The sequence below is a fragment of the Dermacentor variabilis genome, chromosome 8, assembly GCF_050947875.1.
Source record: "Dermacentor variabilis isolate Ectoservices chromosome 8, ASM5094787v1, whole genome shotgun sequence".
NCBI classification, from domain to species: Eukaryota; Metazoa; Arthropoda; class Arachnida; order Ixodida; family Ixodidae; genus Dermacentor; species Dermacentor variabilis.
The window spans coordinates 87,200,839-87,345,017 of record NC_134575.1 but is presented as its reverse complement, the minus strand read 5'-3'; the positions used below and the strand labels follow the sequence as shown (position 1 = coordinate 87,345,017).

Sequence of the window (144,179 nt, the reverse complement as noted above, 5' to 3'; positions counted from 1 at the left end):
GTGCCGTCTTCTCGCTAACGGCGACCATCCTTCACCCAGCAAAACGTTCACTGCAACCACGGCGCTAACAGGAAAAATTATTGTTGAATTGTTTTATGTTGTGTACTTAAGCACTAGCCCCGAAACAAGCAAAAAAAAAGGAGATGACCACAATTTCGTGTCGAAGCACAAGCAATCATGAAGTCGATGAGTGCGATGTTTCCCAAGTGTACTACAACTTTTGAGAACTGGATGAATCACGGTAACGTCAGTAAGAGTGTACGAGCAATGCAGCGATTAGCTTCGCGAAACTTCAGTTTAAAAAGCTGCTCTCCTAATGTGTTATCCTAAAAGGGACGAATTCCATTTTTCGAATGCAAATGAACCTAATTTAGTGAAAGCTCAGTTCTACACACTATTTGTCTCGCAGGCGGCATAATCAAAATCAAAAATCAAAATATTTGTTCAAACATTACAAGGAAACATTACAAGGGTTACCACCGCAGCTTCAAATCTAGATGTGCTAAAGTATTGAGACATCTACATGGATATGTTAGTTTTTCACCTTGACACAAAAGTCACTACAAAAGAGCTGAGCAAACTGTCCCTGTGTCGTCGTAGCGTGTGAGACCGGGCTAGTTGGTATTCCATGCTAAAGTGAATAGCGCAAGAGTGGAAACGGGACACTAAAGAGGCGACAAAGATAAGCGCAAACTTCCAGCTGGGCGCTTGTTATTGTAGCGTTTTTAGTGCCCCCTGTCCACTCTTGCGCTAGTCACTTCAGTCTGTGTCGTCGTCCGTTAGCATGCTCTGGCCGAAGCTGCTCGCAATATTACGTCACATTTACTGGCCACCAGGCCAGGTACACCCTTGGGTACGACATATACTGTACTTGCAGTTAGTTTCCAAAGTAGTCTGCTATGGCGGTTATCCATGTGCATGAAGCAAGAACGCTATTTGAAATTATTGTGCTGTATTATATGCGGGATTTGTATGTTCTCCACATTCTATACCAAGTTGCCGTTCCGCCTCTATTATATAGCCGGAATGTAGACTAGCAGCTATCGAACGACATAGAGGCTATCCACATATTCAAGGACCATTCGCACAACTCCTGACACTTAATTGTACTCAAGAGTTGTGCAACTGCCCAGGACATCCTTAACGAACGTTAGATAACACATTATGAGGTTTTACTTGCCAAAACCACGATTTCATTATGAGGCACGCCGTAGTGGAAGATTCGGGAATAATTTAGACCACTTGGAATTTTTTAACGTGCGCCCAACCCCAAGTACGCGGGTTTTCGCATTTCATACCCGTTGAAATACGGCTGCCGTGGTTGGGATTCAATCCCGAGACCTCGTGATTAGCAGCCGAACCCTATAAAAGCTAAGCAACTACGGAGGGTAAGGAATGTTGGTAGTGGGAGGAAGGTGACAGCCGGCATCTGAGACAATTTGTTCCAATCCTCATTGCGCGAGAATCGGTACCATCTGTCGAAGAATGACACCGTAGAATGCACTGTATTCAATGTGATGGAGTCCGCATCCAATATTTCAGACTCGAATCATACTGTAACTACTGACGACCAGGCATCTCGCTAATACGTGCAGTCACTTGACAGCTGCCGAACGCTGGCGTCGGCCACAGGACTTACTTGACCTTTGTTCAACACTTAACAGAGAAAGGCTTTTTTGAGATAACCATTGGGCATATTTTAATGAAGTGTCTTGTATTTGAGAGATAAAGTTAAATTCTAGTGGTAATTGAAAGCGAAATTTCGCTTTAAAGCCTGAAACTTTTCAAAACATTTTCAAATACTCGTAGGTAAGAAAAAAATAAAAACACGAAGCTTACAGATTCGTAGCTCTACATCTAGAAGGCACATTGCAGTCACGCAAAATGGGCCTATTTGAGCATCTAAAGCGGACAAACGTGAAGCGACAATTTATGCTTTAAATGATCTTTTACGCTGTTTACAAGGGTTTTGAAAGGCTTTCCCCAGAAATTATTAGTGTACTTGAAAGCCATGTCAGCTATATCAGTTTTGCCCGCTATAGCGTATTAGCAAATCCCACGTTCAGAATCATAATATTGCTTTTTTTGCCGAGTTACAGAGCTCTAAGCTTGATAGGTTTGTTGTCTGAAAATTTGCAATTTTTGACATTTCTCATCAAAAACCCGATGACATAAACCACAAGTTCACAGCCAAAACTCAGAATTTAAATGCAACAAACCTCATATAATTTGGCACAGTGGTTTCCGAAAAAAACTAGTTATTCTTTCGCCTGTATTTATATAGAAGACCCAGAGTTAAACTTCCTCTTAAGTTTCATGAATTGTTAAGCAGGCTTTTATTGGCTCGCAAGTGGAAGGACTTGACCTGGTTTCTTAGTGGCTATGGTGTTGTGCTCCTAAGAAAGAGGTTGCGGGATCTAATCCCGGCCACGGCGGCCACATTTCGATGGGGACGAAATACGAAAACGCTCGTGTACTTTGATTTAGGGGCACGTTCTATCAATCTATCATACAGCTAGATAGATAGATAGATAGATAGATAGATAGATAGATAGATAGATAGATAGATAGATAGATAGATAGATAGATAGATAGATAGATAGATAGATAGATAGATAGATAGATAGATAGATAGATAGATAGATAGATAGATAGATAGATAGATAGATAGATAGATAGATAGATAGATAGATAGATAGATAGATAGATAGATAGATAGATAGATAGATAGATTATTAATCCCCTTAAACTTACGCCGGGTGCGGTTCTATGGGTTCCAGGCTCTCGTGGTATATTTACAAATCAAATACCACACACTTGTGCGGATGTCCCTTGATGGACCAGCTAAGTCCGGTATTCCTACTTCGGTTTATGTCCGTGCGGCTAGGTTTAGAAAAATTTCCTTTTTCCAAGATTCTACAAAAGTGAAAACGCAAACGTCGGACTTTAATCATTTCTCCTTCTGACGGGACAATAATAACGTTGCGCACGTAAATTAGGAATTTCTATAATAAAATAAGGATGCCGCATCCCACCACTAAATCTTTACCTATGGTGGTGTGGTTTCACACCATCACCTCTTTGTCCTCCCTGCGAGGAAGCCGAAAAAATTGAACAATTTCTAATAGCATGGTGTCAATTTAGAAATCAGAGGACGAAATTAGAATTCTCATTCAGAAATTTGGGTATTTCTTTAACTATTCAATATATCCTCTCCTTCGGGGCTTCTTCATTGGGCTTTAACGACAGAAATATTTGCTTGGACATTCGCGATGATCTCTGTCACGCGAGGAGGATGCCATGGTAATTCTCGAAATTGCGAATTCATTAGATCATAGAATGAGCGATTGTGCCTTTGGCATTACTCTAATAACACCGAAAAAAACACGAAATTTGCTGTTTATATATATATTTCTATCCCTGCCATGTAAATCTATTTCTTAATAACGTGAACGTTAAACTTCACACTTAAATAATTTTCCGTTTAGGTTTTTTCTTTCTCCCCTTCTCTTTAACCTTTAACTGCCGGCCAATCTCCCGTAGTGGGTAAGCGCCACAAGTGAGGAGCAAGGAAGCAAGCAAGCTGTTCGGCGGATCGCCACTCGTAGCCAAGATTCCTCAGACGCCTCGTGACGCTCTCAGTCGTCGGAGCCTCGAAGATGGGTGACAGTGCTGTTTCTCATTTTTGCGGCATCCCGTCTTGCTTTTACCGAGCGAACGTAGCCGTAGAGCCGAATTCGAATTGCAGGCCTAAAAGTAGCCGGCCATATGCTGCCCCTTCTCGGGCAGTACACTGTTAAGAAAAATTACGCCGTTTGGATCGTATCTTGCACCAGAACGATATTCGCCATCCATCTTGTCCGTATTTCCTTTCTTTAACGCTGCGAGCCGCGTACTTCCAAGCCACGAACGGCAAGCGCGTTATGAGCATGACGAAGCATTCTCGATAGGAAAGTAGCGAGCGCAGCGTTTTCAAGTAAGGAAACGCAAACAAGACACATGACGATTATTGTTGTTTGGCAAGGTAAGACCAAGAAGGTGTACATTTGCTTAAGAGTGTGCGTTTTTACGCATTAGCGAATATTACGTGTTTGCCTAACACTGCAACTGCAGGTAAAAGCTGACACTCTAACAGTATCCGTTTGAGAAGGCGGGTAGTGCCACTTTCGGTACATTTGAGCGCGCTTTCCATATAGAAGATTCAGGAGGAGCGATTTGTACACAGAACTGCTTGATTGACAGTACTTATAGGTAATGCCATTTGGAAGCTCAGTTTGCGTGGGCGGAAGATTGTGCTCGTTAACACAGAAAGTAGAAGCGTGTAATTAACGTGCACACGATTCGCAGTAGGTCGCAGTCTCAAGCTCACGCCTGAGTATCTCGCGCATAGAGAAGGAAGAGAGGTGCCTCTTGGGGAATTCGAGCTTGCTGCTAAACACCGAATACAGAGCAATGTGAGCACCACTTTGACGTTTGCCAGTAAAGAGTTCGGCTCTTCCCATGACATATGTTACACGCGGCACTTCATAAAATTACAGCCACTTACTCTTCAATAGAACGCGACCTTAGGATTGTTGATGACACTTCTGAGAGAAAATTTCTATTCACTTGCTCACTATATTGATGCCAGAATATCAAACAAATAAATTTCGCAGATTTAACACACTGTGAGAATCGATGTAGGCGAAGCTTTCTGTGCTGTTTGCTTTGAATGAGCATAAGTAGCGGTGATGTCGACGGCGAATGTTTATTTTCCTCAACGTTTGGTTCACCAGCAGAGTTTCTTTAATTTCGTTTGGTGGGGAAAGTCTGCTTGAACAGGCGATTTGATGTTAAACCTTACCTTGCGCGCACCACTGCTCTTTGTCTACACAGTCCACAGAACACACAGGGGAGGTGTTTCCTTGAGGCGTTGTGCGCCATTGTTCATGACCTCTGAGAGGGTTGACAATATTCAGTGTCTTACATGACATGGCACATGACATCATGGCAGAAGTATTAATGTTTAATGGAACTGTTGGGCTGTATCTGCCAAAAACACAATCGGATTATGATGCACGCCTTGGTGGCGGACTACTGATTAATCTTGACACAGTGGTGTTCTTCGACGCGTCCATAAATTCAAGTGCACGAGCGCGTTTTTATTTCTCCGCCGTCGAAGTTCGACAAATGCGGCTGGAATCAAACCCACGACCCCAAGCAATGTCAGTCGCAAAGCTGCCGCGGAGGACACAGAAGGGCTGATTTAACGTGTGACCACTTCCTCAGTGCCGCCTTGAGCCTACGGTGCGCTTTAATGCGGTTCGGTTTCTGCACGCCTTTTTCCGCTTGAGAACTTGGATACTGTTTATTTTTCAGAAATAGAAGAAACGTACCACAGGGCATCTGAGATTAAATTTAGCCCGCCTGCGCGAAAGGGTTCTGGCGTCTGTATGGGAGTAACGTTTCCTTGGCTTCTGACGCTACATTTTCTCTATCCCCTCCCACCCACATTTCATGGAAACTAGGAGGGAAGAGTGGCCGAACAATTATTCACTCATTTCACATCTGAGTCGGCTCTACCCCATTCTCTGTTCTCTCTACTCCTTCCTCTCTACCACTCTATCAGCTTCCCTCTGGACTTGCAGCTTAGTAGAAAAGTAAGGGATAACTCTCTGGCGCTCCTAGTTGTTTCATATTTGACAAATGTTTAAAGCGGTATTGTGCCATGTCTATTTCGTGCTTTAAACATTTGTCAAGAAAGCTAGGCGCTGCAGTTTCTGCGCTTCTTTTGGGGGGGTCACAGACAATTACAGCAGTCAAGAGGTTAATGTGACGACGCGCAGGTAGCTGCAGTGGGCACTTTCGACGTGGTGCAAATGTTCAGTTAAGTTTCTCGCATTGACTTTCCTCTCTGCCGCGCTCCTGTCATGTATACATGTGCTCTGAACCACCGCCCGACACGGTGTATCACACAGCAACAGCAGTGGAAAAGTCGAAGGATGGGGCAAAGAAAGCTTCGCTTTAAAAAAGCTTTTGGTGCCTGTAGACATGCTGGAAAGTTCCTTTTTCTTGAGATTTGGAGCTTGCCTGTTCTACTTAAATCAGCATTTGCAGGACTGGATGGAGTTCCGTTCAGGCTTTACATGACTAATAGATTTACGACTTGGTGACAGCCTGTTGTTTTAAGGACTTCTCTTTTTATTTAAAGCACATCCTAATCCCCTAAGGAAGAAATGCGGTAAATTGTATTCTTTCTCAATCTACAGCAGAACGCGGTTTCAGATTCTGCATGTTAGAAAAAGAAACGCAGCAGTCTCCAAAACACACACCTTGAACTCCTTAGTGAAGCTTCTTGGCGAAATATTTTATATTTGACAATTCATATCTCACGAGCTTTTTGCCTCCAGATATGTCCATTATTTCCCGCAATATATGCTAAAGGCGAGCGGAGCTCGAGAGAGCCAGAAGACGCGAGTTATATTGTATGTCAATGTGAGCGAAGATACGATGGTACATAATAAAAAAGGTACTCGATAGCTAATTCCCAACGCTATTTCTTTCTTTGGATTTTCAGGTGATTTCGACGCCTCAGTCAGTGTGTAAACGCTTGCATGTTCTGCCTTAATCGGAAGGCCACTTTTTTTTTTCGCCTGAGATCATTGCCAGTGAGGATTATCGCGTGAGGAGTAGCCTGTCAGTAACAATTGCAGATGGCTCTCTTCTCTGGATTTTTCTTACACGTTATATTTATAGACCCACGTACACACACGTACATATATGTATATATTATATCCACACGCACATGAATAAAGCCACCCATACGTGTGTATACGTGTGTATCCGTGTGTGTATGTGTGTGGTCTGCGAGAGAAAAGAGGAAAGACAGGCCAAGGATATACACAGGAGGGAACCAATAAAGCAAGTGGAGATCAGTGTACACTTTAAAAAAAAAAGAAATTTGCTCGTCGTTCTGTTCTTTATTTCGCGGGGGGTAACCTCTGGCCCAATGTTAAATGTCGACAGAACTGTGAACCGTAATCTAATCTATTGTTTATTTTTACTGATTTGCAGAGAATGTAAATCTTACCTTGAGAAAGAGTATTTCGCAAATAAGAATTAGCTGACAAAAAACTTACGGTTGTCTTCTTTTGACGCCAGAAGCATTCTTTTAATTGTCTGACTAGCTTTCTTTTTGTCCGCCCATCGTTAACCAGTAATATAGGCGGATTGTGAATATAGTGCAGCCTAAAAATGTGCGTCGACATGGTTGTTTGTACCATCTTAAAATATCAATCTAGCCACCTTGACGTCATCGCCAAAGAGCATACATACAATTTATACAGCGTGGGGCGGAATTGAATCAGTGTGAAGACGCTTTCTCCAGCAAAGCAGCCGAATGCTTCTACGCGCTTCACCACGAAATTTCACGGATACATTTTAAGGCGACAGCGTTGCGGTATTCATGTCGCACACAACCCAGCGTCGGACTTCGTTTTGGGAAAAAGATTTTCGAACCACCGATACCCAGGCCTTCCATGTGACATAAGGAATTTACTCAACTAACTGAATTGATCAAGCTAAAGTACGTGGAAAAATCGTAAACTGTGACACGCATACAACCTACACACAGGATAGCTCTCGTATTGAAACTTGACTATACGAGAAGGCATAATTGTATTATGCGAAAACTCAGAGACCCCTGTTACAGCGTTTATACCATTCACAGACCAGCTGCGTTGTCCGCCATTTGCGCACGCCGGCGCGCAGCTGTCTTGGCGGGGCAACACAGCATCGCGTCCAATTCCTTGCAATACCTCCAGCTGGTCCTTCCCTCCGTCGCATCGCAGCCCACGCAAGACGCCGCGTTTCTACCACAAAGCCCACCTTTGTGCATAGCTTTCGCGGTGAGCGTTTCCCGGTAAAGATAGCGGTTAGATATGCTGCAGTTGGCGGGAAGCGTGAGGAACATTCGGGGATCTTTAAATACCGTCGCGTTAAGCTCTTAATGGTGAAGCTTAGCTCTCCCAAGTAACAAAGGACCTAATAAAGAAACGACAAAGAATGACAGTGTCCAACTCAAGAGATAAGATGGAATTCGCGGAACTGCCAAAACTGCTCAACAAGGCAAAAATAAGTGATATTCGAAGCTATAACGTGAAAAAGGCTGAATAAGCCGTAAAAAATGAACGTAGCCTGAAATAAGCGAGAAAGAAACTTGGCATAGGACAAACCAAGATGTATGCACTAAAAGATAAGCAGGGTAATATCATCAGCAATTTCGAATAAATAGTAAAAGCAGGGGAAGTATTTTATACTGACCTTTACTGTACCCAGACGACTCAGGAGCCCTACATTCGAAGCAATAATGAACAATATACAGAAACTCCTCCTATAACTAGAGATGAGGTCAAAAGGCCTTACAAGGCATGAAACGGGGAAAAGCGGCAGGAGAGGATGAAATAACAGTCGAATTAATCAAAGAGGGAGGGGACGTAAAGCTAGGAAAACTGGCGGCTCTCTATACAAAGAGTTTATCGACTGCAAGGGTCCCAGATAACTGGAAGAATGCAAACATTATACTAATCCACAAAAACGGCGACGTTAAAGAACTAAGGCATTGTAGGCCCATTAGCTTACTCCCAGTACTATATAAAATAGTTACCAAAATAATCTCCAATAGAATAAGGGAAACACTGGACTTTAGTCAACCAAGGGAGCAGGCTGGCTTCAGAAATAGTTACTCTACAATGGATCACCTCCATGTCACTAACCAGGTTATTAAGAAATCCGCAGAGTACAATAAGCCTCTCTATATGTATTTCATATATTACGAAAAAGCAATTCATTCAGTAGAGATACCAGCAGTCATATAGGAATTGCGTAGTAAAGGAGTACAGACCGCTTACGTAAATACCCTGGTAAATATCTACAGAGATTCCACAGCCACCTTAATTCTACACAAGAAAAGTAGGAAGATACCTATAAAGAAAGGGGTCAGACAAGGAGACACAATCTCTCGAATGCTATTTACTGCGTTCTTAGGAGAAGTATTCAAACTATAAACTGGGAAGGCTTAGGAGTAAAGATCGACTGCGAATACCTCAACAACCTTCGGTTTGCCGATGACATTGTTCTATTCAGCAACAATGCAGATGAGTTACAACAAGTGATTGAGGACCTTAACCGGGAGAGTGTAAAAGTGGGACTGAAGAATAATATGCAGACGACAAAGATAATGATAAATAACCTGGCAAGCGAGCAAGAGTTCAGGATCACCAGTCAGCCTCTACAGTTTGTGGAGGAGTACGTTTACCTAGGTCAACAAATCGCAGGGAACCCAGATCATGAGAAGCAAATTCACAGAAGAATAAAAATGGGTTGCATCGCGCATAAGGCAGACATCATGAGCTCCTGAGTGGGAGCTTACCGTTATCATTGAAAAGGAAAGTATACAATCAGTGTATTTTACCGGTGCTGATATACGGCGCAGAGACTTGGAGACTGACAAAGAAACTTGAGACAAGTTAAGGACCGCGCTAAGAGCGATGGAACGAAGAATGCTAGGCATAACTTTAGGAGACAGAAAGAGAGCGGTTTGGATCAGAGAGCAAACGAGTATAGACGATATTCTAGTAGACATTAGGAGACAAAAATGGCGCTTGGCAGGTCATGTAATGCGAAGACTAGATAACCGTTGGACCATTAAGGTGACAGAATGGGCACCAAGAGAAGGGAAGCGCAGTAGAAGACGGCAGAAGACTATATGGTGTGACGAAATTAGGAAGTTTGCCGGCGCTATTTGGAATCGGTTGGTGCAGGTGAGGGGTAATTGGAGATCGCAGGGAGAGGTCTTCGTCCTGCATTGGACATGCATAGGATGATGATGATGACGATGATGATGAGAGCTTGGCTACTGGTCGCTATAAGGCGTTCTATCTCACAAGTGCGGCTGAAGTGTCTATGAATGCGGTCAGAATTTTTCGCAGTGCAACCTTAGGAACGAGATCTTAGGATGAAGGAAGTTTGAAGGAAACCTCATTTTGCACCCTGCTTTTATGTTACACAGGGGTTTACCAGAGAGTGCCCTGTCTTCGCGGCGTGTCTCTATTCATGTTAATAAATGTAGTAGTTCGAAGCCAATTTTCGGTATACACAGACATTGGGAAATGTGAAAACATGGGTGGTAGGCTTTTCACGATTTTCTTCCTTGTATCTCTCTCTCTCTCTCTGTCTGTCTCTTAAACATCTTATCATACACTTGTGCCATAAGCTAACAACTAAGACGTCATTTCTTGGATTTGTTTAATTACTAAACAGATCGCTTGTTTAAAGTAATGTCCACGCAGGCCGATAATTTATCTGTGGTGACGTTATGCAAGCGTCTTTTGTAGGATTCCGAAAACAAGCATTTGGAACGATGCTTTCAGGTTCACTCAATTTTCATTGTGGCTTCGTGATCCGACTCTTGCCATGCCGTGATCCTCACACCTACTCCGTAATGCCGTCATCGTCTCGTCATCGTCGTCATACATTGTCGTGCAGTCGTTGCAACACCTCATTCATGATATAGCCTTGATGATTTCGTTTTCGTCATTCTAACTTCGTCATCCTACTGTCGTTATGCCGTCGCCGCCACGCTGTAGTTTCACCAATGTTCTTCATTCGGTAACGTCATCCAATTGTCATGTCATCAAAGCACCTTCGTTGTACCTTCGACGTCATTCTTTCTTCGTCTTGCTATTATAATCATACTGCTCTAATTCAGTCGTCATAAGCTGTGCTAACTTGCAATCATCGTCAGTATATCGCTATCATGTTTCCGTTGTCAGACCGTCGTCGTCATTCCGTCGCCGTCATTCCATTGTCGTCAATGCAGTTTCTTTATCAGACTCTCATCATGCTGTCGTGGTCACGCCGTTGTCTTCGTACAATCGTCTCCGTGCCATTGTCCTCATGCATCGTCATTATGCCGTCGTCATTATGTAGTCATCGTCATTCATTCACTGCAATACCATGGTCGTAATTCCATCACCCTCATGCCATCGTAATCTACCTAACTTCAACATTCGACTCCCGTAATATCATTGTAGTGAGCCATCGTCATCAGACAGTCGTCATGCCGTTGTCGTCATGTGGACATCGTGAGGCTGTCGTATGGTTAAATGCATCTCTTCGGGAGCGCCATCCCATTGTCTTCATCTCCTCGCCGTCATACCCCATTTCTTTATCCATCGACGTTATTACTTGTTTTTCATTTCTTTGTAACCCTGTTGCCGTTATTTAGGTGGGATTATGCCAGCATTGTCATGCCATCGTCGTAAGACAAACGCTATTATGTATCTGTTGTCATATCGTCATTATTCTATCGCCTTCGCGGTTCCTGCTCATCGGCAGAACAACAGTGTACGGCTTTCTATTACGTTATAGTTGGATATTGTGTATTCGGTTAGTTACCGTTAACTTGCGTAATAGACTGCTCCTAAAATAAGGGACTGTCAATTTGCCTTTTCAACTACTGTGATGCTTTTATGGCACCAGATGGCGTTTGGTCGAGCTCTTGATTAAACATCTGCTCAACGTATGACGGCGTGGCGTCATGGTGTGCTAAGAAGGTCCCTTTTTATTTATAGAAAACTCGTAATCATTTGGGGAGAAAGTAGAATGTAGGTAACTCAAGCATTTCAGCTCTATTCAGTTTTCCTCTAGGAGAGCGTGAAATCCGATTAGGCATCGTAAAAAAAAACGACAATCTCCAAAACAGGTGATTTTAAGTTCTTAGTGCAGGCTCTTGTCTGCAGATAAGATTATTAGTTTGCACGATGTCGCCTTAAACGGGAGAGAGAAAGAGGGGGTGCGACACAGCTTGAAAACGTGGAGTAGTGTTATGTGCCTATAGCGGCGTTTACGTTGATATGGTCGAAGGGTATCGTATTAATTTATCGTATCGCGTAGACTCCTACGCCACCATTTACATGAATGCACTTTTTCTTGTCTAGCAAGTTACCGTCACCTAGTGTAAAATTAAAAGGTTAACGCTCTTACTACTCATAAGCTTGCTATTGCTGTCGCGTTGTGAAATGCACCAAAAATAACCGCAGCGACACGCCCACATTCCTCAGGTTTTTCTTCACTTGTCCCCGTGGACAACTTACGCGACGTTTATTTTGCGGTAACGTACCGTATGATATTGGAATAATAACATTTCGAAGCGTGTCAGCAGTGGTTGCTATGCCCACTGGAAGCCGAGCGCAGCCATCTCGGTTACTTTTGCCACAAAGCGGAGTTGACTACGTTAATGACGCGAATCAAGCAACTCAGCGATGTTTATGTCATTTGAGAACGCAGCTATTTGGTGCCCGTTCCTGCGTGGAGTGTGGGTGTCGGCGTAACCGAGCGAACGAGCACAGCGAAGGATGAAAGAGCGAACGCGGAACGCAGCGGGGGATCAAAGACGGCGATAGCGAAGAGACTGCGAGGGGGAAAGCCGAGGGCGAGAGTGCAGCGGAACCATGAGGCGGCAGGCGGTGGGGGAGGGCTCGGCAAAAGCGGTGACGAAAGTGTAGTGCCTCGGAAGACAGGCTCTATGGCGGCGACCGCTACGATCTGGCGCCAGAGTAGCACGCCGTTGTCTGTTCACTGATGACCTGCGTGAACATGTCTACCGTTATCATATATGGAAACAAAGCGCTGCGCGAGCGGAGCTGTCTGCGGCGGCTGCTGTAAATCGTGCCCACGTGTCACCCACGCTGCCTCTCACGAACTACCGATTAGCGAGCCTGTCGCCCCTAACATCTTCCTTTGCAATGCGCCGCACGAGACGATTGCCCGCGCCAGCTAATATCTCGCGAAATAAAAACACGTATGGAGCTGCGCTCAAATTTCGCATTAGAGAATATCAGAATCATCGGTGAATTATTCACAAAGACTTCACCATTCCAACACACATACCGTGAATAAATTCGCGCACAGCCTTCTTCTTAACCCGCCATTTTTGTTTATATGTCCAGCACTGCGGCAGCGCCCCCCACCTGTTGATTGGCCGGGTGTCAGTCGGAGGCGAACGCTTTCCCTAAATTCCTTATACGATGCGCTTCTGTTTACATGGACCTTTGAAATGCGCACTCTCCATCTCGAACTACCCTTGTTTGACGCATTAGACAAGATACACATTTCTAGCGAATTACCTCGTTAAAAGTTTATATATTAGGCATCTGTCGCGTTGATGTAAACGTCATCTACGTAGCGAGGAAATGTTCTTGTGCTTTGAGCGAATGAGTAGTGGTGCTCATGGATGAAGATGTCTCATGTGCAATCTCACAAACGCTATTTGTTCTTCCGGCTCTTCAGCGACTACGAGGCACCAGTGTTTTAGTGAACGCTAACATTTTCTACATAAGGAAGACCGTAAACTTCATCAAGGCGAGCGCAAAGGACGTTGTGTAATCTCAGTTATCTTGTGAGGAATGTGCTGTAGTTAACAATATATCCCAGGTTGTATCCGTTGTTTCCCTTCACGCCGTACAAACTCAGATCTCCCGCACACACAGACATACAAACACCTACATTTATATGTGTCAGCAATAGCACCACAAACATAGGTATGTGTGAGCATCTTTGACCGTGTGAAAGAGAAACTGGTAGGACGAAAGTGGACACAGGCAAAAGCAGGTGAGGTGACTGGAGCTAAACCTGCGGATACAAAGGAGCAATTTTTTCGTCTGTGTATTTCTGTTTTGGTTTAGGCAAGCTCTGCCGCGTTGTTGGCCGTCGAGGGAATCGCGAAGCATCATTATTTATAACTGTCTACTCATTAGCATAAAATGTATGTTCGACCAGAGAAGGATTATTATGCAAAAGAAGGGCAGGTCAGGACGGCCACGGTTTTTTATAGCACTGTAGGCGTTTGAAATGTTTTGTGTCTATTTACTCAGCAGCCATTTTTTCGTAGTTCAGTAATACTAATTTATTAATGAAAACTATTTAAATGTAGTTTGCACACTTGTTTCTTAATAGTTCGTGTCTATGATGAAATTCGAAATCTATAATCATCGGGGCAAAATGTTGATAAGGCTGTATTTTATATAAAGGCATACCTTTAAGAAGAGAATCATTTTTTAAAGTTATCTCATCTTTATGCCCTTGAGATTCCTCAGATATCGTAAGCTTTTGTTCATTCCACAGATGAATATCTTTCCTATGCTGCTACGAAAAACAGCTTTGTCATGCCAAGATTGTGTCATGAGTGCTGGGATAACATCTAGATTGGTTAACATGTTTGGATATAACAAAGTATCAGCTTTTTATACGGAATATATTACTTTATTTTGCCTAAGACACGGACTCAAAGATTCACAATAAATTTTAATTTTTGTTCGTATCCAAAAAAACAATGTTAATAACTTGTTAATGTTAAATAAATAGTAATGTTTCAAACTGTGCAACCACTTTTTTCTCATGTTTCACACTGAAAAGAACTCATGACAGAGAAAGACACCAAAAGATTGCTGATTATAACTGAACTTCAAAGAGTATGAATGTGAGACATGAACGTTACAGAAATCAGTGTTGATACCGGTAATTCTCGACAGCGTATTCAACGCCGTAATATGGAACTGCCACGTCGAAAGAGTGCGGAATTCTGCGGACATGGATATGTTCTGTGAGCATATGTCGGTTTTATTTGTTTTGGTGAAGAATGTAGTTTCTTATAGTGATGGGCGCAACAATCTTACTGCCTTAAAATGATGTTTTCAAAAATGCATCTCTATAGGAAATTCAAGAGGAATTGCAGTCATGTCGTTATACACACTATTTCAATATAACCACTCTTGTTAACCCGAGATTAAAGTGTAGAGAAAAGCTAACTACTCAAGCAGAGAAGGTTGCTTCCGATGTAAGAATCTAAATAGTGCGTGATAATGCTTTTACCATTCGCGCAAATGTTGAGAAAGCTTTATTTCAATTCTGGAATTAACGATGTTTCAAGCAATACGAGTTTTATACAGTGCAATGCGCATATAGGGAGAAATTGTTCTACAGTTCTCCACATATCCTGTATTTCTTTCGCTTATGTAAAATTTTCCTCAATAGTGTGTACGTTTCTGCCGTATTTTCTCAAAACTCTGCAAAGTATTATCTTCGCCCTTGAAGGCGTTCGAACCTTTTCTTAACCAAAAGTATTTTTTTTTCAATGTTCAGTATGTAATAGTTGGCCCGTAAAGCTCGTAGACGTATATTTTATTTTGCTTTAAAAAAATAAGCATAAATTGCGTCGTTTATTTGTTCTGCTCCCCAAAGTATGCGCAGTGAGACGATTTTTAATGTGCCATGTTTTTTCAACAAAATTTAGATGACACCAGCAACATACTCTCGGAATGTAAGTATTCATATCAGAACAGCGCGACGCAGATTTGTTATTTCATAGGTTTTGTGTTCAGCGATCCTAGTTACTCTAAGCTCTTACCTTGGTTTTCTATAATTTTGAAATGCATCTTAAGTTACTTAAGGACATTAGGAGTTCTTAAACATGAATTACAGCGCTGATTAGCATGCCGGTATTCTGAGTCCACAATATTTAAAACATCAGTAAGTTAAAAAAGAACTACTCTAAGTATGCAAATCCTGCTCGTGTGATGGTTACGGACAAAACCTCTTAAATAGAGCCAGAAAATAGAAAGACGACGAAAGTTTGCAAAGTTTTCTAATTTCGGGACTTTAGTAAATGTTTACATTAGAAACTGCAGGGCAAACATTTTGGAAGACAGCTCCAATTGTAATTTCTAAACCGTTTGTGTTTTGCGATATTACTCATCAAATTCAACGCTCAAATGTTGATTGCGTATTCAGAATTGAGTATTCCAAATCAAAACTGAAATCTTCACAACCCTGCTTGGTATGACGTAACTGATTTCCCTTAGCACGCCAGTAATGAGGCCAGGAGGACCTGATAACGTCAGATCTGCTGCTTTTGCCTTACAAATGCAAGACTGGTCACATGGGTGCTTCGTAGTTGTGTAGATTCCCACCTCTGAATTGAAAAAAGGCGTACCGAGTCTTATACTTTATGGTGAGTATCTCGGGGCACAAATGCTTAATAATTTTCAATAAAATGATGTTGTATTGGAATGCGACTGTCCTTTTGTGCCGATCATAAAAAAATAAAGAAATCGCAGATATAATTTTTTTTTTAATTCTTGTAATTGATTATGAGTTGGCTTCACTACTTATTCGCCAAAATTGCGTGCACCAGTCTGCACAAACCTCCTGTACTTGAAATATTTACATAGGCAATGTTGTCAGTCTAAATAAGATTACTCTTGGTGTGACTTTGAGGACCTTGTATTTAAGACAATCTAGGAAGTTCCAGTGATAACAAAAGTTCACCGTTGTGCTCGCAACTTCAGCTATTGAACTCTTGTGGGTGTCTTCTTATACTATAAACTAAGCTGGCAATTATCGCAAACTTGTTTATGTTCCAAAGCTTAAAAACGCATTATTTTGTCACGTGGTAGTGACGTTGAAAAAAGCAGAAAAACTGTGAATAGCGAAGCTAGTGCTTTATTGGCCGAACCTGTAGCCTTAAAAGCAAGCTACACTCAAAGTACAACAATACCAGCATTCAAAGTCAGCAATCGTCGAAAATCTGATCAGCGGGTCAAGCGTGTCGGCTTTTATAGATCCGTCATCGAAGGTTCCAAAATATTCGCTGGTACCCGCGTGTCTTCCAGGAAGTTCTACACCATTCGCGTCGCGCTACATGAAATCTGCTTACACAAGGTTCGATTACGGACAGATGATAGAACCATCGATAACATTCCCTAAACCTGTGATACGTGCAGGCATGCTCTGTGCTGTGAAATGATATCTGTTAGGTGGTGAAGCGTGGTCATCCGATAGAGATAAACAAGTAAACTGTCAATATTGCTTCTTCTGTTTAATGACGTGATTCGGTTCTGAGGGCTTTCACTAATAAATTTATAGGATCCGTTCGTGCCGAAGCACTTGACGGCAGCTGTGACAACTAATTTATTAGCTTCAAGCACCTCCTAAAACTTAGAGTAGATTATTTTAGAGCGCAAGAATTTATAACCTAATGAGATAAGTTTTCAGGGTACGGTTATGAAGGTAGCTAAAAGTGTTTAGTGTACGTAATATTCGAAGCACCGTCTGATAGCATGAGTGCTGACTGAAAGAAGAGAACCTGAAAGGTATGTAAGTGCAGCCAGGAGAATAATTTGGGAGGTTTGAGGTTACAATATCAAATCAAAGTGTCTAATCTTGACTGGTAATTTTTTTTTTCGTGCGGAAGGAACCGGAGCCACTCATAAATAACAGACGAGCTAATTTTGGTCGCCTCATTCTCTGTGAGCCTTTAGCAAGACTTTTCGCAACGTCGATTCATAACTAGAAACAGAACTTCTCCTTGCATGTCACAGTGCACAGGGTAGCTAATGCATTCTTGATCCGTCAGGAGATTCTCCTCTAGGCATCTTTCTGACAAAAAGCCAGCCTCAATGTTGCCCACGCAATGAATACCAGCTGCTGTTCACTAATATTTGCGTGCGGTTGGACTCAATTCTTGTTTCGCGCGCCTTTTCAACGTCCGAAATGTCCACCTTTCACTGTCAGTCACTTTGGGAAACATTGTGCATAATCTATAGTAATAGTGTTCGACGAAATCGCAAGGGAATCACGTTCCCACTTGTGCCTGTTTAATTTGGAATAGTGCCATGTTTTGATGCTAATTCTTCAAATGTTTAACAATGTTATTCTGAAATACAAGCGACAGGACACTGAGAACGTAGCAGCGGGGCCTTTTATTACGTAGTCTTATCTCGTTGAACTCCGCGTAAAACGGTACTTTTCTGAGAACGACAACATAAGGGCAGCAAACTTAGAGTAACATTGAGGCTTCGAATCAAGTTTTTATGTGGAGAACACTTATTCATAAATACGAAACACGCACTTTAAAAATACCTTCATGTTCGGAAAAAACATTGGCATATAGACGCAGAAAATAACCTTGCAAACCTGCAAGACAAACTGCATCGCAGTCCAAACTGCATTTTTAGAAGAAATACTTTAACAATGAAACCATAATACACCACTTAGGTTTTGCGTAAATGTTTTTCATGTGCGTTGATAACCTAATTTCCTCCACATAGCCCACTTCACATGTATTTCTAATAAATGGTAGTTATTCTTGATGCGCATTCAGAGCTGAGTGCCGCGGCACCCTCTTGGGTTCCCAGATTGCATAGCTGAACTTGCCTTACCTTTTCGTTTTCATTTCATTTTCATTTTATTTTCGCTCGAGTAAAAAGGACATGTCACTGTGCAAAGTTCATTAGAGTTTATCAGCGTGGTCTTTGTAAACTCCCAACCAGTGGTAGCCTATAGTTCGAGAATTACGGAACTAATTCAAACTTGATTTGAATGACAAATAAAGCTTTGTGGGTGCAAGTATCAACCTGAATCACCACACAAGGGAGAGCGCACATCATAACTTTTAATAGTTTCCATAGGTAACAAGAGCATGCATACGTATTGTAAATTGACTGCGTCGTATTGCTCGAGGATGCAGAACATTTACTAGTGCCGTATAACAATGTCTTTAATGATTTATATGTAAATCAAGAGTAGGCTCGCATTACCGTTTCATTAAAGCCAAGATGCGCGAGTCGGCGCGATGGAGGGTAAAGAAGCGTTCCGTCCGAAATTAAAAACACAAGCGCCGTAAATTACTGCACCTTGTTTAGCATGTAGAAGCCAGAGACCTATGCATGCTGTCAAAGAGGCTGAAATTCTTCTTAGGGAACGAAACGAATAATCATGTGAGCGGAAAATATGCTCTTCTTTTTTTCCTTTTTCAGACGACCTAGGTTCAGAAATGGGAACAGGTGAGTTTGGTTTCTTCAGTTTGAAAGCTTTATTGTAGCATCTGTTGCTTAACGCTCGATGCGCGACATTTGAACGCGACATTGCGGTAAGTTGACGTGCGTCTCGATGTTCTCTTGTTGGCTCCCGTTAGTGACACGACGGCGTTGTAATATCGAACCCGTAAATTTAGATGTTTTTTTTTTTTGTCATGGTGTGAAGACGTTAGTATGAACAAAGCTTGGCTTCACCACTGGGTCTTTTTGCCCGAGTGGATTTCCTTAATTAAATTATATATTTTATACCTACTTCATGAAATATGCAGTTATTTTCAGGCTTGCTTATTTTTTCGAAATTTCAAGCCGATGGACATGAAGCGCTCTTCGCTTATATTTTGATTTCAGGTGGTAGGTTAGCAACGTGTAGGACGACCAGCCTTCTAGACGCCGCGATACGCACTTTTCACAGCGAAGCTGTCTATGCCTAGGATGTGGGAAAAAATGTGTCCGAGATTTTCACAAAAATAAAGCATTATGTGGGCCGATCCTGGTGATTGTGCAAGAAGGGTCCACGCTCAACGGCACATACCCCTGTGGACTCGGGGACCTGTAACGCACCCTTGAACTACCTTTGTCACACATGGGACCCAAAGAGGTTCCAGGCACAAGTGGAATAATAGATAGAGCGTAGGTTAGGGCGTGTTGGTATTCCATAACTGAGGTGTTTAGCGCACGAAAAGGGACGAAAGACAGCGGCGAAACGAGGACACACCGCTGTGTCCTCGTTTCGCCACTGTCTTTCGTCCCTTTTCGTGCGCTAAAAACCTCAGTTATGGAATAATAGATGTTTTTGAAAGAATCTTTTGTACAGCTTTTTCAGAAAGAACACTTAAAAAACAAACAGCGCCAAACAGGCAAACGCGCTTGTACTCCTCGCGCGTTAGTAGACGTCGTTGTCCTTTTCCACAGCTGACTGCGTTGTGGTAGAAACTACATTCGTTAGCAACGGCTCGAGCCTCGTCGTTTTCCACAACTGGCTCCATTGTCGCTCATCATTCCAGCGTAGAATTTCACCTTTCTTCTGTCGTTTTAAGGGGGAGGCCGCGTTGTCTTACGTGATCGACACATTTAATGACAGAGGTGCGCGTATGTATTTGCGTAACTCCAGCGCCACTATGACCACAGATTAAGACAATAAAATATATTCGCATCTTTGTTCAGTATTCTGGGTCACCTGTGTGTCGTGCGCTAAGCAGCTACTCTGAAATGGTACTGATTTTTTTTTCGGCTTACAAGATTTAAAATGGCCTCAGTTTTTCCAGAGGCAGCATACAGTGGGCGGTAGATATGTTGGACAAAAATACACGAACGTTAGTCTTGTGTTTCGGTACTTTTCTCTGTTTTAAGCTTCGTAGAAGTGTGTGGTAGTTCGTGTGGAAGCATAATGCGCATTGAAAGTAGGCGTGTTGTGTGTGGCGACACAGCGGACATGAGCACATGGAAATTGGACCTTCCCAATTGTATCCATGCACGGCTTAGCCATGTCTGGGGAAGATTTGATCCTGGGAGTATATTTGATGCTGAGTGATTTGGCTTGAAGGCCCTTTGGCGGAGGCAACAGTACCCTTTAGTCTCGGCTTCACGTAGACGGGACCTCTGGACTGACCCACTCGGGGGAAATCGGTGGGGCCCTTGTTTGTCCATCTGCCGAGTCTCTCACTTTTTAATGAACTTACCTTACTGTCCTGTCTTATCCCTGCTCATTTTTCTTGTCTTCCTCAGGTAGCTTAGAATAACTTGGTGCGCTTTATCCAGCCTTGAGTATGGCACATTGGATAACAGCAGTGTTGCACGGCTGGTGTGTGCAAGTCATTACCCTGTCGAACTTGTCGCTTCGCCTTGTTGGTCTCTGGGGTGCATGGCTGCCTTCGCTGACAAAACAATTACGACTAATATGCGTAGAGCATATTTCGCCTTGCTACCGGATTGAATGCTCCATAAAATATTTCTTTCAATATAAACAAACTTTTCCACAGCACCGCGTTTTGCACAGAGAGAAACCTCAAAGAGCAGTGAGAGTTGTAACATCTTTCCTTGTGGCAAACTCTTTGAGCTGCACAATTTAACCAGGCTATCATGCTAGCTAGATACAAAGCGGCCACCTCCTCCTTGCGAGGTATCTGCATAGCGCAGCAGACCCACCACCGAGCCCATATCACCACTCCAGTCGATTCCTCCTTGATATTTCTCAGAAGCTCCAATACGTAAAGCTCGCAAAACGTACAGCCTTTGCCGACTTCCCGACAACATTAACACCACAATACGTCCTGAACACAGTCCAAGGTGTGATCTCATATTCAGACTTGATAAAACATGCCAAAGCAAAATTATTGCACTATTGAAAGGGTGAAAATGTCATCGAGGTAAAGAATATGAAAATTATCAAGGAGAACAAAATTTCAACAAGAGATCTGATTGCACATTCGCTCCAGTGTACTACCAGATACCCTCAAGACAAGCTGTACTAACACTCGTGTAACACCCTACATTCCTAACCGTCATCGGTGTTTCAAGTTCTTAAAGTGCGTCCACGGTTCCCGAAGCTGCTTATGTCAACTCACCTGTGCAAAGCGGGGTCACGGCAATCACTACAATAAGTTCCGGCACGCCACGCAGCGAGAACTGTGGGGGCAACCATCCAGTATTTTGTCGAGCCTCTGAGACACGAAAATAGAAAATACGTACATTGAAAGTGAAATGAAATATTTTGTTCAAGCAAGCAAAATAAAATGCAGTCTTTCACAACAAATAGTGCACGAATGAGGCGCGTCAGTGGGCAGCGCTGATCACCCTTCGCCACCTGCCCATCGGGGTCTTTGTCCGCCTTCTCCACATAGACTAGGTTTGAAATCCTGTAACCTTGGAGTTGTGCAAGGGAAGTTCAGCTTGGGCTGATGAATTCAAATGGGCCCAGGAAAAATGGATTCGAGCTGAACACACATCAAAGTCCCTCTGTCATTTTCTTTCACACAGAGAAGGCTGCTCTCTGAACTCACATTGGAACTAGAAGAACAGTACAATTTTGTGTACAAAGATGATCTTAGGTGTCATATTCGATTCTAAATTAAGTTGCCTCCTCTTCATGAAATACCTCGAGCAAAATACTTAAAATAGTGAACGTAATGGAAATTCCAATGCAGACATGTTGGGACCGGGATGTAAACTGCTTCATAAATATCTACAAAACTTCCAGAATCGCGTATAGATGACCGGGCTGAGGTGTGTCAGTATGCTACACCAAGTGCCATACAAATGACAGATCTTGTTCATCATTTAGGCATCCTTCTGGCCACATCAACCTTCAGAACTAGCCCTGTGCGAAGTCTGCATGTAGAATCTAATGAGTGTTTACTCCAGGTGCTATTGTCCTACTACAGTATCATGTACTTTCTGAAAGCGCACTCTAATCTTTAACATCCTTGCTTGAAAATCATAAACGATATGACATGTTCCATACTTTTCGATAAGCTTCCGCCATTGAAAGAACTGTTTTCACTGCATGTGTAGAACCTCAGTGAAGCAATGGCTGTCCCACATCTTGAATACCTTCTAATGGCTCCAGCCACCGGAGAAGTGGCTATCAATAAAATGTGGCACATCTTTATTAAGAGTTACAAATAAAGCCCCATAGGTACCCATACAAATGCATTTCTTTGAACTTTGCGCCCTCATATATGTACAATTCAACAAAATTATTTTTTACACCACTTTATTTAATACTCTGTGGTTTCTAGGCGTCTCATGAGAACCTCATATTGCGCGGGGCGCCCGGCGACAGAGGCATCGAGAGTAACCTACTTGACGAGCATACATCCCCATCAATAATTACAAAACCTTATTAATTATTCCATGGCTCACTTTGGAATGATTTAAAGCCCTTCCTACTCAAGAAACTGATGTCCCATTAAAATGTGCGCGGGGCACTGAAACGCATTATAAACTTCACGGTATTAACCTGGAAGAGCGAATTGGCCACCAATGCCAAAAACGCAACCCAGGTTATTTTCTGCCGTTCCAGGATAGGTCACACGTATGACATTCACTCATGCCTCTTGACGGGAAATGAAACTTTCTCTTTGTGATAGGTGGGGCGAGACGCTAACGATCCTTCACGTCTTGCTAGAATGTTCAGAGGTAGAAGGTCCAAGAAGAAGAAAAGTTCTGTGTCACGGCATTCCGACGACACCGACAACACGTGGTTATTTTCTCGGCATTGGGCCATTTTGCACAGTGACTTAGTGTCCAGGTTTTTAGGTAAATCGTGAGGTATCAGCCTGAGATAGTCGTAGCACATCCTCCCGCAAGAGGGTGCTGCTGCGCTTGTTTTTGCACGCATGTTGCTCCCAGCCCTTGCGTTCAAGGGCTATGGTGAGATTCTCATGCTACTGTTGCACACACAGTTGATGTATAATTGCTTTTTAATGTAACGTGTTGTAATCGCACCAATCACTAGTCACTGTGATTGTGTTAATACTTACCCATTTTGCGCCCATCACAGCGTTAACCTTTAGGCGTTTTTACATTCACGTTACAACTGCCATTCACAAATAGATTTTTACATTGGCAACTCATCACCTTTTGCATAGTGCTATTTCCATATGTGGCCTCTTGCGCTAATATAATCCGTGAATCATCATCAATATTTTGTTGCCTGTAGCAGTGGATCTATACGAAGTAGCCTTCTTGCGCTGTTTCTGGCTGTTTCTGGCCGTTTATTGATAATTACTGGATATTATTGTTCACCATACTATGTCTCCTGCATAGAAAACAGAACCTTACCATATTCTCGAGTACATATAATACCGGCCAATTCTGTTGATAGTAGTTACCTGTTCCAGCAAAATTGCACCGTATGACTTTTCAATGTGTTCGCACAGTAAGACTTACTTTAAGGTATCATGTTTATGTTAAAGTATAAGTACCGGGTGGCATCAAATGTAGCCATTCTGAGACCTACTTTGCGAGAACGAAAATAAACAGGAGAATAAGCACTTTTTGTGTTGAAGTGTTTCATGCTACCAAAATTTATCAGTTATCTGTGCTTGGTCCAACAGATTTTGTCGCAGTCATGTCGCTTAAACACGCGGTAACGATTGTGGTATTATCATATGCATATTATTATGCCTATTAGCATAAATAAACAGGAAATAACCCGTATGTAAGTCTTTCTTGCGTATCAAGAAGAGTCGTTGTGTCGTGGCTTCAACCCAACATCTTCATAGGGCATACATCTATTGCGCGCTCATGTAATAGAGAGCCAATTATAAAACATATTATTCGGCGCCCACACGTTTAATACTCAACTCTCTTTCGAATTCTCGTTTTCAGAAATAAGGCAGAGGTAAGGATTTATGGGGCGAGTTCACACGGAATTTGCATATCAAGTGAAGTGAAATGTTCTCTTTTAAATGCGAAGCATTATTTATTCTCCTACGGCGAGCCAGAGTCAAACGCGCAGTCGCGCAAGGTCACATAGTGTGTCGCCGATGCGCGCTCTCCAATGTGCCCGCTCGCACGCCGTTACTGGTTTTGCGCGTCCCCTCCTTGAAACGCGCGCCGGTGTGGGAGTGCCGTGCAACCTGAATGGTTCAAAAAATACCGTTCCTCCCTCTTCACAACACCAACACACACACACACACACACACACACACACACACACACACACACATATATATATATATATATATATATATATATATATATATATATATATATATATATATATATATCATCATCAGCCTGGTTACGCCCACTGCAGGGCAAAGGCCTCTCCCATACTTCTCCAACAACCCCGGTCATGTACTAATTGTGGCCATGCCGTCCCTGCAAAGTTTATATATATATATATATATATATATATATATATATATATATATATATATATATATATATATATATATATAGCCAAACAGTTTCGTACTATGAGATCTGGAGGGAAACCTGGAGTCACCGTCTATGGGAGTTTCCTAATAGGCGCTGCACTGCCATGCGAATGATGGTATATGTGTCTACGAGGCTTCTGTGGGCAGGTGTTGCACAAGGCTTCGTGTAAAATGCGGATATGGAGCCCTATAACATAAAACTATTCCAATATGTTTTATTGCAATCTCCTGACGTCAAACTTGCGTAACCGCCGACGCAAGCATAGGGCGGTCTCCCGCAGGGTTCTCTGAACAGGCCAATAACACGCTGTGCTCATCCATAGTAGGTCACTTTTGTTTGCTTAAAAAATGAATAACATTGCCTACGCTGAGCGGCTTGTCTTATGTAATTGGCTGACAAGAGGTGAGGAGCACGCTTAAGCGGAGAGGGATTCCATGGGGCCGAGCCACTGCACTGAATATAGATAACCGGATGAAAATGGTGGTGCTGCCACCTTTGGTTGGTCCGCTTTCCCTTACTTATCTTGCGGTGGCTAGTCGAAAATCGCGGCGGTTTGCAACAGAAGCTTAAGGATTATGCTAAAACGGATCCTCAGCAACGGAGAGTTCGCAGAACGATGTCGTAAACGTGCCGAAAGTGCTCAAAAACGTTAAACGGCAGGTGTGAGTGGCCAGTGCCTGAGCAAACGGTGGCAGCCATCTTTTATTCCTTTCGGAACGGGGCAGCCTGCGGCTATTCACAAGAAAATTGATTCTTGTTCGGCATATATGCATCTTTAATGCGTACACGTCACTTTGACGAGGGGAGTTGTGCGGTACAGGCAGGTGAAGAGGGTGCAGCTCAAAAACCTTTGACCAGTAGCCGAGGGCCAATGGCGCAAAGGCGTCGAATGAGAAGTAACTATTTTTCTTTTGTTTGGTCAAATCATGCATAATCTGTGTGTACAAGTCATATAAGATGGGGAGCTATCGCTGTTTTCGTGACGTCGCGTGACAGACTTGTGAAGTCGGGGTGGTCCAAAAAAGCTTCTGACCAGTAGCGGAGGGCTGATTGCAGAATTGGTGTAGAGAAGTTTGGAATAGTTTTACGCTATAGCGGCCATGGCTGCCCAAATAACACGTTCATCAAGTAAAATTTTCACAAAAGGCTTTCGTTGACGCATAATACGTCTTCCACTGGAGTAACCTACAATGCATAATCATGCGAAGAAAAGCAAGAACATACGAGAAACTGTTTAATGGCAAGCTCGAATCTCGTAGCCGCTCCTCCTATGGTAGCAGCGCGCTGATATTTTTTTACGTTTCATATAATTGTACATACAATTTCAAGCTCTGGTAATTAACGAAAACATGTTTTTGTGTAACGATAAAGCTTAAACAGCTTTTCACGCGCTGTTTTAGTAGAAAATTAATCATTGTGACAGATAGAACAGTGCCAGCCAAGCGCATCTTCAAGGTGTGCTGGCTCGCCGAGAACAATCCGAAGTCACAGTATACCGGCAATCCCATGCATTTAACAGCGCAGCAGAGCCAGATTTCCCTCTAGGTAATATAGGTATAAACTCAATTGCCACAGCAATGGACCCTCGAAAGTATCAAGTGAAATAGAAGCGGAGAAGGGAGCAGTCTCTCCGGAGACACGATGTTTGCGAAAACACTTTGTCGAACATGAATTTGGCGCAACGTACAGCCACTGCGACTGCCTGGGGTTCCGATGGTACGTCCATTCAGCATGGCGCGACTCGTGCATGTGACGGTCCTCAAGCGAGCGTTTCGCCGGGAGGACTTGAGTTTGTTCGGGCTTTGCGCCACGTGCAAATAAAAAAATGAATGACTCACATAATCATTGAGGATGGTTTATGTAGTACATTATAAAGACGAAGTCTTTCTATCGAGGTACCATCGCTTTTAGTTATCGGATATTTTTCAAGTCTTTTTCTTGGGCCGGTCCCGGGGATAGTACAGCCTAACTACGTTCGTCCATATTTGTTGCTGTTTGTGGGCTCCTGGGACCACTTGTTACCATGACGTGTCAGATATATATGTGTATGTAAATATACTTATAATAGGGCCATAAATAAACATAAAGAAAGTACCCACCGGCGGAATTGAAGCACAGTACTTCTTGCACAATATTGCACGGCCCTAACCGTTACGCCACAGAGTCGTGTCGCCTGATGATACGTAGGCATTTCTCGCATGGAATTCAGAGAGTAGAGACGCTTGGCGCTTTCATCAAATACCATAGTTCTCACCTCGTGCACTGTCGAAGTGCGATGAGTGCAATTTTACTCGCGCCACTGATAACGTCAGTGTTTCAAATTTATTTACATATTTCTTGCATATATGAAGAACGCATTTGTGACGGTACAGGAGGAGGTACCAGCACCCAGGGCTTTACGGGGACCTTCTCTCATGTAGTTATACCAAAAATAAGTGAAACACAGAAATGTTCTTCACAAAGAAAAAGAACACGTTTCAGATAGTTATCGCAGGAAATAACAAAAGTAGAAACTTAACGCGAAGGCAGAAAATATAGTATAAAGCAGATCATCGATCGCATGGTGAAGTGCGAAGTATTAGATTTTGATCAGAAAAGATTGTAGTTATTTTTCTTATGAGACGTCTCGTAGCTGACAGGCCGCTCCTACTTCAATCCAGGAGGAGTCGCCTGAACAGTTGAGTCGCACCGAGATAAAGCACTCACACATACTTAGAACACCGTCTGAGGAGCCCGTGCACAATGCTCAACACTGCAATCTGTGTTATTGGTTCCTACTAATTTTAGCATTCAAGACCACAGAAATCATTCACAACTAAACAGGTCATCATACGGGAAAATGTGGATCGATCCCTAAAATTGTGCAGTGTAATATTTAAAGTGATTCCAGACATAGCGCCTCCTAAAATGTGCGAATCCTGAGGATAGTGGTGTCAAAAATTTAAGAGCCAAACGTCATCGTCCTCACGTAATAAGTTACGTGATAGGGTGCCTGTGCAATATATCCGCCCCTAGTTTAAAGCCAGCGTGCTCGGGAACACTGGGTTTTCACGGAGTTGAATCGGACATGGAATTAAATTACAACCTTTTTATTTATTACGTACAGCTACATTTCGCAAGAAAGGCTAAATGGTCAGTTAAAGAAAATACGTAAACTCAATATAGCATAGCACATCCTTAATTGAACTTGTTAGGTTGAATTTATGTCGGAAAATTTGAAACTTAGCGTTATATAAATAGTTATGGCTTAATATCGAGGTCTATGGTTGACGTAAATCAATGAGATATAGAATCACCAATCTATTGCATATGTTTATGCTAGCAGGTAAAGGAGAAGGGTGCGAAGGTTAAAAACAACACTGCATTCTTACCTCCTACAAAATGCTGCTATAGCATTCTTCCTCAATCTAGTCATTTTTGAGGCGTGTAACACCACATTTGAGGCCGCATGGACAATTTGCCTATGATTTGTATTCAAACGCCAGCAATTGGGCAACATAAATAAGAAAAAGAAAATTTGCCTCCTATAAACTTCCGTACGTCATCAGTGCTTCAAAGCGCTCGTAATATCGACGCAGCCCTCCAAGAGAAAAAACAATTTTTATTTAGTGTTGTTGTGGCTTTACTTCGACTGTCTGTCAAGTATTCTTACGTCTTGAAGACTTAAGATGTTGACGCACCTGTTCTGTACGTGTGTAAATAATTTTACTGGACCAGCAGGTGGGTTGATTCAGCTAATGGCTCATATTTTGCATTGGTTTTTTGTTTACCAGAAAAAATATTCTTTTCATTTATTTATTATTGGCTTATTATTTATGCATTGATTCACTTAACGAAAATATTTCCTCTACAACCGACACTCACGACCAGCATTTTACCGATGACCTCTAAAAGAAAACTAGGCACCCAGTGCTTTCTACCAGTAATAAACCAATCGGTTCAAACTTCGATTACAAAGAACTTCCGTAATCAACGAAGTACCTCACCGCGAGCGATGTAGCTCAAGAATCATAAGAGCAACGCTAGAGACAGGAATATGGCGGTGTTGCTCGATATGACTTTAACGAATGCTAGGGGCAAAGCAAATAACAAGTGGTGGACTTCGTTGAGGCAATAGGCAATAAGCGAAAAATGAACACCATAAACGACGGCGAAAGGTGTAACTCTGTAATGCGATGAGGAAACGCATCGGCTGCCGCAAAGTATGTGTAAATGGAGGTAGTTGAAGTGGTCTTCTTTCTATATTATATTCGAAACAGGAGTGTGATGAATCGAAATAAAAGAAGGAAGCAAAACGAGCCTAACAGGTTGTGCGTACTTCTAGAGCCAATATTCCAGCTTCGCGCGTAACTTATTAACTTCGAAACAGAGGCAGTGTTTTCCTGCTGAGCACATGGACGAGTGTTTGACTCCTCAGCAGCGGGAGCCATGGCACAGTTTTGGGGCAAAAATAATGCTCGTTTGCCGTGGTGCGAACCTGTGCGAAGTAAACATGCGGCCTTAGCAATTGTCCAGCGCTCCGCTACAATATTTCAAACAGACACGGTGTTAATTTGATGTTAAACGCCACAGATTATATAAAGAGGCAACAGCGCTACAGACTTCTCTTTAACGGGAGCATATGAAATAGTACTTAGCACTGGTTATAGACAAATACCTAAGTTCTTTAAATATAGGCACGTTCAAATGACATAGGCCACACTGTTGAGTATACAAAGGAGGTTTCACTTTCTTGTTCCGTAGTGCAAAGCCACCTCAGTCCGAAACTTGCCTAGTTTCTCAAATTTTACCCGAGACCTTCTTGCACAGCTGGAAAAAAGTCACTACGTTCTGCAAGCTCGAAAAATTTGTTCGAGAAAGTTCGCCTTGGTAGAAAGGATGCCATCAATTTAGTTTAACACATAGGGCTTGCAGTGACCTATTGCCTATAATATTTTATCTAAGAGGTGCTAAAAGATAAAGCACTTGATAACTTCGCTGTATAAGTACGCGATGGTATACAATTTTAACCTTGAAATAGTCTATGTTACGGCTTATGTTCTATGCTTAGAGCACAGATACCTTTTGTACGCCGTGTTGATTGCCTATGTTATGATTAAATGGATTTCAAAGTATGTCCGCGTGTTATATACAGTGATGTTTGTGTAAGGTCCGGATCATTTATGGGCACGTAAGACTTTCTTTCTACCTTACTGTTATATCCATTTCAAAATTTTTGCCAGTGTTCGACGCGATGACTGTTGTGTCAAGTCAGAGTGATTTCTGACCTTCTAAGATTTTTCTCCGTTACAAAAATATTTCTGCTCTTTACTTATACTCAAGAAGACTGATGTCACAGTTTTGTTAGTTTTTTAGCTCAGAGCTTGACGCACAGAGGCAATGAGCAATCTGAAAAGTCTTGGAAGAAAATTGCCTTTGGCGATTTAGATTGTGTTGCTCAGTTTAGGAAGCGGATGATGAAATGACTAGATCATAAAAGAAAATGAGCCACGACGATAACGTAGCAATGGCTATAATAACTAATGAACTCAGTGTCAGGTATTGTTTTATTGGACTTGGGTGAAATACCGTTACTTCGATGTTCCAATAGAACTTTAATTAAATTTTTTTCACTTCAATGTTTCAGGCTCGTTAATCGTATGTTCAATGCTACTTCCATCGACTTGTTCCCTTTTGAGGCTGTTTAATATTTCTACCAACGTAAGCAAATACCGCCAACTACAGGGACCATGGGCAACGTGATATTCAGTGTTGTTGCTTTGTCCAGGAAGCTTGTGGTTGAGCCTAAGCTTATTAGATAAGACGTTAGTTATGCATAGGAGTTTTACGAATTGTCCCTTCGGTTCTTCTCTGCTTCACCGAAATTCTCCAGCGTAACTCAAGGGGCATCATTTTTTCTTACAGTTGTTTTCAAAAGATCTTCCGAGTTTCAACAAGCTTCTACCTTGAAGAGAGGCTACATCCTTTTAATATCATGTGGATTTATGGCGCTTATTCGATGCATAGTTCTCCGCAGAAGGAATCGTTTGATCCTCACCAAAACAGTCCTATCACTGAGTTCTTAAGAAGGTTTAACTCGATGGGCAGTAACTACTGCGCTTTCAGATACGCTGGTGTAAGGCTGTGAAATTCAACAGATTGCCGTGTAGGGAGAATGGGCAAAATGCCTGAGCATGGAGAATAATAAATGTGCCTCGTAAAGCCGTTTTACCTTCCTCCTCTTTACAGTGAAAACGACGATGACAACTGGGGACGGGTGTTCCTGCTCGCATGCGTTTTACTGCTCATCGGCGTGTTCTTGTGTGTAACAATGATCTCGCTGCAGGTGTTTTATGGTAAGTTCCTGCCTTTTCATTGCTCTTTAATGCTTCCGTGTGTATCCGCCTATACTTACTGCTTTTAATTTACTGTGACAGCTAGCAGTTAAAAGTTGCAAATGGGTTTTGCTCTGTCCATCCTTCGTCGCTGTGAGGCTGGTGCGTACCGCGTTGTTCGCATCGTCATGCGGTACCGCTGTCATGGCCACGCTACGTCTTCATCATCAGCCGAATCGCCACCATTTAGGGAAAAAAGATAAAACGATGTGAGTAGTCCCCACGCGGGATTAAACTCATAGGGTTTTTCATAGCTATGATACTGGACTGTGAGGCTGGCACTTGCACTGCGAGCATGAGCGCATAACGGAAGCTGAAGATGAGGTGACGAGTGGGGAATTTCAAGGCCTGACCTTAATTGTAGAGCTTAACTGTGTTTGAACAAGCAATGTCTCACGAGACAAAATTCCGACAAGGTGACTTGGCCTGACAACTGCCTTTATTGAAATATTTGCACCAACGTCCTTTGCATCTCGTCAAGCGTCCATCTCACTGAGATCTTCTGTCTTGTTTATATTTTATATAGAGTGGTTGAACTTTACGCTAAGGACATCAGGATATCGCAATAATGAGAGGGGGATCATATGAATCGTGACTCAAATACGCCAAGGAAACCTTGCTTTATGGCCCTATGTTACCAAGCCCATATTTAGCCGTACCAAATACCGCCTTCATCAGTCGTAGAGGCTTTACGTATCGCCTTAGCCGTAGCATCCTTCAGGCTACCTGTTCATCTTACAACGTTGGAACTTCGCGTGGGGATTGATAGGGTACCGGGTCAGCTGGTGTGTTATGTCCCCTGCACAAGGGCGCACAATATCCTCGACTGCCAAGGAAACTGCTGGCGCTTACCCGGAATATATAACATGATTGTAGCCACACGGTCAAGGTTGCCTGCTTTCATTTACCCTTGTCTTGTGCTGAAAAATGTTTAAATCGTCATCGCTGAATTTCATCTCACGCAGAGGGTGAAGTATTAGGAACTTTTCTTAGGTATTATTGAGATTACCACTTTACCTTCACGCTGCAAGGAGGTTACAGAGAGGACATGTACATGACCAGTGAAAGATATTTGCTGTTCATCCGTGAGATGGCGCCAAAATATTAACTTGCCGGATGCGCTTACGATGTTTTGCGTTCTGAAAGTCTATTCCGCGCATCTAAGCCACGGGGACATTAATTTATTATTACGCTGTAGCGTGGTAAGGAATGAAGGTGCGTCTCAATGTTGATCTCCGGTCATGTCTACCATGGTATATCTGTGAACTTGCGCATGTGGCCCTAGCTTAAAGTATAACGTATCGTGTAAAGCTAAACCGCTTTATTTGTGCATTCTTCCTCACAGTTATACCCGTTCTGATTTCTTGAACCACCAAGCTTGGTTCCCTCCAAGCAGCACGCCATGCTTTGGATTGTGTGTAGATCTACAAATGCTTGCGTTTTGAGCAAGGACACTCTTACCGTACTTTACCCACGTAGCTGCAAGCACGCGAGATGTGCGATATTCTTTTTGGCATCAACGGCCTCCGCAACAGCAAAGTAACGTATTTTTGAATCTAATACCAGCAATAAATGAACAAAGCGAAACAGAAGCCCGCGTTCTGTCTGATATACCTTTATAATTACTTTGTCGCTGGTACTGGCAGGGTAGAAAAAACAAAAATGTTATGGAATAGGCATTTCAGTCCAATCCGTAACCTAAATTCAAGTTCACACCATAGAAGCACGTCGCGCCGCATATAGTAACTTATACTTGTATCGCCTTTCTTCAGGTGCACCGAAAAAAGTTTTTGCAAGAAAATCGCCGTTAGGAAATGAATGACCGAGTTAATGTGTTAAAGTTGCGTGGACCTATTTATGCAGAAGACCACATAGGAAACGTAGCCAGATGCTCTGCAGGGGAAGCCGTACCAGTGCTGGTGCATATGAAACCTTGTTTGGATTTGGTTTAGTGCTTCCCTTGCACGGGAACTTTCATATTTCACAAATACTAACATAAAAAGAACATCCGGTTAGTGTCACATTTAATCTGCAATTCACAGGGCAAGAGCGTCAGCTGACAAGTCAGACGCATCGTAACTTGCACTCATTCTCTTTTCTGATTGTAGATTAGATAAACGCAAAATTGTTCTATGTTTAATTACAATTATTTCACCAAAAATAACAAGGCAACTACTACCATGTTCAACTGTATTTTCCATTAGTGAAGCCACCCTTGAATTATCATAAATGAATTGATTGTTTGCCCCAGTATATTTCTTTACCTTTTAAGTATGGCTAGCGAAAATGAAACGTTGGGCTAGATGATTCAACGGAATATGCAAGAGTAAACCTGCTACACCGAGAGCAACAGTAGCATTTACATATGTACACGAATGACCTGTCAGCTTAGTAGACGGGACCTGTTTTCAGAGAGAGTGGTATGATTGATAGCAATGGAAGCAGACGACTTTACAACTCGCAATATTTGCACACAGCTTCACTATAATGTGCGCGTCTCTGTCAATCTGGATCTTGCCAACGAAAAGATTAATTCATTTTTCCGTTCGGTAATATTTGATTCGTCGCGTGTGTGCACCGTTCGGTTCACTTGCTGTCCGTGCAGCATTGTTACGACATCGTCTTGTAGTGGTTTCGAGCATTCCAAAACAGCTTTGAGAAGGCTTGAAAATTTAGCTTGTCGGTACGGTTTTTAAATTGGGAACAGCGCCAAACGACGGGCGTTGAAAGAGATCGTGAGCATTCAGGCTAACCGTTTACGCATCTGTTTTTCTTTTTCAGGCAAAGCTTCTTAGTTTGCGCCAAGCTGTTGCCTTTCTTGTCGCATGGTTTAGCTCTTTTGCTTGGTTAGCAACACTGTCAACAGTCGGGTCCTGCTTTCATGGTCGAAAAGGCCGTTCTTGCTCCATTAGGTCGGTCCATGCCAATCGCATGACTGCTTATTCGAAACTCCAGACGCGCTCTCATTACCGTCGTTGGATCCGCTGAAAAATCTTATCGCTTGCCGGTCACCTGACGCCACCCGTTCTTTTGGCCGTGCTAGAGAAGGGAGGCTCTTGCTTCGTTTTCAGCGACGACGATTATCACCCAGTTGCTCTCTCATCCCTGCTTTATTTGAGAAATGAGCCCAGCTATTATGTCCCCGACGGTGGCGGTCTGGCCGAGTTATCGGATGATCCCTTAATATTTCGTTTTCTTGACTATAACTTCTGTGAAAAGCAGCCGGCTGTAGGTGTGCCGGAAAATATATCCCAGTCTAAGGGTGAGTACTCACGGAATCAGCTTGATCGGATTCAGAAAATCACGACGACCACCCGAACATGACATTAGTGTATTTATGTCGAGGAAGTGGCAGGAAGATATCGCGGAACGTTGAAACGTCAGGTGAAATGCAGTCATTGGCACTTAATGGGAGGTGGCTGGTGCTGAGACTGGTGTTCAAGTCTTATGAAACCCGCAAAGAGACGCAATGATGGCAATTTTCGAACTTTCGGCAGCCACCTTTGAAGTCTCAGGAATAGCCGCCACAAAAGAGGCGCGTCGATTAATTAACCGAGGAATGATAAACACTCACCACTGGCCTTGCAAGGGGTCCGCGAGGGTTTAGCATAACCCAGAAAAAAAAATGCTGTACCCTGCATCCGGAGCCCCGGCTTCGTGCAATGTGATAACATCCGTTTTTCATTTCAAGCTGTGTACTAGACGTTTCAGTGGCGCAGCAGAAGCGCGCCATGTGGGAGTTTCCGAGATTGGAAAGGTGGTGACAGGAACTCACACCCAAATTCAGCTAATACAAATACCTGGATGCGTAGCTGAAGCAAGAAAAGAACCTACACAGACATGCACCAAAATCTTTTAAGCATGAAAGTAAAGCGCAGTAGTGCTGCAGTGAGGCATACAGCCCTTTGGGGCTGCATTAATTATGGGTACGTGCAAGCAATCTTTTAACGTAATAATGCTGTCAAAGACAACGTTCGCAAAAGTCAGTCTGTGCCTAATATTACCTGTCTTGACAGGTTTTTAGGGTTAACAATTGTCGGTGGGCAGACTAACATTCGAAGCAGATGGTAAAACCACAATTCAGGTAGTGTGCATGGACTGACATACGTTGTGAGTCTTGTGAAAAAGAAAGTACACAGTAAATTTTGATTTGTAGAAATGCCCATGCCCATGAACTTCGGCGCCAAATGAAACAAGAGGGCTGTAAAGCTGGCAACGAAGCACCTCCTTATTGAAAGTAGTTGGAGAGTTACAAATATGGCAAGAAAGAAATCAGCAGAAATAAATCTGTACAATAACGCAAAATCCAGTCAGTACAAGCATATTTGAGGCCGAGCTGGCTGCCCAAGTACAGGAACATACCGAAACAAATATACGTAACAGGATTAGGCATGAGCCGGCTTAAGCAAATATCCGGGGATGACTCAGGGAATGCTGGAGAGATCCAAGAAACTCGCCGAGCAAGAACTGTGGGGAACGCCCACTTTTCAGAAGTGCAGAAAAGCGTTTCTGGAAGCATTGTCTGGTCAGCGGTTGCGATAAGGGAGAGCCGTTTACAGTATGTTCGAAAAAAAGGGAATATCTCAATATATTTACATGCATCATCATCATCATCATCATCATCATCATCATCATCATCATCAGCCTAGTTACGCCCACTGCAGGGCAAAGGCCTCTCCCATACTTCTCCAACTACCCCGGTCATGTACTAATTGTGGCCATGTTGTCCCTGCAAACGTCTTAATGTCATCCGCCCACCTAACTTTCTGCCGCCCCCTGCTACGCATCCCTTCCCTTGGAATCCAGTCCGTAACCCTTAGTGACCATCGGTTATCTTCCCTCCTCATTACATGTCCGGCCCATGCCCATTTCTTTTTCTTGATTTCAACTAAGATGTCGTTTACCCGCGTTTGTTGCCTCACCCAATCTGCTCTTTTCTTATCCCTTAACGTTACACCCATCATTCTTCTTTCCATAGCTCGTTGCGTCGTCGTCAATTTCAGCAGAACCCTTTTCGTAAGCCTTCAGGTTTCTGCCCCATGTGTGAGTACTGGTAACACACAGCTGTTATACACTTTCCTTTTGAGGGATAGTGGCAACCTGCTGTTCATGATTTGAGAATGCCTGCCAAACACACCCCAGCCCATTCTTATTCTTCTGCTTATTTCAGCCTCATGATCCGGATCCGTGGTCACTAGCTGCCCTAAGTAGATGTATTCCCTTACCCCTTCCAGTGCTTCGCTACCTATCGTAAACTGCTGTTCTCTTCCGAGCCTGTCAAACAATACTTTAGTTTTCTGCAGATTAATTTTCAGACCTACCCTTCTACTTTGCCTCTCCAGGTCAGTGAGCATGCATTGCAATTGGTCTCCTGAGTTACTAAGCAAGGCAATATCATCAGCGAATCGCAAGTTGCTAAGGTATTCTCCATCAACTTTTATCCCCAATTCTCCCCACTCCAGGCCTCTGAATACCTCCTGTAAACATGCTGTGAATAGCATTGGAGATATCGTATCTCCCTGTCTGACGCCTTTCTTTATAGGGATTTTGTTGCTTTCTTTGTGGAGGACTACGGTGGCTGTGGAGCCGCTATAGATATCTTCCAGTATCTTTACATATGGCTCATCTACACCCTGATTCCGTAATGCCTCCATGACTGCTGAGGTTTCGACTGAATCAAACGCTTTCTCGTAATCAATGAAAGCTATATATAAGGGTTGGTTATATTCTGCACATTTCTCTATCACTTGATTGATAGTGTGAATATGGTCTATTGTTGAGTAGCCTTTACGGAATCCTGCCTGGTCCTTTGGTTGACAGAAGTCTAAGGTGTTCCTGATTCTATTTGCGATTACCTTAGTAAATACTTTGTAGGCAACGGACAGTAAGCTGATCGGTCTATAATTTTTCAAGTCTTTGGCGTCCCCTTTCTTATGGATTAGGATTATGTTAGCGTTCTTCCAAGATTCCGGTACGCTCGAGGTTATGAGGCATTGCGTATACAGGGCGGCCAGTTTCTCTAGAACAATCTGACCACCATCCTTCAACAAATCTGCTGTTACCTGATCCTCCCCAACTGCCTTCCCCCTTTGCATAGCTCCTAAGGCTTTCTTTACTTCTTCTGGCGTTACCTGTGCGATTTCGAATTCCTCTAGGCTATTCTCTCTTCCACTATCGTCGTGGGTGCCACTGGTACTGTATAAATCTCTATAGAACTCCTCAGCCACTTGAACTATCTCATCCATATTAGTAACGATATTGCCGGCTTTGTCTCTTAACGCACACATCTGATTCTTGCCTATTCATAGTTTCTTCTTCACTGTTTTTAGGCTTCCTCCGTTCCTGAGAGCCTGTTCAATTCTATCCATATTATAGTTCCTGATGCCCGCTGTCTTACGCTTGTTGATTAACTTAGAAAGTTCTGCCAGTTCTATTCTAGCTGTAGGGTTAGAGGCTTTCATACATTGGCGTTTCTTGATCAGATCTTCCGTCTCCTGCGATAGCTTACTGGTTTCCTGTCTAACGGCGTTACCACCGACTTCTATTGCGCACTCCTTAATGGTGCCCATGAGATAGTCGTTCATTGCTTCAACACTAAGGTCCTCTTCCTGAGTTAAAGCCGAATACCTGTTCTGTAGCTTGATCCGGAATTCCTCTAGTTTCCCTCTTACCGCTAACTTATTGATTGGCTTCTTGTGTACCAGTTTCTTCCGTTCCCTCCTCAAGTCTAGGCTAATTCGAGTTCTTACCATCCTATGGTCACTGCAGCGTACCTTGCCGAGCACGTCTACATCTTGTATGATGCCAGGGTTCGCGCAGAGTATGAAGTCGATTTCATTTCTAGTCTCACCATTCGGGCTTCTCCACGTCCACTTTCGACTAACCCGCTTGCGAAAAAAGGTGTTCATTATCCGCATATTATTCTGTTCTGCAAACTCTACTAATAATTCTCCTCTGCTATTCCTAGAGCCTATGACATATTCCCCCACTGACTTGTCTCCAGCCTGGTTCTTGCCTACCCTGGCATTGAAGTCGCCCATCAGTATAGTGTATTTTGTTTTGACTTTACCCATCGCCGATTCCACGTCTTCATAAAAGCTTTCGACTTCCTGGTCATCATGACTGCATGTAGGGGCATAGACTTGTACCACCTTCAATTTCTACCTCTTATTAAGTTTCACAACAAGACCTGCCACCCTCTCGTTAATGCTATAGAATTCCTGTATGTTACCAGCTATTTCCTTATTAATCAGGAATCCGACTCCTAGTTCTCGTCTCTCCGCTAAGCCCCGGTAACACAGTACATGCCCGTTTTAACACTGTATATGCTTCTTTTGTCCTCCTAACCTCACTGAGCCCTATTATATCCCATTTACTACTCTCTAATTCCTCCAATAAACCTGCTAGACTCGCCTCACTAGATAGCGTTCTAACGTTAAACGTTGCCAGGTTCAGATTCCAATGGCGGCCTGTCCGGCCTCTGCATGCATAGGTATGTCTAAAATAAAGAGAAGTAGGCTTTAGAGAAAAAAGAAGTCTAGCTAAGCCAATGTAAATGTCTAAATGCTACTCAAGCATAAAATATGCGTTTATTGGGCAATACAGGATTTTTTATAAAAATGTAATGAGTTCCGCAAACATGATGTTTTAGGCGTACGAGTTTCTAGGTTAGGTGGACATACTTTTCCGTAAACTACTTGAGCTTCACGAGAATAATTAGCAAATATTGATTGACTTTATTATTAGTGCCTGGGACGCTGTTGTATAAGTGGAAATTTGGGAGGCAGTCATACTTTACCGCACAACCATTTTTTAGGAATCTTTAATATCGCACGTAATTAGATTCAGCCAACAAATTCAAAATGTTGATCTAGGCTGCATTGATACCGAGCACGACCCGCTGCTTGTCAGACGCCAATGCCTCGTAAGGAAGTGTGGAGTAAAATTTGAATGATGGCTTGCCACAACAAATCCTGACTGGGCAAACGTTCGCCAGGTAAAGCGTGCCGTATCCGTAGCTGCCCCGACTGGCCGAGGTTTTCCGTTTCCAACTTCCTCGCGCTTGTCGTTACGTGGCGTTTCGTTCTGATATATTAGCGGGGCTCCCTCTGCTGAACGGCAATGTCTGTTGCATAAGCTTCAACGAGGTTCGCAGGAAATAAATGAGGTCTTGAAGAGTTCGTTGATGGCAGTTCCTGCCTCCGGAACTGTGGTCCCTAGTTTTCCTCTCGGATTTTCCTCTCGCAGCGGATAAGCGGCGACAGAGAACGCCGACGGAAGGGGGGGGGGGAGACCGACGGGTATTGAAGGTTCGGCAAGCAGGAGACGAGGCTTCGAAGGGCTGAGCGGCAGTAGCGGAACGGGACGCAGAGTCGAAACCTTTGCTTTCCGCCTTAGGAGAATTCGAAGGATACCATCCGCACCAGCGGCAAAGCCGTGCTACATGCACAGGTAGGCCGCACGAAGAACAGATAGGCCGGTTGAAATGGGTGCGCCATGGATTGAGAGCAGCGGGTGGAGGGTGATACAAATATTGGCGAGTTGGGCGCACGGGCTGTTGTGGCGGACAGTAGCTGCATGTGGGTGCATATGTTGCGGCCGCTTGCGAAGGTGAGGGAAAGGTGCTGGTAAGTCTGGATTGAATAGCTGCAGATGGAGGCCTTGGATTCGCGACAACGGCAGCGTACGTAAGTGGCACAGGTGTAGGAGGCGGTTGATGAGCAAGTGGTACGGCGTTCTTCTATCACCTGACGGAGATCGGGTAACGAGGGTGACTCTGACGCAGGACTGACTGCCAGAAGAGAGAGTTGGCGTGCCACTTCTTGTCGTACAAATTGCTTGATTTGGCCGAAGATTGCTGAACTGCAAGGAGTGGCACTGACACCATCACTCAGAGCTGAAAGCATGACGTCCGGAGTGAGAGAAAGCGTAATGAGGACGTTGACCGTCTGACGATTATTTGCCAAGAGCATTTGGAAGGCGTCATCTTCTGTGCCTTTCAAGATGTTTTAGACGTTGTGATCTTCCGTCATATCTGGGTTCATACGCCGGCAAATGTCAACTACATCTTGAATTTAGCTCGTGAAGGTTTCGCCCTTTTGTCAGGCACGACAGCGAAGCTGTTCAGCCCAAAGATTACGCACATCAGGGTGACCGAAGACTTCTTGAAGTGTCGTTCGGAATGCTGTCCAGGTGTAAAAGTCAGCCTCATGGATTCGAAACCAAAGATGGGTGACCCCGGAAAGGTAGAATGGTACGTAACCAAGCTTGTCACCTTCAGTCCATTTGTTGGGTGCACTCACTCGGTTGTACGGTGACAGCCAGTCCTCTACGTCATGATCGTCATTGTCATTGAATAAGGAAGGATCCCGTTGGCGTGGCGCACCAGGACAGACGACCGGAGGCGATGCCTGTGGTGAATCGATATGACTAGTTTCCTCAGGCATGGATATTTGTGGCAGGGATCGTCCGGCTACGGAGTTGCACGTTTGCAAAAGGTCCTGCACCTTCCACCAAATGTCGCGAAGCACTTTGGGCAGTAAACGTTCGCGACTAGAACGATATAGCAGCGAGAGGTAGTACAGCCGATCGAGCACCGAAACAAGGTTGTTATCTCTTGTCGTCGTTCTCTCTCTCTTAGCCACAGCCGCACTGCTCCTTATTTTACAGTACTATATATATATATATATATATGAGTGTGTGTGTGTGTGTGTGTATTCTGTCGCTCCATTTAGTTGTGTTCTATTTTATTAGTATATCCTTGAATCATAATGCACGCGCAATGAGGATACGCAACCTAGCTGACTACAACGCCGTAGACTCTCTTCAGATCTGTCTGCAGCTACGCGTACGTGTTCGGCGACTCCATTCGCCTCCATGGAGGGCCTGCAAACGGTGCATGACGACAAGACGTTCCTGGCGTTGACGTACGAATTACGAGTGTGCACGAGACGGGTGTTGCGAGCTTCCGCCGCCTTCTTGGCGTCGTTGGCGCGTGGCTCGACGAGACTACCTTCACGCACGTCGGCACTCTCAACGGCCCATCTAGCACCCGCCGCCTCGGTGTGCTTGCGTTTCTTCTCTGCAGGATCGACACAGCTCTCCTGCAACACGGCAGCATGATGCTGCTATGAACCTCTCACACACTGTGAGTTACCGCGCTGCCGATAGAGATGCGTCAAGGCCCGCGCGCTCATGTACGGCGGCCTACGCGCATGCCCAGACGAGCTTCTCCCACTAAGCTCTCCTCAGCCCCAGCTGAGTAGGCGTCAATGCGTTTGACCTTTTTTTCCACCATGTGGGGTGGCGCGCGCGCATTGCACACCCGGCCGATGATGACGATGATGATTTATTGACATGCTCTTGAAACGGGGCGATGACAAATAGTCACCTACATGTTTGAGTTGCTCATACATGCTCTACATGCTTTCCATTGTAGCATTTTTGAGTACATATCTTTATATTTTATTCTACTTTGCAAAACTTCTTCATCTGTCTTTTACCGGTACCTATGCTTGCAGCGGATTCGGCTGTATCAATCTCCTCCCTACTTTTCTTTCCCACCAATAACCTGAATCCTTAACCCGAAGCTTGTCCTGACTGCTGAATGGTTAGTTATTCCGTACAAATAAAATCGAAGTGCTTCTGGGAGGTGTACGTCACCTACGGGTGTCACTGACTGGATCCCTTTGCACTCCAATAGGATGTGCTGAGTCACCTCCAGATTTTTGTTATAGCATACAGCTGCCTCATTGAGCTGCGCATATTTGCTCCAGTATGTTGTTTCTGCAGGCAACCAGCTCCAGCCTCAGATGAGAACTCAGCTATTCGGCATAATCTCGCGGAGGGTGCGGCAGTTGAGTTAAATAGCATTTGACGGTGGCCCAGTAAAGGGCGACGTGAATATATACTCACATTCGACCTTATTTAAGCCAAAGATAGTAGTTTTCTTATCATATTCATTTTAACTGATTCTTTCTCCGTCTTGCAAGGCCGACGAGGCATCATTTATTAAGAACTTCATGTTCATACGGGATCTGCAAGTGATTACGAGATACCCGGATTTCTTGATGCACTACATCACTCTGAAGTCCCCTAAAATACCTTGTCTTTCATTTCTAATATTTCTCCCGTCCTCAGTGCAATTTCACCCGCAGCTTGTGCAGACGTTGCGCCGCTTGAAAGTGCAGTGTGGGCAGCGGGAACAGTCAAATAGGAGCACCACTGCATAGATTACTAGTCCAGCTGGCCGCGGCGCCTCCAAGACTTAAGGTCTGGTCGCGGCCAGATAAAGGGTGACTCGGGTGGGGCTAGTTTTCCGGTCACCCACCTCCCTTGTCCCCAGCAAGGGTTTTCAATAAAGTGTTCTGCGTTTCTCTCTCTCTCTCTCTTTTTCTCAGTGTGTGACAAGTGAGGGAACGATTCTCAGGGTTCTCAGGAATCGGTGCGCCACGCTTCTGGTCTTGGAGGGTACGCGTGGACTTCTCGGTAGCGCTACTAGATGCCGCAACATACCCATAAAGAAGCGTGAGACCGGAGACCGGGTGTCCAAAGATGCACTGCTTAGTTTTTTCCGCCCACCAGCGGGCCACGAATGTCAGAGGCCGTGCACAGGCGTCGCAGTCGCCATTTGCACCGATTTTTCGTAGGGCAATGCGAAATACGAGTCCCGCCGCAGTAAACGCCTCATACATAGGCGTTTTTAACAGTGCTGTACGTTGCGCTGCTCTATTATTTTAAATCTAACGCGTTACCGTCGACATTCATCGTCATATGTGTTCTGCCGCAATTTTTGCTTTAGAAAGTGTTAAATTCAGAGACAGGCTAGACAAACCTCATGGTGAAGATGCGTAAGTTAGTTTGTAAATTATTGAAATGGTAAGATCCTATCAAGGGGACAGACCTGGTGCCAAGTGAACAACAGGCGACATCCTTTAGATGTCGCTGACGGGCACCTTACCTCACTGCCATGTAAACAATATTTGGTCCTCACCAGTGCATGCCCCTTAAACTCCATACAGTAAGGCAAATCTATGCATAATTTCAATAGAAGGCTTTGTGAATGCGAATATCTGAGTGCATTCGTGAATCACGATTGAGTGACTCAATTTGTACTGGATGTTCATACTTTTCCTTTTATGCAGGCGACAGCGAGCTAGATGACGACGGAGACCATACTGATGAGACAGGAACTTACAGCCGTGTTGTAGGTTCGGGAGGGTCGAGCAGCGGTGGAGCGACCAAGAGCATTACACGAGTGCCGGTGAGTTTGTTCATAAAGCCGTACACCTAAATCCCGACAGCTTTTGAACACATCAATAAGAACTCAAATACCTGGTTGGTGTCATTGTGCACTGCTCCATTTGGTGAAAGAAGAAAAAAAGACGGCTCAATAGGTATTTCGCTTTAAATGCAGAGTAGAAGTACACAGCTGAAGTTGTGCTATGCTAAACTATAAGGTTCGCCACGAATCCCACGCCTACGTCTCGCTAGGAGGACGTGTAATCAGATTAGCCGCCCACAAGGGCCGCATGTTTTCTGTTCGAGATATGTAATGAGAAATATGACAGGTAAAATTAAATAACTCGTCTACTATAGACACACACAAATATTGGAAATGCGTAAAACTTGCTAAGACTGAGCATTGATTCAATTCTTCGCACTGTAGAATACATATATAAATAGCAAGGAAATACTGTGATTGAATGAAGAGAAAGCCTCACAACCATCAGAAAGTCTCAGGACTGCAAATTATATATTCATTAAAATTTCGCTTTCCTATCTCAGAAATGGTGTTTATAACCCAATTGAAGAGAAGTTATGTCGGTTTCAAACACGGCGCATTGAGGGTTATTCACCGTATGTGATCTAATAAGATATTTGCTAAGTGTGGAAGTGTTCACATAGCATGTAAAATTTTTTACTTCATTATCTATGATTTCCGCAACATTGTCGTAGTGTTGTTGATAGTAGGCGGTCAATGTAGATATGAAATTCGTCCATTGTTTCCGTAACTTTGCGAGCATTCATATTTAAGCCTGAGACAGAACGCTGCATATTATTGCTATGTATATATCCGTATTATAAACGTTTCCATATTTTCTGCGAGTCGTACTAAGTCACAATCTATGTCAAAAATTGAATGACAATAATTTTTCATCGTTAAGGGATAGGCAAACAGCGGTGTATATTAGGGAGACACGCGGGACTTATATTAAGGAAAAGCTAGATTAACAAAGGGCATGTAAAGAGGACAAGTATTAGGTGGTAGGTTAGAATGACATATTGTGTTGCAACAGTAGACAAGCGAAGCCGCGGACGTACGTGATCTGGATGCCGTGGTTGAATTAGATTATTTACAGGCAGTAAAGATACGATGTGAGCTGGTGCATGACCAAAGTACGATGCGTACGGGAGAGTACTTCGTCCTTCGGTGCCATAAGTAAACTGATTATAAACCTACCTTTCGTTCTCATGATGATGATTTACAATTTCTTCTAAAAATCGGCCTCCTCTGCAGAGACCAACTGCTGTGAGATCTGCCCCAAGACAGCCGCCTGCGGGCCGGCGAGATTCAGAGACCAACCATCGTCGGTCGCCGACCGTACCTCCGGCCCTACGCATACCGGGTGTGCACCCGTCCCCAAGTCTACGAACGCCGAAGACCACACCAGTTCCCCAGCCGCAACTACCTGCCACACCAATGGCTACACGACCACCACCACTGAAACCATCGAAGCCAAAGGCCACCCGACGAGCGCCTACGCCGCCGACCACGAAACCGAAGATTGCCCCACCGACACCACTGAAACCATCGACGCCAAAGGCCACCCGACGAGCGCCTACGCCGCCGACCACGAAACCGAAGATTGCCCCACCACCACTGAAACCATCGACGCCAAAGGCCACCCGACGAGCGCCTACGCCGCAAACCACGAAACCGAAGGTTACCCCACAGCCACCACTGAAACCATCGACGCCAAAGGCCACCCGACGAGCGCCTACGCCGCAAACCACGAAACCGAAGACTACCCCACCGCCACTGAAACCATCGACGCCAAAGGCCACCCGACGAGTGCCTACGCCGCAAACCACGAAACCGAAGGTTACCCCACAGCCACCACTGAAACCATCGACGCCAAAGGCCACCCGACGAGCGCCTACGCCGCAAACCACGAAAACAAAGATTGCCCCACCGCCACCACTGCAACCATTGACGCCAAAGGCCACCCGACGAGCGCTTACGCCGCAAACCACGAAACCTAAGACTACCCCACGGCCACTGAAACCATCGACGCCGAAGGCCACCCGAGGCACACCAACGCCGCAAACCACGAAACTGAAGGTTGCCCCACCGCCGCCACTGAAACCATCGACGCCAAAGGCCACACGAGCAGCGCCAACGCCGCAGACCACAAAACCGAAGATTGCCCCACCACCACCATCGACACCAAAAGTCACCCAAGGAGCACCAATGTCGCAAGCCACGAAACCGAAGATTGCCCCACCGCCACCACAAAAAGCATCGACACCGAAGGCCACCCGAAAAGCACCAACGCCACAAACCACGAAAGCGAAGGTTACCCGACCGCCACCATCACCACCATCGACGCAAACGGCCACCACAACAGCACCAACGCCACAAACCAGGAAACCGACAATTACCACAACTCCACCGCTGCCGCCACCGACGCCAACGCCAACAACTACAACGTTGCCGCGTACGTACCATAGTGCCGTCTGTTCGTGCTATATATATATATATATATATATATATATATATATATATATATATATATATATATATATATATATATATATATATATAGGTAGATATATATGGCCACGTAGTAGCGACAGTGATGAAAGCCGCAAAACTATGCATGACGAAACTTGCATTGTATTAGGCGATCCTGTGCCCTCGAAAACAGGCTACACTCAAAGAAAAACGATAGCTGATGAGCTAGCTGGTCAGCTGGTCAGGCTGGTCAAGCGCGTCGGATTTTTTACATGAGTCATCGAAGTGAAGAGTAATCGCTGCTGCCCGCGTGTCTTTCACAAATTACCCCGCAGTTAGCTTCACGCAGACATGCACTCAGGTTACATAAGGTTCGGTGGCAAAAGGCAATGCACAGAACCATCTATGTCATTCGAGAAACTTCTTATACCTGCAGGCGCGTCCAAGCGCTGAGCGATAACATTTGTTAGATGGTGAATGATCTCGCCCGACAAACAAGTACACATGTCAATACCCCCCTCTTAAAAATTAATACAAACACGAAAGCCCAAACAAAACTGCACGTAATAAAAAAAAAACACGAGAGCGCTCGTTCCACTCGGACGTGTTTTTCCGTAGCTCCGTATTTTCGCCCCGTTTGCTGGTTTTTTTTTTCGCTACTGGGACTCTGTTGTTTATAGACCGCTTTGGCGGTTCGTAATTACTACTGGCGCCTATCTACAAGGTCCGTCGTCATCTACACCCTCCTGCTGCGTCGTCCAACTCGAGTTCTTGCGCGGCTTTGCGAGTGCGAGTGCCTCCATGGCACTCGCCGCGTCGGCGCGGAGCATCCAAGCTGCTGTCCGCTGCGGCGAAAGATCGGAACATTACTGATGCAACTGCTATCCAAGTCAGCAGTGTCTTCTTCGTGGGGACAAGTGCAACGTGCGTAGGCGGTACCCTGAGCATGGATACCACTAACATGGAGCAGAACAACCCTGCAGTCGTGGCGCACACCTCGGCCAAGAGAACGAAGGAAGCTACTGGCCTTCAATCGAATGAAAATGTAGCTCCAGCAGCCCCGAAAAGACCTCGCTCATCACAAGGCCTGCCCGCACGACCGACACGCACGTCTCCGGAGTCGCCAACGACATCGTGGTACAACGTGGTTATCAAGCCTCGTGCTGGAGATGACAGGTCCACTCTGCGCAACCGTATCATTCAAGCGGCCCTGGATCGCTGCCTCGAGACTTCCCGATTTCAAGGTTTTGCTCTACACAAACCCACTAATACGGTCTCAGTATGGGTGTCTGTTATGGCACTACATTATAAACTCGAAGAACTGCAACAAATACAAGTCTCGGAAGAATGTGTCCTTCCAGTCCAGGCGTACTTCGCCAGTGGTACCGATTTAAGACGCTACGTGGTTAATGGCGTTGACCTTGACCAAGAACCCGAGAGGCTGCTACAGGAACTATCGTGTCCCACACACAAGGTCGTGGCTGCTCGCTACCTAGGCAGCGATCGTACGCGCCTAATCACGCTTTCAGGTCCTAATTCCCCACCTGAACGTATCCTCTATTACGGTTGCGTACTGAGCCCGCGTCCATTCAAGCCTTCCGTTGTGTACTGCTACTCTTGCTTTAGACAGGGGCACATGAAATCATCCGGCCCCTACCCACCCAAGGACGACACCATGGAGCCTGAAACGTCCGCATCGTTTAGATGCTTCCTATGCCAAATAAACGATCATGACATCACTTCCACGACGTGTCCTGTGAAGTTGAAGGCCACTAAGAAGGCTCGACAACGCCATTCTCGACAGCCAGCAAGGACCCCTCGAGATCCATCAATGAAACAAGTCCCTGTGTACAACCGTTACGCCGTTCTGGCCTCGCTGGAAGAGGATGCTAGCCAGGTGTCAATAGCAAGTACAGCGACAAGTGGTGCTGCCACTCGTACCTACAGCGCAGCTGTTAGGTCGTCCACTTCACGGCCGCAACGGGCGTCACATTCTATAGATGAAACGCCGCTTTCTTTGGCAGACGAAGAGTTCGAGATCCACGCTCGCCTGGCCAGCCTTGAAAAGGAAATCCAACATCTCAAGCAACGCCGTACAATGCTCCGGCATCCTCATGACGGAGCCCGGCCGTCGCATTCGCCGTCGACGTCTAGTCCTCATATGGCTAACCCGGCATTTGTGTCGAAACCACTTTCACCCCAAGAACTGTTGCGCTTCGTTGCGCAACAGCTCCAGCATCTCACCTCGGTTCTACTGGCCAATCTTAATCTATGATGGCTGCTACGTCTTCAAGTGTGTCAGAAGGCATCTTACAGTGGAACTGTCGCGGCTAACAGGGAAGGTTGGAGAGCTGCGTCAGCGTCTCAGATATGGGAAGCTGCGTGTTTGGGCTCTACTGCTTCAAGAATCCAACAGCCTGCCACCCATGCCAGGATTTCTGGCATACTCATAGCCTTCAATGTTGGATCTTAGGAGTGCTACGCCCGATGCCCATCCAGGAGAGGCTGCACCGTATCTAAGATGCACTCTTCACCAGACTCGAGTTGATCTTTCGCAGTGGTGTACTCTATGGCAAGAAGTCGTGGCCGTATTGGTTCGTCTCCAATGCACGGACGATATCATCGTTTCGTACTATGCTCGCCCCTACAGCGGTCCTGCGGCTCGGTTGTGTCTCGGCTGGCGGGCGCATCGACGACAGAAACATCCTGGTTGCCCCGTTATGGTCGCGGGAGATTTTAACGCGCCCCACATCACACGGGGATACGCCATTTCCAGTGCGCGTGGTACATGTGTGCTGGACACATTTATGGATGCCCAATTCACCCTGCTTTATAATGTGTCAGTGCCTACTCGTCGGCGTGACCACCCTCGCGCGCCGCCACTCTCACCGGACTTATCTTGGTGGCTAGGAAGGACGACCGTCTCGTGGTCATGTGAACCCGACTGCTGGGGTAGCGACCATCATCCTATGCACCTTGGCTTATCTTCCGGCGGAACAGGCCACCTCCGCCGACTATGTCGAGTGGTGGACTGGGATCGATACAGGGCGGTATCAGAAAGCAATGTATCCAACTTCATACTGGACCCGTCCCATTGTCTTAAGGCGGCATTAATTGAGGCGACACGTACGTCGTGGGTTGCCTCAATGAGCGAATCGCGAACCGCTCCTGATTTGCAACTTCTGCGTCCCTGGACGTCGCGCCGCCAAGCAGAACTTGCATCAGAACGTGACCCTGCATCAAATACCCTTCGCTTAGAGGCCCAACGCTTTACTGCAGAAGCTCGGCGCCATGAACACCGCTTATAACGTGGCCGCTGGATAGACTGGTGCTCTTCTCTCGGACCTCCGTCGTCCAATGCCTCCATGTGGTGCACCTTCCGAGTAATGTAACATGGTCGGCGCCCTCCAGAACCCGCAGCCTGCGCCCTGTTAGCATCGAGCCAGACATCAGCAATATTCGCAGAAACTGTCGCCTACACCTTTTTTCTGCTTTGGACACAGCACCGCCTCCCTTCGTTGTTCAAAACTGCCTTCCCGCGGACGCACGCACGCCGCCTACGTTCTGCGACATCGAGGGTATACAAGCTGTCTTCACTATGGCGGAATTTTTAGCGACAATAGACCTGTCGAAGCCATGCAAGGCACCCGGACCTGATGGCCTACCGTAGAACTTTATAAAAACACGGAAGGCAAGGTTCTCGAAGTGCTGTTGGGGGCCTTTAGCGAAGCTTGCGCTACAGGAGTCATTCGCGATTCTTGGTGGCATGCAGAAATGGTGCCTATTCCCAGACCCGGAAAGCCCCAAGATAATAGCACCCTTATGCGCCCAATAGCACTAACCTCAACGTTAGGCAAGCTGATGGAGCGTATGCTCGCGACACGCATTACATGGTGGCTCGAGCGGTACTCATGGTATCATCCTGGGCAAATCGGGTTCCGTGCTCATCTAGGAGCAGAGGATGGCCTTGCGTACCTATCTTCTATGGTGCTCATCGGAGGCCGCTCCCAAATAATTCGCACGATTCTGGCAATGGATATTCGTAAAACGTACGACCATGTGAGTCACGAAGCAATTGTCGGAATTCTCGATTGGCTTCAGTTCCCTAGCCGTGTCTGCACACTCGTCGAAGTCTTCCTGTGCGCTCGCACCTTCTCCATTCGCCTGGCTGGCCAAGCAGCAGGTCAGCTCGTTGCACATCGGGGTGTCCGACAAGGATCTGCGTTCGCACCAGTCCTCTCCAATATCGCTATCCTTCCACTAGCTTGGAAGCTAGCCACGATACATAAGGCACAGTACATAATGTACGCAGATGACGTCACTGTCTGGCCAGTTGATCCTGAAATCTGCCACCAAGAACAACTGCTCCAAGAGGCCCTAAACATGACGCACAACTGGTGTGCTCAGATAGGGCTTGATATTTCCAAGGACAAGGTGATGTACATGTCAGTAGCGAACAAGAATGGGCGCCGTCCTCTGGCACTCCGGCCTCTTCAGTTAACTCTGGATCAGCAACTATTACACGAGGCTTCAACTCTTCGTGTACTCGGCCTTGAAATGGATTCCTCCGGATCTGCGGGACCATGGGTCAAGAATGCAAAGGAACATGCCGCAGAAACGGTACAGTTGATACGTCGGATTACGAAGAAATCTGGCAGAGCGAGCACCAACATGGCTCGCCTTCTTGTCCGTTTTGTATTGCAACCACGACTCCTCTACAGAGCCCCGTTTCACCATCTCACGCAGGCACAATGGGCTCGCCTTGATGCCTTTAATAACGAAGCCATGCGGGCCATAACGGGACTACCACGTCTCACTCCATTGCCAACCCTACAGGCCGAGTCCCAACTCAACACTATTGACGAGCTCGTACACCAACGTCGATGCGTGTGCGCCCTAAAGCCATCGTATTTCTGCTCGGCTGCTTCACTGGCCCAGTACATGGGACACCAAATAAACAATTCAGCATCTACGAGACCCGATGTAGCTGCGTGGAAAAGGGTACAATTAAGTGACAATAAGCCTCTTAGTCGTCTGTATAGCCCAGTTCCTCGTCAGGCGAATGCCCATGTTTCCCGCCTTCATCGCGCCGATGACAATCAAGACGATGCCACTCTTTTCGCATACACTGATGCCAGTGTTAATGGCACCATGATTCGCACAGCTCTCGTGTGTCCATTGATACCAGAGGCAGGCCAGACGTGCTCGTGTGTTGCCGATCCTGCACCACCGGCCTACCTTGCCGAGCATGCTGCCATACGAGACGGCTCGGCTGCGTTGCTACCTACTGTTCAAGATGCTCGATACTCTCAATTCATCATTCGCACAGACCCTACTCAAGCCATCCACGACATACATAAGGTATCTCGGTCCACTCTATTCTCAGACAGCATTTACCATCTTGCTGCCGCTACGAATATCCTCATACGCGTCAAGTGGGTGCTTCGAGCAGCCCTGCCGGGTCTCCTTGAAGCAGATATGGCAACCCACCCACAGATTACAACGTACCCACTTCCACATTTTCCTGAAGACGCCTGTGGACGACTGATCCGGGAAAAGGAAAACCTCCGACGTACCACACGAGCTCTCATACCTCCGTGTGGGTTAGACCTCCCTGGTGGGTTAACCCGCCGAGAGGAGGTTACGTTAAAGAGGCGACGTGACGGGGTCGTGCTCACCCCGTCTGTGACCGCTCTCTGGCCACAACAGTACCATGGTCCTTACAGCTCATCGTGCCCATTTTGCAACGCAGAAATCCAAAATCTGACAGTGACACACGTATTATGGACGTGCCCAGGACTTCATCTAAGCCGTCTCCGCCACCTCCGGCCAACAGGCCTTCGGCCTGGCCGCCCACCCGACCTTGAAAGTTGGATTCATGGACCACATCATCGTTCACTCCTAGATTGTTTGCACGAGTCGAATCTGTTCGTGTATTTTTAACATTTCTTGTATTATGCCTAAGGGCATGTTTTTAATTTAAAAAAACAAGAAAATAAGAAAAGAAGTAAGTCTCCAAATTCATCAGCGGGCGTAGGAAGGCTGAAGACGCTCCACTTTGACGATTTCAGGTCATGCTCGGCGCCGCTGTGATGGCGAAATGCGGCATAGCATGAGCTCATAGTCAAGCGCGCCGATACGTCGGGTTATCTTGCAAAGCACGGACTAGCCTCGTAACGGCTTCTCGCTACGTCCTCCTCATCGAATCGCAGTCCAAACCGAAGCACGGTCGCCGGGCTTGTATTACACGTCGCGTCGTCGAGGATTGTAGTGCGGGCTTTCGGCATTCTGGTTTTTCATGTGCAGGCGGGCAAGCTGCCGGGCTTCTTTGGCGCGGTCACACGCGGCGACATCGATATTACGTTTGTCAGGGATGCCCAGCAGCATGGCGTCGAGCTGTGCGGTTTCTGCCGTAAACCATCTTGCGCAGCATGACATGTGTTGTATGTTGCACCCCCGCGTTGTAAGGGACAGTTACGTACGGCAGGACTGCATCCCACGTCTTGTGCTGGACGTCCACGTACATCAGAAGAATGCCGGTGAGGGTCTTGTTCATCCGCCCCATAAGATCGTTCATCTAGGGGTTGTAGGCAGTTGTTCTCCTGTGGTTTGTCTGGTTGAATTGAAAAATGGTTTGGGTCAACTCTGCAGTGCAGGTCGTTCCTCTGTCAATGATGAGAGTTTCTCGAGCACCATGTTGCAGCAGGACGTTCTCAAGGAAGAATTTCGCCACTTCGGCTGCATTACCTTTATGCAGAGCTTTTGTTTTGGCTTAGAGGGTAAGGTAGTTGGCCGCCACCACAATCCACTTCTTTCCAGATGTTGACGTCGGAAAGGGCCCCAACAAATCCATCCCTATCTGCTAAAATGATTTGAAGGAGGCTCGATCGGCTGTAGAAATTTCATCGGCCTTGTTGGTTGTGTCTTATGTCGCTGGCAGTCACGACATCACTTCACATAACAAGCGACCTCGGCAGTCATACACGGCCAAAAGTGCTTGTCTTATGTTCTTGCGAGCTTTCGGGAAAACCTGAGGTGCCCAGCTGTGTTAGTGTGGAAAGCGTGCAGGACATCTAACCGTAGGGCTGCGGGAAGACCGAGATGGTAGTTTGCGTGGACTGGCGAATAGTTGTTCTTTAGCAGGACGTTGTTAAAAAAAACTGGATGACAATCCGCACATAAATACCCTCAGGATAAAGTCGGATTTGCTTTGCACAAGTACTCGGCAAGGTTTCAGAGCTCAGAGTCCGCTCGCTGCTGCTCGGCAAACTCACCGGCTCTTTTGTATCTAAACATGCGTCCTCGACTTCGTCATCTTGGGGTGGTGGGTCCACACGAGTGCCAGACACGCGGACGTCATCAGAGTGCTTTCGTCCGGATTTGCAGGTTAAAATGATATATTCTAGTAGCCTGAGGCTCCACCACGCCAGGCGTCCTGACCAGTCCTTTCACTTCGCTAGCCAACACAACGCGTGAAAGCAGCTGACGACTTTCAACAGCCTGATCGGGCTTTTCCATAACTAGATGAGGTCGTCGCACAGTATTTCTTCGACTTGTTGCCTTATAGCTTCACATTCCAACGTTTAAACTTGGTAAGGGCTCTTGCGGAGTTCGAGCGCACTCTTCGGATATTTTGCGATGCTTTGCAAGTGGTGTTTGTAGAATCCTCGATGCCGTCGAAAATCAGTCTTAGTATCGTCGAGGAAGATTTCTGAGAATTTGCTGCTTAGTCCGAGAGAGACTTGGATTTATATCGGTGTCTGGTTCAGGAACTATTGTCGTCGGGGTAGGCGTAGCAGAATCCGAGAGGATGAACGCATTGCTGGTTTCCAAAATTTCCTAGATGTATGACATCGTCATGCTCTCGTTGATGCGCTTTAAATCGTCGCTGAAATTTGTCAGCATCACTTTCGCTTTTAATCCGTGCAGTCGAGCGATCTCTCTTGCGACGCAAATTTCACGGTTGAGGAGCAGAAGCTGGTCGTCCTCGCCGACGCCTTCTACATCTGCAGGTGTTTCGCTGCCGACCAAAAAGACGATGGTGGAGTGAGTTGGGATGCTGACTTGGTGCTCAAGTGTACTTAAGGCACGCTCAGTGGAAGCCCTCTCTGTCGGTATCGCTTGGCCTATGGACGGCGTTATCGACTTCGACCTCAGGTGGATGATTGCGCCGTGTTGGTTGAGGAAGTACATGACTGTAATTCTTCCCGTGCGATTTCAGTCAGCGTGAAGAGGTATGGTCCAGCTGTTCGAATTTGAGGACGATGCCATGCAGGACTGACTTCCACCTTGGCGGCGAATAATCCCCTGATGACGTAGTAGTCGGCTCCAGTGTCTACAAGCGCACTGACTTCGTGGCCGTCGAGAAGCACGTCGAGATTCTTTGTCTTCCTTTGCAGTTAGGTCTTGGCGTCAGATCACGGCTCCGTCGCGTTGACCCGAGGCTGGTCAGCTCGTCTTTTGTCGGCGTATCCTTGGGTTCCAGGCTTTCTCTGGATGAAGGCGTGTCGTTGCTGCGTCGTCGAAATAGATTTCGAAGCCCCATCGTCGGTGGCAGCGGATCTTCTTCATTTCGACGTACAGCAACCGCACCTCCATCGGTTGGTGCTTTTTGTTTTTCGGATAGTGGCTCATGGTCTGGTCTCGGGCTGGACAAGTATATGGTCGGTGCTGTGGCGACAAGTACCGTGCTGGAGATTGCGAACGCGAAGGTCATCGGGGTTTCCACTGCATTCCGGCAATGTAGTCGGCGACGTCACGTGGCCGCTCGCCAAGCTGTGGAAGTGACGCTCTGAAGGCGGACGCTCGTAGACCCCTGTCGCAGTATGGGCATCGATGGTATACGTGGTCCGCTTGTCCACAGTGGTAACATCGAACAGGGGTCAGGGGCGCGCCAAATGTAAGTCTTCTTGGCCGGCGCGGCGCGGTGACAAGTTAGCATGCAGGCGGCAGCAGTGGCGGACGGCAGAACTGCGGTGTTACTTGGCCTTGGCGCGGCCTCGGAGAGGAAGCAGGGTGGCCGTCTACGGCGGCGTACGTCATCGCTTCTAGCTGATGCTGCGACGATTGAGGGACTCCGAGTGACCGTTGTATGTCCTCGCCTGCCACGTCGGCATTCGAAGCCACTTGGGGCTTCGATGAAGGGAACAACTTCTTAAGCTCTTCCCGCACGACCACTCTGATAGTCACGCGGTGCCCAGTGATTGAATTCCGACGTAGCTTCTTGAGTTCGTGTGGCGGACGAACTGTCGGTTCTGGATTTCCAGTGTTTTCTTGACGCTGGTGGCCTGGCAAAGAAATTCCCCGATGGGCTTCGGTCGGCTTCGTATCAATACGGCGAAAAGTTCTTGCTTTACATCACGCATGCGTAGGTGGACTTTCTTCTGCTCGGATATTTCCGGATTGGCGTGGTGTAATAGACGACTCATTTCTTCCGTAAAGATTGCAATGGTGCCGTTAGGTAGCTGCACTTAGGCTTCCAATAGAGCTTCGGTCCTTTCTTTCCGAACGATGCCCCCGAATGTCCTAGGGAAGCTACTGCGGAACAGGTCTTACGTTGTAAGGGTGTATACCCCATTCCTAAAGCAATGTCCTCGCGGCATCTTCAAGAAGAAGTACATGTGGCGTAGCTTATCCTCAGAGGTCCAGTTGAAGGGTGAGATTCTTTGATAGTCTTCAGCCAGGTTTCCGGACCGCACAACGAAGCTCGACGAAAGGTATGTGGCTCTCTGTATTGTTGAGCGATGGCGGACGCCGGGTTTGATTTTGGGGTTGTTGATTCCGCCACCATCTTCCTAGTCATAATAAGCAATAGTCCGTGCTTCGGGGTTAGCCTTTGCAGCCTGCGGTTACCTCGGTGGTCCTTGGCGACGTTGGTATTGTCTTCAGAGGCGTGGATGACAGCTTGTTGGGGGCGTCCGGTGCATGAACGCAATGCACCTCCGCTAGATGTCACTTAGTATTGACGGTGAAGAAAGCAGCAAAGCTGCTGCTTCACTGCTTATTCGAGACCCTCATAATATATTGAACGAGATGAAAGAGAACCGAGGGGCCTGACTGTTATTATTCATACGTCAATTGTATCGTCCCAATAATCAACGCTCAATGGAACATAGCAATTGAGGGCCTCGAATCCGGCAACATTGATGCCTTCAGGTAGCATGTGTGGGTTTACTTACCTGTTGCTATCCCTCAAGTATATCATGTACTCGCGACGCCTGCGCCAGAAAGGGCGTTACCCATCGGCTGCCAAGGTTTGTGAGTGTTGGCGCTGGCTAACATTCTAGCAGTAAAACATAAATACCCCTGAAAGTTGATTGGAGAACGTCGCCGCTGTAGTTCAAGGGGAAATAGCATGGCACGCGGAATGCAAAGGCGCGAGTTCGTATCCCGCCGATGGGCAGTTCCTTTCTCATACACTTTCATTTCGATGAATTTATCATTTCTATAATTCATTTAGTACACGTAGTATCACCTGTGTTGTCCTTGGAGTGTTCGTTTTTTTGGTTTCTTTAATGTGAGTAATAAAATTGGGGCCCCCTTGGTTCCCTCTCTCTCTCTCTCTCTCTCTCTCTCTCTCTCTCTATATATATATATATATATATATATATATATATATATATATATATATATATATATATATATATATATATATGGGGGGGGGCGGGGAGAGTGGGAAACTGAAACCAACAAAGAAACCAAGAAATGCACAGGGTATATAGGTGATGCAATTCGCGTTCTTTGTCTACTTCAGGCATTTTCTGCTTGTCTATGAATTCATCTATCCAGCCTCTTACGCCGACTCAGTGACCCAAGTAGTTTCCCAGTTTTGTTTACGCTCATGTTCACGATTCCGTCGTAGTCCTTCCATCGTCGCCATCTCAGCTTCTGGCTGCCATCATGCCAGCGTTTTGACGTATCGTCGTCACACCATTGTCGTCTTACAGTGGTCATGAATCCCTTGTCAACCATCATGGTGATATTATTGTGGTCAATAAGTCATTGCTACTCTAGCTTGGTCGTGTAACTGCCGTGATGCTCTCGTCAGGACGCATTTTACTCCGGTCAAATGGACCAAGTTCCCTAATGGCGTGAGTCACTAGTGATTAGCTAGTGGCTAAATTATTAGACTTCTTAGTGGAATCACGATTCATCGTCGTTATTCCACCTTCATAATTCGTTGTGCGTCATGCCATCGTCGTCACGATATGTCATACTGTCGTCGTGCCATCGTCGCTGTGCTTTATGTTCGTAGTGTCAGTGATGCAGTCATGGTTGTTCCTTCATCATCGTCCTCACTTCATCATCTGACTCTTGGTATGACTTCGTCTTCACGTCGATTTCATCTACAGTCGTCACCTTATCGTTTTTGTAATGACGAGATGATCACGCTACGTTGTCATACCCACTTCATGATACCGTTATCGTCACGCCATCGTCGCCATACGCTAGATGTGCTAGAAGACACGCGGGTCCCAGCGATTACTCTAGAACATTCAACGACTGATTTATAAAAGCCGACACGCTTGACCCACTGATCAGATTTTCGACGATCTCCGACTGTGTTCGCCGCTTTCGTTGAGCTTCCGACAAGTTCATCCGACGTATTCGCGAACTGGACTATGAGGTCGTGCCAGCCAGCATTTCGCATTGACTGCAGCGCCGCGCACGATCTGAAGTGGTCCACGCGGTGCCTCTTAGACCCTTTTAGGCATACTGACAAACTTCCTTATTTTGATTCTTTGCTGCCGGCGTATTTGTTTATAGTTTCGTTTGTTTGCAGCGTCGGGTCAATGCTTTTTTAAGAGGGGGCATTGACACGTGCACTTCTTTATCGAGTGACCACGTTTCACCGCCTAACAAATGTTATCACACAGCGCAGGACACGCCTGCAGGTATTGGAAGTTTCTGGAACGTTAACGATGGTGCCATACGCTGGCAGAGACCGAACCTTGTGTAATTTGATTGCATTTATGCGCGAAGCAAATAGTTTATAACTTAGCGCAAGACACGCGGGTCCCAGCGATTACTCTGGAATATTTAACGACTGATTTATAAAAGCCGACGCGCTTGGCCCGCTGATTAGATTTTCGACGATCGCTTACTGTGTTCGTCGCTTTCGTTGAGCTTTGAGTGTAACCTGGTTTTTGTGGGCACAGGTTCGCCGAATAAATTTAGTTTCGCCATTCAGCTTTGTTGCTGTGTCGTCGGCCGTCACTACGATGTGACAATGTATTTAAGGCCTTTATAGAAATTTGCAATTCGCAAAACATATCCACTTGGAACGAACACTGAGGATAAAACCAGTGTCATGGTATTCATTCAATAACTGTGCGACAAAATACATTCGAGTTCCACTTATTCGGTTATTTATCCACTACAATGCGAGTAACTGGATCTAAAAGTATTTTTTACCCGTCCGCTTATCATCACAAAAAGCGGTCATCAGAATTTTGGAGCTATCTTCAAGATTTCTTCCAAATGTATATGTCCCGAGAACTTACTGACTTTAATTTGCGCCCTAAATTTACACGCCAAAATTTTGATTAGGAACACTAAGTAGATACGTAATTCTGAACGTTTGCCTCTTGTACAAGTTCCAGTGGAATGTCCAGTAATCCAGATCAACGATAATTTTTGTGCTATTAATCAATCTTTGTTTTCATTCTGTCAATGATACAGAAAGAAAGACTGATAACAAGCTGTTAGTCAGAACAGCTTGACTAGGTCACAGCCCCATAGAAAAATTTGTGAGCGGTAAGAGCACTACAGTAAAATAATTCAAAAATTGAAACAACAGAGAGTGTAGTACTATAGGGCACACACTAAGTAATGAAAATGTAAAATTAATACAGAAAAGTTAGAACAGCTTTTACAGTAGTCAAAAAATAAATACACAACAGTTTCATAGAAAAAAATGAATATATCAAATGCTATCAAATTACAAATATCCAGAATAAGTGCACTGAATGTAAAGAAAATAACAATACAGAAATCAACTTGTTACAAACAGTTACATACAACCAGATGAAACAATTCGATACGGTTGTGTACTTGATAAATTAGACATGGTTTGCAGTAAAACAAGTGTTATGTTGTAGAAATCTCAGAGCTATACATCACGGTATATTACTTACGGATATCCTGATATGAACAATCAAATAAGTCAAAATTGTTAAGATCTTAGTGATTCAGAAGGGAGGGAAGGGTGTAAGACAAGCGCTCTTTTCCGTAGTTTAATCGTACTGTGTCTATTTCCAAATTTTTTCCATGATGCGTGGGATAATTTAAATGCCGAATCCCTAATTTCGCCAGAACGCGCAAATTAGTTATGTTCTTACGAGTTTCTAATTTGAATTTTCTGCGCTTAAGATATAATTGTATGTCTGGCGTACTTCAACTATTCCTCAACAGCAGAATAAATCATTAGTACATGCCGCAAGAGCGCCTTGAGAATATGCCTAATGCATTTTTTTCTGAACCAAGTATACTTGATTTAGGTTAGTGACCGTCGTTGTACCCCATACTAGTTGACAATAATTTAAACGAGAGCGAATGAGCGAGTGATTGAGCAGAAGCTTTATTCCTTTTGGAAGTAAGTATCGAAGCCGACCAATTACACCTGTCACTTGAGCTAATTTTTGCAGGACACGTCTTACGTAGTAATCCCAGCTCATATTCGCAGAAAAAATATGTCCAGACATTTAAAATGGTCAGCTATTTCAATAGTGTGAGTACTCTGTACTATGTCTTGCTGAGGTGGAACAATTTAATTTTTTGGTCAAAATATAACAGCTTCTGTTTTATTTTCGTTAATACGCATAGCATTTGCTCCAGGCCATCACACTAGCGTTTTCATTGTGTGATTACAAGTACTTATAGGTTCGTTAATATGATGCCCTTAAAAAGCATGCTGGTATCATCAGCATATGTTATGTATTTGGCCTCGCAAATAATATTTAGAATGTCATTAAGATAGATATTAAATAATAGTGGGCCTAGAATACTGCCTGTGGCACTACACACAGACAAGGTTTCACTCCTGAAATTGAGTCGCTTATTGGAACGACCTGCTGCCTGTTGGATGAATAACAGTCAGTAAGCGTTAAGGCCTGTCCACGAATACCATAGCAATGTAATTTCTTTAACAGTATTTTATGGTTTATAAATCAAATGCCATTGGAAAATCAACGAAAGTACCAAGAACGAGCGCCTTATTTTCAAATTGTTTAAGAATATACTCTTTTTGCTAGAGCAGCGCCAGTTCAACTGATTTATTTTTCCGAAAACCACATTGATTAGCTGTAAATAAATTATATTTATCAATGAAACTTGAAAATCGAGTGTGCGTAATTTTTTTCGAAGGCCTTTGAGAACACAGGCAAGATAGGTACCGGTCCGCAATTGCCAAAGTTATTTCGGTCACCTTTTTTATAAAGCACGGTTACTTTTGCTATTTGCATATTTAAGGGAAGACTGAGTTAGTTAAACAGATGTTAAAGATATCTGCTAAAGTTGGCGCGATAACATCAGACACGTCTGATAGGACGTACTTGAATTCGGTGTATATTACAACTAGCAATATTATTTATAGTTTTTATTGTTGATAAGACTTCGTGGTCCGTGACAGGACGCAACTACAATGATTGAGCGTTGAGAACACTTACGCATTCGCACGCATCAGCCGGGGTCCCGGTCTTTATCATGTCAGTGAAAAAATTATTAAATGCGTTAGCCAAATGTGATCCATCCCTATCTCTACCGTTTACTTCTAGTTTTGAAACAGGGGCGGTAAAGTGGCCGCGACTAATGAGTGGATATAATGTCGACCACAGTACGTCAGAACGATTACCAGAAACTTCAAGATATGTGGATTGATAATGAGTTCTTGCGGATCGCAAGCGTTTTATAAGTTTGTTTCGATAACACTTGATGGCCAGCCAGTCCTCCGGTAAACGAGTAGGTAGGAATGTTATTAAGGTTTATGTGTTGATTTCATTTGATGACGCATCTCAGGCGTTATCCATGGTTTCCGCATTTAATCTGTGCTCTTTTAGCGGAAAGTTCGAATGATATAATCGCTTGAAAATTGCAATAGATTTATCGTAAGCATTGTTTACATCTAGAGATTTTCTTATACGACTCCAACACCACAAACAAGTTTCTTGTTTTTTACATTAACGAAGCACTTCTTGTAAAAATTAAACGACGGTGAATTGCTATACGGTGCTGTGGATAAGCATGCTGTTCTGCACGAAACAAACAACGACTTTCAGAGAGGACGGCACTTTGTGGTGTTTGTCGCGTACACTTCTGGCGCGACAGCGCTAAAGGCCCAGTTACGCATAAAATCCGGTGTCGGTGTCAGTGGTTTGCGTGAGTTAAACTGCCGTACATATTTAATATATGTGTATGCCATAACTTCTTATTCGCATGAAGTACGTGCAGCTTATATTGCCACGCCACTCTGCCCCTAAAGTTGCCTATATCTTTTCGTCCATTCTTGACGAAGTTATTTTTCAGTATCGTGGGCATGATGGGCCACAAACATATGCAATGGAAGAAAGCACCGACAGCGCATGCCTTTTGTGTAAAATTTTTTCAGAAGTATTTATTGAAAGTGCGAAACTACAACAGTAACCTGCGAAGTATGTAGTTAATTGGCGTGGCTGTGCACAACCTCCGGGATCGGCCAACGCAAGAGGTCGTGTTGCTACCAAAAAGCTCTCCTTTGTGCAAAGCGTTCGCCACAAGCGTTTCCCGGTAAACATTACGGTTACACAAGCTGGAGCTGCCGGGAAGTGTTAAAAGCAGTCAGGGATACTTTAACGGTATCGCATTGCACAGTTACAAAGGATCCTTAAGCGTGTTCCATATTTAGATGTCTTTCTTGGTTTAATACATAGCAGCCTACTTATTGTAATAAAAAAAGCACATATGAGGTCGCAACAAGTTAAGCGCATTTAGAGAGAGCCTGTTAACTACTTGCAATTTCATCAAGTTTCACTCTGGGGCTAAAGGCCTCAAATATAACGTAAAATTAGCTGCGTGAGTTTTGGAAACTGCAAAATATTTGCTGAATTTATTAAGTTCTCGTTCGCATTAACGGGCTTCGCATTTTTGGAGCATTTGTGACATGTATACACATGTTCTATTAACGTGAACGGTCTGCAAATTACCCAGGTGCAAGTGTAGCCATGCTACCTGCTTTTGGAACCAAATTTAGTTTCACTTGCAGCTACTTGCAAAGCATACAGACAAGTTTATTTGTTAGCCGTATGTACGCACGAAACTAGAATGCCTATTTGTGGTATTGCTCTAGAAAATTGGACTTGCCTTTTATTTTCGGATTTAGGTCAACCACTCGCAACTGCTGGACGTAAGCGCTCAGAGTGAACTCTCGTTGGTCGGCAGCTCAAGGGACCGGCTGAATGAGTTCCTTAAATCTGGATTGAGAATTACCGAAAGATGGAGCTCAAGGGTGCACAAAATGCTCTTATGAAAGAGGCAGGTACTTCATTGTCAACAAAAAACTGTAGGTTTAGGGGATCTGTACTACATTTTCATCACGAAGCCACTGCCTAGTTATAGTAGTAGAAAACCTAGTTACAAAACCAAAGCAGGCGTTATGTAGTGAGAAAATGTTGCCATTTTAATAAACAAACCTCTCTCGAAGCCATCAATAACGTTGGTCTTCGTCTCCAGTGTGATCTCATTGCGCGGGCGTTCATTTGCTACCGTTGCTAACGCTAAGCAAACTCTTAGCTCCTCCACACTACGAACACGAAGAAACCACAGCAAGGCGCGACCGATGTAAAGTCTGTCAAAGCCCCCACCTTGGCAATAAAAAACGTAGACAATTCGCAAGAAAATCCGAAATGGAAAAGCGCAATCATACACATCTTTCGCGATGCCACTGACATTGTCTGTGCAATTCATTTGCGGCAATATATTTAGGGTTTGTTTGTGCGGAGTAGGAAAGAATGTGATTACGTTCAACAAACAATTTTTTTTTGCCATAGCCAGAATGCAAAATCAGCGAACCATAAACCTGGCTCATTTAGGCGACAATTCCAATCAGGTGATTTCAGTTTACTGAGGTTCTGCTGCAGTCTGAAAAATAAGGGGGTAGAGGACCGTACCTGTAATAAAAGAAGTAGTGAACTAGTCTTTTCTTTATTACTTCGTGACTTCGCTAATGTAAATGCTTTGGGCCGGTACTTAGCGACTTTGTCCAACAATAAATAAAAGATCACCTACACTAACCTACAGTTTGTACACACAAATTCAGTAGTCCAGATGCTTTTCTGTGTATGTATGTATGTATATATATATATTATTCCTCCTTAGTCACGGCGGGAAGAGTTTCTTTTTAAACGTGAGTCACTTTACTGGAGCAGTGGGTGATGCTCCTGGCGTGAGAGTTCAACGGCACTGCGTGCTGGCTAGCGAGGTCAGACGTATGAGTTCGGCGCGTGATAATTTTTTCATGAGCCATGCACCGCTGTGCGCAGCCCTCGATGAACGAGCACCGACAATCGAATCTGTGATCTGCACGGTGGATGGCGAACACTGGCTGGCCGTGCCACCGGACGGGGTCTGCCAGTTCATATTCTTCAGCTCCCTGAAGGCGCCCTTCGAGAACCTGGATCTATCGACCCCGGCAGAGTTTGCGAATTTTAAGAGGTTTGCGGCCATGGGAAACCAGACGCAGTTTGGCGTCTCAATATATGCCTTGTAAGTACACTGACTTGAGGTGCGACAGAGCAATGGGGCGAAACAAACACGAGACACGGACGCCGAAGACGAGACGCAAATGTCTTAACTTTAAACGAATACTTCGAACAGGAGAAGAGTATTCGCAGTATCTATTCTTATCGCTAAGAGACTTTTTTTCAGTATTAGCCATTTTTAGTACAATTCTAATTCTTGTGCTAGAATGCTTTCAATGGCTGGATATATTTGCACAAGAAATTAAATTGGATATTTGACTATTTATGAAAGTGTCGTTAATGAACACTTCAGGTAAAGAATTTACCGCCCACATTTTGATTTAAGAAGTGTAAAAGTGTAACCGGGGACTTCGACATGCGTATCTACTGAGCTCGGCGACGGCAGCGGCAGGCTGCTCGAACGCTTCACCCAACGTAAAGTGTTACTTTCCGTATTCGCAGGTTGGTATACTCTTCTTTACTACTGCGTAAAACACCATTCAGACAGCATTGGTGCTGCCTCTGCCGTCGCAAGAGTGACGTTTGTATACATGTTCAAATGGCGGGCTCACAAGTTTCGGTGATGCGTAATGATGTTGGTGACACTTGTGTCAAACATTTTTAGACAATCAGCAATCATTGGCGTGCACCGAGTGTGAGGCATGTTTCCATGTAGGAAAGTGTCCGGGAGTGACAGCAAAGGCGCTTATGCAGATGAATGCGCAGATGCAAAATGACGGGCAATGCAGTTCCTGTGCAAATCCTGGCCATGGCAGGTCGTCAAATGGCGACTATACGACAAGAATAGAGCCAAGCAGTGTTGATAAACTGAGCAACATTCAGAAAAAGCTAACCACCTTGCTGCCCCTCTCCGAGAAAACGGAATTAGCACTAGGAATAAAACAAACCATTGATAGCATTGAGAGTTCTGTGCAAATGATCTCTGATAAATAGGATGAGCTTGCAACTCGGTTTAACAAGCAAGTCCAGGCGATAAATAATCTTCAAAAAAAGGTGACTGAAATCGAAGCGGGAAATCCAAGGCAAGAAATTCCTTTGTTGAAGAAAGAGCTAAATGAACTAGAGCAATATAGTAGGCGACTGAACCTAGAGGCTTACGACATTCAAGTAACAACACATGAGAATTTGTTGGCCATAGTAACCTCAGTGGGTGAGCCACTGGGGCTACAGGAATTCACTGACTCCGACATTGATAGCATTCTAGGTTTCCCTCACGCCCCAATCGTGTGCCACCCATCATCATTCGTTTTGCCACTGGCTAGACGAATGAGCAATGGAATGCTAATGCCAAGCTACTGAGAAAAAGACAGTCGGATGTCGTTTTTCTTTTTCAAAAACTTGACACTGCTAAATAAGAATCGTCTTTATCTTGCACGTTCAAAAGCAATGGAAAGAGGCTACCAGTTCGTTTGGGGACATCGCGGAACAGTGCTCGAACGGAAGAAACCAAGGAACTCTGCAATTAAACCTTCTACCGAGAGCGATCTCGAGAAGATGGTATAAGTGTTCTGGCCTACATACCTTGCTGCATTCTTCGATAAACTCGGAAATACCATGAAGGGTTCAAATGTATAGTACAGATTACTTTAACCAGTACTTAAGTCAGAATGCGTGGACATACAATGCGTTTTCTATGATAAATTTTAGTGCACGTAGTTATAAAAACAAGCGTGCCAAGCAAGCGTGCCAAGTGCCAATTGGAAAAGATGTCATTGAAGTTTGATGTATTATGCATCATTGAAACACGGGAATGTAGTGTATTTCGTAGGTCGAGAAAGGCTGGTGGTGTCAGTGTTTACACAACGGACGACGTTGATTGCTCTATGTAAAAAGAATAAGCAGTGATTTCAAATGACTGCGAAATTGTTACAATATTCTTTTGCAACACTTGCCTAATTGCTATATACAGGCCTCCAACGGGGAATGCCACGCGCTTCTTTGAATCTCTTCATCATGTTCTTGCACATCTGTCAACTTTTACGAAACACATTATAGTCATTAGTGACACAAATATTAAATATTGTCAAACAGCCCCGCAGAAAAAAGTTTTCATATCTTAGGTCTAGATATTTTTGCAAAAATCTCGTAAAATTTGCTACGCGAATAACTGTTGCCAACGAGGCAATGCTAGATATTTGTTATACAAATAGTGTAGAAAATTATATAGTCTCTGGGGCACTATCTATCGATATTTGAGATCATTGGCCTGTCTTTTCTATCTTAGGAAAAACAGGAAGGAAGATAAATTATGATAAATTCAGAAGAATAGATATTCTAAAATAGACGTTTTCAAGAAGATCGTGCTTGATGCAGACTGGTCCGAAGTCCTGATCAAAAACCGGCCTTCGGTCTGTTTTTTTAAGATTTTACGAAAAGATACTGGACTTATACCACCAGGCTTTCTCAGTAGTTGTATGGAAAAAAAAGAAGGCTAGGAAACCATGGATGACACCTTCAATTTATAAACAAATACAAGAGAGGAACAAGCTGTTTCAAGAGTTTTTGAGACTGAAAGATAGCGATAAATTTGATGAATATAAAAGGTATCGCAATAAACTAAACAAGGAAATTAGAAAAGCAAAACACAATTTTACGGTAATAAATTTGATGGCGTTGATGTTTCCAGTAAGCTATGGAATATATATAATGAAATATGTCATTCAAAGCCCATTCATTTTATCAGTGATGAAATTAAATTTGCCGGCAAAGCCATTACAGGTCGAGACCTTTTTAACAAGTTTGATGAGCATTTTCTAACTTGCGGCAGGAAATGAAATAACACGACAAAAGTTGACCCAAGCAGCTATATAAACAAAAATTGTTTTGATACTTATACCTGGTGCCCGCTAGCGAATTGGAAATAATTAGCATAATACATCTATTATTAGTAAAACTGCAGCTGGTCTCGACGAGGTTAAGACTGATCCAATCAACGCTGTAGCGTCAACAATTTCAGCTCCACTGGCACACATTTGCAACTGCATTCTAAAGGATGGACACTTTCCCGATGAATTATGTTAAATATTATGCTCCGAAAAAGAAGTCAAGAAGCCGAAGTTAGAAACGAACGTGGAACCGAGTGCGCGTCTGCATTTTTTAGTTTTTTTTTTACAAGCGTCGAATAAAGAAGACGTTCACCACTTCGGCTCCACTTCCTGGTTTTCAACATATGGTGCCATGACCAGGATATCAGAACTGCAGTTGAAGACCCCTGATGATGAAGCGAGCTACCTGAACTGAAGACGACCTCCCAAGCGAAGAAGCCCTAATTCGTTGTGATATGGCCTGAACCGCTGGAGTACAATGTCAATTCTGTTGACATCCGGTCCAAATACTTTATCTTTTGTTCGACGTATCCAATAAATTTCAGCCTTTTGTACTTCAGTTGCGTCTAAACGTCCCTTATTCCTGGTGCTTGTGTACCTGCAATTTCTAGCAAATCGTTGTGTCCACGCAGTTATAAGCATCCGTCGGTTATAAGAGCTGTAGTCGTTGATGTTTACAATTGTAAGCACAATGGTCGAGCAGCTGCTTTCAAATACGTAATTTTCTCTTCTAGGCCGACTGTATCCTGAATTGCTGCTGCGGTACAGGTAGTTTCTTCCATTTCGACTGTATCCTCGGGTGTAGCAGGGCTCGTCGATTGTCGTCTCAGTGTAGAGGAAGTTTGGTCCTTTCCACCAAGTTGAACTTTCCAAGAGTTGCTCTGCAGTGGATCCTCTTGACAGCAAATCGGCTGGATTTTGATCACTCGGACAATGTCTCCGCATGTTCAAATCAGTTAGGGAGAGTACCTCTGTAACTCGGTTTGCTACGAACTGTTCCCGACGTTTCGCTGAACCACGTAGCCAATGAATCACGATCATAGAATCTGTCCAAATAACTGTTTCAATGTACTCTAGATTTAGAGCATGTTTCACTGTGGCAGCTAGTCGAGCTGCAACTAGGGCTCCGATCAGTTCTAATTGTGGCACAGTTATCTTTTGTATAGGTGCGACTGTCGACTTGCCTAGTAGTAGCTGAACTGTTGTGGCTCCCTTGAAGTCTCGTATCTGAATGTAAAGCACGGCGCCGTACGCAACTGGGCTAGCGTCACTAAGAGCGTGTATTGTAACCTGCACAATCTGGCCCAGGAGGGTTTGTCTTCTCGCTGATCCACAGTTCTCAGGCCTTTAGTCCACGCTGTCCACTCTATAAGAAGAGACTCAGGAAGTGGCGCATCCCAGGTGTATTTCTCTAGCCACAGTCATTGTATAACTAACTTGACTACCAGCACGAACGGCGCTAAGAATCCAAAGGGATCGTACATGCGTGAGGCGAAGCTTAAGATCTGTCTCTTCGTAACCCTTTGTTCGTTCAATGATTCAAGCATCTTCGTTAGTGATCCCTTTAAAATGTCTTTGTCGGTACCCCAAAAGATACTAAGAATCTTCTTTTCCTTTTCTCCATCGAACTATACGTTTAAGTTTCTACCATTATAAAAGTTTCGTAAGTGTCGATCATTTGTCGTCCACTTTTTTAGATGCATTCCTGCCTCTTTCACGATACCGAAACAATCGATAACGACTTGCTTCGCTGCTTCTTTGTCCTGTGCCCCGATAACCAAGTCATCTACGTAGAAATGATCTTTCAATAGTTTGGCAGTAGAAGGGTATTTGTCTTCTACCAGTTGGAAGCGGTGTCGCAGAGTTGCCGCAAGGAGAAAGGGATTGCTGCAAGCGCCAAAATGAACCCTTGTCATGCGCAATTCTTCAATATTGGAAGACCCTTCTTAAACCAGAAGTAGCGAAACGCGTCTCGGTCTTGTTCAGCCAGCGATATTTGAAGAAACGCTTTTTCGATGTCGGCGGCAATTCCAATCTTGAAGCTGCTAAACTTCAGCAGTAAGTCGAGGATGTTGGGGTTCAAACTTGGCCCTGTCCACAAGACGTCGTTAAGTGAAAGGGAGTCCGAAGCATCAGAAGAGGCGTCGAATACCACCCGTACTTTAGTCGTAGTTCTTTTGCGTCGCACTACTGCTCGGTGTGGCATATAGTACGTGATATTTCCACTCGTACTGTCTATTGTGACCTTCTCAGCGAAGTCTTTGTTATAGTAGCTCCTAATGGCAGTGTCATATTCCTTCTGAAACTCTGGTTCTCGATGTAGCGTTCTCTGCAAAGACTCCAGCCTCTTTAACGCGACATCCCAGTTATTTTTAAGCTGGGAACAATTGCTGCTCCACGGCAGTTCAACTTGAACGCGACCATTGTCTCTAACAGTTGTTTCCACGAAGTTCTTCAGGACGTGTTCGTCATCTGTCGAAAGTCTGTCCTTGTTAGTCAGTCCCAGATATTCTACTTCCCAGAAAGACCTCAGTTGCTGGGGAACGTTGGCTTCCATTCGGCATATAATAAATTTCCTTATGGTTTCTGGCTTGTAGAACTTAGGTGGGCTTCTCGTATCTCCATGAAGTATCCATACTATGATAGTTTCGATGGCGGTCAAGCAGTCGTCCAGTCGATGAATTCTACCGCTGACGAGCTGCCAGTAATAGTCTGCACCTATAAGGACGCTTATTCCATGCTCAGGCGAGACTTCAACTGCGTTGACTTCAGCCAAACGTAAGTTCTTGCTTTTCAACTTTGCAAGTACATTTGTCTCTGTTAATGCTGACAAGTCATTGCATATTTCGGGAACTTGTATAGCCTCTACTTCAAGTGAGTTTGAGTCGTACTGGCTATGCAGCGTGACTCGTACTCTCTGGTAATATTTCCGCGGTGCTGAAACGTTTCTAAATCACGAGATGGTGAGCTGCTCTTCGGCTAACACAGTGGCTTTCAGCTTCCTAGACAATTCTTCCGTGACAATTCTTCCGTGGTGGCAGTCAGCTGCGCTGACTGCCACCATCAATCAATATTCTTGCGAAACATTTGCTTCCAGATCCCAGAGCCCAAGCTTGGGTGGTCGGCACAAGAACTCTGTACTTTAGCGAGTCTGTTAACGAGCTGGAAACAGTTGCCTGCGTTTCCATATTCTGCGGCTTCCATTTTCGGTCACACTTCGTGGTGATAGTCGCCCCTTGCGTTTCGCACAGCTTAGTCTCTTCCAGTTTCGGCATTCATTAGATCTGTGAAATTGTCTAGCGCAGTGGAAACAACATTCTAATTTGCGTAGTTTCTCTTTCTTCTCGTGTAATGTTAGTTCCGTTGGGGAGACATCCACCGAGTGATCTTTGTGTCCACGTAATATACAACTCTGAAGTCAGTTTCATGGTTAACATAGATCAGTACCTTGGAAATGCTCATTGGATTGTCGTTTTGCGGGTGAAACTTGTTCTCTCTTGTCAGGAGTCATCATTATAGTCTCTTCCCAGCTTCTTCAAGGCTCAAGAGGTCTAGTACAGACATTTCATTTAGCTTGTCACTAGTAACGCCTGTATTTGTCGAAGACAAGATGCGCTGAGTATAACGGAGTACCATTTCTTGCGGAAGATTTTGTATTATAGGAGTTTTCAGAAGCACTGCGTATTCTTTTTCTTCGACGCCAAGGTTATGTAGGGATCTCACGTGCGTCTGCACTTCTTCATGCAACCTTTGAAGCCCTTCGAAATCTTCGCAAGAACGAACTTTACGTAGGTTTTGAAGACGACGCATGTGGTCGTTAACAATCAGAGACTTCTGACCGAATCTTTCTTTGAGAAGTTCTATAGCTGTGCTACAGCTGTGCTATTGCTTTTGTTTGTTGTCGACAGGCCACTGATGACACCTTCCGCTTTACCCATCAAGTAGCTCCGAAGATATTTCAATTTGTCTACGTCTGTGATATATCGGTTCTGTTGAACAGTAGACTCAAACTGATCCCAAAATTCTGGCCGTTTAAGAGGGTCACCATGAAACTTCGGCACATCGACCTTAGGTAGCTTAACATGTGCGCGTGCTTGATGAAAGTCATTGAGAGATGCGTGCGTAGTCGATGATTGCAAAGCGGATAAAATGCTTTCACCGTGGGATTTCGCGAGGACGATAGATTCTTGATACTGTCCGATGCTTCGAAGCTGATCCTCAAGGTTGTCCTCAGTAACATGCTCTTCTACTTGGTTATCAAGGTCCATAAGCATAGTTTCCTTCACCTTCAATAGGTTAAGAAGGTCGGTCAGCTCACCAGATGGTGTTGGTTCCATCTGCATAAGAGTTGTCGTTGATGATCCTGGTGACCATTGCTCGAACGGTAGCACGCTTCAGTCGTAGTCTGTCCATGTCACGTCGGGAATCGGTGGCTTCGTGATGACGTGGATCGTTATTTGATTCTGTCCCAGCGCCGTCGCGTTGACCGCGTCGGTCGGTCGCCCTCATCAGGCAGCTCGCTTCATCGTTAGGGTGGTTCATCTGGAGCTTGTCACGAGTCTAACGACAAATTCTTGCTACCATCTAAACGATTTGTGGCACGACGAGGAATTTGTAGGATTGTATATTCCGACAACGCCAAGACATTTAAAAAGGCCTCAAGGGAGATCCAGCGACTTTATGATATAATGAAATCACAGGAAGTACAATCGTATTTCGGAAGTAGCAGGATTGTTTGGAAATTTATCACCGAACAAAGTCCTTGGTAGGGAGGATTTTGGGAACGACTTATTAGATCTGTCAAGTCTACATTGAAGAAAACACTGGGAAACAGTTTCTTTACCTATCAAGAACTTTCGACCACGCTCTATCAAGTAGAAGCGATGATAATTTTCACGACCGATAACATTTGTGTATGCAAAAGCCTCTGAACCAATGCCGCTTATGTCAAGTCATTTCCTCATAGGCTAAAGGTTGACTATGCTTCCTCCAGACTTGTCAAGCACAGCATCAAAAAAGACACCGTCGTCACGCGAATTACTTCAGCGAAGATGGAAACACAGAGAACACGTGTTAAACAATCTCTGGAATCGGTGGCGTCGAGAGTACCTCCGAGAACTTCGTTCAGCTCACATTAATGAAAGTAGACACTCAGAATCAGTGAAGCTTGGAGACATAGTACTGATAAAAGAATTAAACTCGCCAAAACAATTGTGGAAGATAGGACAAGTGACTGAATTATTTCCGGCCAGCGACGGCAAAGTTGGCTCATGCAAAGTACGCACTTCCAATGGCAACACGTTGCGGAGACCGGTACAAATGCTGTACCACCTAGAATCTGCTGCTGGACAAGCTCCGTCTTTGAAAGGAACAAGCACACGCAAATTCTTCGGCCGGGAGCTGTTAAATATTATGCTACGAAAAAGAAGTGAAGAAGCCGAAGTTAGAAACGAACGTGAAGCCGAGCGTGCGCCTGCATTTTTTTAGTTGTTTTTTTTTACAAGCGTCGAATAAAGAAGCATTCTCCACTTCGGATCTGCTTCCTGGTTTTCAACAAATTAAAAGTAGCACGCGTAACTCCTGTACACGAAGGTGGAAAAAAAGATGACATAGGAAACTATCGTCCTGTCTCCGTTCTGTACGTATTCTCGAAAGTAATTGAACACGTTATATTTAGAAGAACTGACTTTCTAAGAAAACACAAATGCATAGTACGCCGGCACTTCGGATTAAAAAAAAGAACAAGTCCACTGAGCTAGCGCTACTAGACATTAAAAAAATTTTTTTGAGAATATTGAAAAGAAACAGTATACGGTGGGAATATTTTTGGATATCAAGAGAGCGTTTGACTCAGTTACTCAGTTTGTATTATTAAATAAGGTACCCTGTTATGACTTAAGGGGCCAGGCTTATCAGTTAATCAAAAGTTATTTAGAAAATCACAAACAGTACGTGATAATAAACAGCTGTTCTTCTGATCACAACATAATCACAACGGGACTACCACAAGGCTCTATATAAGGTCCCCTTTTTAAACAGATTAAGACCGGTTATATATCGTGCACTAACTCAGTCCCATCTACAATACTGCTTACGGATATAGGGCTCTACAACGACCACAAATTTAAATAAACTTGAGGTTTTACAAAAGAGAGCTGTTCGTGCTCTTGAACGCGTCCGCTTCAATGATACCACATGTGCATACGAAATGAGGTATAAATTAGCACCACCAAATCTTTTTTATACAGAGAAGCTCTCACTTTATATCATCGAGCAAATGGGAAAAAAAAACTAGGCAAATTTTGAGCCTATCTATCTTGAAACGACCACAGAAGGCAACTCCCGTGTGATTAACTAGAAACTACCTAAGGTTAGAAATAATTATGGGATGCAGAGCTTGAGGAATAAAATTCCGAAGCTCCTAAATGAAAACAAGGAAATGGTAAACCTAATAAAGCAATGGCCATCGATAAAATTGTGCAAGAAATATCTACCCGAACATAGCTCGTTGGTGTCATGTGCGATTTTCGTTTGAACTCTGTGTGTTTTAATGAAGCGAGTTTTATATGCTTATTCATGCCAGTTTGAGCCCAATGAATACTGTAGCGTTTTTATATGTAAGGCAAAGTAAAGTGCTAGGTCTGTATTTGTTTCCTCATTCCTATATTTGGTAGCGAATGCGTACTGCTGCAAATCTTGACGTTAAGAACTGAAGTAGTAGTATTACAAATATGGTTGTTTTCGCTTTTTTATTGTTCGCCCAAACTATGTTGTTCATGCTGTTTTTTGGTTGCACATCGTGTGCTTGCTTTTATTAGCTTGCAGTGTATAATTTTTTCCTCGATCTTGCCTCATGAATTCCTTGTTCAAGCCTCCCCCCCCACCTCTTCTTTTTTTCCATTTCTACTCATTCTTACGCTGTCCCGACTACTTTGTTGGAGTGCAGATTGTAGAGGGGTCAGGGCCTCAGTCAGGCGCATTAGTCCTTTAATCCTTTAGTCCTGACCCTTCTGGTTTTCTATAAGCAAACTGTAAAACTTGTGAATACTTGGAGAACAATCTAAGGATGACACCGGCATTGATGTATGTGTTCCCTAACTTTGCAACCAAATGTATTGGTGTTCCTGTAGTATGTGAGCTCAGGTGTATAATAAGGGCATTTCGTTAAAGAAAGTAAGTTGAATAACAGCGCATTTTTTCGGAAGTTTGAAGCCAAGTATTCGTCAATGGGGCTGTTTCGAAATTCGTTCCATTATTATCTGCCTAGCTAAATGACTGGCTTCAATTAGTTTACTTCAAACGCACAGTAGTGGTGTAGTCGATTGGGCGTTGCGTGGCTAAGCTTGAGGACTTGATGTCAAAACCCAGCCGCGACTGCCACATTTCTATGGGAGCAAAGTGAAAAAACACCCGTGTTATGTGCACTGGATGCATCTCAATGAAGCCCGAGTTGTCTGAATTAACTCGGAGTCCACAACTTTGCCGTGTGACTTAATCATATTGTTGTTTCGGTATGTAAAACCCTAAAATTCAAATAGTAGACCATATCTGTCCGCGAAAGTTAATAAGTCAGAAGTTGATATGCGCTATCTCGATAATTGGTGAATTATGCGTTTTAATGTTTCAGTGTAACACACTTCTGCCTCTTCGAGTATTCTAGATAAATGAGTGGATATTCTATATGAGATCTCTATATGCATGGATTATTTTTTAACATTCTGTCAACCTAAGATGAACACCCATATACGCAGAATTTTGCGCTGAGCGCACGAGTCACATATGCGTGCCTTTATAAGCTGCGTGAAATTTCCGCGAGTGAAGGCAAATTTTCTTCCCGTTAGTCACAGATGGGGTGAGTCACAGCTGTCACAGCTGTGACTGACAGCAGTCACAGCAGTCACAGCTGACGTGAGAGGTGCCCAGCATGTCAATTAATTCCCCTTCGATTTGCTTCTTCTACTCGTTTTTCTTTATTCTTGCATAGTACGTCAGCTTCTTGAAAATGTGACTGACGTCCGCACATGCTAATAAAAAGCAGGAAGCCCAACCTTCCGCTTGTGTACGTCACTGCTGTGCTTCATTAAGGTTTCATTGAAATATCTCTCGGTTTGCCTGATGTGGAATTTCTCACGGCTCAGCGAAGCCCTGTCTGCCTACTTGACCCACTTTCTGGTAGAGGGACCCACAAAAATTGCCCGTGAGTGCATCGAGGTTCTGCTTGTTGAAACAGTAAATCAAGACAAAGGACTTGTACGTAGTATGTCGGTTCATTGGTATCCCTTAAGCGCACAGAACACTTAGTGGTATAACATAATCTTTACGATGGCTTCGAGTTTATTAGGTTTGCCATGTTATGGGATACACCATGTATGAGCCCTTTCTGCGCCCATTCGTGGTCAATGTTGCGCAACAGCTATGTACCACTACGGTAGAATGGGTATGCAGCACTTAAAATCTATTGATGAACGTCTATTACCTATCGGAGCCATGCATCTCTCATCACCATTCTTCGCTTAACACGCATGATACATTGCCTTCGTCCTCGTGACATCACTGCGTCGACGTCTCACACTGCGCCTCCTGTTGAACTGCTCTTTCCGTTTCGTCACAGCTTGTGAACAGTGTAGTACATTACTATAAATCTTGACTGAAATCAGGGCTGTTTAGATGCGGCACATAAGCATAAACTTTCCTGGCAGTGAGACGCTGCACAAGAGGAAAATATACGAAATTGTAGGCTTTACATTTTGATGTATCGCACTTATCTAAGCGCTATGCGAAATATTCGCATCACATGAAGCTCGTCAGATGGATCTGGGTAGGCTTCGTTCATTGCACAGAGGCTGCGCCTATTGACACGTGTTCTAGTAGAACAGTCATTGTCATCGGCAAGTTAAAAGGCTAATGTGTGTACCGATACACACACTTCAGGACTTCAGTCGTCAAAATATTGGGAAAACTAGAATGAGTGGTTTAAATAAGCCATAGGAGCCTTGCGTTCACGAATCCTTTATTGTGCTTGCAGAAAATCTTACTCTCCGGACGTTCAAAAGCTGTCGGTATATTGAGCAATGTAGTGTCGCTCCCTCCCCCTCAGAGCTGGAATATACTCTAGCTACAATCACAGTCCGTATTTCCAGAAATTGGAGCCGCCAGATTTTATTGAATAGGACAAGGCGGGGGGATGCTATAAAGGACAGCGTGTTGACTAAGTTTTATTTTGTTCGTTTTTTGCAAAGAACGGTCATTTTAGGAAGGCCTACGGCTACATTGCTTGAACTAAATTGCAACTGCTTCATCTCATAACCTTGTATTCTTTACTTGTATGGAAAACAATGCAAATAATTTTATTTCTCGTTTGCTTTCAGGCAGACCGACGACTTTCTGGCCCACATTAACAAGCCGACCGCAAAAGAGTGGGCAAAGAAACAACTATGGGACTTCAATATCTACCACTGGGGCGTAATGAATATGCACAAAGTGATTACTGGTTTACCAGACTATTTCGAAAACGCCCTTCTTTCTTTGAAGGTCCATAGCATCTTCTTTCTTCCTCGCTCTTACGGCGATAGGCTACTTATCTTAAGCAGGGATCCTGCTTACGTGGGTTTAATAAAGCGCGGTAACGGGACAATCACGTTACTAAAGACTATTAGTCGGCGAGTACGAACACTACGGAATGACATTGTTATGATTAGTAGCGCGCCGTAGGACGTGGCAATTGTCAGAAATAGAAAAAAAATGCATCAATTGGCTGCTATAAAAACTCAATTCTAAGCCAAGCGAAATCTTGTACTGCAGTTTTATTCAACAACTGAGTCATATTTCCGCACACGGCAATGTGACCGAAAATTTGAGGCAGATGCACTGATATTGGGAAAACTAAAACGGTAAGGGCAGTAAATGACTCTGGCTGCGAAGAACCTGACTGTGATCATTTTGGATCGCTTCTCTGCGTTCTCTCGCAAAAAGTGCTAAAGCTGAATATTGCCATGGAAAACTTTCGGCTAATAGAACAACTTGCCCTTCCAGTTGCATAACTGGTCTTCTTCTAGATTGAATATTTCCTTCTCAATGTTCAAACTCTTTCATAAAATTGAGTAACGCTTTTATTAGTGTTGTCTTCTTCAGTATGTTAGATCTGTGGGAGGCGTTATTGTTCATTGGTAATCGGGCACAAATAACACGATACAAATTGAAATGGCACAGATACAAATAACAAAGATGCAAATAACACAAGTTCTTCTATTAGAATGCGAAACAATATCCAAAAGAAAGAGCTTTTACACGAGCATCCTGATCGATATCGTGGGGGTGAATTTTACGCCGGTTCCTGCATATTTGGTTGTTTCGCTGCTTATGTATATATATGTGCAGAGTGCACCATGAATGCGAAAGGCTGAGTTCTTATGAGATCTAAGTTGGTGACTATAAATCCTACATCCCTAACTAATTATTGCATGAATTGTTGTGGGCCTTGTCGATTGTGTTTGATGTTTACGACGAAGCTACGCTCCAAGTTTATCTTCTAGTCATAAAATATCCGATTGCCATATCTGATTAAATATGGAGCTATGGAAGTATAAGCGCCTTCAAATTTTTAAGGCTAGTCATTTAGCAACGTCTGGGTATGTAATTTACGTAGCAGGGGCGTCTTATAGGGGATGTCTAATCCTAATGCTCAAAGTCCTGATTGATAGAATCTGAACGACTTGAGTAATTTTAGATCAGAGTTCTTTGTATGGCATCGCTTATCATGATAAGCTAAAAGTAATAGTTACATTGCCAGATTTAATGTTTGTGATAGCTTGCGATACACCACTCCTCCCGTATTTCATATTGAGATCTTGTAGCACTTTTTGATATTTCAGCGCAAAATTAGGATATCATCAAATGATACTAAGACTTCTTGAGGACATAATTTAAGTATCTTGGCGTGTAGTGAGCCACCTAGCGACAGATTATTTCGGCTTGTCTAGCTACTAAATTCATTAAAATTGCAAAGTATTCCCTACTCCGCCTGCGGCTGTTTTCAGAAAGTCATTCAGTTCATTGTAAGATTACAGAACAGTTAACACGCACTTCACCTCAGCTGCCAGGACACACAAAGGACTGGGCGATGCACTCTTCAAAATAAAAGGTGTGATCTCATAATAGTACAAGTCAAGGATCTTGAGAAAAAAATGCGCATATACTATAACATTAGTAAATGTTTTAACAATATTCAGTGTGGTTAATATATTCCGTTTCATTACTAAAGTTGCGCTTACAAAAGTGACAGCAGTTGAGCTGTGTGGACCCTGACCGGACACAATGGCGATCGTTTCTAGACAGCGTATCGAAGACAAAAGAAAAAAAAGCACCGAGAGAACACCTGCACTAGCAGAGACTGCTACTGGAGGAATAAAAAAATTGTAGTGAAACCACAGATGAAAGGGTTGCAAATCTATCATGCCAATTATAATTAAACGTTGTAACCGTGGTTCGCTTGCTCTCAGATATTGCTACGGCGCATAACGTCGCACGATCGATTCTTGGTCGCAGCTACAGCCTATACATTGTCCTGAAATCTAAAACTTCACTCTTATTCTAAGAATAGTGCCACACTTATGAACTCCAACTCGTCGAAAATATTTCGGAGCCTCCCATACTACGATGCCTCTCATTGCGTGCATCTTGACGGGGGTGGCAAAGCACAAAATTTCAATAGATAGCAATAAGTATACACGCAAAAGTGATGCAATTCGTTTTTTTATTCAAGTCACAAGTTTTAAAGAACATTTTCTAAAATTTCAGTGCCAAGTATTACAAGTTCACGCGGTAGTCCTTGAGCGGTCAGTCACAACAAATTTCTTTTTACCTGCAACGATTTCTCCGTTTAAATGATCGTCACCCTTTTTTTTGCGTAGACTGAATGCTGAGCAAAATATTTGGATAGAAGCTATGTGACACGATTGATTTTTTTTCACAAGTTCTCGAGGGTGTTACGTTGGTAATGAGCGCGTGTCTGAAAACAAGATAGCCATGTTTAAAAGCAGGTGTTGCTGCAGGTGCAGCAGCGCTGTTTAAAACGGTTTGTGATTGCGGCGATGTTTACGTAATGACCTCTTGCTTCCTTTCCACAGAGAGCAGCTCACATATCCAAGCTGACTGCTAAGAAGGAAGTGGCGTCATACACCTTCATCGGCTTCTACGGGGAAAAGCAAGTTGCCTGCGAGAAGGCGGCACAGCACTTCAAGTAAGCAACATTTAATCGTACAGGGTCTGCAAGAAAGTTGTATTCAGAAAATGAAAATGCTTGCGCAACATACAATAGCGCTGTAGAAGTCGTCGCCATGGTAACACAAGCCGCATGTTTTTTTTTTCAATTGTCGTAGCGAAAATGACAAAGGCAGGATAAAAATAGCGACACGCCTTAATACAAATTAAACGTAAAATTTAAAATCACGGCTCATTCACATTGGCGACTCGCAAACCGCGCGACTAATCTGCTTCTCGTAAATAGTCAAACATTGACACTTTGGTATGAAAGTGACCGTCCAGTTTCGGTCGCTCGATGCTCCATTTAATGCGACTATAAGGTACGGCAGGTACTTTGCGGCGTAGACAGTTTATGTAGGTATGTATATAACAGCTTTCCTGCCTACGTGCGTCCCTTCATAGCCCAAGGTCGAATGGGTAGCGCATCTGGCTGCTGGTGAGGGAACAGGTCAATGTAGAAACGGTTAAACGTATACAGAAACGGTAAAACTCTCTACTGTCTTCATTGCGCGTGCTCAGCGGGAATGCTGCGTCTCAGTGCCTAAAAAATGGCACCAGTGAGAAGAGCGCGCCGCGTGGTCGGGGGTCAACAGCCCCCGTCACGGCCGCACAGAGCGCGGAAACGGTGCGGTGCTGTTTGAATTTTGAATTCACTTGACGCAGTCTGCCGTGGCACGTACGAATGGCATAGTTGCTTCAGAGCACGCACTGCCAGGTACATAGGGCTGCTCTACTCACCGTCGTGGCCTTGCCTAGTGCGATGCAATACCTTTCTGTTGACTTTGTCCGATGAAAGGATGGACGCGAGCATAGCCTTTGCTGTGAGATGTGTGAGTGCGTTGCCGTACCAGGAACACCTTAGCCAATTGGGTGACTTGGTGCAATTCCATCTTCACGTGCCGCGCGGACGGCAAAGTTAGAGACTAAGCAAGGACGTCAGAATATAATTGCTAATTAACGTTTGAAATCTTATTATTATTTGCCCTCATAAAAACAAAAAACTTGACGAGTTCGCAAAATCGGATAACTATAGCGCCAACCCCTCATCCCTCTCCTTAAAAAAATAAGATGAAAGCCCTCCGGTGACCGATTTGCAAGAATAAACCAACACATGCAACGCCAAAATTTATTTCTAAGGAACTTGTAACTTTACGTTTTGCCACGTGTTTGGTTTCGATATGAGGCAGGCATTTTGATCTTCGTTCCTCCATACCACGCTCTTCAGCTAAAGGCTTAGTATTGCGTTAAGAAATGTGCGTGACAGGTGTCCTTCAATAGGGAAGAGTGTGCTTGGAATTTTCCATCGATGCATAGACCCCTTTGACTCATGTAGCAGGGTTAACATGGCAGCAGAATTTTGCAGATAGCATTGTTACGACACGCCCCAAACCTTCACATACGCTTGGTCTTGCCCGTCCTGTGCGCAAGACATCTTGATGCCTGAGCGCGTGAACGCACCGCTTACAAAGACTGCCCACTTTCTTCGTTTGCGGAAAAAAAAGAAGCTGACTTAGCCCCGCACTGCTTCGCCATATTTATTGGAGCATGTGCCCGATCATGTGCATGAGGAAGCACTGCATGCCTTTCCCGACCATTATTGCCAATGTAGAGAAACTGGCCAAGCGGGCTCAAGGGGGCGCTGAGGAACGTCATGCGCCCCGTAACGGCGGTAGGCCGTACTGTTGCGCCTGAACGCGCCGATAAAAGCCGGTCCTCTCGTAGTCCTGCTCCACCTGTGATCGGACAGTACCCTCATCATAATAATAATAATAATAATAATAATAATAATAATAATAATAATAATGACATGCGAGTAAAAGCCTTCTCCGACTGGCAGTGCATATACAGGACCAACGATGTGTTTGCATCCTGCTGCGCCAGGTAGCGCTACAGGTATTGGGAGAGCGCCGTTTCCGTGCCCCAGATAGCGGTGACCGTGCCCGTAGTCCAGACTACGCTATTGGACTCGAGCTCCGCCACTGGAAAAGCTGGCGCCACCGTCGGCGTGACGTCCTATTAGGGATCGCGTGGACATAGCGGCCGCGTCGGCTGCTTCGGGAGCGCCGAAGCAAGCTGAAAACGAGAGTTTAAATTCCCTCGTACGCTGCGGTTCTCATTTAGTGGCGAGATTTTCCCGCTTCGAGTGTGTCCTTTACAACGCTTGAAAGCACTACAATAAGTAGGGGCTGCCTTTGAAGGCGCGCAACATGGTAGACTACTGCTCGGTGCCGCAGTGCCGGACGTACGCAACGGAGCCCGGTGTCAGCCTTATTCACACGTAGCCGCAGCACAAGCTGCGTGAAGCTTGACTCGCGAAACATAAAACCGACAAACAGTCGTCGGCTACAATTCGGATATGCAGCAAGCACAGACGCTAGGAAGATTTCTGCTACGGCGCCGGGTCTGCGAGGTTCGGAAAACGCGCACTGAGACGCTCGCTCGAGTCTGCTGCCCGACTAATTTCATGACGGTTTGGTCTATGAACTTTTTGATGCTATAGATACTGACAAGTTCACTGAAGTGGAAAGGGAGCCGTAAGGAGCACATTTAAAGAAAAGCATGAGCTATGGTCATGTTTGTGTTACGAACTAATGCACTGGATTACAAAAAATCAGCAGCGCGAAATCGCACGCTGAGAACACCGATAAACATAGAGTGCGAGGCAACTCGAGAAATAATATTTAAACGTCGAAGAATTTAGAAGAAAAAAAGAAGATTGAATCGTCGCAAAGGCACATCACAGTCCCCGTAGGCGTCGAAGTCTCTACAATGAAATTATTTTTGAACAGCTCTAATAGCGCCCACGCAACAATGGTTGCTTGTATACTATTTAGACAGTAAAAAACTTCTCTCGTTTCCAAAGTACGTACAGAAATTTCTGGAAGAGCTCGTGCGTGGTGTTTTCAGTGAGCGCTGACAGCAAAACCTATAAGGAGCACGCCCCTTGATCCTTCATACTACGCCAGCGAGGCGCTTCCGATAGATGGCGACTCCGTAACTCCTCGCCGCCAATACAAGTTGCGAATAGATAACGGTATCTCTATACGGCCCGACCGGCACGCATGTGTGAAGGTGTTCAAATGCGTGCAGCAAACCATGCATCTGTAATTAAAACAGCTTAGACGCCTCGGACAATAAACGTCGGGTCTTAGGAAGAGGTAGGTAGGCGCCCTTGAAATAGCGAAGCGGCGAAAACGTGCCACGCTTCGAATTTGGGAAGCACCGCGTGTCAAAAGTTATCCCAGTATTCAGAAGTACGTGCTAATTTCAAGCCCATGCTTGACGTGCTATAAATAAGGCATGTCGCTAACACGCCGAAGAAAACGTAATTAGCGCCCTGGGCGTGTTTACGTGAGGCGTCATTTAGATCAAGTCCATCATGGCCTTCAATTTCAGATGTATTTCTAAATACCGGGATCAGGCACGTAAAAACTAGGCGGATGGATTCGTGCCACGTTTTCTTTGGTGTGCTGCACTTAAAAAGAAAATACCTATACCTTACATATGTACAGGGCGTTGACAGATAGGGTAGTTGAGAAGGGGGCACGCACAATGATTTGAGTTCATTGCAGTTAATAACAAGCATCCCCTTGCTATGGAACATTACTAACAAGTTGAAAACGCTTTTCCTCTTTCAGAAAAATCTACAGACCTCATGTTGTGGTGTTCCTGGGGCACATATCTTTTAAAGAAGAAGAGATCACATCTGAAGTGCCCAATTTCGTATGCATAATACTGCCGCCGACTATCTACAAAATTCCACCAAAAATCAAGCAAAAGTTGGTCTATGGGCACACTTATGTGAGTTTGAAGTTCACTTATATTCCACGTGTGGCCCCGTGCGTAGTACTCTAATGAATTTTAAACGTAGAAATATGCGACATAGAGAACAGATCACAATACACTTCTATTTTGCAATCTGCATAGGCTTCAAATAACAATATAAGTGCCACGTACGCTTATGTACAGGGTGTTCATGAGGTGATCTAGTCGAAGCGGAGGAAACTAGTTGCAAAAAAAATTGAAGTGCACAATCGACTAATAACAAAAATTAACTAATGAACTTTTGAACTACCTAGCTTATTACGCATGCTTTAATTTAGAAATTATAGCCGTGGAGTTCGCGAGGAGGGCTACACTTGGAACGAATAGCACCATTTTCGAGATCTCCGTCACGTCGTTCTTTTTTTCATATTTTGCGGGCTTTCTTCCAAACCCGGAAAAAAGGACTACGTGAGATGTATCGTACACGAAACAACTTGGTAGCTGGTTTCTGAAGCTAGTGCTCTACAAATCTGCGTATCACACTCGGTGTCCCATGTCAATAATTAAAGAAGTTGGATGGTTAAGCCTACTTAATGAGTTATTTATGGGGTAAACGACAAATTGCCTTAATTACTATAGCCTACTGCCATGCTATGCATGCTATGAACGCGTGAGTTCGCTTCAATACATATATATATATATATATATATATATATATATATATATATATATATATATATATATATATATATATATATATATATATATATATATATATATATATATATGTATAGTCCTACTTCTTGGCGCATGAGCTGGGGGGTGGCCTTTCTTGGAATAAACAGCGCTGGACAACTTGATCGGTCTCGGTATTATAAAGTGGTGGAGGAGCGTCAAGACCCCGACGTCCTCTTGCGTTCCCGTCCTCCCTGGAGCTCCGTTCCGGTCGCCGCCTGCGCCCAGCTACCCCTACAACGATGGACACTTCCTACCCCGGCCCTTCCGGTGCCTCTAACCCTACCACACAGAAAACCCCGCCTGCGGTGTCCTCTTGGACTGTGACGAGCCCTCAGCGCGATCCCCCTGTCTTTGTGGGACTCCGCGGTGAGGACGTCGACGATTGGATCGACCACTACGACCGCGTGAGTTCTTGCAACAAGTGGAACGACACCCACAAATTGAGGCACGTCGCATTCTACTTGACCGGTGTTGCCAAGACGTGGTATTTCAACCACGAATCCGACATCGCGGATTGGTCCACGTTTGCGTCCAAGCTGCGGCAAATCTTCGCTTCCTTGTCTGGCCGTGCAGAAGTCGCCAAACAGATGCTGGGAACGCGCCTCCAACTTCCACAAGAGTCTTACACCTCATACATAGAGGATGTCTAGGCTCTGTGCCGCCGTGCGAATCCTAGCATGACGGAAGCCGAACGCGTTCGCCACAGCATAAAAGGCATTGGGTCTGTCGCGTTCAACGCCTTAATCGTGCAAAATCCGGCTTCTGTCCAAGACATCACTTCCACGTGTCAACACCTAGACGAGCTGCAGTCTATTCGTCTTTCACATGACAGCAGCGGTCCATAGGTTATCCATTCTCCAGATCTACGTGTTCTTATCAGCACCATCATCCGCGAAGAGCTTCAACTACAAGACCTAAGGCGTCCACCTGCTGCCTGCACCACAACCCCCACCTTCGACTTGCACGATGTCGTAAAGCAAGAGTTGACAGCAATGACTACACCCACGACGCATCTCGCTCCGGTAGCGCGCCCCACACCTACCTACGCGGATGTTGCTTCGCTACCCACCCCTACCATGACCTCCGTGCCTACTGACGTCTATGCCTATGACCATTTGGCTTCGATGGGAACCAGAGCACTTCCGGCGCCATCCTACCCTCAGTGGCGTCCACCTCGTCCTGTTTGTTTTTACTGTGGTATATGCCGCCATATATTTCGCTTCTGCCGCCGTCGCCAGCAGGGTGAAAGACGAGGCTATGCAGAGCACGAGAGAGACCGCACTCGCCGACCAGACGCCTACTATCTCGCATCGTACTCGTTCCCTTAACACCGTTTTCCGTCTCCTCCAGCTGCTCCCAATCTGCCTCGTAGTTCCCGTTCGGCCAGACGTCGTTCTCCATCGCCTTACCGCCGCTCTACATCACCGCTTCGCCCCACTTCCCAACTTGTCGACCAGCACTCGGAAAACTAACTGTTGCAGTTTTTGGAGGGGAAACTGCTTCTTATCGGTCTTCAAAAATTCGTCCTGTTCTTCCGGCTAACATGCTTTCTGTAACTGTCGAAGGTGTGCCCGCGTCAGCTCTCATCCATATCGGTGCCGCCGTTTCTGTTCTTCGTATTGATCTGTGTTCCCGGATCCGGAAGTAAAAACGCCTTATTTTGGACCTATTTTGCGTGGTGCTAATAATGCATTCATTCACCCCGACGGACAGTGTACTGCTCATGTTCTCATCGACGGCATACGCCACCACATTGAATTTATCATCCTTCCAACGTGTATCCTCGAACTTATACTGGGTTGGGAATTTCTACATTCTGCTTCAGCCATCATTTCATGTAGAGTGGAAGTTGTCCATATCACGGATACAGCGATTGCACTTGTTACGGAGTCTTCCCTTTCATGCGTGAACTTGGCCATCGCTGCAGAGTACGTCCGGCGTCCTGGTCACGAAGACGTTGTAGCCGTAACGTCCAGTCAGATCACCGACGGAGACGCCCTAGTCGCCCCTTCTTCCCGCGGAATTCTCATTGCCACCTGTCTCGTCCGGTTTTCACGTGGCCGCACCCTCCTGTCTGCTTGCAACACGACCCCAGATCCTGTGATGCTGCCCAAAGGGATGACTGTGGCAACCCTCGCCGACACTCAACCTATCTTTATAGTCACGATTTGCCCTCTTTCATCGCCAGCACCAACTTCAGGTTTGGATGATTCTTTCTTTCTTCCAACCGTTCTTGGTTCTGACCTAACAGCCACGCAGTCCGAAGCCTTAATGGTGGTCTTGGCAAAGCACAAATCGTGTTTCGATAGCTTTTCCCCTGTGTTGAGCCAAACTCCTGTGGCTACACGCTGCATCCAAACCGATGGTTCCGCTATAATACGACGACGCCCCTATCGTGTATCGCCGTGCGAACGAAAGGTCATTGAAGAACAGGTTGCTGACATGCTTGCGCGGAAGATAATACGACCTTCATCTAGCCCATGGGCTTCTCCCGTGGTCCTGGTAAAGAAAAAAGATGGCTTCGTTCGCTTTTGAGTCGATTATCGAGCGCTCAATAAGATCCCGCACAAGGACGTATATCCAATACCTCGAATTGACGACGCTTTGGACACACTACAAGGGGCGGAGTATTTCTGCAGCTTGGATCTTCGATCAGGATATTGGCATATTCCGATGAACGAGACTGACAAAGAAAAGACCGCATTCGCTACACCAGACGGACTTTATGAATTTAAGGTGATGCCTCTTGGCCTTTGTACCACTCCCGCCACATTTGAGCGCATGATAGACAATGTACTTCGTGGTCTAAAATGGAGGACCTGCCTCTGTTATCTGGACGATATTGTCATCTTTTCGTCTGACTTCAACCAACGTCATCATCGATTAGACGAAGTTCTCAAGTGCCTTGCAAATGCTGGTCTCCAGATCAATAGAAAAAAATGCAAATTTGCAAGCAAGACTGTAAAAGTATTGGGTCACGTCGTCTCAAAGGAAGGCATCCAGCCAGACCCCGAAAAGATTAGTGCTGTTCTCCAGTTTCCTCTCTCCCAGCAACAGAAAGATCTACGTAGTTTCCTCGGTATGACGTCATATTTTCGTCGATTTATACGCAACTTCGCTGCAATAGCAGCTCTTCCACACAAGCTATTGGTAACCGGTGCCTCTTTCACATGGACTAGCGACTGCGAGTCGGCTTTTCAAGCTCTTACGCGGCATCTTACTTCCGCACCAGTGCTTCGCCACTTCGATAATCGAGCCCCCACCATACTCCATACTGACGCAAGCGCACAAGGTAATGGCGCAGTACTTCTGCAACGTAATGCAGCTTCTAAAGAGCAAGTCATAGCATATGCCAGCCGAACACTTTCTCAAGCTGAGCGGAACACTGCCATTACAGAGCAAGCCTGCCTGGCTATCATTTGGTCGATTCAGAAATTTCGCCCATACCTTTACGGCCGCCACTTCACCATCGTCACCGACCGTCATGCTCTGTGTTGGCTGTCATGAATGAAAAACATGTCAGGACGCCTAGGACGCTGGATACTCCGCTACCAGGAATATGACTTTACTATTACGTACAAGTCTGGAAAAAGCCGTCATGATACAGACCCAATGTCTCGCTGCCCACTCTCACTCTCTCCCGGTAACGCGCCGTCGTCTTCCCCACCACGTCGTTCTGATGCTACGCCTGCCTCACACCAACTCTCGATAACGACCCTGGACCAAGTTACGCTTTCATCACGCTCTCATTTCATGTCGCTTCAGCGGGACGACTCCAATTGTCGAGCTCTCATGGATCGCCTTAGTGGGTTCGCCGAACCACCCAACAGCCGCTTGCGACGCCAACTTCGACAATTCCGCCCTCAAGGTGGCATGCTACACCGCTACGTTTACCACCCAACAGGTCACCGATGGGTCCCAGTTCTACCTCGATGCCTTCGCCTGCGAGTATTAGAGGCGCTTCACGACGACGCATCGGCTGGCCACTTAGGCTTCCACAAGACTTACGACCGCATAAAGACCCGCTGCTTTTGGCCTGGCCTATCCACAACGGTGGCCAAATACATTGCCTCTTGCGCGTCATGTCAGCACCGCAAACGCTCGACATCCCCTCCTGCCGGTTTGCTCCAACCTCTCCCTTGCCCGGATGCTCCTTTTGAATTTGATAGTGTTGATTTATATGGTCCTTTGCCGTTGACACCCTCTGGTCCCCGTTGGATTGTCACTTCGGTCGACCATTTAACAAGATATGCCGAGACTGCCCCTCTGCGATCCTGCAACGCTTCTGAGGTCGCCGACTTTTTCTTGCGCTCCATCGTCTTGCGCCATGGGGCTCCTCGCGTTCTACTCAGTGACCATGGCAAGGCGTTCATTTCACAAGTTCTCGAGGAAGTTACCGTCCACAAATCTACTTCTAGATATCATCCGCAAACCACTGGCCTTGCTGAGCGCTTCCACCGTACGATGTCTGACATGATTTCCATGTACATCGGTCCTGGTCACACTGACTGGGATAAAATTCGTCCTTTTGTGACATTCGTATATAATACTGCTATTCAATGGACTACCGGCTACAGCCCTTTCTTCCTTGTGTATGGACGATCTCCTTCCACAATATTCGACTGCGAACTCTTTTTAGCACCTTCTTTGCCTAACGCGTCGCTTCCAGTAGATTTTGCTGCCCGAGTTGCACATTGCCGTTAAATCGCCCGGCAAAGCACAGAAGCTACCCAAGCTGAGCGCAAGCGTCACTGCTACAACAAACGCCGTGACCTACGTTTTCACCTTGGAGACCAAGTCGCGCTTTGGACTCCAGTCCGCACCCAAGGCCTCTGTGAGAAGTTCCTTGAACGCTACATTGGCCCATACACCGTTGTGCAGCAAACATCTGCAGTGAATTCTCTCGTCCACCCCGTACACTCCGTCACTGACCGGCACCGCCGGAATGCCGAAATCGTTCACGTCTCGCGGATGAAGCCCTTCACTCCCCGTTTAGATAACCTCTAATCTGCGGCCAGGCTGGCCGCTTCCATGACGGGGGAAAGTTGGTGTAAGCCCTAATAACTTACTTCGTCGTTTTCATTTGTACATAGCCATCATCATCTTCCCTGTTCTTCTACTTCATCGCGCATGAACTGGGGCGTTGCCTTTCTTGGAATAAACAGCGCTGGACAACTTGATCAGTCTCGGTATTATAATATATATATTTTGTGATGCAAACAAAGGACAGTACACGAGAGAAGCAGGAAGCGTTGGCAGCGTCTGAACCACTGCAGACCAGGCACGAGGGAGTCTTGAAGAAGGGGACAATGGGGTTTGTCTTCACCACGTCAAGATTTTTGTTACCATTGGTCGACGGTTGTGGCGAAGCGGGTGAGCTGACGGCGTTCTTTGGCGCGTAAGGCAGTTTCAGAGGTGGGCGTACATTCGGATGAGTCGGGTTTGCACGAAAGAACGGTGTCGAGTGTGGTCGAAGGTTTGCCACCATACAACAAGAAGAATTGGGCAAAGCCTGTGGTCGCCCGAACTGCATTGTTCTAGGCGTATGTAATACATGGCAAAATGAATTCGCGAATAAAGGGGCGACATTTTGGGAGAGCATGTCGCCAAAAATGCGGTTAAATCAATGCGTCAAACGATTGGTTTGAGCACGGTAGGCGGTGGTGGTGTCATGAACGATGCGACAGCAAGGAGTGCGTTTACTAGTTCAGAGAGGAGCACAAGTCCTCTATGGCTCAGAAGTTGATGAGCTGCAGCGTAACGGAGATGAAGTTTTGCAGGAGGAAGGATGCTATATTACTGGCCGTGGCAGCAGGCAGAATGGCTGTTTATGCGTATCGTGTCACGTCATCGATTGTGAGGTGAATTACGCAGGTAAATCAGGCGTTAAGCACTCGGGATACGTGGGCCGCTCTTGAAGTTAGCGCAGTGTCGTGCCGACCCGCGGCGGAGGCGAAACATTATTTCAACCAGCACATCTCGTCGATGCATTGCCTTGTGTCAAGGGAGGACTGTGGTGAACGCGGGAGCCACTGGTGACCTGCTTGTATGATGTCCCCACATCGCTCCATATCATATCAGGGCCGGACGGGGATCATCGCCGTCGTGTTTTTGTTGCGACCAACGCCGTGTGCACTGATCCGCACTTTGGCAGCAGCAGCGGATCTGTGAATAACCTACCTACTGAACCATTGTTTACTATTCTTTAGATCAGTGCTGTTACTGTTCGTTTTTTTCCTCAGCCTTTTTTTCCCCTTTCTGCTGCTGCTGCCGAGCTGTTTGGTTATGTCACCAGCCGAAATGGAAAAAAAAGATATCAAAGAGTTAAAATAAGAATTTTCGCGAGGTGATCAGAGGACTGCCCACGAGAGAGCTTCGCAAAGAAATACGTCACGTGAAACCAAGTCGTGGCTTTTTTAATAAGAAGTTTGAAGAAATGTCGGTGCAGTGCTGGCAGCTTGGAAAAGAAAATAGTGAGCTAAAGTCTGAACATGGCGTTATCAAAACTGAATGCTATCAATTGAAGAAAGCTCGTTCTCAACAATGAGCGTAGAACTACCGCCCTAGAGCAGTATTCGCGAAATGAAAATATTGATGTGAAAAACGTCCTTGTCGTGGAAAGTGAACAGTTGAATAAGGTCATTCGGAAAATTGGTGAAGCTGTCGGCGAATCCGCGAGGGAAGATGACATTGAAATTTGCCAGCACGTGACTACTAGAGATGACCCTTGCCCCCATATTATTGTGCAGTTCAACCGTCGGTCAAAGCGCGACTAAGTATTAGAGAAGGCGCATAACATACGTTTAACGACAGCCGATATTGGTTGCCCAGGAAAGACCTTTATCTTCGTAAATAAACAACTATGACCGCAGTTAAAAAAGCAGCTTGGACAAACTGTTGCGCGCAAGAAGCGAGCCGAACGGAGATTTGCCTGGCCAATGGGCGGCAAAATTTTTGAGCGAAAGGATGAGATGTTGCGGGTGCTTCAGATAACAAATCAAAGCGTTCTAGAAAAGGTCGCCTGAACTCGTAAAGCTCCAACTTAAAAAGAAAAGCATCAGGACGGCTGCACATTTCCGAATGCCACACCCGTTAAGTCTATGGCTATCGGGAATAAAACGCCACATTTTTTTTCCTCGTGTAGAAGTACAGTCAGCCCGAAACAAGGCAGAACAGATAGCGATACGGTTTCAATTGTTTGAACTCTCTTTCAACGTCACGATGGTTTCTGAAACCTGGTATAGCCGCCAGTCTTAACTTCTTTGTATTCCTAGTTATGCTACCTATTCCTTGAACCGGAGTGATAAGATGGGTGACGTGGTTAGGCTTTTAGTAACGAATGTGTTTCATCATCATCATCAGCCTGGTTACGCCCACTGCAGGGCAAAGGCCTCTCCCATATTTTTCCAACAGCCCCGGTCATGTACTAATTGTGGCCATGCCGTCCCTGCAAACTTCTTAATCTCATCCGCCCACCTAACTTTCTGCCGCCCCCTGCTATGCTTCGCTTCCCTTGGAATCCAGTCCGTAACCCTTAATGACCATCGGTTATCTCCCTCCTCATTACATGTCCTGCCCATGCCCATTTCTTTTTCTTGATTTCAACTAAGATGTCATTAACTCGCGTTTGTTCCCTCAACCAATCTGCTCTTTTCTTATCCCTTAACGTTACACCTATCATTCTTCTTTCCATAGCTCGTTGCGTCGTCCTCAATTTGAGTAGAACCCTTTTCGTAAGCCTCCAGGTTTCTGCCCCCTAGGTGAGTACTGGTAAGACACAGCTATTATACACTTTTCTCTTGAGGGATAATGGCAACCTGCTGTTCAAGATCTGAGAATGCCTGCCAAACGCAACCCAGCCCATTCTTATTCTTCTGATTATTTCCGTCTCATGATCCGGGTCCGCAGTTACTACCTGCCCTAAGTAGATGAGTAGTAGTAGAAGAATGTGTTCGAGTGTGAATAAAAATGCGGTTGGATCACATACGGCAGACATTGTCAGCTCCTGACTGGAAACTTACCATTAATCTTGAAAAGGAAGGTGTACAATCGGTGAATTTTACCAGTGCGGACATATGGGGTAGAGACTTGGAGACTGACAAATAAGCTTGAGAACAAATTAAGGACAGCGCAAAGAGCGATGGAACGAAGATTGCTAGGCATAACGTTAAGAGGCAGAAAGAGAGCGCTTTGGATCAGAAAGCAAACGGGTACAGACGATATTCTAAATGTCATCAAGAGAAAAAAAATGGAGCTGGGCAAGTCATGTAATGTGCCGGTTAGATAACCGGTGGACCATCAGGGTTGCAAAATGGGTACGAAGAGAAGGGAAGCACAGCCGAGGACGGCAGAAGACAAGGTGGAGCGATGAAATTAGGAAATGCGCGGTCGCTAGTTGGAATCAGTTGGCGCAGGACATGGGTAATTGGAGATCGCAGGGAGAGGCCTTCGTCCTGCAGTGGACATAAAATAGGCTGGTGATGATGAGTGTGAAATAGTTGAAGCGTTTTTTATGATTACTGGTGATCATCAGATAATGACTGTGAAATGTTGTTTGTGATTTTTTTCTCTGATATACCACCCACCGAAATGCAACGTGTCCACCTTTATTAAGTTTTCGAACACTTTCCTGTCGTGGGCCAATGAAAATGAGAACAACCTTACTATAGGCGGTGATCTAAATATTGACATGCTGACTTCCAGCCGCCAACATCTTCAACTTTGCGATATCTGGGAATCTAACTCATTTACAAATGTTATATAAGAACCTACTCGATTCCATTCTCATTCCTGCCCAGTTATTGACATCATTATAACAATTAGCACAAATGTATCCTATTTGGTCTGGTGTCATTAAAACAGATCTTATTGACCATCCACGTGCATACGCAGTTTTACGCGATAAGAAATTTTAATTTATGGATGCGAAGCCATAATTCCGTTACATATGCTTCAAGCATGGCTATCATACTTACTTCATGTATATCTAAGATTAAATGGAACGGCGTTTTCTGTGAAACCCACACAGACACAGGGTATATTCTCTTTATTGAAACTTTTCTAGAAGCCTATACCAAGTGTTTTCCATTCAAAACAATGAAGCGGCTGCGCAAGGCAAGGAAGCCTTGGATTACTTCAGAGTACGTTAAAGCTACAAAATAAAAGAAAATGTACTTTACGAGCGCTTTTTAAAATCTGGGAACGAAGAAGGCGTTAAGACCCCCCAATTTAGAAAATACAATACTACTACAAATAATCTTTTAGGAAGAAACAAACCCGAGTTGTTCAGTATCCTCTTTGATCCCGAAAAGAAAACCCCGAAATATCTGAAGCCGTCTGGACAAGGTTGAACATGTTGCCATGCTCAGACGGCAGCACATACCCGAATAAACTTACCGCGGGCAATCAGATCCTCACTAGTGATGACCTTGCCGTAGCCTTTGATAAATTCTTTACCTCCATTGGAGAGAGTTCACATGAGAACCATTTCAAGTGGTTCATGACCACGCAAGTAATCGAGTGCGAATTTCTGTTTCCAGTAACTACACAGGAGGTTACCGCTCATTTCTTGGCCCTAAAGAACAGTAGGTGTTGTGACGCTGACCGCCTGGCAATTCGTCTAATTTATCATGTTATACATATTCTATCCCCTGTCTTAGAATATATCAAGAATTTTATGTTTTCAATAGGAACTTTTCCTAAGCGTCTTCAGATAGCAAAATTTCTATTATTTGCAAGGGTGGTAACAAAACAAACATCAAATTTAAGACCCATTTCCATCCTGCCATTTTTTTCTAGAGTAACTGAAAAACTAATACATAAACTAATAGTTTCATTCATAACCAAGCACCACATTACGACGCTTTTCAGTTTGGTTTCACAGAGCAGTGTTCAACTGAAACGGCGCTACTAACGCAAAAAGAAATCATACTGTGTGCATACAAAAAGGAAACATATACACTCGGAATTTACGCTGACTTCACAAAAGCCTTCGATAGAATTAGCCACATTACGATAATTAAGAAAACTCGACCACTATGCTTTCAAGGGTAACCTTCTAAATGTAATAAAATCATATATTGGATACCGACAGCTAAAATTTGAAATTATTGGCTATGCGTCTAATTTTAAAGAATTATCGAAGGGCGTTTCCCAAGGTGGTATTCTGGGTCCGCTACTCATCAATGTCTACGTAGATGACTTGGTAAACATCGATTAAAGTACAAGCTTTATAATTTATGCAGGTGATACAAGCTTATTTTTTAAAGACTGCTATTTGCATAAACTTCTGTACAAAGCAAACAGTGTCTTGGAAGTACTGAACACCTGGATCATAAGCGATTCATTAATTATACACACCTCCAAAACAAAACCACACTTTCGTCCCAAAGATAAGCCCGTAAACTGCGGTTTGACCCTAACGATTGGCCCAGAAGCAATTAAAATTGAACTCATATAGTGAGAACCATAGAAATGATTTTTGATGAAGATATGCTAGAGAACAGTCAGGCTGAGCTTGTTCGCTCGTATCGTTGGTGTCCTATCGCGTCTGCGTTTTCGTTTGCCGCAACCAATTAAACTCCTACTGTAAAATTTCTCTATTTTTCTATTTTTATCTGCACTATAGAATTGCTATGGTATGATTCACGAAAACGGAAAGGAACTTAGAATATTCAGACTGCAAATAAAAGCTGTACGTGTAATTGCACGTGCTCCACGCGATGCGCACTCTAAACCCATTTTCGAAGCCCTAAATTTACAACCAATGCCGAAAATTTATAATTCAGTTTTATTTAGGCGATATACTACTTGCCCAAAAAAACCTAATTCTTCTCTAATAGACTTAGCACGTTTAACACCATACGCTAGCTCGTATAGCACGAGAACCACTGATGCTTGAAAAATACCTTGCACAAGTACCAACTATGGTCCCTAAATGAACTATTTGCTGCCACTAACACTAAACAGGTTTCGACAAGCAAACGAATGATGCGTTCTTTTTCTACAAACATCCCTTTTTATGACCGTGTAGAATTCAATCGATATAATATTCAAAGACATGTTTGCCACTCTACAAATATTGATGCTTTAATGTTCCTGTTTGCTATGTGTTAAATGGTGTGAAAAACTTCGTCAAGCATTGATGGCTTTTTGCTTTCGCCCTACAGCATCACTGTTGTGATTGTTATATTGCCTCCTATGGTGTTGAACTAAACTGATTTGAGTAGGTTTGATTTGACGGTTTCTCATTACTGACGGAGAAACAGCTGTCACAGCTTTGCTTACTCAAGCAATCCTGCAGTATAGCCAAACAAGTCACCGGAGGACCACTGCCTACAACCCTCAGACGAATGAAGTAACGGAACGACTGAACAAGCCGCCCGCCGACTTGTTAGCGATGTACGTCGACGTCGAGCACAAGATGTGGGTGGCCATTCTCCCGTTTGTAACTTTTGCATGTATCACGGCTGTGCAAGAAACAACACAGTTCACGCCGTTCAAACTAGTTTACAGAAGCAATCCTACGGCGACTCTCTACGCCATGCTGCCACACATCACCGACGAAGAAAATGTGGAATCCGCCGCCGGCATCCAATGCGCCGAAGAAGCCGGACAACTCGCCCGCACCCGCCGTGGTTGCTCAGTGGCTATGGTGTTGGGCTGCTGAGCACGAGGTCGCGGGATCGAATCCCGGCCACGGCGGCCGCATTTCGATGGGGGCGAAATGCGAAAACACCCGTGTGCTTAGATTTAGGTGCACGTTAAAGAACCCCAGGTGGTCAAAATTTCCGGAGTCCTCCACTACGGCGTGCCTCATAATCAGAAAGTGGTTTTGGCACGTAAAACCCCAAATACTACTAACTCGCCCGCGTGCTCATCAAGAACCAGCAGAGGGCCGAGAGCCGACACTACAATCTTCGACGATGCTACGTGGAACACCAGCCCGGCGACCACGTTCGGGTTTAGACATGGATACACTGACGACAACTAAGTGAGGAGCAATTGCGACGCTTTTTCACAAGCTTACGAGATTATCTGACGCATTGGCGCACTGGACTATGATGTTGTGCCAGACGGTATTTCGTAATCACAGCGGCGCCGCAGGCGACGTGGAATATTCCATGTTGTGCGCCTTAAGACGTTCTACGAGCGCTTCGAACCTCGGGACTTTGTTTCTTCGTTGCTTGGCTAATTTTTGCTGCTGACTGTACTTTTGTTTTTCGCTTTCTTGTTTGCAGCATCGGAATTTTGCTTTCTAAGAGGAGGGTACTTACACGTGTACTTGTTCGTCTTTATCGGCTGACCGCGTTTCAGCGTCTAACAAATGTTATCGCTCAGCGCAGGATGCACCTGTATGTATCGGTGATTTCTCGGATGTCATCGATGGGAGTATCCGTTGTCTGTTGTCGCCGAACCTTGCATAACCTTATTCCATGTACGCGCGACGCGCATTGTGTTGTACTTCCTGGAAGACACGCGGGCACCAGCGAATACTCTGGCTGAAGTGCTCTGGCTCTTGTATGGCTCATGTATAAAAGTGCTTGACCCTCTGATCAGATTTTCCACGATCACCGACTGTGCGCGCCACCACCGTCGTTCTTTGAGTGAAGTCTGTTTTTGACGGCACATGTGCGCCCCAATAAAACGTTAGTTTCGTCATTCACAGAGTTGCTGCTGTCTTCACCGTCACCACTACCTGACTATCATTAATTCCAGTGTAATGCAACACTTATTCAGCTGAGTTCGCAAATACATTTATTGCATTGAGACCCCACCTCAATGCCTTACACTTCTCAAGGTCGATGCCGTAGGGCTGTGCTTCACTGCATGGCGCCATGTCCACTTGTTACCGCGACGCACGTTTATATTGTTCGATCAACCGCAATAATTTTGACTTTTGCACGAAATGTGTCAACAGCCGAATCATGTACGTGACTGAATTGAAGTCGAGTGGTCAGGTAGAAAATGATTGCCAGTCAATCTAATGTGCTTCCGGTAGTGTATTATAAGGAACAAGAGCCCACTGGAGAGGACAGTATCTGTCGCCATCATTAGTTCGCTGAAACCAGACGTTTCCGCTTTTTGCGACAATGTGCCTTGAGCTACAAGTGTGCTAATTGGACGGCGTATCAAGAAAGCCTCGAATAGAAGCAGTCAAATTTTGTCTTATAGGTGAAAGCACACTTGGAAAGTTTTTCAAAAGAGAACAATGCTCCACGATACCCTATAACTTCTAATACGCACGTTTATCGGCCTCGATGACCTGCCTGTAATCGAGCTCCGTGAAACTATTGCGCAATTCTTTTCATGGTCGTGCATTCTTGTGCCATTGGTTAACGATGGTGGGTGAGTAACAAAAATAGCAATTCTTAGGTCTAATATATCATTATTCTCAGGAAAGACTACTTACAGATGTGAAAAGTATCGTGTGCTTGCACTGTTGCTGCAGGAGGAGGCCGCCAAAATGGTGACCTGCATCAGCCAAAAAGGAATCAACCCTCCACCCGTCTACGCCGTTTCAGTCACCTTGCAAGCCCGCTCATACACGCCCAAGGTGGACGATGTGAAGGAATATAAAATCGGCGCCTACGCTGTGTTTGAGGAGTGCGACCGCTTCCTCGAATACGAGACTCCTATCGGGGTGAGCACCATGATGCAGGACCAGGCGATGTACCGTACACCAAAAATGAGGAAACTGGTAAACTTGAACTAGGTCTTCACATGCCGAAAGATGCAATTGATCAGGTGCTGGGTCGTCCAACGAGCTGAAATGTGTGGTAATCAGGAAGAGATACCATCTGAGCCATTAAACGGCATAAAAGGTAAACGGCGTAAGATAACAAAGGAAAGTATGTACAGTCATAAGAAAAGCCTGCCCGCAAATACAAGCGAGAATCTCAGAACGAGCAAAGTTGCTTAGCACATGAAGCCGCCGAGAGGACCACGTGACCCACGTAAAAATCAAATTTTTTAGAACAATCTCCAAGTATAATTTGCGAGAGTGCGCTCGACAAAAAACGTGTTTCTTTTTACAAGTATCAGGTTTGCAGAACTTGTGTCTGCAGCGCAACAGAACCAGCAACTGGGGCGAAACGCAATATTCGCTGTGTCTAGAAATCGCCCCCTTACATGCAATGTGCATAAACAAAGAGAACTTGGGCGACACACAGCAAATCTTTCCTTCATACCATTATATAATATTAAGCAGAATTAATATCATATTTTCCGTATCGTTACTCGAAGTGACCCTCATTACATGCGCAGCAAATAGAATTGCTTAAATGCGTAAATGTAAATGTTTGATCGTCACCTTCATGCCTAATGTTCACTTCACGTTTTGCAATTCAGGAATTGAGTTGCTTTTTATGTGTTCAGAAGGCATATTATTTGGAAAGAATTCTGACACTGTCAAAAGCTTCAAGACGTATATAAAAGAATTGTAGCACCAAATCCACGAGTGCTTCATTTAAATGTTTTGAACTGATTAAAGAGCATTTTGTTAAAACTAGGCGGTCACAAAGTATATTTTAACGCAAGTTTACCAGCGCTTTGCAAAGTGTGGAATAATTGCAAACTTTATTGCATGTGTGCATGCTGTGAAAGGTTAACATCTTCAAAGAATAAATCCCAACGAGGGCCGGTGCACGTGGATTGCTAACATAGACACTTGAAGATTATAGCCCGTGTTTTACTTCCTTTATGCCAATTAAGTCCTTATTTCGTCGTTGCGCTAATATACAAAGCTTAGTCTTCAATAAGATATTAAAAATAAGTTCTATAGTTTTACATGCAAAATCCACGATATGCTTGAGAGATACTCACGATTATTTTGGACCACCTGCAGCTTATTTAACCTGAAGGAAAGGCGCCGTACACAAGAGTGTTGTGTTTCGCCTTACTCGAAGTGTCGCAACCGCTGTCAGAATCGCACCCACGACCTCGACCTTAGTAATACAGCGAAGGGCCACTAGGATACCACGGCGTGTTGTCTGTCTGGGCGATATCAAGAAAAAAAAATTAATTTGCGAGCTGCCGAAACCAATATTTATTATTGGATGCCTGAGCAAGATTCAGCACATAAGTCTGCGGCTTACTTATAGCCTAGCGAACAGTGCACAGGCACGTTTTACCAGCACGACGACGAGAGTGCTTTTCCCTCAAACTTTTATAAAAGAAATAACTCTACTGACGTCATTCCGTCGCACTTTTAAAACTCCCTTTTATTGAACTCACCGCACAATCAACCTGCAGAGAATTAGCGTCAAATTGCCTGAAATGAAAGGTAAGTCAATTTTGCGAGGCGGCATTGTAAAAATAGTGTTACGTTAAATACGTTAAATATTCCGCCGATTCCGATAGATTCCAACCTCCCGCGAGAAGTGACGCCATTAAATTCGGTGCGCAATAACTCCGTCCCTATCTCAACCCCAACTCACGCACGCAAAATTCAACTGTAGGTTGAAGGGCATTCTAATGTTTGTTTGTCACCAATTCGAATTGCCAAATTGGAACCCAGTCCTACTGAAGTCCTTTTTCACAAGCAAAATTGCTGAGATAAGCATCGCTTTCCACATATGTGTCCGAAAATTTCTTAATTAGTAATAGACGTAGCCCTTATTATTATTGCAAACTTTAGCGGGAGACCATTACGAGACTTACTATCATTACAGTTTGACCAAATTTAATAGACAAGATTAGCGTAGACCCGTTGTCGATTGTATCTGCAGTATATTGCGAGTCTGAACCATAGGTGAGCGTCAGTACTGCCATCTCCGACTCCAATGTCAATATGGATACTAATCGCGGGATTTCCGCTAAATAGGCGTGAATTTAAAATTGCTCAATGTCAGCATTTCAACGTCCAACAAAGCAATCAAATGAAATGTAAAAGAGGGATTCTTTTAAAACCTAATGATCTGGAAATTTTGGCTTTCCGCTGAAATAATATGCGCCTCATCATACCGTTTAATACTATACAAAGCTAGTCCGAGTTTATTGACAACGAAATTCTTCACTATAAGTAAGGAACTATTTATTAAGTTATCGCGGTAAACTGCGAATGCTCCTGAAATCAGGATTGGTATCCGACTTCGTGCGCGAAAATGAGGAAGGCGATGATATAAAAGCAGGCCGGACAAAGCGATGTTGCTGGCCCTTGACCAGTTTTGTAGTGAAATCGGCATACGTGTAATAACGCGCATACTTGTACTGTTCCGTGGATTTCTGTTACCAGAATATGTGCATTTGACGTGACAAAAGAAACATAACTATGCGAGCGCTTTTCGATCTGTTCCAAAATACATCGTCGTCGTCGTTGCCGACGTCGTCGTCATCATCATCATTATCATCATCATGATCATCATCATCGTTTTATGTCCCCTGCAGTACGAAGGCGTCTCCCTGTGATCTCCAATTACCCTTGTCCTGCGCCAACCGATTCCAACTAGCACCCGCGAATTTCCTAATTTCATCGCTCCACTTTGTTTTCTGCCGTCCTCGACTGCGTTTCCCTTCTCTTGGTACCCATTCTGTAGCCCTAATGGTCAAACGGTTATCTAACTGGCGCATTACATCACCTGCCCAGCTCCATTTCTTTCTGTTAATGTGAATTATAATATCGGCTACACCCGTTTGCTCTCTCATCTCAAACAGCTCTCTTTCTGTCTCGTATCGTTATGCCTAGCAATCACTGTTCCATCGCTCTTTGCGCGGTCCTTAACTTGTTCTCAAGCTTCTTTGTCCTTCTCCAAGCCTCTGCCCCATATGTTTGCACTGGTAAAATGCACTGATTGTACAGCTTCCTTTTCAATGATAATGATAAGATTCCAGTCAGGAGCTGACAATCTCTGCCGTATGCGATTTAAACCATATTTATTCTCCTATAAATTTCCTTCTCATGATCTGAGTTCTCTGTGATTAATTGACCTGTAAACGTACTCCTTCACAGACGCTAGCGGCTGACTGGTGACCTAGGACTGTTGTTTTCGTGCCCGGCTCTTCATCATGATTTTTTTCTTCTGCATATTAATCTTCAACCCCACTCTCACACTCTGTCTGTTAAGGTCATCAATCATTTGTTGTAATTTATCTGCATTGTTGTTCAATAGAACAATGTCATCGGCAAACCGAAGGTTACTGAGGTATTCGCCGTCGATCCTTACTCCTAAGCCTTCCCAGTATAATAGCTTGAATACTTCCTCCAAGCACGTAGTGAATAGCAATGGAGAGATTGTGTCTCCCTGTCTCACCCCTTTCTTTACAGGTACCTTCCTGCTTTTGTTGTGTAGAATTAAGGTATATATGAAACTTCTATACATAGTTTCCGAAGTACTTACGTAAGTGGTCTGTACACCTTGATTAGGCAATGCTTCTATGACTTCTGGTATCTCTACTGAATCAAATGCCTTTTCGTAATCTATGAAAGCCACATTGTCACGCGGTAGTGACGGTGCAGAAAGCAGCCAAACTGGGAAAGACGTAACTAGCGTTTTATTGCGCGAACTTGTGCCCCAAAAAACAGGCTACACTCAAAGAACGGCGACAGCGGCGAACACAGTTGGCGATCGTCGAAAGCTGGTCAACGGGTCAAGCACGTCGGCTTTTATGCATCAATCGTCGAATGTTCTAGACTAATCGCTCGGACCCGCGCGCCTTCCACAAAGTTCTACATTATTCGCGTCGCGCACATATGCAATCAGATTACACGACGTTCGGTCACAGATAGTGGATGGAACTATCGATAACATTCCAGAAATTTCCGACACATGGCAAGCGCGTCCTGCGCTGTTCGATAACATTTGTTAGGCGGTGAAACGTGTCGCGTGATGAAGACAAGTACACGTATTAATATAGAGAGGCTTAATGCGCTCTACGGATTTCTCGATATGGATGTGATGACATGGATGCGATCCATTGTAGAGTATCCCTTCCTGAAGCCAGCCTGTTCCCTTGGTTGACTAAAGTCCAGTGTTGCCCTTATTCTATTAGAGATTATTTTGGCAAATATTATTACCATATTATCGGTAGATACGCGAGAGACGAGCCGTCGTGAGAACGACGACGAAGTGGGTCTGTGCCCTTGGCGCGAGTGAATGTCGGCCTGACGCTCTGGCTCCTGGCTAGTGTAAATAGTCGGTAAATACCCTCTTTTGTCTGTGTCTTTCTACACGTAACATTCTGGTGGAGGTCAGCAATCCCCGTCCTCGCCACTGAACTCCGGAGTGGTCGGTACATCGAGCTTGTCACCATGCCTCCCGGTGACGAGCCCGCTTCTGCAACGGCTTCGGATGGTCCGACTGCTCGAATCGTCACAGTTGCCCAACATCTCGACCCTGGTGTGTTCTCTGGCCTGGAGGGACAGGACCGCCGCTTCTCTTCGCCGCCTATCACCTCCCGGGCCCAGCCTGAAAACTAGGCACTGCAGCTTCTGGAGGTGACGCTGCGTTGTCGACACTGCCCTCAAATCCTCTGCCCACGTTAAACACGAACCAAAACCTTCTTGACGTTGACGTTGATGGATATCCTGTCACGGCACTCATCGATACAAGGGCACATCTTTCTATTATGAGTGCTGCCTTCCGACGAAGACAGAACAAGCTCCTCACCCCAGCGTCGGCACGCGTCGTCCGTGTTGCTGATGGCGGTACTGTGCCTATCATCGGCATGTGTACGGCACGGGTTAGCATCGCCGGCCGCCACACTCCTGTCCTCTTCACCTTGATTTCTCATTGCCCCCAAGACCTCATTCTCGGCCTCGATTTTCTTTCCGCGCATTCTGCTCTTTTTGACTGCTCTGGCAGTACCCTTCGCCTTGAGATGCCGATTCTCGCAGAACCTTCTGACGCACCCCAGTGCCGCCTACGCCCCACCGGCTTTATTCGCCTGCCGCCAAAATCAATAGCCTAAACTGAACTCTTGTCTTCCCCACCAGCCCCTGATGGCGAGTACCTCGTCACTCCTCTGCCCGACATTCCACTACAGTATGACGTTACCGTGCCTCACAGTATACTTGCTATTACTGCAAACCGCACTTTTATGCTTATCTTTAACATTGGATTGGCAAAGCAAATTCTACCGCGAGGTATTTGCCTTGCCAACGTTGATTGCCTCGGCGACCATCACGTGGCAACTTTATCGACCGATCCTTCTTGCGAGCTTAGCAGGCCCCTCGTGCCAGCCTCGCCGCCAATCCCAAGATGCAGAAAATGGTTGCGACTGATTTGTCTTCTGCGCAGGCTGAAGACCTTTATCAAGTATTATCGTTCTACACAGATATTTTCGACTTCGACGATCGCCCTTTAGGCTAGACGCTCGCGGTCAAGCTTTGCATTCTTACTGGCGATACCTGTAGTCGATACCTGCAACCTGTAGTCTTGGTTAAGAAGAAGGATGGCACGTGGCGCTTCTGTGTAGACTACCGTCATCTGAACAACATTACTAAGAAGGACGTCTACCCGTTCCCACGTATAGACGACGTCCTTGACTGCCTCCGCGGTTCCAGCTATTTCTCTTCTATTGATCTTCGTTCTGGATACTGGCAGATTGCTGTTGACCATATGGACAGAGAAAAAAACCACGTTCATCACACCTGATGGCCTATACTAATTTAAAGAAATTCCGTTTGCATTATGCAACGCCCCAGCCACCTTTGAACGTACAATGGACTCCTTGCTCTGAGGTTTCAAATGGTCGACATGTCTCTGCTACCTAGACGACGTCATCGTCTTCTCGCCCACGTTCGACACTCATCTTGAGCGTCTAACAGCTATACTTGATGTATTTCGAAAGGTGAAGCTGCAACTGCAATGTCGTTTCGGCCGCCGCCAAATTACTGTTCTAGGCCACCTCGTTGACGCTTCCGGAGTACAGCCTGATCCCGAGAAAACTCGCACTGTCTGAGACTTTCCGGTTCCGAAGACAGCCGCAGACGTTCGAAGTTTTGTAGGGTTATGCTCGTACTTTCGCCGTTTTATTCAAGATTTTGTGGCAATTGCTAGACCCCTCACTAATCTTTTGAAGAAAGGTGTACAATTCTCGTGGGGTACAGCAGAAGCCGCCGCCTTCTCTCGTCTCGTTACTCTTCTCTCCTCACCACCCATTCTCGCCCACTTCCATCCTGATGCCCCTACAAAATTGCGTACAGATGCCAGCGGTCATTGCGTAGGTGCCGTCTTATCCCAGGGTCAGCGTGGCCAGGGTCGCGTTATTGCTTATGCTAGCCGCCTCCTCACATCATCATCATCATCATCATCATCATCATCATCATCATCATCATTATCATCATCATCAGCCTGGTTACGCCCACTGCAGGGCAAAGGCCTCTCCCATACTTCTCCAACAACCCCGGTCATGTACTAATTGTGGCCATGCCGTCCCTGCGAACTTCTTAATCTCATCCACCCACCTCACTTTCTGCCGCCCCCTGCTACGCTTCCCTTCCCTTGGGATCCAGTCCGTAGCCCTTAATGACCATCGGTTATCCTCCCTCCTCATTACATGTCCTGCCCATGCCCATTTCTTTTTCTTGATTTAAACTAAGATGTCATTAACTCGCGTTTGTTCCCTCACCCAATCTGCTCTTTTCTTATCCCTTAACGTTACACCTATCATTCTTCTTTCCGTAGCTCGTTGCGTCGTCCTCAATTTGAGAAGAACCCTTTTCGTAAGCCTCCAGGTTTCTGCCCCGTAGGTGAGTACTGGTAAGACACAGCTATTATACACTTTTCTCTTGAGGGATAATGGCAACCTGCTGTTCATGATCTGAGAATGCCTGCCAGCCCATTCTTATTCTTCTGATTATTTCCGTCTCATGATCGGGATCCGCCGTCACTACCTGCCCTAGGTAGATATATTCCCTTACGACTTCCAGTGCTTCGCTGCCTATTGTAAATTGCTGTTCTCTTCCGAGACTGTTAAACATCACTTTAGTTTTCTTCAGATTAATTTTTAGACCCACTCTTCTGCTTTGCCTCTCCAGGTCAGTGAGCATGCATTGCAATTGGTCCCCTGAGTCAATATGAGCCAAAGCAATACCTTCAGCGAATCGCAAGTTACTAAGGTATTCTCCATTAACTTTTATCCCCAATTCTTCCCAATCCAGGTCTCTGAATACCTCCTGTAAGCACTCTGTGAATAGCATTGGAGAGATTGTGTCTCCCTGCCTGACGCCTTTCTTTATTGGGATTTTGTTGCTTTCTTTATGGAGGACTACGGTGGCTGTGGAGCCCCTATAGATATCTTTCAGTATTTTTACATACGGCTCGTCTACACCCTGATTCCGTAATGCCTCCATGACTGCTGAGGTTTCGACAGAATCAAACGCTTTCTCGTAATCAGTGAAAGCTATATATAAGGGTTGGTTATATTCCGCACATTTCTCTATCACCTGATTGATAGTGTGAATATGATCTATTGTTGAGTAGCCTTTACGGAATCCTGCCTGGTCCTTTGCTTGACAGAAGTCTAAGGTGTTCCTGATTCTATTTGCGATTACCTTAGTAAATATTTTGTAGGCAACGGACAGTAAGCTGATCGGCCTATAATTTTTCAAGCCTTTGGCGTCCCCTTTCTTATGGATTAGGATTATAATAGCGTTCTTCTAAGATTCCGGTACGCTCGAGGTCATGAGGCATTGCGTATACAGGGTGGCCAGTTTCTCTAGAACAATCTGCCCACCATCCTTCAACAAATCTGCTCTTACCTGATCCTCCCCAGCTGCCTTCCCCCTTTGCATATCTCCCAAGGCTTTCTTTACTTCTTCCGGCGTTACCTTTGGAATTTCAAATTCCTCTAGACTATTTTCTCCTCCATTATCGTCGTGGCTGCCACTGGTACTGTATAAATCTCAATTGAACTCCTCAGCCACTTGAACTATCTCATCCATATTAGTAATGATATTGCCGGCTTTGTCTCTTAACGCATACATCTGATTCTTGCCAATTCCAAGTTTCTTCTTAACTGTCTTTAGGCTTCCTCCGTTCCTGAGAGCATGTTAAATTCTATCCATAATATACTTCCTTATGTCAGCTGTCTTACGCTTGTTGATTAAGTTTGAAAGTTCTGTCAGTTCTATTCTAGCTGTAGGGTCAGCGGCTTTCATACATTGGCGTTTCTTGATCACACCATCGGAGCGCAACTATTCCATTACGGAACGAGAATGCCTTGATGTAGTCTGGGCGGTAGCGAAGTTCCGTCCTTACCTTTACGGTCGCCTTTTTTCCGTAGTCACTGACCATCATGCTCTCTGCTGGCTCTCATCGCTAAGAGATCCTACAGGCCGGCTTGGTCGATGGGCTTTGAGGCTACAAGAATTTTCATATTCCGTGGTGTACAAGTCTGGCCGCCTGCACCAAGATGCTGAGAGCTTGTCGCGTTACCCTGTTGACGACCCTCACTCCTCCTATATTACCAGTGCTACTTGCGTATTCTCTGTGTCGCAGCTGCTTCATTTCGCCGACGAGCAACGTCGTGACGCCTACATCAGAGCACTCATCAACCGTTTTGAACACTCTCCGGCCGACGCCACACTACGCCTCTTCGTCCTCCGCGACGGTACTCTGTACCGTCGTAACCTTCATCCGGACAGCTCTGAGTTCCTGCTTGTAGTACCTAAACACCTCCGCTCAACCGTTTTAGAAGAGCTTCACGACGCACCAATGGCAGGACCCCTCGGCGTATCGCGAACCTATGACCGTGTACGTCGCCATTCTTTCTGGCCGGGCCTTGCCCGTTCCGTACGACGTTACGTCGCCGCTTGTGAACTTTGCCAACGACGCAAGAAGCCTTCCCAGCTCCCCACTGGTTACCTGCAGCCGCTCGACATCCCTGCCGAGCCCTTCGATCGTGTCAGCTTAGACCTTCTCGGCCCATTTCCGGAATCTACGTCAGCAAACAAGTGGGTTGCAGTCGCGGCGGACTACGCGACCTGCTATGCCGTGACCCACGCTATTCCGACCAGTTGCGCAACTGATGTTGCGGACTTCCTCCTGCATAATATCGTTTTAATTCATGGGGCTCCGCGTCAATTGCTAACAGACCGTGGCCGTACGTTCTTAGCCAAAGTCATTGACGACATCATGCGTGCCTGCTCAATACAGCTTAAATTTACCACCTCCTACCGCCCTCAAACGAACGGCCTCACTGAGCGTTTGAACCGCACCCTTACAGAAATGCTATCCAATAACGTTTCAGACGACCACCGTGACTGCGACCAGGCTCTACCTTACATCACCTTTGCGCATAACTCTTCCCGTCTCGACACTGCTGGCTTTTCTCCTTTTTACCTCTTGTATGGCCGTGAACCCACGCTACCACACGACACTGTGCTTCCGTCCAGCACAGCATCAACTAGCGCTTATACCTGTGATGCTATCGCCCATGCTGACCATGCTCGCCAACTTGCGCGCGCTCATCTACAAGTCTCTCAAGACAAACAAAAGCAGCGCTACGACCTCCGTCACCGTGATATCGATTTTGTGCCCGGCACCCTCATCTTGCTTTGGTCACCATCGCGTAAAGTCGGCGTTTGTGAAAAACTGCTTTCCTGCTACACGGGCCCATATCGCGTGCTTCGTCAAGTGACAGATGTCACCTACGAAACCGTTCCACCCACGCGCACTACGTCCTCTGCTGTGACAGCCAATGACATTGTCCACGTCGCCCGACTCAAGCCCTACAACTCTCCACGTGGCTTGGATATTTAACAGCACCGTGACGGTGCTTTTGCCGTCGGGGGGTAGTATTTCGATATTATCGAAGGATACTCGACAGACGAGCCGCCGTGAGAACGACGACGAAGTGGGTCTGTCGAGTGAATGTCGGCCTGGTGCTCTGGCTCCAGTCTAGTGTAAATAGTCTGTAAATAGCCTCTTTCGTCTGTGTCTTTTTACACGTAATAATATTTTATATAAAACTGGGAGTAAGGTAATGGGCGTTTAATTCTTCAATTCCTTAACGTCTTTCTTTTTGTGGATTAGTATAACCTTTCCATTCTTCCACTTTTCTGGGACCATTGCAGTCGATAGACACTTTGTATAAAAAGCCGCCAATTTTTGAAGCATTATGTCTCCTCTATCTATGATTAAATTGACTGTTATTCCATCTTCTCCTTCCGCTCTTCCTTGTTTCGTGTTTTGCAAGGCCCTTCTGACCTCATCGCAAGTTATAGGAGGAGTTTCTGTATCCTGTTCATTACTGTTTCTAATTGACGTATCCTGATTCCTCTGGGTACTCTACACGTCAGTACAGAATTCTTCCACTGCTTTTACAATATCTTCGAGATTGCTGATGATATTATCCTGCCCATCTTTCAGTGCATACATCTTGGTTTGTCCTATGATAAGTTTCCTGCTCAATGATTTCAGGCTGCGTGCATTCTTTACGGCCACCTTTCCCACGTTGTTGTTTCGAATATCACTTATTTTCACCTTGTTGATCAGTTTTGACAGTTCCACGAGATCTATCTTATCTCTAGAGTTCGACACTTTCATTCTTAATTGTTTCTTTATTAAGTACTTAGTTACTCGGGAGAGCTTGCCTACTGGTTGTCTTGGTGCCTTGTTTCCCACTTCAATTACCGCCTCTGAAGCCAGCCTACTTATGGTTTCATTCATTATTTCTGTCATCTTCATCGCTCTGTTCTAAGGGTGGATATTTGTTTGCAAATAACAGCTTGAATTTGTCTGCTTTTACCCTTGCTCCCTCTAGGTGGACATCTTTGTTCTTGATCAATTTTAATCTTTCTCTCTGCAAATTGAGGTGATTCCTAGCCCTCACTATCTTATGATCACTGCACTTTACCCTACCCATCACTTCTACACACTATCATATGGTGTCCGGCACACGAACGACTGGAAGAAAACGCGAGGGCAGACCGTATTGCTCGAGGATTAAACGTCCGAGCAACGGCATGGCCCAGCGACGACCTTCCGCCGAATTCTCGTGACATCCTCCTACAGCAAAGGCAGGAGAGGCGACGTTTTGGAAATCCTCACTCCGATTTAAACAGCCAACAGGAGAGCGACTGGCGTCGTGTTATGACTAATACATACCCCAACCTGCACCACCTACACAGAATACACCCCACGAGGTTCACTGACGAGTGCCCGTGGTGCACAGCCACACCCGCACTAAAACACACCACATGGGAGTACGCCAGGAGGCCTACACACATATACAGCCCAATATAACACCAGCATCCACTAATGAGGAATAGGCAGTGGGAGGCATGGCTTGTGGACGAGGGTCGGGAAAGCCAGTTGGCTCTCCTGGACCAGGCCCAGCGAGCCGCTCGTGCCAGTGGGGCCCTGGAATAGGGGCTCCAACCATCGTGCCTTATTTTATTTATATTGAATAATGTTTTTACTCACTCACTCACTTCTACATACTGCGCTATGCTGGGATCAGCAGAAAGTATGAAATAAATTTCATTTCTAGTTTCACCTTTAGAGCTTTTCCACGTCCATTTTTCTGTTGCTACGCTTCTTGAAAAAAGGGGTTCATAATTCGAAGCTTATTGCTTTCTGCGAATTCTACCAGCACCTCTCCACGGGCGTTCCTAGAATAAACAACGTAGTTGTCAACTGCTTTTTCGCCATCCTGCTTTTTCCCCACTTTTGCATTGAAGTCGCCCATTACTACTGTATACTGAGCTTGCAGTTTTCTCATCGCTGATTCAACATCTTCATAAAACTTATCTACTTCATCATCACCGTGACTGGATGTGGGAGCGCAGGCTTGTACTACCTTTAATATATACCTCTTATTAAGTTTGATTACGGCTACAGCTACCCTCTCAATAATGCTGTAGAATTCGTCAATGTTGCCTGCTGTGTCCTTATGTATTAGGAATCTCACCCCGTATTGGCCGCTATTTAGCAATGTATAAGCCTCACAAGTTCTCCTAATCTCACTAAGGCCGATGATATTCCAAACAATGTCTAATAGTTCCTCAAAGAGTCCTGCTAAGCTAGCCTGACTCGACAGAGTTCGGCAATTAAAAGTTGACAGGGTCAGTTTCCATTGTCGTCCTGTCCGGACCCAGAGATTCTTAGCTCGCTCTGCTGCGTTACAGGTCAGACCGCCGCGTTCGCCAGATGCTCTGCAACTGCTGGGGACTGAGGGCCGTGGGTTAATTGTGGGAATCATTCGAGAGGTAGTGGCAAAATGCTACAGCAGGGAGGCCAATTCCTGTTCCGGTGAGGGAGTGTCTTTGTTGACGCTCAGTCGGCCTTGCTAATTTGATTGTACCTGGATTACTGTAGCCCCATTCGCTCTCGGCATCGAAAGGAAAGGAAGATCGAAAGCAAGATCAACAATCAACAAAAGCAACCAGGTAAAATACCTAGGCATTAAACTGACGCCTAACCTTAATTGGGAGCCTCATATTTCGACCATGTGTCAAAAAGCCATAGGCAAACTGTCCTTTTTAAAAAGGAGACTGCGCGCTGCACCACCACACCTCAAACTAAATGCGTCCAAAACACTAATAAGACCATGCCTAGAATACGCTGATCTAATCTGGAGCCCTCATCAAAAATGCCTTATAAATAAAATAGAACGCATACAAAAATTAGCAATTAGGTTTGTATATTCGGACTACAAAAGGCAGTCCAGTGTCTCGGGTCTGCTAGCAAGGGCTAACCTAAAACCCCTCTCGCAGAGAAGAGCAATTTCGCGACTGAAATTCATGTATCAATTATACCATGGTCATTTCCAAATAGCACGTTCTCATTACCTGCAAGATCCTCGAAAACGTTCAACCAGACCTAATCACTCCAAAACAATCTATCTTCCCCCAAGTCGTGTTAATGTTCACACGCATTCCCTTTTTCCGTCGGCCATTTCCCTGTGGAACAAGTTAACTAACGATATTGTGTGTTGCAACAACATCGACTGTTTTATTAACTGCATTCAGTGTATCGACTTGTAATTATTATTTTTTTATTGCATCTATGTACCACTCCTGCAAGGGCCGTGAAGGGCCTGCAGTATATTCAAATAAAACAAAAGTCTGCAAATGTGTTGTACTAGAGGAGGTGAATTTCAAGCTCGCCATTGACAAAAAAAGACCTTCTAGAAGGATTCAAACTTCCGACTATGGCAAACCAGCATACGAGTTGGCTCAGAAAATCCCGTAGGCAGCGAGGCTACCATATCGCCGACAAGTACAGCCAAACCATTGTGAAACTAGGCTTGCTTGCCCATGGGGAGCGTGCCATTGCCCATCGCAACGATTAGATTTTTTTCTGAATTGTTTTCGGTGTCTTGTTATTTATCATATATGATCCGTGACTGATTGCCCCACTGTCGCTCCCCCTCCTGGCTTTGAAAAAACTTTCATTTTAAGCCTGCTTTTCTACTTCCAAAGCAGCCTACGTTGTAGCTTTGCCTACGTGATCTCTCACACCGATTGCAGCACAAATTTTTCTAGCAGTAGCAATCACGCCTAATACTGCAATCATGAAAGTATAATAAAATACAACACATTTTTGGTAAATCTGCGTTTTGAGGCCATCATTTTTCTATAAAGTCGAGTTCGTCCAAGTGGATACCTCAATGTGCAAACACGTTATGCACAGCTAACATATTGTTTTTTATTTAGTTTACCGTTAATATAAGACCAAACACACTATAGGAAAACCACAATTAAAAATGAGGTTCAATTATTCGCGCTTTGCTAATGAATTAAATATCTTAACAATGGCTTGATCATCCTACGACTGACAAATATTTATGCGTATATAAAAATTAGGAATAATTACGTCGCTGAGGCAAAATATGAAATTGGCGAGCGTAATCGTTGGGTCCCACCTGTTTTAGCACTGACTTATTCATAGAGCTCCACCTATTCATCAACGTTGTGTTCCTCCAGGACAGCGAACACACCAGAGACGCGCTGGTGGAGCAGTCTCAGGACGGCAGCAGTCTCACGAGACGCAGCCGTTGCTGATGTCTCTTCGCGGGGACCCATGGTTACAAACTCGATGTACCTACAGCTGCGCAACTCCGTCACGAAGACGGGGATCGAAAACCTCCATCAATATGTTACGTGTGGAAAGACACAGACAAAAGAGACTATTTATACTCGTCTATTGAGCATCGGCTGATGATACCATAGCATGATAACAACTCACTTACCGTGAACGGTGCTAACCTTCTGCATAGGGCCACGGCTACATGAAATAAGGACGCCTCCCACCTCTAGGTACCAAAGCTTGGTCTATCGAATGAAGTTTGTTCACTCACTATGCGGGAATCAATTCGAACAATTCGCGGCGCTCGCCCAGTGTTGCATGTAAAGTGTGACGGTTGCGGAGACAAGGCGAACGGAAATGTATGGTGGCGTCGTGTGCTCTGTGTTCTGGCGCCCCTAGCGTTGAAGGTCCCGTAATCCCAAACTTCGCGCACGCGTTCCGGTTCGAGGCAGCTTGACGCGTTCGCTCGCCGCTGCTTGGGCTCTTCTTCATTCCAGCATTTTGACAGCGAGTGTCCGTAGTCATCGAGCGAGATGCGCTCATGTTTGCCTCTGCGCGCTTGACTAACATGCATGGTAATTTTATTAGTACACGCATGCTCACAGCAATTTATACATTCAATAAAACTGCGAACCTTTATTGGTAGAGTTGCGTAATTATTTTCTACCGGAATCAGTGTTTAGGCTTTCGGCCGAAACAACGACATTTCTCTTCGTTTTCTGACAGGTCTGCAGCAAAGTACAAGCAGAATATCGCCGCAACCTACGGTTAAACAACACAGGTCAATATATGCAGACTTACGATAAGCACCGTCCGTACAAGCAGACCATCGTCTTTGACATTACGATGACCCATCTGAAGAAGGTGAGCAAAATGACAAAATGTGTATACAGCGTCTTATAAGCGCCTACTTGGTTCACATCCGAGCTGTCAATCCGAGCACGCCGAAGGTGCCCTGAAGAAAAAATCAAGTTGAGCTGAAATATTCGATGGCGCTTCTGCAATACAACAAAAAACCGTTCCTGCGTTCACAGGGCCATTGATATGTCAAAAAGAATTTAACGTTGAAGGTAGTGATGCCACCTTGAAGTTTCTATTCCAGGCAGGCATGCCGTTATCAATTTCAACGTTATGAGCTCTTATCTAGCTATCTTGTCAAGTTAAATGGGGAGTAAATTGCATGCTGCAAGTGCCCAAAACTGAAGTTTTAATATTGAAAACTGTAGTGCACAACAGCGGTATAAGTATGAACAAGCATTTTTGCATGCATGAATTTACGTCCACGTATTGGTGCTGTTATTTTCTAAAAAAAATTCAAATATTGTTTAAAAAAGAAGAACCGCAAGAAAATATGGTATCCTCAAACTTTGGCCTTTCCTCACGCACGGACCATGGTATCCGGTGCCATAAGCACTCAAGCATCTAAGTACGTCGGGACTGTAGCGGCAGCAGCATCGGCGTCGCACGAGGGATGACGTAGACGCTCGCGTCTACACGAGGCTCGAGCGGCTGGCGCTCCGGCACGGGCTAGCGTTCCGAAGGAGATCATTAAAAAAAAAAGAATGCTACGCTAAGAGACGGACTGTCGGTTCTTCCTCTCCTGCGAGAACCCGAGACTTTAACGGTCTACGTGGTCGCTCGTCGCCACAGTTTGGTGACCCGGACGTGATACTGCCATACGCTCCTGTGGTAGAGACGACCATGGACCAGACCGACGCTACGAGAGCTCAAGGCCAGAACCATTCCGAAGAACGCGGTGAGCCCTCCTGTTCCGCCATCGCTGTCCGCCTCCCGCAGTAGTGGGACCAGCATCCTTCGGCGTGGTTTCTTCAGGCCGAAGCGCAATTTCAAGTCGCTGGTATCCGCTCTCAAGCCTCGAAGTTCCATTACGCCGTCGCAGCGCTCTCGCCCGCCGCCATTGATGAGGTGGCAGATTTGCTGAACTCCCCATTGTCTGCCTCCGCCTATGACGATCTCAAGGCAGCACTGCTACAGCGCACAGCAACTTCACAACGTTCTCGCATCCAGCAGCTTCTGTCCGCTGAAGAACGCGGCGACCGACGCCCTAGTCAACTTCTTCGCCGAATGAGCCAGCTGCTCGGAAACAACGCGAGATTCATCGACGACACGCTGTTGAGCGAACTGTTTTTGCAACGACTCCCGGCTAACGTGCACATGGTCCTGGACTTGCCGCTTTGGCCGACAAAGTCATGGAAGTAGCCACCCCAACTATCGCAGTCACGTCACCGTCTCCGGGTGACAATACAACCGCTCTGCAAACTCTTCCCTGCTCTTCCACAGTGCAATCTGCGCTCGACTCCTTGTGTGAGCGCTTGGAACGCATCATCTGTGGAGCGGAGCATCGCCGCGCGTCTCGTCGCCCACGCAGCCGTAGTTCCAGCAGATCGAGACGCACGGGCACTCGCAATGAAGCCTCAACTACAACGCCTGGCGTTTGCGACTACCACCGCCGTTTTCGAAACGACGCTCGTCACTGTCGGCGTCCCTGCGCTTGGCAGGGAAACAGGCCGGCCGACCTCTAACGGCGACGAGTGGTCCGGCCCAACACACAAGTCGCCTTTTCTACGTGACGGACAGAGTTACGGGACAACGATTCTTAGTCGACACAGGTGCTGACGTCAGCATTCTCCCCGCCCAGCGCTCCGACCGAAAAGCGACTCCTGTGTCGTTTTTGCAAGCCGTCAACGGCACCAGGATTCCAGTTTTCTCGTCACGCTCCGTCATGCTAAACCTTGGCCTTCGACGAGCATTCCGCTGGATCTTCCTGGTTGCAGACGTCCGTCATGCAGTCATTGGAGCAGACTTCTTGCATAACTACGGACTCCTTGTGGACATCCAACGACGCCGTCTCATCGACTCCGTGACCCAGCTATCCGTTCCCGGCGTCCCATCATCAGGCACATCGCCCATAGCGCCTATTTCTGCCATGTTGGACGAACCTTTCGCCGCGCTCCTACGCGAGTTTCCCACTTTGACGCGCCTGCCGGACTGGACGCAACCGGTACAACATGACGTGTGCCATCACATCGTCACCTCCGGCCCACCGGTCTACTTCCGACCCCGGCGTTTGTCCCCGGAGAAACTCAAGATCGCTCGCGCGGAGTTCGAACACATGCTGCAACTTGGCATCATCCGCCCTTCCTCCAGTAACTGGGCATCACCACTTCACATGGTGCCTAAGAAGACGGGAGATTGGCGCCCATGCGGTGATTACCGGGCACTAAACAACGTCAGAGTTCCTGATCGCTACCCTCTACCGAACATTCAGGACTTCACGGTGGCGTTGCACGGTGCGACGATCTTTTCTAAGATCGATCTAGTTCGCGCCTACCATCAACTACCGGTCGCTGAAGAAGACATTCCCAAGACCGCCATCACCACACCCTTCGGTCTTTTCGAATTTCTCCGCATGCCTTTCGGTTTACGGAACGCGGGCCAATCCTTTCAGCGTTTCATCGATTCCGTCACCCGAGGTTTGCCTTTCGTTTTTGCATACATTGACGACCTTCTCGTCGCAAGCTCTTCGGCAGAAGAACATCTTCACCACTTGCGGTTGTTGTTTTCACGCCTTGCCAGTAAAGGAATTGTCATCAACGCCGCCAAGAGTGAATTCGGTCAAACCGAACTCGAGTTCCTCGGTCATATCATCGACGCTAACGGCATTCGACCACTGCCGTCCAAGATTCGCGTCATCGAAAACTTTCCCCGACCGACCACACTCACCAAGCTTCGCCAGTATCTCGGTTTCGTCAATTTCTACCGCCGATTCATTCCCGAGTGCGCACGACTTATGGCTCCGCTAGACGCCCTCCTGGTAAACAAACGCAAACAAGTGCTTCAGTGGACTGAAGAGGCAACCGACGCTTTCACAAGAGTCAAGTCTGCCCTCGCCGACGCCACGCTGCTTAGACACCCAAAGCCAGACGCACCCACTGCCATCATGACCGACGCTTCAAACAACGCCGTTGGTGCCGTTCTGCAGCAATTCATCGACAATGCGTGGCATCCACTCGCTTTTTTCTCCAAGAAACTGAAGCCTGCGCAGTCCCGCTACAGCGTGTTCGGCCGTGAATTACTCGCTGTTTACCTGGCTATCAAGCATTTTCGCCATTTCCTCGAAGGCCGTGCATTCACTGTCTTGACGGACCACAAGCCCCTTGTGCACGCAATGAATCGTTCGGCGTCCTGTTACTCGCCCCGCGAGGTTCGACACCTTTCCTACATTTCCGAGTTTACAACAACGTTCCGCCACATCAAGGGCACCGACAACGTTCCAGCCGACGTCCTCAGTCGTGTCAATGTCGTTTCCACGTTGACATCGGAACCTTTCATCATCGAGGCCGACTTACTCGCCAGTCAACAGCGTGACGACACTGAACTTCGTACACTCCGGAATTCTTCAACGTCCCTGAAATTGGAAGACGTCGTTGTGACCCCAGATGGTACATCCGTCGTCTGCGACACTTCTAACGACACACCTAGACCATACATTCCGGCATCCCTTCGCAGACGCCTATTCGGTGCGACAGGGTGCGACAGGACCTTGCTCTTTGCGAATGCATTGCATGGCCACAATCTTCCACGAGTAAATATTTGCATACTATTATCGCAAATCAGTTTCGTCGGAGAAAAACATGTTGCAAACTTCCCGAAGCAGCCGAAATCGCCCTCCTGCGTGACCTTCTTTAATTTCACAACATTCATTGGGTTAGATGGTGCATGCTTCAACTAGGAAAGTAGAGCGCTAACTACGACAATCACAAGCAGGCGACCGACACAAGACAAGCGCCAACGTCATTTCACGCTAACGGACAAGTGCCAACGTCAGTTCCTTAATTTTATTATCGCTGCGCTTCTTCAGCTCACAACATTAGCCCGTTCTCGTTCGTACCTGGTTACGCGACGTCCACAACTCGTTAGGATAAAGATCTCATATATAATTCCGCAGTGCACAGTTGGCGCATACTTGAAGAAGTAAATATACGTAACTAAGAGACCGCACGCCGCTCAAAGGAGTTCACGCGCACTGGAAGGACACCGCACACTAACGAAGGGAGTGGAGTGCATAACTGACACTACCGTTTCTTTAACGAGAAAAACTTTGCGCCACCCGACTATAACACGAATCTATAAAGGAAATCTATACAGTTGTGACATACCGAGAATATCCCTGTGCAACAAAAATTACGCCAGGTGCAAGCAGATTTCCAAGGAATGGATATGCCATGTTAATTTCTCCGTACGCGACAAATACTGAATTTTCTCGACGAATTCATTTCCAAAACATTATAGACTTTTTGTTTTGCTGGCATTTCGCCAACGCAGTTGTGGAAGTGCCTGCTTCTAACGTAAGCTTTCTTTTCTTTCTACTTTTCTTCTTTTTTTTCTTTAAAAGAAGCATACAAAAGCTGCTCAAATTATGTTCATCTAGAAATTTATTATCTTCCTGGGCCGCATTAGTCTTCATATAATTCATATTGAAATAATACCTAAGAGTAGGAGCACAGAGAAACGTCACTCTTAGTGCTATTACTCTTGGACGTCGTTAGCCGGCGCAAAATGGAGCTTCACCATAGCCCGCTATAACGCGTTCCGTGCCGTCCTTGCTGCATAAGTGACTGTGCATCCTCTCAGACAGTCAGACTAAGATCGTAGGTTGAGGGAAGCGCCAAGAAAGCTTGATTTTGCGCCACGCTTTTACGTGACACAGCGGTTTAGGAAAGAGACACGTGCTGGGGGGGTAGTGGTGAGTGTGTAGTCAGGTAAATGGATGGAACTATTCAACGGCAGTTTTTGGTCTACATGCACATTTCAAATGTAAAAAACGCGAAACTAGCCTTCTTTGTTCAATGCCTTGAACTTCTAGTGCACGGCTCTAAGGCGCCCGTTCCGGCCTCGAGCGTCGGCGTAACGAAGCGAACGAGCACAGCGAAGGATGACAGAGCGAATGCGGAGCGCAATGGGTAATAAAGGACGGAGAAGGAGGAAAGCGGAGGAGGACAGTAAGGCGAACGCGTGCGAAGAATAAGTGGAAGACATTTATTTTTCGCCTCTAAGAATGTAACGCGATAGCATTAAAATATCCCTTACTGCTGCTCACGCATTCCGGCAACTGCAGATTATGTAATTGTAATGCTTACCGAGCAACACTGGCGGCAAGCGTTATTCGCGAAGCCCAGCTTTCTGGTAGAAACGCGGCGTCTTGCGTGGGCCAATCCCGGAAGCCGTGCACCGCCGCGCAAAAAAAAAAACATCATTTTCATGTTTCTGTTACTGTTTAATATTTAAGGTAAAAGACATGCACTGTCGGTGTTTTGTATCATGACATTTATTTGTCTGTGGGCTGTCATTCTCAAAATTATGTAGAATAAATTTGTGAAGAATGTAGGACAAGGCACCAATAACTTTAGTGATAGAATGGCGTGACGATATAACCCGCGTATACCGAATGTCTATAGCAAGGCGTCTCATATCGACATACCTAATATATTCGGGAATATTTACTCGCGGACATGCAGCCGCCGGCCGCTTACGCCTACGCCAGATTTTCTGCCACATGGGGCCTTTAACGCTGTCGCGTTGAAAGCGTAGTGGGGCGACGATGGCTAAGAGATGGCGCCAGAGTAGCGCGCGCTGTCTGGGAGGAATGTGTGCAGCGGCGGCTGCAAATCGCGCACGCGTCACCGACGTGCTGCTTCTCGCGATCGCCCCATTAACGAGGCAGAATCACCAGACTTTAATCCGTATGCACCGTTCCCCAGGAGACAGATTGTCCGCGTCAGCCGATATATCGCGAAATTAAAACACATAAAGAGCGGCGCTCAAATTTCACATTAGGAAGTTCGTAATCGTCGGTGAATTCTTTTATTACAAGCATGTTCAGTTAAAGTAAAAAAAATCTGAATTTATTAATGCAACTAGGTTTAAACGGAATGTGTAGAGAGGTTAAGTGTAGAAAGGTTATGCAAGCAACATCTGCGCGCTATTTCTAAACGTCTCAATTCTGTCTATCGTATGATGATCTACCGGAATACGAAGCTGAAAGTAGTGGTTCTTCCCTCTCCATTTGTTCCTTCTAAGTCCGTATCTACGTGTGTGTCCCTGCATGCGCGACTGCGCTTACATCAGGTGCGGAAGTTCTTGGCAGAGTTCTCATACCTCCTGGCGACTTCATCGCCTTCTCGTCGCACTGAACTTATCATTACACATAACGTTTTCTTCGAAAGAAACAGGGAATCCACTAACAGCGCGCTATTTGTAATTTCTCCCATGCAGATCTGTGAAGCCAGGTACAAAGACAAGACGCATGCCTATACCATTGCAGCGTATGACGTTAACTACGACTATGCTCCTACGTTGTGCCCGTATGAGCTTCCAGGCTTATTCACCAGAACGAAGAGCTTCAAGAAGATCGTCAAATTTCTCGCACACTTCAATGGCACACAGAAAGCCGACTGCCTTGCCATCACTAATAAAGGATAACGCCCTACACATACCTCATCTGTATATTACGTTATAAGGTGTGCATAGGTACATCCTATATGAATAAATGTTTGAGGGAAAAATTGGGGTAACTGGCATTGCGATCTTTATGTTATTTGCGTTTCCGTCACTGATGTATGATGTAGCACAAAATGGAGAAGCATATTTCGCGCCACAATAAAACCTTGATAGCGCAAATGTTGTTCCCAGTAGGCGTTCTTGCTATATAATAGAACATTCAGTCCTTCCGCTAGAAACGATATACAGGTGAGGGACAGATAATTCACGGCCACCTTATCACTTCATTTTTATTTTTACGGGAACATGGTGCTTCGTTTCGCGACAGTAAAAAATGACCTCCTATTTAGCCTAACAATTTGTCTCACACTTTACAACGACTACGCGTGACCTATTTGTTAAAAGACATGGATGCATCGCATTTGCTGCAAGCTTATTGGTTGTATGGAAACTGGGATTTAAAACTCTGCGGCAAGATAGTGCGGTTGCTCTTACTGCGTGGAAACTTTGATAAAATGAAGCTGGAAATAATACCCACAGAATGTCTCTGTGCAGTAAATTCTCTGTTGTGTAAACATCGGTTTACCAAATATTTAAGAATAATAAAATTTCAAAACATTCCCGGCGCTTCTTCTGTGTATTCTATGCAAAAATCTTTCAATTAAATAAACTTTTGTGTACTGAATATTTCAGTTGAACGATCTTGATCAGTGGACCCTGGCAACACTTCATTAGAGGAATATGTGCAGTGTGGCAGTGAGCTTGTTACTGGTGAGCCGAGAAAGTGAGCCGAGAAAGATGCAATGGCAGCGGTACATTTATATACTTTAACTCTAGCCGAGGCTGCAGGATGCCTTGGAAAGTTGCGAGACTTCATGTCTCAGCAACAAGCTGTGCCAAATGAAGTGCACAAAAACATGCACTCTCTGGAAAGTTTTCTTACTTCTTAAGGTTTAAAAGCACCAGCCCAAATTATAATTACACATGTTCTTCTGAAAATGAGATAGTAAGCAGCGGAATAGTTGTGCGTCTCGTGTATATTGATGTACATATCTCCATGGATTGCATTTCACACTTCTGACTCGATATCTTCTCTGCCCCATGCTGTTCCATATTGTGTGAACATTGAGCTTAGTGAACTTGCAGCTAACCATTTCTCCGGGTCCCTTGAAATTCACTCGAGTGAGAGTTCACTGTATTTTTTCTATCGAGTTTCACAGCCAGAGATCACAAAGAGCATATATTTAAGAAAATATGGAGGTGTGAAAGAAATACTGTACGACCATCGACTGCATCAAAAATTGGCAGCGCAGACATTCATTGGCTCTGATTGGCGAAGTTAATGCGATTAGCCCTCTATCCTATGACGAATATATGATGTCAATAAGTTCTTTTTATTATAGGACAATTAATATGAAAGCGTGACATACACAGGGACCCATACACAGTGCCCCAACTTTTTCTGAAAGTCGTCGAACAGTCTAAGTCATTTTTCATTGGTGTCAAAAGCTTTGCTGTGAATACGCTCTCTAAAATCTCCAATCATCCATTTTCGAGGTGATAGCATTACCGACAACTTCGACGTTAGGGGCATGGGCTGACGAATTTTGTGCCCTAATAATACAGATGTGGAACATCCTTTCACATCCGCCGCCAAGGCCTGTGAGTGGTGGCGCTGGTTAACACTCCCAGGGTTCTACTAGGAAACATAAGTACCCATGAAAGTGGCTTGGGAAGCGGCGCCGCGGTAGCTCTATTGGTAGGGCATCGCACCCGAAAACCGAAGGTTGTGGGATCGTTCACCTCCTTTCGGCAAGTTGTTTTTTCATCTAGTTTCATTTACATTAATTTATCGTTTCTTTATTTCATTTATTAAGCACAAGCAATTTCCCCTATGATGTCCTTGGTGGCAGTGTTTGCTGGCTTATTTATGACATGACTGTGCGTATATATATATATATATATATATATATATATATATATATATATATATATATATATATATATATATATATACCCATATATATATATATATATATATATATATATATATATATATATACCCATATATATATATATATATATATATATATATATGCCCATACTTATATATATATATATATATATATATCGAGTGAGAGAGAGAGAGAGAGAGCAGAATATAGAATATAAGAGGCATAACTGTGCGTCGCGTCAGCTACTGAAGAAGAAGAATGAATGAGACCTTTGTTTGAAGCAGTGACTTGTCAGTCGAGGTGGGAGGGTCCCTTATTCCAGGAACCCTCGGGCTTGCATCTCCCTCCGGGCCCGGGCGCCGACAACAATTTGTAATGTCCGGGACCTTCAAGAGGTGCGACGTAATGGTATTGTATTTTTCTAACTTTTACCTAAACTCGCCACTGAAATTCTTTCTTTTCATAGGGCATGCACGGGGTCAGTTATTCAATTGAGAATAGTTCGAAAGCCTTTCGACCTCTCGTCATATCCGCTTGTAATCCATCTTCAGCGTGACATCACTTTGCAGGTATTTATCCTCGCATTGTACGATAATGGCACCTCTTTTCCCCAGAACACCTGAGCAGTGATGAGCGTGCGAAAGCTTTATTGTCCAATTGAACGCCGCTGGGCTGTCCTTTGAGTTTTGCGCTGCGAGTAACGCGCCATAGCGGCATGTGCTGCCCGAGCCAGTAAGTAAGCAGCGTCCTGCGGCGCCAACATGCCACCGATGCGGCGATGCCCTCTCCTCTCACACGACACCAGACGCTCTAAGGCCGCAGCAAGTGTCTGTTCCCTTTCGCTCGGTCTGCTACGTACAGGAGCGCTCTTGCCGTGGTGTCGAAACCAACGGAAATTTAGGTGCCGTTTCGCTGCTACAAGCGGTACAGCCGGCTTTCTCGCTCAGTGAGCCATTTGACGCTTTCGCATCAAAAAGTAAGCGCAATGGTGCATTTCTACTGCCAGTTTAACAACGCATATATTGGAAGTCGCGCTGTCCTTAGAAGTCATTCCAATTTCCTTAGAATCCGGACACTGTCGCATAGCCACTGATTCGAACTGGTTACGCCACATACAAAAGGGCCCTGCAGCAATTAAAAGTCACGCGAAGCCACCGCGTGAGCAGCGACCAGAATTAATAAAGCGGTTAACTCCACGACTACGGAAGCCAGCAGGCGCAGCCTTCCAAAATAACATAGCTAGAAACGATGCATTGCATCAGCACATGCTTTTTGTTTCCTTCGACTCTAAAAGAAGGCAACTGAGACACAACCAAGATGGGACTGTTTCACTCGAGTCTGTCACGCGATGGGAGCACTTGCCACCCTACGCACCACATGAAGTCGCGTAGGTGGCCACGCAGAAAGGACGTCGTTATAGCACCCGATGACACACTATTGGAACGCACGCGGCGCGCTGGGTGGACCACAGGAAGCAGTGAGGCTGACATTGTATCCACAACACGGTTTTCGAGGATGTACCTGTTGTACGTGGCGATAAATTTCTGGGGCCGTAAAATGCAGGTGCGCTTAACACTTGTGGCCCACGAATTAACTGTAGGCAGGGGGGGGGACACTCCGTATACATCCCATTGGCCGTTTTCGAGCAGACGCTCTTTCGACGCTAGCGCCAAGGTCCCCTTCAGTTACGGCCCTAACCAATGGGCGACGCATTAAGCAAAATGGCGGCGCACATGATTGTTTACGTTGTCATGGCAACAGCAACAGCAGCCGTGCGGCACCTCCTCTCCCAAACGTTTTTCTTTTCTTTTTGTTTTTATTATGCCGACCCGCTCCACTCCCTTTCCCCCAAGCCGCGCGCGCCGCTCACTTTTTTTTTTTTTACCCGTAAGCGGCGCGTTTTTTCTTCTTTTTTATAGCGCGCTTGTTACCGCGCGCCACGCGCCAGCTCGCAAGCAATGCGCGCGCTACGCCGCGCATTGGCAATGCTTGCTAGCTGGCGCGTGGTGCGCCGTGGGCTATGCGTTGGCACGCACGCAGTCTTGCCCATACTTATATTATACCAGCATGTGCCGGGACATAAAAAAATTTCACTTCCATCACAACAGATGTTTAGTCTCGCTTTATTGACTTCGTTTCCGAAAAGAGATTTTTCTTACAACGTGGTGTGATACACGCTCAAAAAATGAGCAAAAGTGAGAGGTGCATGACATATACAAGAGTACTAAAGACAAGAGTTCACAGATGGTGAAATAACAAAAGAAAGTGCTAGAAAACGCGAAGGCCATTTCATGCACACACATATAAAACAAGATTTTTATATAACGTCCTCAACACCTAAATGTAGACGAGCTCCTGATATGTGCACTAAGATATTGCACAAAATTGGACGACGTGTATGACATAGTCATGACAACTATAAAAAGGGAAAACTCACTAGTAATGGCAAGAACAATGACACGCAAAATACCTGAAAGATAGAATACAATGCTAACATTGTTTCATTGAGAGCCATACCAAAAAAAAAGCTTACTTATAAATCTGCACGAAAGTATATGAAATGCTTGACATGTTCATTACTGCTGAACAAATTGAAAAAAAAACGTGGCAGAAAAAAATAACATTGTACTAAAAACTGAAACACACATTATCACATTATTTTGCACTTGGCCACAACTTGAGTAACGGTGGCAAGGGGAACAGAAGATAGTCGGCTTTTGCAGCAGCACATAGAAAACATTCGCAGAAAGGCTTATTCCTCAATCAAAGACCAGGTAAAACAGGCCAACACGACTTTTCTTTCTACCCGAATGCAATGCTTAGCAATAAAATTACGTCACTTCGTCGTACCTACTGGGCTCTCCTTGTATAATAAACACGCACTGCAAAAATCTGCATGTAGGACACTTGCAATGCTCATGCTTTCCAGAGGAAAAAAAGCGTATCATGCCTACACATGAAGGTTGTTCGCGCGGTTTTCCCATCGGGGGTTACTGAGATAGTACAAAAACATTAACAGTAATTTTTCAGCTGTTAGTTGGTTTCCTCGTTGGCGTTTCATAATACTCGCGTGCTAGCGCTGCTTTAGAAGTTGGCGCTTCGGCGCGATTGTATTTCTTCAATAAATTTTATTTACTACTTGTAACAACTTGTCATTATTCCATATTATTGACGGCGCCTCCAGGGCACCAAGCGGCAACGGGAACACCAAAGCTAGAACCTGGGCTGGATGGGGCTCGTCGAAGCCTGTGCATGCCAAGGGGGTATAAGATCGCGGACAGCCAATTTTGTATGCGAACCCTCCCTGCGACGCCTGCATTATTTAACGTCACGTGCTCTTTAGAGGCCACCGTTAGCCATTACATGTGCCCTCGTGGAGCAGTACTTGAAAAAAAAAAAACATATCGTAACGGTTACCAAAGCACCCCGCAATGAAAAAAACGGCCCTGTTGCCCGGCATTGCTGACCGCACACAGCCGGAATCTCTGACGCGCCGGCCGAACAAAAGTATCCTGCAGGTACGTAAATGAACCTACGAAACCACGCACACACACTTTCACGCTGTCAGCACCTGAAACTTCGGTAATTACGCGCGTGTTTGAGTACACCGCGTGCTTGCATCGTGTTTCAGCAACACGAACTCTCAACGTCGCGCGCTTTACGCCTTAAATACGCCTTGAATAATGGTCCTTTTCACAATTTCTTCCGCCATTCCAACACTAAATTCTAAAGGCCAGTTAGCGACTGACGAAGAAAGATCTCGATTGAAAAAACTGCTCCGCAGGGCTCGAACGAACTTTTTTGCGGATTTCCTCCCGTAGCGTGTTAGCCGTCGTCTGCTACGGCAGGCCCACCACCGGCGGCGCCACCGTCGAGGCCGCGCCGAGCGGAGGAGGAGGGAAGCGAATGGCGCTACTTTGGGAGATTGAGGGGCTTTAGTGCCACCGGAATCTGGGAGTGTCCCGCCCCTGCTGTAGGCCTGTAACATGTAACGAATTTTTGTGCCAAGGAAGCAGCAGACTAGTTCACGCGCGGCACACTCAACACAGGCGGAGGCGAAATCGCAGAGCAAGCGGCCGGCAGTGGAGAGATAAGGCTGTTTCACATGGCGCGATTTTCATTCAGCGACACAGCGAATTCCGTCGCTCAGCGGCCGCAACGACGTCGTGGGCTCTCCGCGACTGGATTCCAACAAGTTGGTCGCGCCATCGCTGAGTCACAGCGATCGGCGCGATGTGGGAGTGGCAGTGTGATGAAACAAAGCGTGGTCGAAATAGGAGCTTTCCTGTTTTACCGCACGTTCGTACTTCCGTCGAGCAATGTCGCGCGCCTGTTCTAGTTATGTTTTATTAGGGCGCACCCACCAGCGCGTGTGCTTTAGGAGCTTCATAAACATTTTGTTTTTCTTCCGCTACACAATTCGTTTAAAACGAGAAGATGCACGCTATCCAGGTCGAGACAAGGACGCCACTTCTACATAAGGCACGTACCCACTCTATCGCCACCATCGTCAACTTCTTCATCACTACAAATTGTGACAGCTGCTTATACATGCACACGTAGTTGTAGCTTGTTCTTCTGCAAAAGCAAATACTCATCCAGGAAGAAAGTTGTGGCTTCCACAGTAACAACGAAACTAGAGTGTAATAAACGGAGCCACCCCACCGACGCCAGAAAAGCCGTGCGCTCATACTTGCAGTGTTGTGCAGCGTCTCACTCACCGCCCCTGCAAGCTGTCGTAAAGTCTCCACGCCTTTAGACATTAAATAACGGTGCACTTATTCCATTATGAAATAGTAATAGGCAAATTTGAATATTTGACTAGTTTTCATATTTATATTGTCGCAGCCTATTAGGAGACGGATAGCCGGCGTAGAGGACGTGTAAAAGCACTTTTATGAGAGCAGTCAACGCGACGTCGTTGTCGTCTCTTTTTCCACTCGCGCGCCACTTCAGCGTCGTTCTCATCGCCTGGCACATACCCGCGGCGACCATATAGGATGTGGCATTTGCCCCCCCTTTGAAAAAAAAAGGCATCGTCCCGATGCACCAACCGCCGAAGGCTGTGCACAGACGGTGCAAAGTTGAGGTCACGAGGAAATGTAGGGCTTCATACGAAGCACGTGCACAACCTCGGGCAGATGCCGCCGGCGTTTGGAGCAGTTATGGCTGTCGGGGACAACTTCATAATTCACATCGCTGATGCGGCGCAGAACTGTGTACGGGCCGAAGTATCTTCGCAGGAGCTTCTCAGACAGCCCCCGCCGACGAATCGGAGTCCAGATCCACACCTGGTCACCGACGTTGTATGTGACGGGTCTGTGCCGAAGATTGTAGTGTCGGGCATCGTATTCCTGTCGTTCTTGGATTCGCAAACGCGCAAGCTGCCTGGCTTCCTCGGCGCGTTGCGTAAGCTCCTCGGCACCAGTCTCGTCGTCACCGCACTCGAGTGGCAGCATTGCGTCCAACATTATTGTCACTTCGCGTCCGTAAACGAGGTTGAAAGGCGTCACGCGTGTTGTCTCTTGGCGAGCCGTCTTATACGCAAATGTAACGTATGGTAAAATCTCGTCCCAGTTCTTGTGGTCGACGTCGATGTACATACTCATCATGTCTGCCAGTGTCTTATTCATACGTTCTGTCAGCCCATTGGTTTGGGGATGATAAGCCGTGGTCTTTCGGTGAGTGGTACCACTTAGTCGCAACACGGTATCCAGAAGCGCAGCCGTGAACGCAGATCCTCTATCTGTTATGACCACTGCGGGAGCGCCATGCCTTAGGACGACGGCTTCGACGAAAAATCGCGCTGCTTCGGCTGCTGTTCCACGTTGGGTAACACCTGTTTCGGCGTATCGAGTAAGATAATCAGTGACGACGATTATCCATCCATTTCCGGCAGTAGACAGTGGAAATGGACCTAAAAGGTCCATGTCAATTTGTTCGAACGGCGCTTGCGGTATCTGAACAGGATGCAGCAGTCCAGCTGGCTTGCCGGGTAGGGCTTTGCGGCGCTGGCAATCTAGGCATGTCTGTCTGTCATGTCTAGGCACGATCGACGCAAGTCTTGGCCAATAGTACTTTAGCCTAATTCTTGCCAATGTGCGGGTGTATCCCAAGTGACCAGTGGTCGGCTCGTTGTGACAGGCATGTAGGACTTCGTCGCGAAGAGATGCGGGAATGACGAGTAGGTAGCTGCTGCCATTAGGTGAAAAGTTCTTTTTATAGAGAACGTCGTGGCGTAAGCAAAACGAAGGCAGCCCTTTCGCGAATAACCTCGGCACGCTGCTTGTTTTTCCCTCTAAGTAATTGAAAAGAGGAACCAGTTCTGCGTCCTCGCGTTGGTGGCGTGAAACGTCGACAGTATCTAGCACGCCTAGAAAACCCGCGTCATCATCGTCGTGGACTGCAGTCTCAACAGGAGACCGAGAGAGGCAGTCGGCGTCGGTATGTCGTTTCCCCGATTTGTACACAACCGTGAAGTCGAACTCTTGTAGCCGAAGACTCCAGCGCGCAAGCCGACCAGCTGGATCTTTTAAATTAGTCAGCCAGCAAAGTGCACGATAATCACTGACAACGGTGAAACTCCGACCATACAAATATGGCCGAAATTTCAGGACGCCCCACACCAGAGCGAGACATTCTTTTTCTGTAGTGGAGTAGTTAGCCTCCGTCCTGGATAGCGTCCTGCTGGCGTAAGCAATCACTCTTTCGGTGCCGTCCTGCCGCTGTACAAGCACTGCGCCGAGGCCGACATTACTAGCGTCGGTATGAAGAATCGTAGGAGCGTCTTCATCAAAGTGTGCGAGGACGGGAGGCGCCTGCAGCCGTTGCCGTAGGTCATCAAAAGCCCGTTGCTTGTCTTCACCCCACACAAAGGGGACATCTTCTCTGGTAAGATGGGTCAATGGCCATGCGATGCGCGAAAATTCCGCAATAAACCGTCGGTAGTAGGCGCAAAGGCCCAGAAAACGTCGCACGGCCTTTTTATATGATGGCGTTGGGAAATTAGCAACGGCACATATTTTATCAGGGTCAGGTCGGACACCTTCACGACTAACAACGTGACCGAGAAATTGAAGTTCTTCAAAGCCAAAATGGCACTTTTCAGGTTTTAAAGTTAGACCAGCTGAGCGTATTGCTTCGAAGACCATCTTTAGTCTCCGTAAGTGTTCCTCGAACGTTACGGAGAAAACAATCACGTCGTCGAGGTAGACCAGACAGGTTTGCCATTTGAGGCCTGAGAGTACAGTGTCCATTAGTCGTTGAAACGTTGCCGGCGCAGAACACAAACCGAAGGGGAGCACCTGAAATTCATAAAGTCCGTTGGGCGTAACAAAAGCGGTCTTCTCACGGTCTCTCTCATCAACTTCTATTTGCCAGTAGCCGCTTTTCAAATCCATCGACGAAAAGTAACGTGCGTTTCGTAGCCTGTCCAGGGAATCGTCGATACGCGGTAGCGGATAAACGTCTTTCTTTGTGATCAGTTTGAGTTTTCGGTAGTCGACGCAGAAGCGCAGGCTACCATTTTTCTTGTTCACCAATACGACAGGCGATGCCCAAGGACTCTTAGATGGCCGAATAACGCCGTCGTCAAGCATCGTCTTCACTTGTGTCTGGATTGCCTCGCGCTGTTTCGGTGCTACACGATAAGGATTCTGCCGAATTGGTCTGGCGTCGGCTTCGGTGACAATACGGTGCTTAGTGAGCGGCGTCTGGCTAACTCGTGACGTGGATGAGAAGCAGCTCTTAAACTCATTGATGAGCTCAAGAAGGCTGCTGCGTGCGACGGGCGATAAAGTGGGACTGATATCGACCACAGGGGCAGGCATAGCCCCAGTGAACGTCGCGTGCTCCACTGAGAGGCAGTCCTGTATTGATGTAAATTCGTCGAAGTAAGCAACAGCCGTGCCTTAAACAATGTGTCGACGTTCCCCGGTAAAATTCGCCAGCAGGAGTTCCGCACGTCCGTCGTCTACGTTAATTACGGCCCTGGCCATGGAAACGCCTTGACTCAGTACCAGTGCGTCGATGTGTTCAGCGACGCCAGTGCCAGTGTTGAAGTTGTCGCAGATTACAGGCACGAGGGAACAGCTTCGCGGCGGAAGCGTGACGTCGTCGTCGGCGATACGTAAGCGGGGTCGCTGGTGCTCCGCGGGGCCGACGTCGTCTGAACTCGTAGAAAATGTAACGACGAGGTCACGGACATTAATCAGTGCACCATACTGTCTCAAAAAATCCATCCCCAATATAAGTTCTTTAGAACACTCAAAGAGAATGACGAGGGTGGCGATGAAGGTTGCGCCGGCGATTACTATTCTGGCTGTGCATTTTCCAATCGGCGTCATCAACTGGCCACCGGCAGTTCGGATGTTGGGCCCGGTCCACGGCGTCTTCACTTTTCGCAGCCTGTCGGCCAGCTTTTGACTGATTATCGAAAAATGCGAAGCAGTATCGAAGAGAGCGGCCACTTGGTGGCCTTCAATGCAAACGACAAGATCGGCGCTGACGGCGTCGGTTACAGGAGGTGTGGTTGGAGTCGTCGGAGTTGTAGAGTCGTCAATCGTCGGAGATTGGGGCTCTTGGGTAGCTAGCCGGTTTGCAACCTCACCCCCGGAGGTCGCTGCGTCTAGTTTCCCCGGCGCGGGCTAGGGGACCTGCCCATAGAGGCGTCAGAAAATTCGCGACGGGTCGGTGGGGTGGAACGAGCCGGAGAGGGGGAACGCGATCGAGGCGTCGTTGAACCTTCTGGCCGAAATTGTGTAGAATTTCCGTCGCGGCTACGTGCAGCATCAGACACAGGGTAACTGCAGCTGGAAAATTTTGGATACCCAGCCGCGCGGTAGTGGCACGCGCGGTAAACATGTCCTGCTTCGCCGCAATGAAAGCATAGCGGCCGGCGGTCAGCGGTGCGCCAGAAATCGGTCTGTCGAAGCGGGTAGCCGGCAGAGGATTCACTGTAGAAACGAGGCGCAGCGATCGACTGGCGGCGATACGGCATAGTTGGCGGCGGCTGTGACTGTCGAAAATAGGGCGTCGGGGGTGGCGGTGATGGCTGCGTCGTAGTGGTCGACGGTGTCAGCAGCATCGAAGTGGCAGGAGGTGGACGGCAGACAGCTTCCGCGTAGGTCAATCGTCGCGGCACCGCCTGCCAGTCGGGCGACGAAAAGGCCTCTCGAACTTCCTCCCGAACGATATCAGCGACAGAAGCCACCGCTGGTGCCATGGGAGAGATCCCGAGCTGCCGGATCTCCTCTCGCACGATCTCTCTGATGACTTCACGTAGAGACGTGCTGCAGCTCTCAGGTAGAATGGAAGCGTTCACCGGCGAGCTCTTGCGATCATATTGGCTGTACCGTTGCTGTAGTGCCCGTTCTATAGCGGTAGCCTCCTTGGTAAATTCGGCCACTGTCGTTGGTGGGTTCCTCACGAGCCCGGCAAAGAGTTCCCCCTTCACTCCGCGCAAGAGATAGCACTTCTTTTCTTCGGCCATCTGAGGGTCTGCTCTGCGGAAAAGGCGGGCCATATCTTCTGCAAACATGGCAACGCTCTCGTTTGGTTTTTGAATACGGGATTCAAGTAGGCGCTGCGCGTTGTCTCTTCTGTCGCTACTAATGAACGTGTCTAGCAGCTGGGTGCGGAAGGCATCCCACGTGGTCAAATTTCTCTCCCGGTTCACAAACCACGTCCGCGCACTGTCTTGAAGCGCAAAATAGACATTAGACAGCTTTTCCTGGGAGCCCCAGTCATTATAACTGGCGACACGCTCAAATTGGTCAAGCCAATCTTGGACATCCTCAAAAGCGTCGCCGTGGAAACTTTCTGGTATCTTAGGATTCTGCAGCGTCACCTGCGATGGAGTTGCAGTAGCCATGGCGGAAGTAGGTTGACGCGTTCCAGCAGGGTCCTGCAAAGGGCTGAACTCGGGCGTCAGGCCTAGCAGGCGGCGACTGTACCGGTGAACAGGAGTTTCGATGAACGAAGGTGATGCCGCTTTCGAGGTATGGCTCCGCGAAGGGGTGCCGAGCATGAGACAATCCTACCCCGCACCTCCACCAGTGTCGCAGCCTATTAGGAGACGGATAGCCGGCGTAGAGGACGTGTAAAAGCACTTTTATGAGAGCAGTCAACGCAACGTCGTTGTCGCCTCTTTTTCCACTCGCGCGCCACTTCAGCGCCGTTCTCATCGCCTGGCACATACCCGCGGCGACCATATAGGATGTGGCAATATTTAACGATGCAGGCAACAACTTGATGCAGCGCTGCGACGGCAATCGTGCTGCCGCAAACGCATGTAGAAGCTATCAGTGAAAATCCCTCTGCCATGTGCGCGGCAGAACGATTTTTTTTCGCCCCAATCGCGTCATGTAAAACAGCCTACAGGGATGATAACGCGAACCCACCGCGAGAGCGTGGTTGCCCAAGCGCTTTGCTACGGACCAGTTCTGTGCTCCCTACCAGAAGAAGGAACCAAGAAGGGGCAGAAATTGCCTAGAAACCTGTAATGATGGCTGTCCGACGTGACAAACATACAACACGCGGTCGTTAAATACAGACTGTGCTGAGTAGCTGCTTTCTAATAGGGGCAAACGTACCCTTTAACATCCCGAGTATTTCACCTTACATCTTCAAAAATGGAGAGCCACAGACAGCCCTACATGCCATTAAAGGTGTAATCAAGGCTCGAAATACAAATAGAATCACTCTTTTGAAGGCGGAAAGGGGGATTTAGGCATGTCTGTAGGAAACCACTGAACAGATAACGACTTTTTGAGAAATTTAGCAGAGTACCTGAAATATTTTGATACGGAGTAAAAATTTGAAATATACGGGATAAGATATCTTTATTCCTGAGATACAATGTGATGTCACGGCGCTGGCTGTCACCTTCATAACACCACTGCCAGACCCAGGAAGACCGCGCACGAAAGGGTCTCTCGGTACCGAACGCAGGAATGGCGCAAGGCTGAGCACAGAGTGCTCGGGACAGAAGGCACCGTTGATGAACACCACGATTAACGGGAAATGGTGCACTTTCATGACCACGAAGAAACATTGTACTTCCGATATTCGAATGGCATTTCTAATAAGGGGCGCTATAACATAAAACTGTTCCAAACTTTTCTATTCCAATTCTGCAATCAGCCCTCCGCGATTAGTGAAAAACATTTTAGGACCACCCCCATTCATCTGTCTGTTACGCGACGTCACGACAACCACGATAGCTCCCCGTCTGATACGACGTGTACCCATTGATTATGCATGATTTCAGCGAACAAAAGAAAAATAGTTATTTCTGATTCGACGCCTTTTCGCCATTAGCCCTCGGCTATTGGTCAAGAGTTTTTGGACTGCACCCACTTCACCTGCCTGTCACGCGACGTCATAAAACCGCAAGAACTCACCGTGTGAAAGTGACGTGTACGTGTTAAAGATGCGTTACTATGCCGAACAAAAGTGAATTTTCTTCTGAATAGCCGCAGGCTGCACCGTTCAAAAAGGAATAAAAGATGGCTGCCGCCGATCGCTCAAGCACTGGCTACTCGATCCTGCCGAAGAACATGGGTTTATTTGCGTATAATAAAACTTTTTTTGTGGCCGTGTAACGTTTTGGAGCACTTTCGGCATGTTTACGATCTCGTTATGCCAACTATTTTCAGCTGAGGATCCGTTTAGCGTCATTGTTTGGCTTCCGTTGCATCATGCCGCCGCGATTTTTGACCAGCCAGCTCAAGCTAAGTAAGGGAAAGAGGACCAATCGCAGCCGCCGGCAGCACACTCTTCATCCGGTTATCGATTTTCAGTGCAGTGGCTCGGCCCCATCGACTCCCTCTCCATTTGAGCGTGCTCCTCACCTCTTGCCAGCCAATTAGATAAGACAAGTCGCTCAGTGTGAGGAATGTTATTCGTTTTTCAAGCAAACAAAAGTGAACTGCTATGAACGAGGAGAGCGTTTCATTGGTCTGTTCAGACAACCCTGCAGGTGACCACTAGATGCTTGCGTGGACGGTTGCGCAAATTTGACTTTAGGAGATTGGAAAAAAAAACATATTGGAATAGTTTTACGTTATAGAGCCCAAGTTTAACAAAATACGACGAAAACCAAACGATGTCACTACACTAAGTATAGCTTTGTTCAAGGCAACTGAATGCCTTTTCCTGGTCTAGTGAAACCAAAAGACCACGTTTTGACCTGGTAAGCATATACGTTATTATGTCGCCCATAACGAATGAGAGACAATCTATCTCTCTGCCAGGGACCAAACATGCTTGATGGTATCCTATTAAGGAAGGCATCAGGCTTCGGAAGCCTCCAGTGGTAACAGCTGTAAAGGTTTTGTAGTCAACGTTGAGAAGCATGACTGACCTCCATTCCTCTGGACGAAGTGATGATGTATCGTGCATAGGTATCAGCACAATGCCAACGTCCCGAAAGCTAGCCGGGAATTCAAAGTTCTCCAAGCAGTGGCTGATAACAAACACTAACGCGGCACCAATATCTTCCCAGAAGGTTGGATAAAACTCAACGGGTAAGCCATTCGGCCTGGGGCCGAGCCACGTTTCATGGTAGATAATGCTGCCTTCACCTCATCAGCTGAAAGTCGTGCACAAAGCCGATCAGCGACCTCTGGTGGACCCTGAGCTAGCCCACTAATCATTGTACGAGACCCTTGGTAAACTCCTTCAGCAGAAAAAATGAACAAGTTATGTTAATTTATTCATTTCAGCAAATCTTCCGTTTTTGCTTAATACAATAGCCCGCTAACATTAGAGGATGATAAAAACAATGCAATTCACAATAGCCTGCAGGTATAGGAACCACTTAAGCTGGTACGTTTTGCTAGGCACTAAACAGGTCCTTTCTACAAAAAAAAATTGTCTCTCGTTTTGCATTGCCTCTACATTATGCTTGATATCAATATATTGCCACGATGTAAAAAAAAAAAGAAAGACAGATTGCAGGATCTGGATGATGGAAGCAAAAAACCAGCTCTGTATTCAAAGACCGCAAGAGCCGACGCGCCAACTTCGTCTTCTTTCAAAAGGAGCATGGTCGCTGCTCATGTCCTTCAATTCGTTTTCTTCTGTTGCTAGCCTTTAGTCGGGATAATATCTGGAACTTGATTAGTTGTTAGTATGCAGCCTGATTTTTTTTACAATAAGTAATCGTTAAACTTTTTGGTGATTTCCGTTTTTGTACCTAAATTACTTTTTACAATTAGCATTTCTTTGTTTTTAGCTGAGATTGTGGGATACTGGGCATTTAGCAGCAATGTTTCTAATGACGTCGCAATTATTAGGCAAACACTAGAAGATAATAGAAAGCCACTGCGCGGATAATACAGGCCGAGACTATGTTGACTATTTTAGTTTGCCAGACTTTATACGTGCCTTGTACTTGCGCTGCTTCCTTGTAGGAGTAGAAAAAGAAGACCGTCACTAGTACCCATCGCTGGGTGGCCTTTCGCCGTGAACATTCTTCAAACGCCTGGGGACGATCTAAGCCGTTGGAAGGCAAAAACATGGGTGAGCAGATTTCCACAACATTTGGCAGCGCCCTGTCTTGCTCCTAGCAAGTGAATGTAATCGCAGGGCATAAACCAAACTGCAGAGGAAAAAGCAGCCGGTCAAACGCCCATGCCCGGACAGTAAAGTTTGCTGTTATCTCTTGCTTTTGTTAATTTGCCGTGTTCATTTCACAATATAACTGCAGGTAAAGCTAATGCTCCTGAGCTGTCAGCGTTTGAGGCACGGCGATGCTAGACATGTCTCTTTCACACATATCCTGATATACAAGATAGAGACTGAGCAAATAGCAGATAAATGTTTTTGAATGTAAGTGGGCATAGTAAACGCTATTTTCGCAATCAGATAGCGTCCGTGGAAGAAGGTGCTCGTTTTTGTCACAATGTGTATAAAGGTGGAATTAACACGTATGAGATGTGCAGGAGAGTACGGTGTCTATCCTAACGTATACACGTCTCTTATAGTGAAGGGGGGCTGATGCCAAGTTAGTTATCGCTTGCTGGTGAGGGCATGATATGGCGCAATATGGCTTGACGTTCGCCAATAGAGAGTTCACATCTCTCCTTCCAGTTGATTTTTTTTGGCGAAGCTTGTATTGCCTTACTCGAGTCGGCGTCGGTGCTGCCGTACGACAAAACTCACGCCGCGCGAAAATGAAGATTGCTTGTCGGGCTGTGGATTCGAACTGCCAGCTGCGGGTTGCGAGGCCCCCACGCTTTGCGATTCAGCCAGTGTCGTTTTTTTCTTTATTGCCGACTTTGACATTATACACACAAACAATACACAAAAAACGAAACTTGATAGGAAGGAATTTGCTGGCACGACACATAAAATTTTTTTCCATGCTGCCTATTTATCTAGCATGTCAATTCGTGTTGGTTGTTCAGGGAGTGCCCCGATGGATATCCATGAACCGTACTACACATTGAATGAAGTGATCGCGCGTAGTTCGCAATTTGACATCAGCATTGTTGAACTGCGTTCTAGCTTTGCACACACTGTGAGGGCCCAGGAGCATTATATCTTTACACTTTCTTTCTACCGGTAAGACGCTTATCCCATCTGGATCTAAAGGCAACTCTATCTTTAACGTTCTTTGTACCACATCCCAGAAAAAGATGGGATCCCAGCAATCTAGAAACGCATGCTCTATCATTTCAAGTTTCTTGCATAACAAGCGGTTAATGGACCACCCGACAAAATATGCCTTTGTTTTTCATCCATGTTTTAACTGATAGTGTATTAGTGTGACTTTAAAGAAAGAAAAAGCTTCTACCAAAGGGTGTACTGACATTCTATTAACCCCTTTTGAGGGCATCTTCTGGCCCTCTACGGTATGAAATACGGTAAATTTGTAGAGAGCATAATGTCTTTTACGTCCTTATACAGTTTTCATGCCTAGTAATATTGGCGAGATACTGCATTGAAAACCGCGCAAGCAACATATTGTACGCAAGCACGACTTCTCGTAGATAACCTTTAACGGCATCATGCACGCTTCACACGAGCCTACAACAAATCTTCGAAGGTGACGACACAAGAGCGCTTGCATGACTGTGAGAAGGAACACATCATTCTGATCCCGAAGGTACATAAAGCGCAACAAAACTTGTCGCACAAATAGATGTGCCAACCCAAGGACCCCTTTCTTTACGGGTAAGCACAAGTTGCGCAAGGCCAATCTCTCGGAAAATGCGGCAGAAGTCATCTCACACGATGACTGTTTACGATAATGCGTGAGCTTTGGATCAATATAGCGACACAACGTATTGTCACTGTCGAAATGAGTTACGTATGAGGCGTGTACTGTAGCGACACTCCTCTATCGCGCTTCCCCAAGGACACTCGGCGCGATCTATCGTGGCCGCTGCGAAGGCTGCTCACGGCATCCGAAATGAATAGTTGGCTGGTGCAAACACCAAGAAAGGCGTTCTATCTGCACACGCTGCGCCATCTAGTGGCACTGCCATGAAATCCGTGCGTGACCACCGAAACGAGAGTCTCTTGGAGCTAGTGCCTGCGAACGCTGATAATTGCTTCTGCGCTTGCCGCACGCTTAGTGCCACAAGTTCAGTGACCCATAGTGGCGAGAGGGTCATTGATGAGCTGCAGATACCCAGTGCATTCCTGGCGTAGCTCGCCAAAGCATCGGCGCGAAGGGCGCTTTTTTTGAAAAGTGTTCCATGCCCAGTGCATTGGTTTCACAGCCTGCTAATGTTTCGTGTTGCCTTCCTTGAGTAACCATTGTTAACGTGGATTCGATTTGATTCAGATAGGAGAAACCTTGGGCATCTTTTTCATCATTGCAGTGTGGCACATTTCCAGGGGTGCATACCTAGTTCACCAATTTGGCATCAAAGACGTTCAGTGAAGAGCGACACGCACCTTCTGGCACATACCTTATAAACCAAGTCGGCATCAAAGAAATTTTTTTGAACAGTGGTGCCTAACCCGTGCCGCATCTAAAGTGAGCCATGTCGGCGTGAAGAAGGTTCGTTGAAGAGTGGCCCGTATTTACACAATGGTACATACTAAGTAATCCAAGTTGCCTAGGGTTGATTTCGTACTCTGTTATCTCAGCGTGGCAGCCCGATGCACTAACCACGGATTACTCATGACCGAAGTCATACATACATACATACATACATACATACATACATACATACATACATACATACATACATACATACATACATACATACATACATACATACATACATACATACATACATACATACATACATACATACATACATACATACATACATACATACATACATACATACATACATACATACATACATAGCCGCGGAAAGTTCGTGAAGCATCCTAAGAATGCTAACACACAAAAACTATTCTCTCATTTCACTGGCATTTACCATGTCCTTCGCGAAGTCATCGCCCTCACAAATGAAATCGTACCTCTAGCTCGAACGACATCATCTGCTTGCCGCCCTAAAGGTGCGTTTAGAATACGTACGTAGACCGCATATATGTCGCAAGAAACGCAAACGCAAATGCTAAAAGCGCAGCTAAATTGTTCAGACTACAATTGTATGAAGCGCTAAGGGCGCGACAGTCGTCAGACAGGCTAGCGTATTTGTTCGAAGGCCCGCTACTTTTACATTTCATACAGATACGACAGTTAAGACGTGATCAACAAGCGGCACAGTTTCGGTTCTAAATTTCCTTGACTCGACTTCCGGCATCTCCAGTTACAGCAACAGCCACGACTGCGGATTCGTATGCGCGTTGTGCGAGGTGCAACGGTGCCCGTATTTCCGTGGTGCCTCCTGTCAGAGTTTTGCTGTGGTTTCGTCATGTTCGACTCCACTAAGACGCATCTGCCAGCTCACGTTTTTATTGGCCGGTCTTACGAAGAGTAACGTACGCAACTTACAATGTTAATGACAAGCACTGTTAACGATCTCAACTCTTGTGCGCCATGTTGCGTGTGGCTGTAAATTATTCTTGTAAATTGCATTTCATTCCTCCTTCGTTACAATATGCACAAGAAATAACATCCAAAACATATGCGCGTGTGTGTATATTTGTGCATCCGAAAGAGAAAACGTGGGCGAGCAAAAACTGCACACAGCAGAAAGCCGATAAGGCGAATGGAGCTTGTGTGCGGATTAAAGAGAGCGATCCTTTCGTGCAGGTATTTCTTTTTTTGCCTTAGGCAAACTATGCCAAGTTCGTGGCTGTCAATGAAATCGTAAAGTGTTATTTATTTCTTGTTTTCTACTCATTCGCGGAAAATATGTGTTTACCGCGAAGGACTGCTCAGGAAAAAAAAAAGTAAGCTAAACAGGGCCACGCATTTCTCTTGTTTTGTTGGCTTGTTACCTTTAACATGGACTGCAAGGCAAAGCCGTAGATGTGATGTTCACCGTCTGATGGCGCCATGCTCTGCAGGATATCACTGAGAGAACAGCATGAAAACGCTTACAGAAAGAGATAATAATATTAGGTACAATTGCGGAAAGGCACATTCTTCAAGCATTTATCACAGGCAGCCGATGTCCATCTAAGGTGTGCAGTGTACATAATGTAAAATCAGGTCCTCAGGGGTATTTGAATTCGAAATTGGTGAACGCGCACGTGCATACTTATAAATTTTTAAGCTCTATATATGTGCTGCTGAATGCTATTCTGAGAGATAAATTCTTCAGGATGTTCTGAACACAGTGCGCAATTCAAATCGCAACAATGGTAGGAACGAATGCCGAATATTTGTGGCTACATTCGTACACGAATATAACGTAAACCGATGAAGCGAATGAACCTCTGTACGGAAGCGTGCGAAACTCAATGACCGTCACTCAAACAAAATATTTCTTCATAACAAAGTACACTGTGAATGTAACTCGGGACTTCCCGGGGAGAAGCTTGTGTTGACCGGCCTTTGATTGTACACATTTACAGTGGAAGTGGACTGGAGAATGTTCACAGAATTAGTGACGACTAAAATGATTACTCTATTCGAATTCTTATGTATTCCTTGTGACGATGCATCGTGCTCAAATGCACAGGCAAAATATTTGTCCAATATACGCATTTTTTTTTTCGTAAATGGGTACCTTGCTCGCTTGGTTTCTTTATTAAAGAGAAGAAATTTGCATATGGCAAATGCGCCACAAATGTTCATTTAGGTTTGTCTTAGACGACCTTGGCTATAAGAAACACAAAACATACTTAATTCCGGACCGTAAGCCTGTTCTTAATAATCGGGTTCGACTGCAGGTCTACTTGAAGTATCCTCTAAACAAGTTACAGTTCTTTTAGGACTAGTCAAACACCTGGGCAAGTACTTGTTTATCCTTTTTCACACATAAAAGAGTGAATGACTGAGACAGTGAAAATCACAGTCATCAGCTTATATGCAAAGTGAATGAAAGTGAAACTTGAAACTATTACTTTAAACAAACGCATAAAAACTTGAGCAGTGCAGTCCACTCACCTTAAAAGCAATTAGGAAAAGAAACTTTTTGAAATAGAAAGTAGACTAACTATTCAAGCAGAGAATGTTCTTTTCACCAGTGGCGGCTCCAACTAAACGCTCGCCCCACAACGGCCGCACCGAGAAACAAGCGATAAAGGTTCGAACTTGAAACCAAAGCGGGCCTCCTATCACGGAATGCACTGAATACCTCGCAGTTCTCTAATCACCGTGATGTCGCCGCGCACAAGGCCGCAAATGAAAAAAAGAAATGCGGAAGTAGAATGACCTTTGTGGCATCCCATTATGCGTGTATTAGCAGTGCAAACACAGCAATGTATGATTTCATCTTTTCGCGAAATAAGCAGATGACGCGCCTCGGAGAGCGACTTTAATAAATATTGCATGAGAAAAAGGGGACGAATGATACTAGACAGTTTTAGAATAGTGTTTGTCGTCTTACGCACGTTAAACGTAAGCCCGTTCGCGGGAGGTGACGGTGCGCGTCTTTGCAAGACTTTTCGTTAACCGTACGGGAACACACACGTAATAAAGGCATTATAAAGCAGGTTGCGAACTGGTGGCTGCTGCCAAGCGTACCCAAGCCAAGACAATTTATTAGCAATCGTCCTGTTGTTGCTATGCGGACGCGTCTTGTCAGGCCTGCTGGTGCGGGAATCGCCGAACGATCTCATAAATTGCACGCGCTATGCGCTCATTAACAACGTTTCAGGTGAGTTTAGAGAAAGTGGAAGCTAATTTCAATAGTTAATGGGAACCCGCCGTGGTTGCTCAGTGGCTATGGTGTTGGGCTGCTGAGCACGAGGTCGCGGGATCGAATCCCGGCCACGGCGGCCGCATTTCGATGGGGGCGAAATGCGAAAACACCCGTGTGCTTAGATTTAGGTGCACGTTAAAGAACCCCAGGTGGTCAAAATTTCCGGAGTCCTCCACTACGGCGTGCCTCATAATCAGAAAGTGGTTTCGGCACGTAAAACCCCAAATATTATTATTAATAGTTAATGGAGACCAGCGCCAGCGCGAGCGCAGCCATCACGAGTATTCACGTTGAAGCGGGAGTCGCGAGTGCCGCTATGTTCGGCGACGCTATTTGTTGTCGTTCACAAACAACACGATTAGTAAACTCGCCAAATACACGTACGTTATCATAGCGCCCGTAAACAACATAAACCCAATAACGTTCGGAGCATGCGCAGAGAAGACGATGCAATTTTTTACGTACTTAATGCGTTTACGTTTGGCTGCAAAAGGCTATTCCAAAACTGTCTACTCTACCGGTTTGTTCGAAACCTTTCCGTCGTGCTTTCTTTCTTCCCGGCCAGTAGAACATTGCTTTCTTTTTGTTTATTTAAATAACTTGGGAGCATTTCTAATCGCAGTGTCACTTTGTTTGGGAAGGCATCTTTTATAATTATAGTGACGCATGTTTAGGCTTCATTTGGTTTCCTTCGTTATTAGCTTCCAGTCTGAGAATTAGTGTAATAATGCTTCAAACAGTAGGCATATTCTCGCTGATGTAGTTTTGTCAGCAGGCACGATGACAAGAATGACAACTGCCACAGTATGTCAGAAATTGATCATGAAACATGTTATGTCGCTAGGCAACATGTCGTTTTTATAGCGTGCATTACTTTAGTGGTGCAAGCAGAAGATGCTGCTTTCTCATTCAACGACATAATTTGTCAGTTTATTTGCTTGCAAGAAATTTCGAAGCAACAGCAAACAGTGCTCGTTCCAGCCATGGAGCGTTCAACATGCGTACAGTGCTGCTAGTTGGCTTTTCGACGCTGCGCACAAAAGTAAACTCTATTACAAGTGGCTCAGTTCCTTTGCAACTCGCGCATTTACACTAATGCAAGTGAGTTTAACCAAGAGAAAACCTCCGCTAAATCGTGGAAACTTGTTGGAAGAAATGCAACTTGGTCCGGTTGGTTGTTATTCACTTCTCGGGTTTCACTAGGGTTTCAGAATTTTTGCGGATGCCGGGTGCCAGCTGTTTTCGCAATCGCGGCCCCTGCGTCGAACATTGGGTACAGCAAGCATGAACAAGTACCAGTCATCGGACGCAGACGACCTTATCACACGTATCAGCTAACTATAAAAATAAAGGTGCGGCCGCCACTCACAAAAGGAACTGTAACTTGTTTTTATCCCAAGACACACTCACCAAGTAACTTTACATTCTTTAGCCTCATTATATCAGTGCAGAATGTCCGAATTTACCTCCTGAAAGGTAGACAAACATTACTGGCTATTCTGAGATGCTATGTGCAATATACTACAACACAAGTCGCAGTGCAGAGTTCCCTGAAAAGGTCAAAGACAGTCAAGTGTGGTACCTACAACAGTGGAGCACCGTCGCGAACAAGTGTTCGCACCTTTCGAAGGCCCGCTACGCACAAACACCTCCTTTTTTTAACGTCCGGCTCCGTTCAAATGCTCTTTGTCTTTAAAAAAAAACACCTGATGCGACTCGCTCGGCACGCCTGACGTTGGCAGCACAACGCAGCTATTTCCGCGGTTTCGTGGCTGAAATCCTTGACACCGGTCGGAATAAGGCGACCAGCACCGAGGACCCTTTCGGCTTCGAATAAACACCTCGATTTGAGGCCACAGACGAGGAACGCGTAAGCGCAGCATCAAGCGAAAGATCCTCCGACAATCTGGATGTTGCAGCCATCTTTGTTCCTTTGGACCGTGTTGCCAGCACAATACCCGATTCTCCAGTTGCCAATAGAAAGTACACAGTGCCTGATACAGCGCTTTAGGTTCTTATAAAATTTGAAAAAAAAAAAGATCGCTTCAATTGTGTATGAGCGAAGTGTTCAGCTTACACAGTGCATTGTGTGTGCTCTAGTTTGTGTGCTCTAGTGCTATAGTTTGCCAGCTTTTCCTTTGCGAATGTGCAATGTTTCTGTATATGATCAAGTTTCTTTTGCACTGTCTACTCAAAAACTGCACAGAAATTATTTCGCCCTTAAAGATATCCGAGCTTTTACTTAAATGCATGTTTTTCAATATGCAACCTGTACTATGCAGCTTGTAGCGTTCGTAAACAAATCATATTTTGCCTCCTTAGTAGAAATAAAACTACTGATTGTAATATTGTGTTCCACAAAAATATGCGCAGTGAGAGGATCTGTAATTAATAATTATCATACCTTTTTTTCTTGCAAATTTCAGAGGAATTCAGCTATGCACTCACCGAAAGTGAGTATCCACATTACGGCAGCAAGAAGCACATTTGACCAATACATTTTGCAAGAAATTTGTTTTTCAAAGATTGTTTTAAATAATGCGAGTTAACCAAATCTCTTGCTCTAGTTTTCAATATTTACGAATAAACTTCAGTAACATAGATTGTAGCAGAGGCTGGTTTTGCAGTATACAGAGTCGTCAAAACTATTATGTCGTTAGGTTGTAGAAAAAGACTAGCTTGCTAGGTAGATCTCGCTTGTATAACGATTCATGTGGGTTCGTGGACACAATTTTCGCGAGGAAGTAGTACCAGCAAATACAGATTTACCAATTTCTTTTTCTGATTCCTTATTTTGTGAATATGATAGATCTTTGTGCCAAGAACTTTGATACAGACGTATGCGAGTACAACTCCATGTTAATTTTCACTTGAAAACGTTCGTGTCAGAAAAAATTACTATCCAGTTTTACGGCTAGTGTGCTACTTTTGTGTTCAGAGACAAGATTCTTGACAGAAAAGTACCCCACCCCCTATGATGTAACTGATCACGTATAGCACGCAAGCATGGAAGCCCGGGTGGAGCGCAAATCACCGAGCTCTTCTTTCATGCTTTTGGTTAGCAGAAACAAGGATGGTCACATGGGTGCTTCGTCGTTGTGTCGAGCCACCCACCTCTTGTTTGCAAATTAGAGCATACAGCGTTAGAGGTCATGACGAATTTTTTGGAACGCGTACACTTTAAGAATGTCAAATAATATTGACTTCCCCTGGAGCACGAGTGTCCTTTAGTTTCGGATGATAATAAATACCGCATTCGCGTAATTGTATAAGTTCAATAAGAAGTTCATGATATTTATAAACTTTCTGACAGAAGTCAATTGCACAGGTAGCGTTTAACAGACCGCATAAACCACCTGTGCAAACAGCATTTCCGTAGCTAGAACAGACTTCTCTTGATAAATGACTGGTAGTGGAACCGACTAACTGTAAGGACCCTCTATTCATGGCTATGTATGAATCTGTGATGAAATGAAATCACCATTAGTTAGAAAATTCGACTGCGCACTTCTCATCAATTTTGTTGCGACCTTCTTGTGCTTGGTTTCTAAACACAACTTAGGTTTCATTTTTTTACTAAAGATAACAAATTGAGGCTGGCTTTTTTCTCCAACAAAGATAACAAATTATATTAAATTAACAAACATATTAGAAACGTCAGTTTATGTTTCAATTATAAAGGAGCTTGGGTGAAAATGTGTCACTTGTAAATTTTTCGAGTACTTAAGCCTGTTCTTTCAAACAGGGTTCGACTGCAATTATATTCAAATTATTCAGTACAGTTAATTGTGTAAAGTGCAACAGCAAGTTACAAAAAAAAACGTTTTTTTAATACTACCTGCCTTTTTTAACTTGAATGTGATCGTCAGTGAATCAAATTTCGCAGCAACAATTTGTTGTGCTGGCTGTTGGAAGACAGAAAGTGGAAGAGGCACCTGTACTCTGGATCGGGGAAACTAAAACTTGAGACACCCGTTTCGTTCGTGACATAAAAATGGTCAAATTAGGCGTTGGTTTCTTGTATTTTTTAACGTTAATACTACAATGAAACATTCAAGAAGCACTCGTACACAGTTTCGACGCTTTTGCATATGTAATAAATACACTCTCCCACATAGGAGTGCGCTAGGTTCGAAACGCTATTTAATTTATACAGCCTTATTGTGCAGGAAATGAATGGCCAAGGGGATTTCTTGTCAGCTTGTTGCACTGTAATATACTCTTTTTTAATAGTAGTTACAATATGGTGAAGA

At 45.5% G+C, this 144,179-nt stretch overlaps 1 protein-coding gene across 1 annotated transcript; it reads left to right on the top strand.

Annotated features, from left to right (window-relative positions):
* Window positions 1-44,876: 44,876 nt before the first annotated feature.
* LOC142591470 (uncharacterized) lies at window positions 44,877-118,709 on the top strand. Its single transcript, XM_075703797.1, has 8 exons — window positions 44,877-45,894; window positions 63,425-63,647; window positions 75,837-75,999; window positions 78,594-78,706; window positions 82,368-82,530; window positions 96,683-96,874; window positions 111,933-112,070; window positions 118,503-118,709. Exons 1-8 carry the CDS (start codon window positions 44,877-44,879, stop codon window positions 118,707-118,709), a joined length of 2,217 nt encoding a protein of 738 aa, XP_075559912.1.
* The last annotated feature ends 25,470 nt before the right edge of the window (window positions 118,710-144,179 follow it).

What these genes read in the sequence shown, in the direction of transcription:
- LOC142591470 (XM_075703797.1), top strand. Translation starts at nt 44,877, where the DNA reads ATGGCTACACGACCACCACCACTGAAACCATCGAAGCCAAAGGCCACC. An exon ending in TGGTCTATGGGCACACTTAT is followed by an intron (nt 82,531 to 96,682) that starts GTGAGTTTGAAG and finishes CTGTTGCTGCAG; the next exon opens with GAGGAGGCCGCCAAAATGGT. An exon ending in AATACGAGACTCCTATCGGG is followed by an intron (nt 96,875 to 111,932) that starts GTGAGCACCATG and finishes GTTTTCTGACAG; the next exon opens with GTCTGCAGCAAAGTACAAGC.